Raw genomic sequence first — 144179 nt, 5'->3', positions numbered from 1 at the left:
GGATTAACTGACAACAAAGTATTTAATAAACATTTAATTTACTCTGAGGTACATATTTAATATTATAGTAGATGGAGTTTAAAAATGCATAAGTCATAACAAATATTTGCTGAAGATATGTAGCAATAAATCCTTGGGACACAAAAGGCATAGTAAATAGTAGGATTGACCCATCTGGATTTTCTGTCTTATCTCTGTTCTTCGTGCGTTTGTAAGGATTGTAAGTGTATTTAATGCGCTAGACAATTCAACTTGCTTCACCTTGCTTTTCCGTAGTTACTCAGAACATAAATGGTCATTATTTTGGTGCCTTGCATCTTGCTGAGCTAACAGGTCTTAAATTGACAAGTGAGAGTGTAAGAAAACTGATCCTGTGTCGGGCAGTTACCCTAATGATGGCAAAGCTTGCTCTAGCTCAAGGGCGAGGCTAGCCCCTTTTTAGGGGTGCTTCAGCACCCCTAAAATGGAGCTCAGCACCCCTAAAACTTGGAGTAAGAAATGTTGTTATTCTAACATTTTTGTTCGTCTTTGACAAGGTTAAATAATGTCCAAAACATACTCCGTAGTTTGTGGTTTAAAATGTATGTGTTAAGGATGAAAATGAAAACATCCCCGCTTAGCAAATGGTGTCATCCTCTTCTCTTCTACTTCTCCTCTGTACCTGCAAGGCTGCACCGCTCAGCACGACCGTCATCCAGCACGAAACACACGCAGAGTGAGAACCCGTTATGTAGTGTTGTGAATCAACCAAGTTGCTCCAAAGCTGTGTCTCACACTTCTTTCCTTTTACCTAGAGTTGTTCCGATTCCGAAAACATATCGGTGAGTACTGGAGTCAGTATCCTGAATCACGGTACACCTATAATGAGTGTTTTTTCGGACTATTTTAGTCTAGCGGGTCGCCGCCGCTGTGGAGTAGCACAGGACCTAGGTGACCCGTCAAAAACTATGGGGGGTATAGGGGGTGGATTCTGCCACGGAGATGTAGATAAGCGACCTACCGTCAACTTGCTCCCATTTAACGTCGCCGTGAGCGAATCTCTTTGGCTTAACGTCGCCGTGAGTGAATCTCTTATGCTTTAGGTCGCCGTTAAAAGTTTCGTTTGTGCTGATGCAGCGTTGTATATATTACGCAAAAACAAACCTTTATCGGCACAAAATGAGCACATATGGAGCCTATTGAGTGAATTTGACCTATAAAATATTATTTCATATCTAAAAAAGTATAGCAGCACTTTTTGCCGTTACAATTTTAATTTTGGCTGCTTCGGTGTTTTAAATATTAGATATTTAATTATAGGGTATGGTGTCACCAGCCCCCACAACATGCTAAAAACTCCATCGAAATAGGCTCAATTGTTCTCCATTTGTGCATTTACATTTTTCATTGTACTGAAGCAGCGTTTTATATATTAGACATTTCATTTTTCTTTCCAAAAAAAGTTGAAAAGGAAGGATTTTACCGACCCAAAAGAAGCACAAACGATTGAGCCTATTTTGAGTGAATTTGATCTATAACATATTATTTAATATTTAAAATATGAAAGCAGCACAAAAACTATAACGGCACAAACAAAATCATTTATGGGTGAATTTGGAGGATTTGGGGGGCGGAGTGACTATAAATTAACTATAAAATATTTTTTGAATTAACTATAAAATATTTTTTAGGAATAATACTTAAAATGACAGCAGCACAACTGGAGTAGAAGCGATTAAAGGTTTTTATCTGGGTAAAGATGGTCCCCAATCCAGCGCAAATCTATGGCAAAATAGGCTTAATCGTTCGTGCTGGTTTGTGCCGTAAAATGTTTTGTTTGTGCTGCTAGATATATAATGATATTTTATAGGTAAAATTAACTCAAAATAGGCTCAACCATTTGTGCTCCTTTTGTGCCGATAAAGGTTTGTTATTACAACAGCTTTCTTACCACTGCTTTCTTACTGATAGTGACATAGCTATAGTGGAAAGAGAGTAAACAATTATTTTATTATTTTTAATTATTTTACAAATATGTTGTTATACCCCCATGATTGAAATGTTAAATCTTTATTTTGCTACACTCACGGCGGCGACGTTCAGACGTTGCACATGTAAATCACTCACGGCGGCGACGGCGTTACAGACGTTGTCAAAATTTCTTACGCCGCCGCCGTGAGTGAATTCACATGTGCAACGTCTGAACGTCGCCGTGAGTGTTCAACAATGTGCTACGTCGCCGTGAGTGATTAACTATGTGCAATGTCTGAACGTCGCCGCCGTGAGTGTAGGAAAATAAAGATTTCAACATATTTGTAAAATACTAGTGTAGTCAGTGTAAATAATTGTCACACAAATAGTTTATAACAACATGATATTACAACATAAGGAATTCTACTCATATTAACAGGTATTCATATTTTTGCTTGGTTAACTGTCTGAATAGCTAGTAATATAAAATGATAACACATGCCTTTGTCAAAATATCACTGAGCCGAAACATACACTCTCTATTCATGAAAATACTAAAGAGTAAATATTACAGAATACAATGAAATGTACAGTGATCACCGCTTATTTACAGCTAAATCCAAAATCTAAATGTACAGCTGTAATCAGTCTGTGTGTAGTTCACTTGTTTAGCCACATGGTGTATCAGGCAAACGTCCTACGGCGCCAGTAGTAAGACAATTATAAAACATTAACAGACATTACATAAAATAGAAATGTAAAATATAAAAGAAAAAAATAATACACCACAAATGATGTGGTATTACTATGGATCAAAATACATGGTTAATCAGAATATATCCTGCTAAAGGTGCATTTTTATATAGGTATGTACACACCCAGAAAATTTGTTTTTTGCTCAGATGTGTACAGATATGAACAGATCATACATTAACATGAATTTCTTTAGATCATACCGTTTTTATTCTTATCTGCTCTGTTACGGAGTAAGGAAACTAAGCATTTCATGACAAATACAAACACTTCGAACTTGAACAGATAAAGGCAACTTAATTCAACAACTGACACTGAGATATTAATACTTTGCAATCACTTACTTTCCAAAAATAAACAGAAATGCAATTTCTTTAGGGAGCACTTATTGAAAGTACACCAATAGCTTCAGTAACGTTACAATAATAAAAGCGTCTGCTGCATGATGTAAATGTTAAATCCATGATTGACTCCATTATGGCAGGTTGGCCCGGCCCTGATGCATGAATGCCACCCCAAACCATAATATAACTTCTCTTTGCTCTTTCTCTGCTTTAATTGGCATCACAGTAAATCGGTATACGTAAGGAATAAGGCACAAGCGGGTTTGGTACATGATCATTGTACCACAGCTAAGAACTTAAGCGTCATGCATCGTGCAGTGCCTTGACACAAGATTTGGATATACCGTGGATATAAGCAATTCTCACAAACCCCAGAGATTTCTTTTCACTCTTATAAACCAATTACCAATTTAGTTAGACTTGGGTGTCTCTGTCCATGTCTGGCTGACCTTGGCAGTATATGTTTGTAGAACTGGTCAGCTTAATAAACCTCTGCATCATGCCTGCTCCAGATGTGGCTGATATTGCTACAGTTGTTCTGTCCCTTGAGAGTTGATATTGTGATTTTTACCATTTTGCATGTTTGTAAATTACCTGTTTTGTATACGCATTTCTGTGTTTCTCAATGTAATTTCTCATCTGAAAATTGGATTGGAGTGCAATGATTCCTTGAATGTATTATTATTTACAAGCTAATTTGAGCGCAAGGTTCAGAACGCATTTTGTTAATATTTAAGCAATGTTGCATTTTGGAATGCCGTATTGAAAATGTACAAGGATTAATTGAATCTCCTAAACAGATTTTCAAGTTGAGCAGAATCTTATAGCCTACAAAAGATATCTGAGGTGGATGACAGAATAATTATTTCCCAGTTCAATAAAAACCCCTTCTTGGCCAGACCAGTAAACCCTCAGCGACTTAAAAGAAAGATGGGAAGGGAGGAGTAATGAGAAGGTGAGCATCTGCTTATGAGCCAAAGCATACCACCTCTTCTGTGAAGCATGGTGGAGGAAGTGTTATGGCACCTCTTCTGTGAAGCATGGTGGAGGAAGTGTTATGGCACCTCTTACAGACTCTACTTCATTTTGTATTTTTGTACTTTGTGTACAGTGTGTAACTGTATGTTGTCCTGCACGTTTGCGCTTTGTCTCGGCCAGGTCACCATTGCAAAGGAGAATCTTTCTCAATCGGGCTACCTGGTTAAATAAAGGTTACATAAAAAATACAAATAAACTATTCTGTGAAGCATGGTGGAGGAAGTGTTATGGCACCTGTTCTGTGAAGCATGGTGGAGGAAGTATTATGGCACCTGTTCTGTGAAGCATGGTGGAGGAAGTGTTGTGGCACCTGTTCTGTGAAGCATGGTGGAGGAAGTGTTGTGGCACCTGTTCTGTGAAGCATGGTGGAGGAAGTGTTGTGGCACCTGTTCCGTGAAGCATGGTGGAGGAAGTGTTGTGGCACCTGTTCTGTGAAGTGTGGTGGAGGAAGTGTTATGGCACCTGTTCTGTGAGGCATGGTGGAGGAAGTGTTATGGCACCTGTTCTGTGAGGCATGGTGGAGGAAGTGTTATGGCACCTGTTCTGTGAAGTGTGGTGGAGGAAGTGTTGTGGCACCTGTTCTGTGAAGTGTGGTGGAGGAAGTGTTATGGCACCTGTTCTGTTAATCATGGTGGAGGAAGTGTTGTGGCACCTGTTCTGTGAAGTGTGGTGGAGGAAGTGTTGTGGCATGTGCATGTATGGCTGCCAATGATGTGACTGTAGAAAAAAGCACCTGTCAATCATCTGACCTGCATGGACATTTTTGAGGGCAAAAGGCACCAAAAACAAGCAGGAACTGTAGAGGTTGTTTCCACATATGGGAAGGGGGGGGATTATCCAGTGATATACTGTCAAACATGGCTTGACTGATGACCCCAGGCCTTCATGGCCATGCAAACTCTCCGCTTACAATGAAAAGTGTCTAGGCTCCAAGAGATATTTGGGACATAAAGTGTTAACTCAGGAACACACTCCTCCAACTGGTAGTTATTCTAGTAGAATGGTGGTAGGAAGAACCAATATTCTATTTTTTATTAAATACACCTGTATACAGCATGCAGAGCATGCAGGAAGAACCATGTGAGGAAACAACAACAATAAATTGACATATAGAGAATAGTGGCAAGCAAAACAATAACTACTCATACTCCTATACTAACTTATTGGCATTAAGTAGCCTATATTACATTTACTTTTTGTAACATTATTTTACACCACATTTTTTCATAATAGAGGAGGAAAACAACAGGGAGAGTCCATAAGGGATGAGAGGGAATTTTTGGTTTTACCTTCTTTTTTTTTTTTGCTCTTGATGTGAAGCTTGTTTTATTATTATTTATTGATGACTTATATTGGTTTATGAAAGTTCAGACAGGCGTGCAACCAGATATGTTAGAGATGGCCATTTGTAAATAATTTACAGAAGATGAATTACATTTTGTTGTCCAAGTACCTGTTACTTTGTTCAATGACAATAAAGTTGAATCTAATCTAACCAATCTGATGACTGTTGATACAAAAGGAGGCACATGGAGTTAACGGTCAGGAAAACCAGCTGAGTGAAGAAGGTTTTGTGTTTGTTACAGGGGGCTGTCTGTGTGAACTCTCACAATTAAGCTGGTGCTCTGAAAAGGTCTAAAAAAAAAAAAAGAAAAATCTGGATTTTGGAGTTAGTTGAACCAATGTTAAAATGATAAAGTTATTTTTCAATAAGACATATTTTTTGTTTTTGTGTGAAAAGAGGGTGGGTAGTGGCAGTGGGGCTCATTGGGTGCTCAGCACCCCTAAAGCTCTGACCCTAGAATCGCCCCTGATGTTGACCATAGGAATGCCACCAGGATCAACAATAGGCCCTCCTAGTGTCTCCCTTTTGATGGTGTGATGTTGTAACCTTTTTCAGTGAACAACTGTGTTCAAGTTTAACTTGATTAGTGTTGTACTGAGTGACCAAAAGAGACTAGAGACTAGTAACTTTGTAGAGAAAAACTTGTTAAGAGTTGTAACTTTATATTTAATGTTTATAAACAAATATATATATATATATATATATATATATATATATATATATATATATAAACAATAATGCAGGAGGAGGTGTGGTAATATGGCCAATATCCAGTGGCTAAAACCTGCATGATGCGATGTGAGTAAGAACAGCTCTTCGCTGTGTAATAATGGAAATACACCACACCCCCTTGTAACTTATTGCCACATTATAAAGCCTCAAGTTTGAATCCTGATTGCTAAAAGCTGTGGTATTTGAGTGTCATCACATTGCTTTTTACTGTTCTATCTGGGAACCAATTCATAAGAGCTGAAAGGCATCTCGGGGGTGTGTGATATATTGCCTATATGCCACACCACCTAATGCCTCATTGTTTAAATATACCACGGATATCAGATATCAGAATTTAATTCACCCTGCTTATAATCTGCTATAGCATCAATTAACTCAAATGTCTGTTGGTTGTATGTTTCACCTGTCAGACATGGACATGATGCCTTTGCTCCACTTTTCTTTCTTTTTATGTTTACAAGTCGGCTGTGCTTGTGCTGTTTGTCATCATGGTTCTAACAATATTCATGCTATTGAAACATGGATGTAAAGGTAAGATTCTCACAATGACCACCGCACAATCAATCAATTATTTCAGTGTTGTGTCATGACACCTACAAGGATACCTGCAAGTATCTTGATATTTGGAGGAGGAAATGGCCGGGAGGGTGCTGGAGCAACTGAAAAAAATACAACCACCAGCACCAGTTCCTCCCAAGACACCACCGAAAGGCTGCCCCAGGCTTGATGCTTCCTCCCTATGAAAGGAGTTTGTCTTTTGAGTTATAAAGGAGTTTGTCCTTCACCTCCTCTCCATTCTCCTTATGTTAGTAAAATGCCTATAAAGGCATGTTTGGGATGCTCTGGATCGGTGTATACGACAGCGTGTTCCTGGTCCTGCCAATATCCAGCAACTTCGCACAGCCGTTGAAGAGGAGCGGACCAACATTCCGGAGGAAGAAAGTGGTATGAGGCCTACTTATAATATCAAATTAGGAGTTCTCTCTGCTGCACAATCCAAAAACCCACATGCTGCAGCATATCCTGTGGATGCAGGTTTAAGTAAAGTGAATGTGTTCTGACTGTCCACTCTAAAAAATTAAATGTTCTTGGAGTATCCTTTAAATTGGAACCCCCAAGTTATTCAAAATGTACCCTTACACAAGATTGCACAGGTGGACTAACCCCCTATTTTAGACCACAGAACAATTTAATTCAAATTTGGAGACGGAGATGGACATTGTAAAACATATGTGCGTATGATCAAATTTGATCTTAAAATGATCAGACGATAATTTCAGTCAGAGCTAGTATTCATCAATATGATCTTTGTTCTATCCTTACGATCAAACTCATGTCCGGTTGGACACCGTGTAAACCAACATCAAGACATTAGATAATACTTGATTCACAATAAGACCATCATTATCAGGAAAAACAACAATCATAACAGCATCAGTAACAACAACCACAATAATAATAATAATAGGAAATATAAAATACAATGAGGAAGAATATAACTCGTACAAATGTACCACTATATTAAAAATTGTGTCACTACTGTATTAATGTATTATCTGAGTCATTCCTACAATCCATTGCCTTTTGACCTTTTAACTTTGTCCTAAACAAGTGTGGTCCAGCTCAGGCCATTAAATCCTAATAGTTATGGGCAAATTATTCACATAAATATCACCAATGTCCACCCTGTTATAGGACATATGTATAACTATTAGAAATGGTTTTAATGCATCTTTATGACAATGTTCACATTTTCTATGAAATCAAGTTTCTCTCTACTAAACCATACTAATTTATGCTCATCAAAGTCATTTTAAACAATAATTATGTAAGAAAACATGTTCTCTATCATAATGTCAAGCCATTTTTATCCTCTTTTTCTATAATAACACAAATTAAACTAGAATTTGGTTACCATTTCACAATGTGTTTTTGACTGATACTTCATGGGTTTATGTTAATGTGCAGAGGATGGATATTTAGTGATATTTTTAAATTATAATTAAATGTAACAGGGTGAAGAGTAACAGTGGTGGTTAAGGACAAGGAAATACAGAAAAGAAAATACACGCGGAAATAAAAAAACTCTAATAAATAAATACATAAATAAAATAATATTAAAATAAATAAATACAGAAATAAACATAAACAGAAATGTATGATAATGGAAATGAATAAAAATAACTGAAATGATCAAGGAATAATACATCTGGAAATAATATTTGATTACTACATTTATTCTTATATTTTTATGGATAAATACATTTCTTGATACATCTATTTATTTATTCATTTATTTTTAGCAGGGTTGGTCCTCCATAGTCAGGTGCCATGTCAAAGGAATTTCATTGTACTGTGTTGTTCGGTGCATTTGACAAATGAACCATGAAAACTTGAAAGTATAGATGTGCAATGCATATACAGTGCAAATGGCAAATCTAAATGAGCCATAAGGTCAAACAGGGGAGGGTATTAGGTATATTGTATAATGTATGTAAAAGTGGGAAGTGAGTAGTTGAGGCAAACGCATGTACAAATGGCAGTTCTGAGTGTGCAATCGTGCAAATTCGAGGTATGTGTAACTGAAATGCAGGGTTTAAGTATGTTAAGCCACGTGATCAGGAGGAGTTGCGCCCAGTGCCCCGTTCTCCCCCTGCAGGTCTTAAGGAGGCTTAATGTTATGTATTAGAATCAGTAAATATGTTAATTCAATAATGTAGAATCGTTGTTTTATTCGGTTGAGAACGTTCCGCTCTCTCAATTGTTTCAGTATTCTGAAACGACTGATAGATCCGTCAGCCAATCCCAGTCGACGCTTGTCTCAATTATCAGGAAGACACACAAAAAATAAATGGAAAAGATAGGGCTTTGTCTCAAATACCACGGGCCAATCACTGTCTCACTTTTCAGGTATGGTCCAATCACATTCGCCCCTTGAGTTCAGCCCCCACTCCAGTCCTAGGTATGAAGAGGAAAGAGAGTTGTGTTAAAAGGGTGGGCAGAGAGTGGAATCTGTTAGGAATTCTGGGAACAGAGGGAGTGAGAGTCGCCAGGGAGGCACTTTTTACTTTCTTAATACAGGGCTAGCAGTTAAAATCTAAGAGCTGGGAAAATGAAATTATGTTACACACTCTGGTACAGTAGGTGGCGGTATGCACTTTAAAGTTGATTGCGATCCGCCATTAACCCCAGAGAAGAAGCCCCGACTCCATACTGTTTTCATCGGGCTTACGGTAGTCATTAGAATTTCAGAGAATTTCTCAAACTGCACCCTAAAGTCAAACTTCACCAAGTAGGTTACTAATCTTTGCAGTGTAAACATTACGATGTCATGTATGTTTTGCGTCTGGGTTTAGTTTGACATAGTAACGTTGACGTTAGCTTAATTAGCGTCACTAACCCTTATTGTTTTGGCATGTTCAGCATGTAGCACAGTTTTACTGTACTGCTGTATACAATCTAACTATTTACATTAATGTTAACACCTCTGGACAATGGCCAAGAAATGTTAACATATTGGAGTGCCACGTACGGCACCAATCAGAATTTATGTTGACGCTATTGGCGTTAGCTAAATTAGCATCGCTAGTCATTAGCGCTTAGCATGTTCAGCATGTAGCACAGTAGTGAAGTATAGCTGGTCATCATCTCTATTTCACTTCATGCAATCACCTAAATTCGTGTTTTGCATTTGTTGTTAACAGGATACATTTGTTTGAACGTCATGTAGGCTATGGTTTACAGTACAGCCTAGGATAGTTACCTGTTACATTATTATTATTTAGCCATGTTATTGTTTAGCATCTGTTCCCTATACATTTTATGAATTCTCATGAATGAGAAATCTGCATTGTTAATTGTACTGTTTTCCTATTTGTATTTTACCATTTGAATACTAGATGGGGAAATCCAACATTTTGGAGGGGGAACCAGCTGGCCTTGCACGCCACACCTGAGGCTTGGTTCATCAGGACCAAGCCAGACCAAGACCAGGCTGTGGTGTGCAAGAAGCCGAAGCAGAGGCGTGGGCCTGTGTCGTCTTTGAGGGTGGTGACCCTGATGCAGAGATGCTGGTTCTGAGCAGGTATATGGTTCAGTTCAGCATTTACCGGGGTCAGACCTTTAAGTGACTTCTGGAGAACGACATGGGCTAGGTTGTGGGGCTGGTGGCTAGCCATCAGCAGGAGCGAAAGCACAGCGTCTCCAGATCTCCGCTGATTGTCAGCTAGGACACCTTGGCCCTCTACTCTAATGCCTCACAGTCTGGGCAGGAGGGCCACACCCTTGTTGGCCTCCACAGGTACAGGGCAGAGACCATAGATATGAAGCATTGATGGGACATGTAGTTCTACCTGACGTCTCAATAGCTCCACCGTCTTACATGGGACCAGTTTGGAAAAGTCAAGCCACTTAACACTAGTCATGGTTGTATATTGTGCAGTGGTAATTTGGTCCAGAAAAAGGATAAACGATACATAGGAGGTGGGAAACATTCACGCATCAGTAATTAGTGTAGAAATGTATGATAACATACTTAACTTTACATACCATGTTTTTAATCAATCAACAAGAAAGTCAATCCAACCTAACCTTAGCTGTTGAGCTATGTAACTTTGCAGTATCAGAATTCTGTTTGTTTTTTAAATGAACGGTCTCAGCTAGCTTGCTACAGTATAATATGAATTAACGTTGCACACACAATTTTTCATGACTTTCTAAACGAAATGTTTCCTGAAAGGCTTTCTTTTTATTTGTAAAATTCAGGAGGAGTGCCAAAGGCCAGATCCCCGCAGGTCTGCAGGCTGGCCAAGTGGGTCTTCAGGGGCTCACGGATCGAAGGGTAGACTGTCAAATACTACCGCAGCCTAAGGAGTGGTCTACCCTTTCCGTCACCAGGACAGGATCGAGTGCAGGCGGTACAAAGCGATTACGGGGAAACCGCTGAAATGCTGGAAAGGACAGCCTTTAATGGTATTTGGTTATTATAATAATTATTACAAAGTTACCATCCACTACCAACACTAACAGGTGTTCTTTGTTCAAAACTTTGTCTTTCAGTTGCTTTCTCAGACTTAACCCGGGTCCTGCTATTTGGTTGAGGCCATTTGCAGCCAGCTCTGCCACCTGCATCCATGTGGCCCTAAGAGGTGCAGGTGGGCGCTCATCTTGTCAGAGAAACAGTGCTGAAAAGCCCAGGGTTGATGTCCCAGACCAACATCATGGTCTATGAGCTCAGAGGAAGTCAGGACCGTCGCACAATAGTAAGGTGATGATGATGATGATGATACATGTAGACATTATGGTCCCTGTGTTAATAATTAGCAACCTCATGTTTGGGTCCTCAGGTGTGAACTTCCCAACATCATGGTCCTGATGCTCCTGTAAGTCCTTCTGGATGACAGCCCATCTGTTGACCCTCACACCAAGAACAGTCTGGCCAGCAGGATGTTTTTGGCAAAGCTTCAAAAAGACAGCCTCTTCTGTGCTGCTAGTGTTGGGCCACTGGGCAGGTCCTTGTCCAATTATATTAAATTTATAAAAGACAACATCTATGAGAAACACAAAACACTGTTTAGTGAGAAAGTGATTTCAGCACAAAGTGCAGTACTTACCGCTTCATACTCTCTTCTCCCTTGACTGCTGTGCTCTTTGAGTTTTTAAAATGCCCCGCTCGTTCCTGGATCCTCTCGAGGTAGGAGACTCTTCTTGCTCGCCTCCGGAAGATTCTCCCACAGGGCGATTATCTCTTGAGCATGCCGAGTCGAGATCGACGGCCTCTCCAGGAGTCTCATCAGACTTTTGGCCAGGAGAACGTTTGATACCCGACAACCACTCCTGGTCCAAGGTACTGCATGGAAATATGAGGTGTAACTGCAAGGGGTTGGATTATTGGATATGAAAAAAAGGAAATGGCAACGTGAGCAGTTTGTGATGTGGATATGCACTTACATCTTCCTCCAGGTCCTGACAGACAGTAGGGGGCAATGGAGCGGCCTTCTTGAGGTAAGGAAGAGTCAGTGTATTTTCCCTCATCTATTCTGACTACCTTCCGGTCACAGGGCAGCCTGATACACAGAAATGTTCTCACCAGGGGAAGTTAAGTACTTTGATTGTTAGAGTTGTGAACTACTAACCGATAAGCCAAGATTGCTGAGAACTTGTGTCCACCGGGTTAAGGACATCCAGTCACCAACCTGCCAACTTTTCACAGGTGTTGCATTCTAGGTAATCCATCCCCATTTAATACCATCCATCGATGTCAAGCACCTTCCGGGCAATCCTGTACACCCTGCAACGTGTTAGCCTGTAGCACTTGCACCGTGGCTAACAATGACATAAAACACAAAAGATTGGGGCACAGGTCATTTGATATTATTATTATTATTATTATTATTAGTACTGAAACCAATGACATCAGAATATATACTTACCAGAATTAGTAGGTGTTTTGGCTGGAGTTTTGTCTCTGCACTGGAGATAGACATTGAAGTGAGTCATTGATGTTCCCTCTTCACTTTGACCTTCTGGAAGCAGGTCATATAGCTGTATTAAAAACAAACACAAATATATAATTTTTTTGGGGTTTCCGTTAATACTGAAACAGACATGTAACACATGACATCTAAGATTCCATGGTAGGATTTGGAACGGCTTGCGGTACGCACTTTCCTTCTACCAAATCAACGACAAAGGCAGGTCCGAAGATATAAAGCATGTCTTTACTATCAGATTGAACTGCACAATATGCATTGTTTAAGTCTAAGCTTTGTGAATTCATTGGTACAATGAAATGGAAGTACAATATTTGCATCTATATCCATATGTTACAATGTAAAATTCGTTTTTTTTCATAGAAAATAAATATACATTTTACTGTGTGTAGTACTAATGTGTCATGTTTTTATTCATCAGATGGTAATCACAAATTTTCTTACTCTCAAAGTAATTGAAAACAATTTAAAAATAATTATTGTTTGTTAATATTCTGAAAAGTAAATATATGCGTTATATGCATGAAAGTGGTAAGTTATATGCAATTTCTACCATGTGATTCTTTTGAGCTGGTTTAGAACAAGTCTGAGGTAAGAGTGATGCTAAATTGCTCCTTTGTAAGGTATAGGGGCTTACATGACATCAGATAGTGTACTGGCTTGAATCCTGTTAAACGCCAACCATGACAAAATCCACCCAGGGTCTTATACCGTATACATCAGGGTCTTTCCTAGGTCTTTATTGTGTGTCCTTCTGCAGTACACCGATCAGCCATAACATTATGACCACTGACAGGCGAAGTGAATAACACTGATAATCTCATTATCATGTCATCTGTCAGTGGGTGGGATATATGAGGCAGCATGTGAACATTCTGTCCTCAAAGTTGAAGCAGGAAAAATGGTCAAGTGTGTGGATCTGGGTGACTTTGACAAGGGCCAAATTGTGATGGCTAGACGATTGGGTCAGAGCATCTCCAAAACTGCAGCCCTTGTGGGTCTGCAGTGGTCAGTACCTATCAAAAGTGGTCCAAGGAAAAGCGGTGAACCGACGACAGGGTCATGCGCAGCCAGGGGCTTAGTTGTCGATTACTAAAGGGTCTAGAATACGCATTTTTAACAGGCTTAATGACAGCTGTTTTCAAAGCATTAGGAAAATCGCCTGATCAGAATGAGAGGTTAACTATTTGCAGTAGCCTACTGGCCTGTGGGTTGCACTAATGAGTTAAGGTGGGTAGTGTCCCAGCAGTCTAAGCAGAGATGCCCAGGCCAGCTGGGAGACACAGTCCCTCCTGCGTGTCCTAGATCTTCCCCGTGGTCTCCTCCCGGTGGGACGGGACCGGAAACACCTTCCCAGGAAGGCGTTCCGGAGGCATCCGAAACAGATGCCCAAGCCACCTCAGCTGACCCCTCTCGATGTGGAGGAGCAGCGTCTCTACTCTGAGCTCCTTCCCAGGTGACTGAGCTTCCCACCCTATCTCTAAGGGATCGCCCAGCCACCCTGCGGAGAAAGCTCATTTCGGCCAACTGTATCCAGGACCCAAAGCTCAAGACCATAGGTGAGAGTAGGAACGTAGATTGACCGGTAAATCGAGAGCTTCGCCGCAACCACGACAGACCGATACATCGACCGCATTACTGCAGAAGCTGCACCGATCCGTCTGTCAATCTCCCGTCCCATCCCCTATTTATCCAATATTTTAAATAGGTTTAAGAGGCAATATGTACAATTTGTAATGTACAACTAGCACAAAAATAAGCAAAAATGACCTAATCTGGATTAAATTAATGTTTCAAAATATTTTCTACAAAAATAAATCAGAGTGACTAACACACTCCCCATTTAAACATTATTGCGGCTCGGTAATCTGTTTACATTTACTTTCAATCTCCATACACTCGCAATAACAATACGGGTCACGTTCGGTAATGGAGGATTTGAGTCAGGATTCTGAACAGTACCCCTTTCAAATTGCATTTAAAATAGATGGTTACCTTTCCAACTCCATATGGGTTAGACTATGAGGTAAACTTAAGGTTTTAGGTCTCTGCTGAAGTTGTCAAACATTCACTGTCAGTTTTGTTTCTCTCTCAAAACAGCAAATTTACCAACTCCTACTGTAACACTAGACAGTGACAACACAAACCTTGCAATAGTCACCCCACACTCGCTCCTCCAGTCAAAGACCTGTGAATATCATCACTGTGACTCTGTGCTTTTCTTCTTCGCATTTGCATCCTTTCTCTGGCCATTACTTACGTCTTCTCTACCAACTGTGCTTTTTTCTCTCCCGACTGGGCAGTTAGCGATTTATCTCCTGTTCTCTATAGGTGTTTTTGGTAAGGCCATGTGGCAGAGTGGAAATGGCTGTGTAATGACTGGGGGAGGGGAAAGAGAAACCTGACCAAAGCAGAGTGCCTGGGTGGGGTTTGGGATGCACTTTTGGGTTTGGGATGCACCCAATCAACAACAAAGGCTGTCTGGTACATCTGCATAACAACCAGCACGCACTGCAAATCAGCAGCTAGAAGACCAGAAGAGACGAGACAGCGCCTAAATAATACAACAATCTCTAAATGAGTTTAATATATCACACTGTTTTGCTGTGAGTCTTATGTACCTCTGAGGGTCTACTTAAAGCTCTTAAACGCCAACCATGAAGATAAACCAGCCAGGGTCTTGCTCCATATTTAAGGGGGTCTTTCCTAGGGCATTATTGTGCTTGCTTCGGCAGCACATATACTAAAATTGGAACGATACAGAGAAGATTAGCATGGCCCCTGCGCAAGGATGACACGCAAATTCGTGAAGCGTTCCTTATTTTACCCCCTTTCAAACCCCCCCATCCACAAAAAGAATGTTTAAGGTTAACTAAAGCAAAAAGAAAATCGAATCTAAGCAAATTTGCGCTAAAATATGCACACATGCAAATCTGGGCAAATTCATGCCGATGCATGCAAATGTGGCCATATTTAGGCAAATATGCGGAAAATTATGCAAATATGCACATTCATACAGATTTATGCAAATATGCACATTTATGCAAATATATATGCAAATATGCACATGCATACAGATGTATGCAAAATTACAATCTAAGCAAATTTGAGCTAATCTATGCAATAAATGCACACTTGTGCAAATCTGGGCAAATTCATGCCGATGTATGAACCATATGTGCATATTTAGGCAAATATGTGGAAATGTATGCAAATATGCACATTCATGCACATTTGTAGATGAATGTGATGAACCATTAAGTTTAAGGTTAACTGAAAATGTACGCAAATCTATTCAATTATGGTTGATACGCATTTAATTATGCAAATATATGCTCATTCATGCAAATGTGTACAAATCTATGCGTATATATGCAATTGAGTGACATCAAACACCTTAGATATAGCCTAAACATGTGAAACAACGTTGGTGGTGCCTACAGCTAGAACAGCTCAAAATACGCTATTTCTCCGTTTGATTTAGGCTAATTATGAAAATGAATGCAGAGCAGAGTGTGTGTGGGGTTTGAAGCAACTGCTTTTGGTTTGCACTTTCCTTCTATCCAATCAACCAGTGTGGTTGTGGAGGATGAAAAGGGGGAAAATAAAAATGTTTGCCTAAATAAGCGTGTCATCCTTGAATTACCATAGCCCAAACATCTCAAACAAAGTTGGTTTGGTCTCAAGCTTGAATAGTACAACATAATGTTTCAGAAATAATTCATCCTAATTAAGCAAATGTATGTAAACCTGTGACACGGTTGAGACTTAAGCATTCTAAGTTGGCTTAGCCTAAACATGTGAAAGGAAGTTTGTTTGGTCTTGAACGGTTCAAGGAACACAAATATGTAATTTTTGGAGTAAATGTTTTTAGTTTGCCAGCCTTGCCCTCAGCCATCTCTTGGATGGTTTTCCTTTTCTGTTTTAGTACCTCCATGGTAAGGCCATGTGGCAGAGTGGAAATGGCTGTGTAATGACTGGGGGAGGGGAAAGAGAAACCTGACCAAAGCAGAGTGCCTGGGTGGGGTTTGGGATGCACTTTTCTTCTACCCAATCAACAACAAAGGCTGTCTGGTACATCTGCATAACAACCAGCACGCACTGCAAATCAGCAGCTAGAAGACCAGAAGAGACGAGACAGCGCCTAAATAATACAACAATCTCTAAATGAGTTTAATATATCACACTGTTTTGCTGTGAGTCTTATGTACCTCTGAGGGTCTACTTAAAGCTCTTAAACGCCAACCATGAAGATAAACCAGCCAGGGTCTTGCTCCATATTTAAGGGGGTCTTTCCTAGGGCATTATTGTGCTTGCTTCGGCAGCACATATACTAAAATTGGAACGATACAGAGAAGATTAGCATGGCCCCTGCGCAAGGATGACACGCAAATTCGTGAAGCGTTCCTTATTTTACCCCCTTTCAAACCCCCCCATCCACAAAAAGAATGTTTAAGGTTAACTAAAGCAAAAAGAAAATCGAATCTAAGCAAATTTGCGCTAAAATATGCACACATGCAAATCTGGGCAAATTCATGCCGATGCATGCAAATGTGGCCATATTTAGGCAAATATGCGGAAAATTATGCAAATATGCACATTCATACAGATTTATGCAAATATGCACATTTATGCAAATATATATGCAAATATGCACATGCATACAGATGTATGCAAAATTACAATCTAAGCAAATTTGAGCTAATCTATGCAATAAATGCACACTTGTGCAAATCTGGGCAAATTCATGCCGATGTATGAACCATATGTGCATATTTAGGCAAATATGTGGAAATGTATGCAAATATGCACATTCATGCACATTTGTAGATGAATGTGATGAACCATTAAGTTTAAGGTTAACTGAAAATGTACGCAAATCTATTCAATTATGGTTGATACGCATTTAATTATGCAAATATATGCTCATTCATGCAAATGTGTACAAATCTATGCGTATATATGCAATTGAGTGACATCAAACACCTTAGATATAGCCTAAACATGTGAAACAACGTTGGTGGTGCCTACAGCTAGAACAGCTCAAAATACGCTATTTCTCCGTTTGATTTAGGCTAATTATGAAAATGAATGCAGAGCAGAGTGTGTGTGGGGTTTGAAGCAACTGCTTTTGGTTTGCACTTTCCTTCTATCCAATCAACCAGTGTGGTTGTGGAGGATGAAAAGGGGGAAAATAAAAATGTTTGCCTAAATAAGCGTGTCATCCTTGAATTACCATAGCCCAAACATCTCAAACAAAGTTGGTTTGGTCTCAAGCTTGAATAGTACAACATAATGTTTCAGAAATAATTCATCCTAATTAAGCAAATGTATGTAAACCTGTGACACGGTTGAGACTTAAGCATTCTAAGTTGGCTTAGCCTAAACATGTGAAAGGAAGTTTGTTTGGTCTTGAACGGTTCAAGGAACACAAATATGTAATTTTTGGAGTAAATGTTTTTAGTTTGCCAGCCTTGCCCTCAGCCATCTCTTGGATGGTTTTCCTTTTCTGTTTTAGTACCTCCATGGTAAGGCCATGTGGCAGAGTGGAAATGGCTGTGTAATGACTGGGGGAGGGGAAAGAGAAACCTGACCAAAGCAGAGTGCCTGGGTGGGGTTTGGGATGCACTTTTCTTCTACCCAATCAACAACAAAGGCTGTCTGGTACATCTGCATAACAACCAGCACGCACTGCAAATCAGCAGCTAGAAGACCAGAAGAGACGAGACAGCGCCTAAATAATACAACAATCTCTAAATGAGTTTAATATATCACACTGTTTTGCTGTGAGTCTTATGTACCTCTGAGGGTCTACTTAAAGCTCTTAAACGCCAACCATGAAGATAAACCAGCCAGGGTCTTGCTCCATATTTAAGGGGGTCTTTCCTAGGGCATTATTGTGCTTGCTTCGGCAGCACATATACTAAAATTGGAACGATACAGAGAAGATTAGCATGGCCCCTGCGCAAGGATGACACGCAAATTCGTGAAGCGTTCCTTATTTTACCCCCTTTCAAACCCCCCCATCCACAAAAAGAATGTTTAAGGTTAACTAAAGCAAAAAGAAAATCGAATCTAAGCAAATTTGCGCTAAAATATGCACACATGCAAATCTGGGCAAATTCATGCCGATGCATGCAAATGTGGCCATATTTAGCCAAATATGCGGAAAATTATGCAAATATGCACATTCATACAGATTTATGCAAATATGCACATTTATGCAAATATATATGCAAATATGCACATGCGTACAGATGTATGCAAAATTACAATCTAAGCAAATTTGAGCTAATCTATGCAATAAATGCACACTTGTGCAAATCTGGGCAAATTCATGCCGATGTATGAACCATATGTGCATATTTAGGCAAATATGTGGAAATGTATGCAAATATGCACATTCATGCACATTTGTAGATGAATGTGATGAACCATTAAGTTTAAGGTTAACTGAAAATGTACGCAAATCTATTCAATTATGGTTGATACGCATTTAATTATGCAAATATATGCTCATTCATGCAAATGTGTACAAATCTATGCGTATATATGCAATTGAGTGACATCAAACACCTTAGATATAGCCTAAACATGTGAAACAACGTTGGTGGTGCCTACAGCTAGAACAGCTCAAAATACGCTATTTCTCCGTTTGATTTAGGCTAATTATGAAAATGAATGCAGAGCAGAGTGTGTGTGGGGTTTGAAGCAACTGCTTTTGGTTTGCACTTTCCTTCTATCCAATCAACCAGTGTGGTTGTGGAGGATGAAAAGGGGGAAAATAAAAATGTTTGCCTAAATAAGCGTGTCATCCTTGAATTACCATAGCCCAAACATCTCAAACAAAGTTGGTTTGGTCTCAAGCTTGAATAGTACAACATAATGTTTCAGAAATAATTCATCCTAATTAAGCAAATGTATGTAAACCTGTGACACGGTTGAGACTTAAGCATTCTAAGTTGGCTTAGCCTAAACATGTGAAAGGAAGTTTGTTTGGTCTTGAACGGTTCAAGGAACACAAATATGTAATTTTTGGAGTAAATGTTTTTAGTTTGCCAGCCTTGCCCTCAGCCATCTCTTGGATGGTTTTCCTTTTCTGTTTTAGTACCTCCATGGTAAGGCCATGTGGCAGAGTGGAAATGGCTGTGTAATGACTGGGGGAGGGGAAAGAGAAACCTGACCAAAGCAGAGTGCCTGGGTGGGGTTTGGGATGCACTTTTCTTCTACCCAATCAACAACAAAGGCTGTCTGGTACATCTGCATAACAACCAGCACGCACTGCAAATCAGCAGCTAGAAGACCAGAAGAGACGAGACAGCGCCTAAATAATACAACAATCTCTAAATGAGTTTAATATATCACACTGTTTTGCTGTGAGTCTTATGTACCTCTGAGGGTCTACTTAAAGCTCTTAAACGCCAACCATGAAGATAAACCAGCCAGGGTCTTGCTCCATATTTAAGGGGGTCTTTCCTAGGGCATTATTGTGCTTGCTTCGGCAGCACATATACTAAAATTGGAACGATACAGAGAAGATTAGCATGGCCCCTGCGCAAGGATGACACGCAAATTCGTGAAGCGTTCCTTATTTTACCCCCTTTCAAACCCCCCCATCCACAAAAAGAATGTTTAAGGTTAACTAAAGCAAAAAGAAAATCGAATCTAAGCAAATTTGCGATAAAATATGCACACATGCAAATCTGGGCAAATTCATGCCGATGCATGCAAATGTGGCCATATTTAGCCAAATATGCGGAAAATTATGCAAATATGCACATTCATACAGATTTATGCAAATATGCACATTTATGCAAATATATATGCAAATATGCACATGCATACAGATGTATGCAAAATTACAATCTAAGCAAATTTGAGCAAATCTATGCAATAAATGCACACTTATGCAAATCTGGGCAAATTCATGCCGATGTATGAACCATATGTGCATATTTAGGCAAATATGTGGAAATGTATGCAAATATGCACATTCATGCAAATTTGTAGATGAATGTGATGAACCATTAAGTTTTAGGGTTAACTGAAAATGTACGCAAATCTATACAATTATGGTTGATACGCATGTAATTATGCAAATATATGCTCATGTAGGCAAATGTGTACAAATCTACGCATATGTATTCAATTGAGTGACATCGAACACCTTAGATATAGCCTAAATATGTGAAACAATGTTGGTGGTGCCTACAGCTAGAACAGCTCAAAATACGCTATTTTTCCACTGACTTATGTCTGCCATCATATACATTTAAGCATTTAGAGTTGGCATCTCCTAAACATGTGTAACACAGTTGGTTTGGTCATTGTAAATTGAAAGATTCTTAGCTTTATCTGGTCATGAAAGCCCTGAACATTTTAAAGTTTAAACAGTGTGTGCGACATAAATGCTGTGGGAGGAGTTGTGTCCTAAATAAGAATAAACTAGATTTGAACTTTGAAACTGTTGCCACTTACTTTGCAAGTTCCAATAATGTTAAACAATAGATTTGGGGGCTCTTGTTTCACAAGCTATCATAAATTGAAGATTGATTCGGGGGACCACAATAAAAAGACTGGGAACAAGAGAATAAACCAGAGTGGCTAGGGGAGGGATTCCTAACTCCCCTGTGAAAAGAAACAATCACACACAGGCTTGTGTGTGATGGGAGCCTTGATAACCACCACCCCATGTGTAGTAACATAATCACAAACAAGCTTGCGTGTGAAGGGACCCTTGGCAAAACCCCTGTGTAGAAAACACAGGATTGTAAGTGAGGGGAACTCAAGTAATCCACCCATGCAAAAAGAAATCATCACAAACAGGCGTGGGTGTGAGGGGAACCTTGATGAGACCCTCCATGCAGAGTGACATCATCATAAACAAGCCTTCATGTGAGGGGAACCTTGGAAAACTTCCTTGACTCCACCTCCAACGTGACACACACGAGAACAACAATGGAGATATTGTACACCTAATACCAGCGACAAGACAGCATTTGCCAACTAACGTACAGTAGTATGAAAATGTTTAGGCCCTCTGAGGCTGCATAATAATTTACTCTGTCTTCACAGAAAATTATCACAGTGGCATGCCATTAATTTTCTAAAAAACTGAGTACTGGGATATTTTCCAGACAAAGAATTTTAGTGCAGCAATATTAAGTTAAATCAGATGTGAAAAATAAGCTATGCAAAAATGTGGGCACCCTTGTCATTTTGTTGATTTGAATACCTGTAACTACTTAGCACTGATTAATTGGAACATTAAGCCTTAAACTTCATAGACAAGTGCATCCAATCATGAGAAAAGGTATTTAAGGTGGCCAATTGCAAGTTGTTGTTCTCTTTGACTCTCCTCTGAAGCGTGGCAACATGGGGGCCTCAAAACAATTCTCAAATGACCTGAAAACAAAGATTATTCAACATTAAGGTTTAGGGGAAGGCTACAAAAAGCTATCGCAGAGATTTAAGCTGTCAGTGTATCCACTGTGAGGAACATAGTGAGGAAATGGAAGACCACAGGCACAGTTCTTGTTAAGGCCAGAAGTGGCAGGCCAAGTAAAATATCGGAGAGGCAAAGGCGAAGGATGGTGAGAACGGTCAAAAACAGCCCACAGACCAACTCCAAAGACCTACAACATCCTCTTGCTGCAGATGGTGTCACTGTGCATCGTTCAACAATTCAGCGCACTTAGCACAAGGAGAAGCTGTACGGGAAAGTGATGCGGAAGAAGCCTTTTCTGCACACACGCCACAAACAGAGTCGCTTGAGGTATGCAAACGCACATTTGGACAAGCCAGCTTCATTTTCGAATAAGGTGCTGTTGACTGATGAAACAAAGATTTAGTTTTTTGGTCATAACAAGGGGCGTTATCCATGGCGGCAAAAGAACACAGCATTCCAAGAAAGACACTTGCTACCCACAGTAAAACTTGGTGGAGGTTCCATCATGCTGTGGGGCTGTGTAGCCAGTGCCGGTACTGGGAATCTTGTTAAAGTTGAGGGTCGCATGGATTCCACTCAATATCAACAGATTCTTAAGAATAATGTTGAAGAATCAGTCACAACGTTGAAGTTACACCGGGGTTGGATATTTCAACAAGACAACGACCCAAAACACTGCTCAAAATCTACCCGGGCATTTATGCAGAGGAACAAGTACAATGTTCTGGAATGGCCATCCCAGTCTCCAGACCTGAATATCATTGAGAAACTGTGGGATGATTTGAAGCGAGCTGTCCATGCTCAGCAACCATCAAACCTAACTGAACTGCAGATGTTTTGTAAGGAGGAATGGTCCAAAATACCTTCATCCAGAATACAGACACTCATTAGAGGCTATAGGAAGCGTCTAGAGGCTGTTATATTTGCAAAAGGAGGCTCTACTAAATAGTGACATGATTTTTCAGTTTGGAAGCCCAAATGTATGCGCCTGTCTAATTACATTTTGATGCATGTTGCACATTTTCTGTTCATCCAATAAACCTAATTTCACCATTGAAATATTACTGTGTCCATCAGGTCCATCATAGATCAAAATGAAATTGCTGATCAAAACACCCAATTATTTAGAAATGAAAATCATGGAAATTGTCAGGGGTGCCCAAACTTTTTCATACGACTGTAAACCCTGCAGTGAATAGAAAATTCTATTGAATGAACGCCATCCATTTTCTTTTAAATGTTAAACGTGGCAAATCAGAAGTAAACTATATCTGGATAACATGGTCACAGACCCTGATTGAAAAACAGTGAAAAGGTTGAATAGAATTATCGCCCTGCAGTATAAATGATGATGTAACTGCAATGTTCTGTTAGATTTAAGCTTTTACACCTAACATTTCAACGCCAAAACACAAAAAACTTCATAACCCCTCCATCTCGATTAAAATATACAAATAATTGCTTTATTAATTGCCAGCTATAATACCACGGCGGCTGACTCAAGAGTAGCATACTGTAGGCTACACAAGGCAGTGTTTATACTGGTAGTAGGGAGGAAGCACACGTGAGCAATATCTTTGGTCTCAATACATTGCAGACTGCTAAAATGGTTAGAAAGCTTGGTAGGCTGCTTCTGTTTGACATGACATTACTACTTTGACCAGGGCAATTTATGCCAGCTAGCCCATAGAAAAACCCAGAGGATTTACAAAAACAGTGCATCCTGTGGGTCTCAAGGAGATACAGAGTTGATTTCAACACCAGTGCGTAGGTCCAAACCGAGGAGTTATGGGAAAATACAATTGCTTAAACTACGAGTCTGGTCCTGTGCACTGGCACTGAAATTAACCAATTTCAATGCAAGGACTCCTGGCACAGACGCACAAAGAGGCACCGTTCTCGTTACAAAAACATTCTCTGACACTCGACGGCTAACACGCATTGAGTCACTCTTCTCCAATCCGAAGTCTTCCGTGTTTTCACGTCACCTTTTGGTATCGCCTCAGCTCGGTTGGAACCTCGCCAAAGCAGATACTAAACAAAGTATCTGATACCAGGTACTATCCCAACTTTTGGCCAGTGGAAAAGCAAAATAGGCGAGCCGAGTTCCAATGCAGTGGAAAAGCTCCCAAAGCAGGGAGAGTTGAGGCGAGGCAAGTCATGCCGGTACCATGCAGTGGAAAAGCGCCATAAGTGTGAGGGGAACCTGGGTAACACAGCGGCCTGTCCATGGGACAAAATGAGCACATTCTGACAGGAAGCCCAAAGCCTTGCTACTGAAACCACAAGATGATGTCCAGCCTCTTTTGCATTGGCGAGAATGAGAGGAACTTGTCGTTTCTGCTCTCAAGGGACAAAAAGGCCTCAAATTGTTGGAGAATGACATCCCCTACAACAAAACTGAGGAAAAAGTGAAGAAAATATATTGGTAAATCATTACATTATACCAACAACCTGTTATGGTTATAATGGTGAACAAAATCATTGTTGTAATAAGTTATAATGGTATAAAAACATCAAAGCCCATTTCAATAAAACAAGCAAGCAACTGCACACAGAACACGCGCAGGACCATGACAAGAGAAAACAATTCACATTCAAAAATATTACCTGGATTAGAAAGTGAGAAAATAAAAAAAAATGTAGCTCAACTGAAAATGTAGAAACTTGTAGAAAAATGTCTTCAGTTAAGATAAATGTTTGTGATTGGTCTGTTACTAACGTGTCTACTTAAAGCTGAAATACATACACTTTTTCCATTAACACATCGCTACTCTATTAATCTGGATGATGGAAGAATTCCTACCATATCAGATGGTCCCAGGCCTGCATCTGTAAAACCATCATATACGACGTACTGCTGATAAGGAAAGAAGTGGTCGGCTCTCGCAGTGGCAGGAAATGTTATCCTGCGCACAGGAAGTGATGCGTTTGACTTATCAAACAAAGAGCTGAGGCTGGACAAAATAAGAAAGTGGCTACTCTCATTTTGTGCCTCAAGTAGAGAGAGACGCAAGCCAACTTTATAAAAAAAAACTGAAGAAGTTCATAACGTAACAGAACCTAAGAAAATACGGTTTGGATCAAAAGAAAGCAAATCTGGTAAGAGGCAGATAAATGTCATTCGGAGTGAACATTGGATTAGTTGCCTATCCAAGAAGGATGGAACTCATGGAGCAAAATGCATTAAACTTAGACGCTGATGTGGAAATTCTTCTGTTCAATAAGTAAGTAATGTTAGCTAAAACGCTAGCTCCCCTCACACTGTTGTTAGTAATTGCCCTATTGCTGTTAATGTGGCTACCTATACAGAGCACACATGGCTATAGTTACTGACTGTACATCTATCCAGCAGACAAGTTTTGCTACCACTACTGGCTTCTAATAATGTCTGCTTGCTAGTAAGGACAATGTTACCCACATAGAATAACCTCACACTGTTGTTAGGCTATAACTAATTACCAGGCAAAAACAATTGGCCAATTTGGTAAACTAGCTAACTTTCTGTGGATAGAGGCGAGCTGCCGTCTGTACATACTGTTTGCTTTGTAGTGCTATAATCGGAAAACATTACCAGGGCGGGTATAGACTTGTAGCTGGCTATTCTCATGTTTCCTATGTATGCTACATCAGATATTTCGGCAGCTCGCAGCCTGTTTATGCTGTTTGCGTTGGTAACTAGCCCAGCTAGTAGTATTGTAATTGGAAAACATTACCAGGGCAAGTTAAGACTAGTAGTAAGACAGTGGCGTTTTTATATGTGAAAGATTGGTGGTGCATAAACCATTTCAAATTATAGGATACATACCAGTAAAGCTACAAAACTCCCTCTTGGTACTGATGTGTTTAATTAACACATGAACAAACAGCGTGGCTCCACAAAACACTTAACGACAGACCGGCTTGTAGTACACATACTGGAGAGAGACCTTCTTGTGTAATTGCTCTGCTTCCAGCACAGAAATATGACCAAGGCAAGGACCAGCACCACAAAGGAAGGATGATAAAATACGCTTTCAATCACCAAGGTAGAGGGCTCACTTGAGGAGAAAGGTGTCACGGTGGTTCTTCCTCAAGAGTGCCTTCTTTTGTATGCTAACCGTTAGCCACTTTTTCTTCAAAAAACACTCCACGTTAAACCCACAGTTACTTTTACCAGCAGTTTGAGTGATGACAAAATCCTGTGGCTGATGGGCACCAAGTCGCATTACTTCAAGTTTCTCCTCCAAATTAAGGGGTTCAAACTGGTACTCGAGTATGAAATTCACTCTATGCATTTTCTCAAGTTATCAGGCATTTGTGAAGCAAACAAGCTAGCTAAGACAATCTACCATCCTCGCTTGTCTTGCTGACTAATGTTGGCGCCAGACAGACAAACAGCCAATCAGGTCTGAAATATGAAATTACACTGTAGTGGGGATACCGGCTGTCAGCCCCACATTGGCATCAAATTTGTGTGATCAACATTGACCACATTAGCATTCTGAGCATGCGTATTAATATTTTCACACATACAAAGTACATTACATTGTGAGACAAGGGCTAACCCCACATTCATGCTTAGCCTATGAGCTAATAATGCGAACTCGAATTGGCAGAACGCCGTCTGAAGCAGCAAGGCAGGGACCAAATGACATGCAATTTAGGAAGATGCTATATTCAAAGATAATGAATTATAGGAAGTCATTTATTTGTTTGTTTATTTGTTTTTTTTATTAGAGAAATAAAAATAATTTTGTTGCAGTTCTTTCTGTTGACAACAGGTGGGGCTGTGGCTATAAGAAGTCTACACATGAATCATGTCTGAACTTACACCAACTTTAATATGACCTATAACGTGGACAATTCAATTGATAAACAAACTGAAATCTTTGAGGGAGAAAAATAAAGAAGTCCATTTGGTTGATGCTTGGCAGTGTGGGTGGATTGATTTCCTCCCCCGGGTAGGGCCACAGTGTCGCCGGACCCCCACTGTCTCAGTCCCAAGATCTTACGCTGCTATATTATTGTGCTGGGGGAGTAGGGTCAGTTCTCCTTCCCCACTAAGTTCTCCTTCTCCACTATAAATCGTTGTTGAAATGAGGAATGCATTTTCTGAATTTTCCCAGTCTCCTCCCGTTTGAAACTTTAGGAGGATATGAGATCCTGGTCCACACCTGTGGAGTAGATTCTGGATTTAGCCCATATGCATTTATTAATTATTCCAATTGGACTCTTAATATTTCACCCAGCACAGCCAAAAGAGGACTGGTCACCCCTCTGAGCCTGGGTCCTCTCTAGGTTTCTTCCTAAATTTCGGCCTTCTTCAAGAGTTTTTCCTAGCCACTGAAATTCAACACTACTGTAATAACCTGGTTGCAGTGTGCACACCCTTAAACTAATACTTTGTTGTTCAATTGGATTCAGGTCTGGGCTCTGGCTGGGCCATTTCAAAACGTTTATCTTCTGGTGAAGCCATGCTTTTGTGGATTTGGATGTGAGGGAGCGAGAGGATCATGCTCTACTTCAGCATGTCACAGCACATGTTGGCATTCACAGTTCCCTCAATGAACTGTAGCTCCCCAGTGACGGCAACACTCATGCAGCTGGTCTTTGTACTCCTCACCTGGTTTCCGCCACACACGCTCAACACCATCTGAACCAAATACGTTTATCTTGGTTTCATCAGACAACAGGACATGGTTCCAGTCAAAAATGTCAGTTGGTTTTTCAATTGAATTGTTCACATTAAAAGTGGAAAAAGTTCTGACATGATTTATCTTTATCACAGGGGTTTGTAGATGTTTTATATCCACTGTAAATCAGATACATTTAGTTTAATTTTGGCATATAATTGAAATAATTGTATGTCAACTCACCTGGTCGGATGAAGATTTTCATTTTTACATGAGCTAAATAAAGTGCACAGATAACGTGTGGGGCTTTAAGAGTGAACTGACATCACGCCAGCGACAGCCGAGATTTCTGGTAAAATTAGGCGGAAATACTTCCTATTTTGAAAGTTACATCCTTCAGCTTTAAAGGTGGAGCAAAAGCCTGGCTGTAACACACTGACAGCGTTTACAGAACTCCACTTAACAGTTCTAACACATATTCAGTGCAGACCTCTTATTTTTGCCCTGCAGAAACGTCTGAACAAGACATTTCATCTGTCTCTTGCACCAGTCTGGGTCCTTAAACATGAGGGGTCCAAACGCTCCATCTGTCTAACCGTTGGATATTTGAGGGGGACCTTCTCCTGCACTTCTCTGACAACGTTTGACAGTCCCTGCATGCAGTCACTTCTAAACTCAAGGACTCTGCTCTGACACGGGAATAGTAAGCCGTAAATAGTATTTACAATAAAATTATATTTGATGCTTGCATCCTGACCATGATTTATGAAATTATCTTTCTAAATTACCAAACTATCTTGAGGACTGTCTCAGCACCCAAGCCAATGTCAATGTCCTGTGGTTGGAGCCAGTTCTTCTTTTCTGCTATGTCCACTTAATTAGCTACAGTCTAGTGATTTCCTAAAGGAGCAATCTCTTGATAAAGCGTCTAAGTAGAACCTGTCAAAAGAGAATCTCAAAAGTAATGGACTCTTTCAAAAGTTTTCCCAGCTGCCACATGGACAAGCCACTTTTAAAAGCATTGTGTAATGTGTGGAGCCCACAGCTCCCCACAGCAACAAGCACCTCCATACTGTTCTGCATGGTCTTGTGGAAGAAGTTCAAAATATGTAATTCACATTGAGCCCATCCATCGAGATGGACACCAGCCTCCTGAGGTGAAGGTGGCCCACACACCTTCATCTCAGTGTGTGGTACACCTCCCATCCACTGCATGTTTACATGTAAACATGTGTTAACTACTCCCATGACGGTAGCTAGCTAACCTAGCTAGCTTAGTCTACATAGCTAACATTAACTAGGATAACCTATTCAAAACCTTATAGAGCAGAAACTCTATCCATATAATATAGTGTCATTATAACATCCCTAACTAGTATCTGAAACGATTGTAACTTACCTGGCTTGAAAAGATGTTTGTGGTGATGTTGTGGATTCCCCTTGACACTTGCTATCTCCAGGACGAGTTTTCCGCAGTAGGGGCGGAGACATTGATCCTAAAAATATCGATATTACAGATATTATGTCTTGTTTTTCTAGATTGATTATAGCCTCAATAGGGTCGATACCAGTTTCAGTTTCTTTCTTCTAAGTTCTACCCATTTCAATGCGATGTTACATTGCGGTGCGTTTGGTATAACACATGCGTTCAATAATTTCAACTTGTACATGGTTTACTGTTGTGAAGATATGACAGAGGTTCAAGATCACAATGAAAGGAGTACGTGGCAACGAGTGGCACATAGCATGACCATGGCCCACATATAAATGGCAGGTTTATCAAACATTATATTATTTACAATGTCAAATCTACATTGTTCAAGCTAAATTTGATAATCTGCTAAATAAAATAATTCAAGTGGCTACAGTAACCTACCTAACCAACTCAAAAACTAATTAAGTAGATAGGCTAGCTGACTGTTGTTAGCCAGCATTGTGTCGAACTACTGTACAATGTGAACCCTTTGGTTGTATAGAGCAGGTTCTCTAGAAACTGCAAAAATAATCTCCTCCCTTGCTTCCATCCGTACACCTTTTGAAAGAACATGTGCGTCAAGTATGAAAAAATACGTACAGGACATCCAACAAAAATAACGTACTAATTTTGACATATCTGGTGGACATCAGTCATAAAGCATAGATTTCACTTGGCGCTTCTGCAGCACATTCTGGCTCCGACACGGCCGCCGAAGCTGATCGCGGCCACTCTAGTCAATGGTTGTGATTCCACCAGACAAGCCACAGCTCATTTCAGAAGAGGCTCTCTGCTCTGCTACGCTAAAGATAGGCGCCTTGTCTATTTTTGACGGACACCATGCAAACCGCACAGTTTAAATACAAAAAGTGAGAACTATAAGTGAGTACAGAAAGTGAGTGCTATAACCCAATTATCTTCCTTATAAGAGCTCTATGTGATTTTGAAAAGTAGCCAACTTATAGATTTTAACCTTTTGATACTTGCCTATGTTTTACAATTCTGGAACTACAGAATAACTTCATTGTAGAACCCCGAAAATCAAAGACAAAATACAAAAACAAAAGGAAGTCCATGTCGGACATGCAAAGTAGTTTAGGCTATTGTTGTTTGTTAATCTTGTGATCTCACCAATACAGCTTCCTTGCAGCGCTCTGCTTCTGAAATGCTCCCGGTGGGATATGACACTGCGTGGAGGACGGAACCTCATCAGATGGAAACCTCATCGGAGCCAGAACGTTCTGCAGAAATGCCCGGTGTAATGGCCTGGCCAGACCAGATCCACCAATTGTGTTGTGAATGCAGTGTTTTGTTGCAAACCCTTTCCAAATAACTGCACATTATTTAGTGATTTACGACGCATCTTTAAATAGAAGCTGATATGTGCAGTCGCTGGTTATCCTGCCCTTTTCGATTTGTCAGACGATAGTTATAGACATTAATGATACAAATAATGCATGGAGGAAGATTTCATCTGATAATCAGCTCAGTAACTTTAACTTTTTGGCTATACAAAAGTTCTGAAGGTTTTGTTATGTAAGCAAATGCACGTTTCTCAGCTTGTATGTTTGCCACTTTAGGATAACTTGCTAGCTACATACAAACTCTGTTCCAGCTACAAGCAGTATAGGTAGTTTCAATGTGTGTAGAGCAGTGTATTTGGCAGCTTTTTGTTCGTTTTAGTCATTGCAATTATAATTATGTAGGCCATAATTTTAACAAATAATATTTAATATATTTACAAATATATTCACTTAATTCCGTTCTGACAATGCTTTTTGGAGGAGATGAGATGCCTAAGTTTCCGGTTTGAATAACGCACACGTTTTGGCGCAAAAGTAGAAAAAATCCAATGCATGCAACACCCCAAACGCCATGCATCCGCAAAGGGTACGAATAGTGCTGCACATAGACATAATAAAGAGTAGACGCCGCATTGGCTGCTGGGGCACGAGAAATTCGGCCGCCATCTTTGACCGGTCATACTCCTATTTGCGTAGCAGCAGAAGCAACGATGCCAGAGCACTGTGGAGCATACACCTGCTCAGTTCGGCAGACCATCGAAAGCAGGGCTCGGGGGATTACTTTTCACAAGTAAGATTTAACATTACCGTTTTATTGGTTGTATTTTGTGACTAGAATATTACCAGAGAGTTGAGAAGGAGCAAGGATCTTTGATATTACTGTACTGAAATCGTATCCAGCTAGCTAGGCTATGTTTACTGCACCAGCCGGTGTTCACCCAGCGAACTGAGACTTGATAAGTCATATTCTATAACAATGACTTATTATAACTGACTCAAGAATGCTATTGTAGAAATAAAGCAAATATTACTGGTATAACATTGGCCAGCTAATTTTATATTTATATGAATAAAAGACGGTATTATCATTGTTGGGCAGTACTAGCTTAGCTAGTAACTTAGTATTTTGGTGGTAGCTTCACTATTTCCAGAATCAAGTAACTTTTCAGTAGTACTAACTCCTTTATTTACCAAGTAGCTTGGCCACACAAGCTACTTCTCTTGTCATGTGAAATTAGCACAACTTAAAGTAGCTTCCTATGTAATGAACTAGCCTACTGCTGTGTTTGTGTTACTTAGCTTACTACATTTGACTGGGTGGTAGCTTTTGTGTAGTGAAGCTTTATTCATGACAGAGTAACTAATAGCTTAGGTCACTGATATTTCCAAGTAACTTGCCCCACACTGTATTATTCACGTGTAATTCACCATAACAAAAGTAAGTTACCTCTCATGTCTTATACCCACCCTACTTAAAATAAAGGCAACAGAACATCTGATAGTAGAATGGTTTTCAAACAAGCTTATTATTTAGTTCAGCGGTATGTGCTCACCTACAGGTTCAGCCAAGATCACTTGGAGCTCCTATTTAATTCAATCAGAGCGTCAGGTAGGGTTGGTGTTCTTTTAATTACAATTTTGAAAATATACCTAATGAATATCTTTATGTCTTGTGAGTAATGTATGTATTGTGTGCCTGTTTTCCATATAAGGAGGCTGGAATAACAATCCATCGGCACTTCCAGGCCATCTTCCGCCGCCTGATGGTTCGGTGTGGTGTCTCACCTGTGTAAAGCACTATATAAATATAATGTATTTTTTTTTATTATTATTTTAATAAGGTGCTGAGTGCTGCAGAGAGGGTGATCCGCCAAGCTTCACCAATGCCAGCTCCTAAGGTGTTGACAGTCACAGACATCGTCCGGGAGGAGATTGGAACAGAGGATGTTTTTCTGCTTGGGGAACACATTGAGGAGACTCAGTTTGGCATCAACAACCATCATTCTGACTTGTTGTCATTGGTTGTGTCTGTGTTTCTCAAAATAAGGCTGCACCACATTACCAAACTCACCTCTCTTGAACTGCAGAAAGGGAGCACGAGGAAGAACTGTCCTCTTTCAGGGGTTTTAGAGCGTGTGCATGTGTGTGGTTCCACGACAATTCAATACTTTAATCCTAAATTCCAGCATCCCAAAACTAATTCTAAGCTTTATATCTGTACTTTAACCTTACTCATCACACATAGTATCTTTATGTCATATCTGTCATCATTCTGACAAGATTAACACTGAAACTGAAAGCAATGGCTTAAAACTGCCTGAAAACAGTGGTCTGTCACATTTTATGTGAATACTGCTGTAAGTGTTGGTGGGTCTGTAAATATGTTTGTGTTTCATGAACTCTAGCCTCATGGTGTGTGTCTCCAGGAATCCAAATGTTGGTCTCCTTTGCCTTACACTGGGTTTGTGAGCTTGTGTATAATGAAGTTTATCTTCACATTATGTCCTTGTGTTTGTCTTAGCCCTGATCTCTTTCCCTCTGGGTTCTGAAAAGCACTTGTAACTGTGTTTTGAAAATTGCTACATTAATTAAGTTTGCAGACTTTCCAAGGAGTTTCAACAAAGTAAATGTGCAGTTTAAATAAAAACTGTCACTTTTCATTTCATCCTGCTATTTTAGACTGGGACCCATGTGTGTATGTTGGGATGGGGGCTGTGAAATGAGAGAGAAATATATATTTCTGACTTTACTGCCACTATTTAAACATTAGGTGTTTCAATCAGAATGATAGTCAAACTGGAAATGTTCCTGATTTTCTCCCTTTTTGGGGATTATGTTCACAGTTTTAAAGAATATAAAACTATGAATATTAAAATATTAAAATACATGTGTCCTGTATCATAGCTACATGTATGACCTTTGCAGCAAAAAAACCCGCATGATTAATTAAATGCGCTGACAGCTCGTTTCACCTGCCAAAACAGATTACATTGAGTGGAGTGGCGGACCGGTCCAAGATGGCAGTCCCACGGCTCGTCTGCGCCAGTAGGCAGTAGCGGTCGATGCGGCGTCTACTTTTTATTATGTCTAAGGTGCTGCATGTCATTGCATCATAACGCATATGTTCATTGGAAATGACTAAACTTCCGTTGTTACTAATATGCATGACGGATTTGGTCTGGCCAAGGCGTAAACTAACATCAGGCAAACGCCCACACTGACTGGTGGCGCCAACTGCCAATCCAACCAATAGGCCTACATTTATTGCATGCATGAAGCCATGGCTGAATGAAAGAGAAGCATTTTGTGAAATATAGACTATATTCAAACATACAAATAGAATATTCACCCCATTGAAACTTACCTAAATGACTTATTTTAATGGAATTTAAAACAATATATCTCAAACCTGAAATATGGAGTCTGTCATAGGCTATGACATAATTATTTTTGTTATTTTACCTAGGTGATTCCCCAAAAACTCTGGATATACCAAGAAGCTCTCCCCTACATGAAAGTACCTAAGCCACTTTTAACAATAAAAAGTATTGGTAATTCTGGCTCTTTATTATTTGGTATCGGATCGAACGGAACATTTGTGTTACCGCACACACCTATTTAATAGCACAGCAGTTCTCTAATACGAGTGCGCGCAAGTAGTTAGAACTAGCGAGCAGCACACTGTTGGCCAGAACAAATAACGCCATCGAGACAGTCAATCAGTATGCTCTGCTGCCATTTATTATTCCACTTTGCGGTCTGTTTTTAACGCACAGTTAAAACTTGACATTTCCGGAGACAGACCACCAAAAACGGGGACTGTCCCCGGAAAACGATTAACACATTACAGTAGCTTAGCCGACTGATCTACTCAAAGAAAATGTAGCTTACCTGATATGGCACCCCTTACATCCCTGCTCGTTTTAAAGAACCAGTTCAGACAAAGTTTTGGAACAACGCATAAACAATGAAAGCCATTACTCCGGTCGTCTTCACCCGGTACACAAAAGGACATACTCACTGTCTGACGTTGCGGTTATTTTGTCCTAGTTTTACCGAACCGTACTCGCCCTTATTTCAAAATGGCGCTAGCGTAAAACACTATCTGCATAATATGCACGTGCATACACCTAATTATATAGGCCTAGTATGACGTACTGGAACTAGCTATGTCCCTAGTCATCTCTAAAAACGTCGTTTAGTCATTTTTAGTCAACTAAAATACAGATATCAATTAATGTTTTAGCCTCACATCAAGTAGGCCATTTTGCTGTATTTTAGCTAGCTAATCAGTCGTAATGTTAATTTGCTTACCATTAAGTTCTGCTGGACTAGTGACAAAAATAATGTTCGACTTACTGTTTGAATTAGCTAGTAACCTAATTTAATAGCTAACTACGAAGCATTTAACTATATATCACTGACATTACCATGGCATATTTCCCACGCCGGCCTACGCTTGTTCGAGGTCTCCTCTTGAGGTCTCGCCTTCTCCTTGATTACAAAACGTTGTGAATGTAGCGTTGCGGGTTAATAAGTCCATATGTCGATCACTATCAGGTCTACGCTAACATATAAACATGCAGAATGTCTAGCATATGTTTTCAGTGAGGGAAGACGCCGAGTTACCACTCAACTGATGACAATAGCATGCACTGACTAAAATGCGCATGCATGCTAGGGGATAAAACATTTTTTTGGAACAACTGTCAAACATCTTACCAATGGTATCACTAACAATACGTATACGAAAATAGGAATTGATTCAGTCAGAAAATAGGAATTTATTTTAAAGTATCTATTTCCGTCTTTGTTTATTTTAATGGAAAAGTCGTCGGACAACATTTTGTAACAATTGTTAACATTCGACCATTATACAGGCTTTCCTCTACCACTGCAACTCTTATTGTTGAATTATCACATTTGCATTTTGTATAGGATATTTGTCAAATAATACTAAATTGATGAGTTTCCACAGCACATACCAACTGAATTGGTAAAACCAAAAAAAAAGCCTTTCAAAATACTTGGTTAACTTATTCATTCTAGGTTAAATTATTCATCAAAGAGAACCTGCAATGGTGAACAGAACATGTCCAGCAATATGGTGCGGCTCTAGTCTACAGATAAAACGATAGGCTCAATTACACTTTTTCATCTTCGCGAGTTTACTGAAAACGAAACTAGCCTATGTCTGGGCATGTAGGCCTAGTCTTTTTGGACAGTGAGAAAAAAGTGTATTCCTGATATACACCTAACCTACATTTCATAACACGGTGCTTTTAAGGCAAAACTCAGTATGCTATACATAGGATGAACTATAAGCAACAAGCAATGATGTACTATCCATGATACACTCACTTTGGCCACCATCCCACACATTGTGACATGTGGATGAGTCTGGGTGTCGACGCGCTGTATGGGGATGAAATCGTTTCCTTTTCCAGATTAGGGAGACCGAAGACTTTCACATGGCAAGAGCGTTCTGACAGATGGCTCGATCGTTCACGAATGATTGGCTCTAGTTATTGGAACACCTGTTTTTGGTGAACATCGGGAATCGAATCGCACTGGTGAAAGGAGACGATCATTTTGCTCTTTGGTTTCTTACATTTCTTTGCTCAAACAATTCTCTGCAGATGTGACGAAAAGGTATTCACTAGAGATGTTATGCCCACACCGTAGAATCAAGTGTGGAGAGTGTCTTTGTATTCCACATGCATTTTTCCACTAGGGTAAAGGCAATTAAAAAAACAGTAGGCAATCTAAAGATTAAACAGATTAAATGTAACCTATTTGAACGTGCATTTCACGATCCAACATAATTCTATGTTAAATCCGTGCCCATTTAATCCAGGTAAGTTTTAAGAGAGGTGTATGGTACCCAAAGCCATTGACTCTCAGCTGTCCAGAAGACACCAATCTTAATGGGCAAACTTAGAAGACATTTGATGTAGATCCTAGTGGAAATATGTAGGAGTAGACCCTCATGAAGATGAGATGATCACACTACAATTATATAGATTTTTGTCAGAAAATATTATTACATATTTCTTTTGTCAGTCAAACGACATGACATGAGGCAAAATGAGCCAACCCATTTGTATGACATTCAACAACATTCAACAAACAGAAACTATCACCAGCTAAACACTTGTAGAACAGAGGCCACCATGTTAATTAAATGGTTAACAAGGTTACAAGAGTTCTTATGCTTTCCAGGTCAGTGGTCTGGGCAAATCGCTGCACATGCATGCATTTCACCACACAGCACAGCAACAGTCTAAATAGGCTTTATGCATACAAACAGTGCCAATTGGTTTCCCTTCAGCAGCAGTTTCCAAAATACCGGTACTATCAAAATAATAGCCATACACATTGCTATGAATGCCCCATTCCAAACCATCTTCAACTGTGTGGACTGAAAATGTAATGCACAAAAGACGCTGCTTAATGACAGGGCAAGGTGGCCAGGTGGAACATACCATTCAGCTGGACAGCAATATTGGCCATTGCCTGTCATTGGTGACGTTTCTCCTATGCTGGGGGTGCTTTAGAAAATCAACCTGGAAAGTCATGCAATATTGTAATGCTACAGCAGGAGGATTTTGATCTGACAACGCCACATCAAACCTCCTCTGTGAAGCCTATTTAGCTTATTATGATTTTGTAGTCAAAGCAATTTGTTCATATGAATGAAGTTTAAATAATGCATCATTGAACAATTGTTTTGCATAGGAGACTAGTTGTTGTAATGCAACATTTATTGAATACAGTCAATGAATTATTTCAGGGTGGATTTGTAGATTTCATCTTGCCTCTCCGGGGATCTTGCCTTTCCAGCACCCTTGGCACCCCTGCTTTGCGGAGGCACTGGCCAGGACAGACACGCCATGGGTGGTTTTGTCACAGGATCACTGTAATGCCACATTTCCACTGGTGCTTTACCCTGGTACCAGGGCTACACCGATGATTTATGCTAATGTTGGCTCCAGACTTTTCTGCTTCCACTATACATTTGGTACCAAGGACTTCAGGAGGGGCTCACTTGGGGAGGGAGGAGTAAACTATCAATGCGATTTGGTTTTCCGTTGCCGTGTCAATGGAAACAGAAACATTTCTGGACTTCAGGGTAAAACACCAGTGTTTGGCACCAGTGGAAATGAGGTATAAGTCACTCTTGGTAATAAATTTGCATTATCTTGAGCCTACAAACGCCATGCTGTTATTTTCTATCCCCAGCCCACACTTATAGAGAGATTCAAAATTCATAATATAATAACTGGGGTCACTGTCAGCCTCTGGTAGTATCCCTGAAAGCTCCATATCGCCTACGATTCGTATTTCTAAATGTGTGAAGCTTGTCTCAGTTTGCCCTCTATGTAAGTTCCCACCTGTGAGATGCGATTGCCTTTTGGCATTTAGCTTCAAATCAAACAATTTCTTAATTTATGTGACTGACCAGCATTAAAAAGATGCAGAATTTACCTCAATTGCTATCTTCTCCAATGCTATGTTTTTATTGTTTCTGGTCAAGCCACTACCGGGCAAGCCAAATAAAACCTGTGGGTTGCACTCTGGCAGTAGCCTGTGAGAAGTATTTTTTTGTTAGTTACTTTTTTCATTGTGCTATTGTATAACATGGAACAGCAGTGTACATTTCCCAATGGTTTCATAGGGAGGATTTTGACCATATAGACAGGTGACAAATTATAGGCAAAACCTGAATAAATTTGTGGAGGGACATACGGAATGCAGATGCTTCAATACGGGTGGACTACATGTTGTAATTAACATAATGCAAATAAATGCTGAGCAGGCCCATCTGACCTCAATCTTGGATCAAAATGTAAAAAGGATCTAAGTGACTTTTTAAAGACGGTTCATTATTGGGACACTGATGGCTGGAGCTTCAGCAAGAACATTCTGTTGAGAACTACACAGAGAGGGTTATCATAGTAGGGGTGCAGTGCATAAACCCAACATTACAAAGACAAATGTGCATTTGATAGTTCAGTGGTGCAAAAACCATAGGCACTGGTCCACAGAAAAAAGTGATATGGTCACATGAGTCATCCTTCATCATATTCTTGACATCTGGGCAAGTGCATGTGTAGCGTTCACCAAGAGATTGGCACAGGCTTGTATCGACCCCTACATTGAGGGGGTCTGGAGGCTCTTTTATGCGGTGTGAGGCTTTTTCCTGGAATTGTTTGGGTCCGCTTGTTACCTTAGAGTGAAAGGTCACTCCAAATGATTACAAAGTTATTCTGAGTGATTGCAATTACCATATAATAATAATAATTGATTCAACTTCTATAGTGCTTTTCATTTGAGAAAATAATCAAAAAGCGCTTGAACAAGCAAAATAAGGTAAAATGACTATGATAGAGTAGGTCTTGACTAGAACTTTCTGACAGAGCTGAAGGTTTTCAGTAGGTATAATGACCATCAAGCAGAACATGGCTTGAGCAGAATGAGCACCAATGTGTTCAACCAGGTAGACAAGCAGGTCCTCTGGAGGCAGGCAGGCAGTACAGCTCACCCAGCTCTTGCTCTCACCAGCCATCTAACAGCGGCTTCTCCAAAGCTGCTGACTCACTTTCCACTCACACCATGTCTTCCTCAATGTTTGGCCTTTTCTGAAGGATTCTAAGTTGCGCAAGTCGTTCCTCTTGCTCATCACTAATAGAATTGTTCAGTTCTCCCAAAACTATAAAGAATCTCCTGAGTCGATCTGAATGTCCTTCATTTCAGTCCTTTGTAGATCTCCAGATAATAGGTGAAACCTCAGAAAACAACCAACTAGCTCCAATTAGTTGATTGCCCTTTGAGTACAATTTCTGTTAAATTTTTAGGATTGAAATAAAACTATTATTATATAAAACTGATGAGCATTTGATTAGCAACAGAAAAACAAAAAGTCATTCAAGATAAATGAACATAAATTATACATAAATCAATAAAAAGTTATTAAAAGAGCACAACAATCAGCCTAGGCTGCCATAAAGGCACCATGGCAACCAGAACTAATACGGTAAAACATGTCTATCCTGATGGGATTGGTCTCTTTCAGGATGACAACGCCCCCATCCACAGGGCACGAGGAGTCACTGAATGGTTTGATGAGTATGAAAATGATTTGAATCATATGCTATGGCCTTCACAGTGCATTTGACAATAAAAAATACTTTGACTATTGTTGTTGTTGTGCAATAAAAAGTATTTTGAACGTTAAATCAACCTTTTTTATTTACAAACTCTTTGTACAAAATCTCACTCATTATGAACTTTTGTGTAAAGCCTCCGATGTTTTTCGCTGTCTCCATGCTATGCCCCTCTGAACCCTTGGTCCTGGTCCCCCACTGTTTAACTGTTTTACCACCACCTGCTACCTCACAGTAGTACTCCCCCTTGTACTGACTGTGGCCAAATTATTTTCTTTTTGGTTTGCCACAAGTTGTACAAGGGAAAACCACCGGTTGCCTCCTCTTCCTAGCAGGTCTGTCACCAGCCTTCTCTTTCCTGTTCCTTAGATCCGGAGTCGAGTGTGCTCTCCTTCCTTTGGAGGGAGTCGTCTGTTGTTTGTGTGGGTTCTTGTTCGTGGCTGTCCACAGTCAGGCAGCACTGACGACTCTTGGTAGGGAGGTTGCTTGTTGGGGCCCATCTCTTCTTCACAGCACCCTTGCTGGTTCTGGAGGTGGTGTCTGTCAGCTTCTTGTCTACAGAAAGAAAACAAAAACTGAACTTCAGTTCTAAGATCCTATTAAACTCGTACTCTGAAATGAAATTGTCTGCAGGTAATATACACAAAAATGTAGTGTTCTCTTAATTTTAACCCTTCTGTTCCTCACTCAAAACTTTCCTTTTCAACTTTTTTGGAAAGGAAAGAAAAAGGTGCAGTGGTCTCTTAATTTTTTACAGAGCTGTATATGTGGTAAAAACTCCCTTTTTGGGGAGTGACTATCCAGGACAGGTTACAACGACGGCAGGATTTCCTGTTGCATGAGAGGGGATCCGGAGTGGAGTGTGTTCTCCTTCCTTCAGAGGGACTCGTCTGTTGAACTGGGAATTTCTGTTGTTGTTCTGGGTCCTTGTCATTGCTGTCTGCCGTCTTGCCCTCTCTTGACTGGATTTCGTGAGCACTGTTTAGATTAGATTACTTTATTGTCATAGAACAGTAAAAGTATAGTAAAACGAAATGCAGTTAGTATCTAACCAGTCTAACCTGTCATACGGTGCATGGCTTCCCTCCTCTCCTGGTCCTTTTGGCAGACTATCATTACGACAGCATGCATCCTTTAACCTGGCAAGTGGTGACCTGTCATATCCAACCTATGTAGCTGGGATGAACAACATAATTAGTCTGTACACAGAACTTATGTATGACACAGTATACCAAATTGTAGTCTAAGAACTTATGCACTTTGAGATTATTCTAAATAATGAAAATATCTCTCCAAATCAAATCAATTATTATTATTAAGAACTTACCTTCTTTGTTCAAGGCGTGACGAGTTGTATATCACAGTCAGCTTCTTTTTTAAACGAGGTCCAAAACTTCACTCTGAAATGACGCTCTCCATCTATCCAAGATTTTGGGATACTGAGGCCACGTCAAAATTTGGCAAGAAATAGAGTTGTGAGTGGTGGCAGTGGCCAGAGACGATTGGGTGTGTGTAGTTCACACCCTAGACACCCTGCTGTCCCCTATTGATATCTGATCCTTTTCTCTACAGGACAGAGATTAGTGCAAGGGGATGTGAAAAATGGAGATGGCATTAGACATCCCGGAGGAAGAGAATTCTGTGTGAAGTATATTTGCTGTACGACCGTCAGCAGACAGTCAGGCAAGAGGGTCTACTGGCCCTGACCACCGCCATGCTGGGCCCTCATCAGTTCCAGCCACGCTGTCTCAGTCTGGCCGGCAGATGTAGTGGCACAAAACCTGTCCTTTGAACATGCTGTATCCAAATTCCTTAGTTTTGGGCTTACCACAATTCCTACGGATGTACACTTTGTAGGGCTTGTGTGCACGCACTGTTTGACCCGACTCCAGTCTTTTTCTGGCCCTCCATTCTGTGCTCCTGGAGGCCTTGGCTCCTGCATCGGGGGGCGGCAGAGCACTGCTAGTTGAGGGCAGGTCTGAAGCAACAGGGAGGGCGGTGGCAGGCTGAGGCAGGGACAGTGGAGGAATCGCTGGCTGATAAGTGCTGCTGGTCGAAGGCGCAGTCAGCGGTGCAGCGGTCCTGACCGAAGGTTGGAAGGAGTCTACCTCCTCCCTGTCTGCGGTAATGCTGTCCAGGCCCTGGTGAAGGGTCACCATCTCCATAGAGATCACCTGAGCGTTGTACCTGTAAAACAAATAAATGCACACAAATGCATTAATAACTCAACATTGTGTTGCCTCGTTTGGGCCCTCAGGTGAGGGCTCCTGAGCACCATGGTCCTGATGCTCCTGTAGTCCTTCTGGATGGCAGCCCACCTGTTGACCCTCACACACCTGTTGGCCCAGGCTGGAATGATTTTCGCTCCTCTGGCAATACACACGTCTGGTCTCTCACGTGTCTAGGAAAAGTTAAGGTTTTGTAAGCATTTACCCTGCAAAACATATTTTAATTCCAAGTTTCAAATGTTATTACGTTTTCAAATTCACCTGCATGCTTGATGAGCTTATCGTGGTGGCCAATAACAAAGTCCCCCTTTGAGCCACCGGAGTGGAACTACTGCCACACAGTCATCCTCCTCCAGGAACAAAACTACAGAAAATGTCAACACCTGAAAGCAATGTTTAGAAAAGAGGTTTAAAAAACCGGCAGCATAAGACACACACAGGCTAGCTAAGTACAATGTGGATACACAGAATCCTCAGTAACGGAATTGTAACAAGTGCAGGCTTAGCTAGTCTAAATTTACTGCCAAGAGTAATGTTATCCACATGATGTGGATAACGTTACACAAAGAAACACGATTTAGCTAACGTTGCGTGTCAGTTGATAAAAGTTACAAGGAGTAAGCACATATAACATTTTAACTTGTTGATACACTAAGAAACACGATTTAGACAAGTTAGCTAACGATGTTACCATACCTGTTCAACTGTTGATATGCGAAGAAGCACAAAACATCCTAACTTGAGGATAAACGAAGAAACAAAAAATAGTAAGCAACCAAACTTGTTGACACACGAAGAAACAAGAGCTACTATCAGAGGTGCCGTTAGGCCTAGGCATCCGGGGCTATAGGATCATAATACATTCGGGGCTTAGCCCACCCTCCCTTCCCGCCCGGGACTGAAAGTATAGGGTTTTGAATGTACATGCGGAAAATTCCGATGTACATGCTAGCGGCCAACACTTCTACATTGTCATAATGTGCGATCGGAAGTATAGATGAGCAATTTTTTATTATTATTATTTTTGGTCAATTTGAGATCCGGGCTATTCATAAAAGACCCGGGGCTATAGCCCTGTACGCCCAGGCCTAACAACGCCACTGACAGGGACACAAAGGCCATGGTGGCCGTAGGACGTACAATGATTTTCGGGGCATATGCAGACAGAGCAAAGGACAACGGCCACGGTGAAATTCCTAAGCTGGTTACCCGCAGAGACAAACTACTTTCCCGGGAGCCGCGGAAACCATGGTGAACAGATGAGTGACAATACGAACAAACAAGCTCTGATAGGTGATTCTTGTACCTGGACCTCCAGGAGGTAGCTACCTGCATGATGTCAGATCCTCGTGTTACAAAGAAAAACGAAGCAACAAAAAAGACAAAAAATTCTTCAAAGAATTTCAGGCTTTATTCATCCACATTCATTAGAAAATGTGTTCATTGCAACCAATATTTTCATTTGTACAGTTTACAATACAAATGGCCAGGTTACATTACATATAGGCTGGAATTTTACAGTATCTTCCTAGCTACTGTAAAGTGCCTAACAGCCTAAGCCAAAAGCAGGACAGCGTCCTCTGTACCAGATGTATTTTTTATTGCAGAAACACTTAAATTTGTAGTGTTAACTTTCTGAAACTCCACTATATGATTGACATTTGTTTACATACCATCAATAAACACATCAATTTATAAAACCACATCTTTGATCAGTGACCACAGACTAGACAATATTTTAACATATTCTTTCACTCTGCGATCAGAATACATTTGTAGAGAAATTTAACATGAACTGTGATGAATAACAAAGAGGATTACGCAAGTAAATGCAAGAAGTAATGATGCATACTGACCGCTGAATAACTGGAGCCCTATGCAGCTATTTTATTTAATGTTGTTTAAGTTACCATAATACAGTACCAAGTTATAATGATAATGTTTGAATTGTTGTCTGACTGGATATAGCCATAACATTAAACAGTATGCAAAGTGCAATGTCCTTTCAAGAACCTCGGTGCAGTGTTTTAATTGTTCTGTAGATAGCTGGACTATTAATGATTTTAATGTTTTAATACATGGCAGTTAACATTTCTGTCTGTATTGCTATTATTGCTACAGCAAGAGAAGTTAAAGTGGGCAGGGTTTCCGAATGGGTTGCGTTTATTTATTTAGTTTATAACGAGAGCAACAAGCTATCGTTAACGTTTGTGTTGTGGCTGGAAATACTTAATAGGTGCAACAACCTAGTTAGCATTAACGCTAATGCCGTGACAGGAAAGACTTGCTAGGGGAGGAACTTTTAAGTTAATCTAAACAGCTACTGTTAATAACTACTCAAATAGGTTAAGTCGGTAGTAAAATCTTACAGTGCCGTTTGAAGCTCCGTACAGCAGGTAATTATAACGGTAAGGTTTGGCTTGCTACTATATAATGTAGCCAACTTCAGGGAAATTGTGTGTCTAACAAGGCAGTTATCGTGTGTATAGCTTCTTGTTTAAATTGTATTTGCCTGATCATCACTTCCATTTAGCGTGCAGGCAATTTTTGTTCGGTCCACAGATGTGCATTCATCTGGGTTGATGGAGCACAGTTGAGCATGGGATCAATCAATCAAGAATGCTGTGTGACAAGTTTATCTAAAATCTCCCATAGGTGTTCAATTGGGATGAGTTCTTGTGTTTCACATCATTTTCCTAAATGTCTATTTTCACTTCATTTTCATCACTCATCAAACCATTCAGTTAACCCTTGTGCCCTGTGAATGGGGGCATTGTAATCCTGGAAGAGACCCCTCCCATGAGGATATTAATCTTTCACAATGGGATGAAGCTGATTACTCTTTGCTCTAAGGTGACGCATGGACACAAACCATGACAGGAAAATGTATCTATGTATGCATCTGCATTCGTTAGTTTCCTCCACTCATTTACTAAGGGTTTTCTTTATTTTGTAACCTTTCTTTAATTTGATCTGCATTATAATGTGCACTTTCTATGTAAGCATATCAAGACAACTCACCCAATAGTAAATTCAAGTTTCCAATTGTTATTATGTTTTCTTTTACGTGTTATTTTATTTAAGTTCCGATGATTTTCTCTTTCTTTACTCAGTCTTACCAACTGTACTTCAATAAAAGTGATTTAATAGCTAAAACTATTTCCAACCAATATCAACACAAATAAATCCTACTGGTTCTTTAATATCCATGCTGCCAGTTGAGGTCTTATCCTAGTGCTTTACTGCAGATGTGTACTACCCTTCCTTCTCAGTACGACCAAATCAAACATATTTTCCTAAAAAGGACCACTTTACCTATTGAAACCTATTGGATCTGTGAGCAAAAGGGATCATTTTATGTGCCTCTGCTCAGCACTGCAGTTGCTTTGTAGCATGCAGTGATATTACCTTCACACACCATTACCCCAACCTTTACCTGCTCAGTTCTATCTGACTGATTGCTCATGTATAATCCAGAGATTGAGTTTTTTTTGTCATTGAGAGAAATTTATTCCCAATAAAGATGGAACTTACATACCTGAGAAAGAGATGTAAAACAAACAAACGACAGCAAAAACAAATTGGCATTCATTTGTCTGTCGACATGCCAAATATATTCTGTTCCTCTGATGTCTTGCCACAGGTCTCTTGAATCTTCATAAAATGAACGTTATTAGATACTGAGCGCTGTAATTACAGTTCACAGTGTCTTGGTGCATGTGATTCTTAAAAGGTGTCTGCTATGGACACACAAATTAATCACTGGTATTGCATGCAGTCCTCTCTTGAAATTCTTTAGTCCATCATGTCAGATTACTGTTGGACTCAACCCATTCCCTGTTGTTCCCGTCTCGGTCTCGTCTCGGTCTTCCCTCCCTTTGGTCTTGGTCTTGACTCAGACTCGATTTGGTCCGGTCTTGGTCTTGACTTGGTCTCGCTTTAGGTGGTCTCGAACACAGCTCTTAGAGGTTTACTTTTGTGTCACTGAGGTAATGTTAGCCTTCTGGCTAGCTAGAATTAACATTATGTAACTGTCAATGCTGTAGCCCACAGGTGTTGAACTGGTTCCACAGAGTGTGGAGTGTCTGCAGGTTCTCGCTCTTATGGTGAACTTGATTGGCTTTAAACTTGTCTATGCAGAATGCCTGCAGGGGCTGGACTGTGGTGACCTCAGGACTGGCAGATAGCAGGAAGTGACTGGCCTCATCTAACACAGGGCTGGCCTTGAGAAAACAAAGAGAATCTAACATCCAGTAACGGTCTGACTGACCGTAGTCCAACTTCAGAGCGTTCAGAGACGGTCTTTGACTAGTAAAGCCAAAGGCCAAATTCTGTAATGAACAAACGTATGATGGGGTGGCGTTTGTATAAACTTGCAAACCAAAGGCTGTGGTGTTTGCAGTCAGCTGTGTGACTCCTGTGTGGTATTAGTGTGCTGGTGGCTCTCCCGTACCGGAGTCCCAGCAGTCCAGCAGGGTGTTGAGGGCGCAGCACAGGAGGTGGGCCCAGGCCCCGCGGCTCTTCTCCGAGCAACTTATCGGGGATGACAGCACGGTTCTCAGGGCCTGCAGGGCTGCCTGACAACCAGGTCCAGAGCCCCACCCTGACACGACTGCTGCGCCAACTCCCTCAGCACACCCATCAACAGGTATAATACTGTAGGCAGGATGGACACACTGCCTATGGGGGAGAAAACAGATGACAATCAGCCTCAGGTTAACAACAGCACCGTAGATAACACCAATGGTGTTTTGACACTGCTTTTTTACTTGTGGTGGGAGGTGAGAATACAACAAAAAAGTGTTAGAAGCATTTATTTTGGTCCTGGTGGGGTGTGGAAGTAGAACTAAATAGAGAAAGAAGCATGTTTTTGGTCCTGGTGGGGTGTGGAAGTAGAACTAAATAGAGAAACAAGCATGTTTTTGGTCCTGGTGGGGTGTGGAAGTAGAACTAAATAGAGAAACAAGCATGTTTTTGGTCCTTCTGGGGTGTGGAAGTAGAACTAAATAGAGAAAGAAGCATGTTTTTGGTCCTGGTGGGGTGTGGAAGTAGAACTAAATAGAGAAAGAAGCATGTTTTTGGTCCTGGTGGGGTGTGGAAGTAGAACTAAATAGAGAAAGAAGCATGTTTTGGTCCTTTTGGGGTGTGGAAGTAGAAGTAAATAAAGAAACAAGCATGTTTTTGGTCCTGGTGGGGTGTGGAAGTAGAACTAAATAGAGAAACAAGCATGTTTTTGGTCCTGGTGGGGTGTGGAAGCAGAACTAAACAGTAGGTTCTAAACATGGATTATTGCATCATAATGGGCTGCACTATGAAAAGGCTGAACAACTGTCTTGCCTAACATTATTATCACTCAACCAATACAGCCAGTGTTTTTCTGAATATCCAGCCAATACTCTAGCTTACCATTTCATTGAGATTATGCACACACGTTGCCGATCAGCTCGGCCCAGAACTACCAGGGGCCGGACCATGATCTGCCCACCTGCCCCCCCACCCACTTTGATGGCCGCCTTGGACAAAGCAGAAGGCAACCTGACCAGCCAAGGATCCAGTAACTGCCTTGAGGACTCCTGGCCCTTCAGCATTTACCCAATGTCTGAATATATCATTCCCCGCCACAAGAGGGTACCATCTGTGGAGGTTGAGAAAAAGCAGTCTGGTAATCCCCGGACCCGGTTGGCCCGGTCAGTGTCCTCAGAACAGGATCTCCAGCTGAATACTGAGCTGGCTGGGGATGCTGCACCCAGGAAGGCCAGGACGTCCCTCTGGAAGAGGCTGAAAACCTACTTCAAAAGGCACAACAAGGTGGATGTGCTCTCCTCTGTGGAGAACCACATTGAGGATCACCCACTGGCCACAGACACTTGGGTGACCGTCAGGGACGGGCCAAGATGCACCCCCCTAATCAGGGTACTCCCCTGTCCAGCCCAGGACCTGGATGTGGAGAGAAAAGGCTCCGGTAAAATCTGGGCCCAGTCAAGACAGACCCTTGCCAGCATCCCTGAGGAGACTCTCCAGGTGGCTGATGATCTGTCCGGGGATGTCGAGGACAAACAAGCCAAGAAGTCCATCTGGAGACGTCTGCAGAGCTCCATCAAAAGGAAGAAGGGCTGCACCACGGATGAAGATCAAGACATGAACAGGGAATGCTGCTTCTCTTACCGTCATTTCCTGAGCATGCTCTGGAAATGATCAGCATTTTAGTCAAATTCCAGTGGGGGGGAGAGAGGGAGGGAAGTAGGAGAGGAAAGTTGGAGGGAGGGAGGGGGGAGATAGTAAGGGGGGGGGGAGGGAGGGAGGGTGGGTGGGAGATAGGAAGGGAGGGGGAGGGAGGGAGGGTGGGGGGGAGATAGGAAGGGAGGGGGAGGGAGGGAAGGGAGGTATGGAGGGGGGAGGGAATTAGGGAGGGGGGGAGGTAGAAAAGGGGAGATGGACAGAGGAGAGGCAGCATAAGATGGGGATAATACACAGGATGTAGAAGAGGAGAACCCTCCCTGAGCTGAGGGGGAGGGGGGGACAGCCTTGGGACACAGCCATGGGGACAGCTTGGGGCCGAGCTGGGGAGGTTTACACACCAGTACACACAGGCACAGCCTCAGGGCCCCAAACACCAGAGACCTTCCTGGAACCCAGCCACCGATATCCCGGCTCTCCCAGAACACACTGTTTCCTTTTTCTCCGCTCCGACATCCACTGAGAGAAAGAGATGTTCTGACAAAATTCAAAAAGATATAAGAACCGCAAGTGGGCATATAACTTGAACACACTGCTATTACATCGAATGACTGACCGAGCTCCTCCTGCTCCACTCACCTTCGGTGCTGTGGCGTTTCTCCAGGACATGTTTATTACCAGCAGAGCACGCTCCTCCCACGCTATCCATCCAGTGTGATGCCTGGAACCCCTGGTGGCTCCGGAATGCACCAGCGTCTGTAGCCGCGTGAGAACAGCGTAGTACTGCAGGGCGGCCAGCCACAGGCGGCTCAGCGCAGCCAGATCTATCTGGACCAGCTTCGGCAGCCCCAGCCCTCTGGCTACAATGTAAACCTGGGTGAGGACACTTAATTAAATGAACAGTTTAGGTGCAAACTATATCTATGAGGAATAAGGGATCAGCTGTGATGTATCCAGGATACACTTGACTGGGCACCTCTTTCCCTGTCTGGATCTTGACCAGAGAAGAGGCCAGGAGCTGGTGTACTCTCCTCAGGTCCCTCAGGTCACTGAGAACACCCTGCTGTCTGACTCCCGATCCAGCAGGCTAAACAACCTCCTTTATGGTCACATCTGACTAGAGAGCGAGAGAGTGGTGACAACAAGACTGTTCTACAGGCCATGAAGCTATATCCGAACGCACGTTTATCATTCAGAGTCCATCGGAACACGCTGAGCTTAAAAGGAGAGACGGCTGAACGTTAATGACCGGACGTCATGCAGATGAGATTGTTTTTGTTATTTTTAATAAATTGGCACATTTCTAAAAACATGTTTTGTTGTGTGTAGACTGACAGATATTGAGCATTTTATTGAATTAAGCTTGACACATTGTCTGAGAGTACTAACTATCTCTGTACGAAGGACACTAGGTAGGAAATGTGATGCCCCATTACTGATGGGTCCCAAACACCCTGTCCATATACCACATGATAGGAACTGTGTGACTGTCATAGGACTCTGTGAATAGACCCTTGGGTCATAGGTTGGAATACACCATACAAGGGTATTTTGTAAGATAAACTATTTCTTATAATAGTGTGTGTAATGGTTGGCTATGAACACTGGACCACCTCCTGTGTGTCCTGGTATAAAAGACTGTGTTTAAGTTGTAATCATTGGAGAGAAAAATGAAAGAATTATGGAAGGTTAACATTTTGGACTCATGCTGAATAAAGGCTCTCCCCTGACTTCCGGTTGCATTAATTTTGTTCATGGATCAAAAATGGACAGAATCTAACAAGACTGATGGCAAATGAAAATAAATGTTATGAATTCTAAATGAATATAAAACAAGAAAATGGGGAGAAAGCGAAGGGGTCTGAATAGTTTCAGAAAGACACCGTAGCTTAGGCCATACCTACACACAGGCTGGGCACCAGGCTAACCAGGTTGACGTGGCGCGGGGCAAACACGTGCATCTGCTGCAGACAGGATATAGCCTGGGTCTGGACCAGACAATCAGGGCTGTCCTGCATCACGGCGCAATCCACCAGGCATGATGTCCGTAGGGCCGACACCAACTGGCCCTCGTCTGGGGGGAGGGGGGGCAGAACCACACATACCCAGATTAGAAAGCATAAAGAAAATGAGGGCTGGTACCGAGAGAAACCCATACCCCATTTCATGACTTTAAACTGAAATATGAAATATTAGCTGCTGTATTAAACGATAAGGCCTGAGGTGAATAGTCACTTTGACCTAGACCGGCCTCGAGTACTACAGCTCTGCCACGAAGCATCCACAATCTACGCAAATGAGTATGACCCAAATAAAAAAATATAGTGGTTTATTTGTACGTGGATCAATTTTTTTTTTGTTTTTTAATCTTCCACTCCAAACACTGCCAACTCAGGTGATGTTAAACCTAACGTTACTTATCGGAGCATTCAAAAAGTGTATTTTCCCACTCAGGGGTTGGAACTTTCCGACCTCCCAGTTGCTCATGAACGTACCTTGCAAAACAGAGAGGTTTGATCAAAGGGTCAAACTCCGAGGCTGAAAAATTAAGCCTACCCGGAAGTGCCATAAACTGCAATTTGTCGAATGGCCACTTGAGGCTGGCTGCAAAAGGGAGTAATCTCCATAGACCTCAATGGTAAAATGTCTAACTTCACAGCAGAAATAAAAAACATGAATAAATAAACATCTTTAAGGGGCGCGGCCTATGGAGTGGCAGGTGTGGTGCTGGTGCTGTCACTCGTGTCACTCCTAGCGGTTTGTCTTTTCTGGCAGCGCCCCAGCTAACTCCAGTCTTTATAAAAGTGACATCCAAATAAATGACTCATAGCCATACAGTCAATGCTCATAACTAAAGTTATGTGAAAATCTAATATATAATCTGCAAGTCTCTACCTATTTTTTACAGTCTATCATCTCAACAAAATCTACAGTTGCAAAATTACCACATTTATATATTACAAAAATGCTGAAGCATTTTAAGCATTCATGTTTTGTTGTATAGTTTCAGGTTAACTTGCCTCAAGTGTAAGCATTTAGCCTAGCTTCTTAGCCTTTGCTAACTTGGTAATGTTAGCAAAGGCTAAGCAACCAGGCACCTCAGCTGCACCCACGCCCCACTTCTTTTTCCATTTTTGGGTATCCGGCCGAGTGACGCGCTGCCAAGATGGCGAAAACCATCTCAGCCAAAAATGTGCTTCAAAATGGGTCTTCAGACACCTATGGGTGACGTCACGGTTACTACGTCCATATTTTTTTTACAGTCTGTAATAACGACCAGTAGAAACTGTTATCCATTAATCTGTTTAAGGTTCTATAAGGTTGTCCACGGGGTACACAGACTAAAGTCAACCAGGTAAATCATTTTCTCAAACTGAGGTAAAAAGTTGCGCTTCTGTTTGAGCTCATAATTATCCTTTGCTGCCATGTTCACTTTCAGTGTCTCCCGCCAGTTGTTTAAAATAATGTATTGAGATTAGAGAAATAACATTTGACAACCACTCGTCACATCACTGCTCAACTCTTGATTGGCCAACGGTGGGTGCCAAGAGATGCAAAACAACTGCAGGATGTTGAGTTTATAATGTGATTGTAAAATAAATTCAATAATATTTTTTGCACTGGCCTGATCAGGACAACTAGTTCTACTGTCCCAACGTTACTTTTTACTGGCCCCGGGCCATCATTATTGTCGAGCCCTGCACCTCACAAAAAATATGCTATGAAGCTCAGCTGATGTGTTTACCGAACTGCCAGAATCTGGCAGAACTGGTTCACCTCCTGGCTGGGAGAGGGACCGGGTCTGAGGAGGGGCAGTAGGCGCTGGCACAGTAGGAACTGCAACATAAAGCATAAAAAATTAGGATCACAAAAAGTCCCATCGATGACATTACTGTTTACAATAAAGCTTCAGATAAAAAGCCTGTAAAACAACCATGCACTTTAATGTAGTTAGATCAGCGTTAGAAGAACTGAATATTGGCTGCATACAAATCTACAGGTGCTGGTCATAAAATCAGAATATCATCAAAAAGTTGATTTATTTCAGTTGTTCCATTCAAAAAGTGAAACTTGTATATTATATTCATTCATTACACACAGACTGATATATTTCAAATGTTTATTGATTTTAATTGTGATGATTATAACTAACAAGTAATGAAAATCCCAAATTCAGTATCTCAGAAAATTTGAATATTACTTAAGACCAATACAAAAAAAAGTATGAGCATGTACAGCACTCAATATTTAGTTGGGGCTCCTTTTGCCTGAATTACTGCAGCAATGCGGTGTGACATGGAGTCGATCAGTCTGTGGCACTGCTCAGGTGTTATGAGAGCCCAGGTTGCTCTGATAGTGGCCTTCAGATCTTCTGCATTGTTGGGTCTGGCTTACCAGCTGCAGTCCACTCTTTGTGAATTTTGTTTCACAATCCTCTTCAGGGTGCGGTTATCCCTATTGCTTGTACACTTTTTTCTACCACATCTTTTCCTTCCCTTCGCCTCTCTATTAATGTGCTTGGACACAGAGCTCTGTGAACAGCCAGCCTCTTTAGCTATGACCTTTTGTGTCTTGCTCTCCTTGTGCAACGTGTCAATGGTCATCTTTTGGACAGCTGTCAAGTCAGCAGTCATCCCCATGATTGTGTAGCCTACAGAACTAGACTGAGAGACCATTTAAAGGCCTTTGCAGGTGTTTTGAGTTGATTAGCTGAGTGTGGCACCAGGTGTTTTCAATATTGAACCTTTTCACAATATTCAAATTTTCTGAGATACTGAATTTGGGGTTTTCATTAGTTGTCAGTTATAATCATCAAAATTAAAAGAAATAAACACTTGAAATATATCAGTCTGTGTGGAATGAATGTATACATTATACAAATTTAACTTTTTGAATGGAATTACTGAAATAAATTCCTGAAATTTTGATGATATTCAAATTTTATGACCAGCACCTGTACATTTAATAAGCTACAGAAGACAGTGATAGAGCAAGTAATCAAGCAACGAATTACCCGAAGTGATGCGCAGATTACAATAGAAAAGACTGAAATGGCTATTAAACCCCATGCAAAACAAACAACTCATTCTACAAAGATTTCTAAGGCCAACTACTAGGCGTTTTAGAAATAACCACTTACCTATACCACTTTAAAGTGTAACCTGTTATAGCTAACAATGAGATTAACACAAAAAGATTAGGTCACAGTTAATTTGATGCTAGTATTCTTCTCTACTAGTTCCCTCACAGAAACATTCCTTGTTCCAGTTCCATGATGACATCCAGTAGTTCCTGATCAGATAGCTTAAGAGCTTTGAAATTACACACATACACACACACAGACAGACAGAGAGACACACACACACTAAATTGCTGCACTATTTCATTTACAGCTTGTATGACTGAAACAAAATACATCAAAGTCAAGATCAGAATATATAGTTACCCTGATTTGGAGATGCTTCAGCAGCAGTTTTGTCTCTGCACTGGATATAGTCTTTGAAGCAAGCCATTGACGTCCCCTGCTACACATGTATATTCCGGAACCAGGTCAAATAGCTGCATTAGAAAGTAATATATATATAAATCATTATATAAAAAATTTAATGCTAACTTAATGTTAGCATTCATGTCACTATACCTCTTCCTCTCCCTGTCTGTTGCCTCATAAAGCTCCTTGTAGGTGAGTTTATTGTGTTCACCAAAGCCAAAAAGGTGTGAGTGGTCTAGGTCAGGTTGAGGGGGCATGGTTCCACCCAGAACCCTGCGCTCCTCTTCTGCCCTCTGGACCTCGGGGACCAAGCTGCAATCGCTGTGCAGGTGGTTGAGATAATGACACATTTTGTTCAATGCAGATTGATATAGAGTGTGTGTGTCTGTGTGTGTGCGTATGTTATCGTACTAGTATTTTCAGAGAAAAAAGTAGCCTACCAATTTAAGCGCTCCCTGTTTGCCATCTCAGGAGACAACTCTGAGACCACACTGTGCTCCTGCTGGTGAGAAGCCAGGATCATCACGGCATAGCCTACATCGTGGCTCAGCAGCCACCGGAAGGTTCTGCCATGAAACTGACCGAACTGAAGGGCACTCTCACTGGCCACTAGTCGGTCATCATCCAGGTCTCCTCCAGAGGCTCCCACCAGAACTTCAGCATCAGCCAACTCCTTTCCTGGCCTCTCAGCCACAAAAGCGTAGTTGCTCTCCTGGTTGGCCCTGGCAACCATGACTGCTTCATCAGATGCCCTCAGGGTGAGTTCACCAGAGGGCTCTATGCTGAAAGAAGGGTTGTGGACATACTCCATCCTTCTGTGGGGTTTACATTAATATACACGCACGTTATCAATGACTGCAATACAATAGTCATTACTGTATTATATCGTCATATAATACAATTACATATACAAGTATAATGAATACAGTAATTTACAATTGTAATACTACAACGGTGGCTGAATGACTAATCATGTCGAGATTGTAGTGGTATTTTTTTTATAGATTTATTATTGTATGTTATAGGTATAAGTATTACAATGCTCCATCACCCTATTAAGATAGTGTTTACATTTCGGAAAAGGTATTGCCGTCTATTCTGTATGATGACAATAAATAGCTGTAAGTAAATAACGAATAATTTCAGCAGGACGTTTGATGTCGCTATCCACTACCAGCTCTAGCCGCGGCCATCAACCGGCTGTAAAAAGTGGAAGATGCGATGGAATCATGTTAAATTGCAAGTAAGGCAATAAAAACATATAACTAAAACCTATGCTTAATTCTTCTAAATCGATCAGTGGGAAATATCAATTTAAATCCAGATGAAATATACTTTATGCGGTTTTCCAAATGTCCCTCTGATAGCTAACACGAAGTAAATGACTAGTCTACAGTAAAGTCCAGAAAGGACGATGTTGGAGGCGGGAAATTACCAAGCAACTCACGAGCTCATTGGCTCTCAAACTTTCAACATGATCAAGCATTGTGAATATTCAATGTAAACTTGCCTTAAAACAAACGCCCACCAGGGCACCTCAACGCCCCGCTTTCCGAAATATTGCTTCCAGCGCCCACGTCGTCCTCTGAACGCCTTTTGAAGTGCGGTACCGCCCCCGTTCAAACACTGGTCTGGATAGTGTTAGAATTTCGGGAAAAGTATTGCCGTCTATTCTGTATGACGAATCGTGTTTATATAAATGTGGGAATGTGTTACTGTTAAAATGCAGGTAGGGCAATAAAAACACATAACTACTGGTTTGACCTGTTAAAATGTAATTTTTTGCTGCTATCATCTTTTAGACATTAAAGAATATTTCACTGGTCATTCTGAGTTCACTCAGTCCCCCTACACACTTCAAATACACCCAAAATAGTCTTTGTGCTTCGTTTGTTAAAAGTTTAGTTTGTGCCAGCCGCCCAACCTGCTCCAGATTGACTCAAAATAGGCTCAGTCGTTTGTGCTGGTACAGTTTCTGGTCCATAACCTATTTTTCTACTGGATAGCGCATTACTCTCTTTCCACTATAGCTTATGACTTCAACTGTTTTGGCAAGAAAGTAGCAAAAACTATATTTTAACCGGCACAAACGGAACACAAACGATTGGGCATATTTTGAGTGAATTTGTAGCATTTTGGAGTGACATCGGAGAGAGAGAAAAACAGAACCAGAAAATTAAAGAGGGAGAGAGAAAATTAACAGAATCCAGATATTAAAGAGGGAGAGAAAGCAACAGAAACAGGAACAGGACATTAAAGAGGGAGAGAGAGAGTGAAATAAAAAAACACAACCAGAACAAGGACATTAAAGAGGGAGAAAAATCTACTAGAGAGCAAGGTATATGAATGCATTGGGTCCTGACCGAAAGAACAAGATTGCGAGTACACACGGCTGAAATGGGTTTTCTCAGAAGGGTGGCTGGCTTCTCCCTTAGGGATAGGGTGAGAAGCTCAGCCATCCCTGAGGAACTCGGAGTAGAGCCGCTGCACCTTTGCGTCAAAAGGAGCCAGTTGAGGTGGTTCGGGCATCTGGTAAGGATGCCCCCAGGACGTCTCCCTAGGGAGGTGTTCCAGGCACATCCAGCTGGGAGGAGACCTCGGGGTAGGCCCAGGACTAGGTGGAGAGATTATATTTCGACACTGGCCTGGGAACGCCTCGGGATCCCCCAGTCAGAGCTGGTAAATGTGGCTCGGGAAAGGGAAGTTTGGGGTCCCCTGCTGGAGCTGCTGCCCCCGCGAGCCGATACGGATAAGCGGATGAAGATGAGATGATCATAATTTAGAAATATTACCCTGGAACAACATGACTAGATGCTTCACTGTAGTTAAACAACATGACTAGGTGCTTTACTGTAGTTAAACAACATGACTAGGTGCTTCACTGTAGTTAAACAACATGACTATGTGCTTCACTGTAGTTCAACAACATGACTATGTGCTTCACTGTAGTTCAACAACATGACTATGTGCTTCACTGTAGTTAAATAACATGACTATGTGCTTCACTGTAGTTGAACCCAAGGTTGTGTTGGAGACTTGGTGGGACCAGACGCTCCTCTTCGTCAAATACACTTCTACTCTTCCTCAACAGACATTTCTTATTACAGTACCCAAAAAGGACTTCTAACATGTTTAAACAAAAGTTACTCTCCACTATATTGAGAAACTAGAATGCACTATGGAGGTCACTGCTACATCAAATACTCGCGTCATTGATGTCAGCCTACCATAACCGGCAATAACATTTCAGGCTTCTGATTGGCCAACATGGTTTTAGGTTTAAGGATCTATCGTCACCTATTGCTTTGGCACGCTCTTGACAGTGCTTGACGGCATGTTTTTGTGTTTTCATGTGGATGGGAATTTTTTTCATAAAGTGCTTGTATGGGCAAGATTTCGATTTAAGAACGAAGGAGAAAGAAACTTGTTTTATATTTATTTAACTATTTAATAAAGATTTTTCCTGATCTTGTGGTATTAAGGGCAAAGCCATGAGATAATGCATATTCATTAAGGCCAAAGCCATGAGATAATATTCATTGTATTGACTGTCACAAAGGGAGGTATCAGCACCCCCCCCCAGGTGAAGACTCGTGGCCGCACAAAAAAATACCCAAGGGGAGGGCGGGTGTGACACCAAAGCGAAGGCTCAGCCTCGGGACTGGGGGACCGGAACGGGTGGAGGTTCCGCCTTGTTGCAAGGAAAAGGAGACTGAGCTGGCGGAAGAAGAGGACCAGTAGCCAGAGGAGGAAGAGGACCAGGAGCTGGAGAAGGAAGAGGACCAGGAGCCGGAGAAGGAAGAGGACCAGGAGCCAGGGGAGGAAGAGGACCATGAGCCGACGGAGGAAGAAGACCAGGAGCCACAGGGGGTCACAGATCAGAATGTTAACTATACTGCCTTAGAAATTCAGCCAGCATAATACCCTGCAGCTAAAATAATGCTAATGAAGCCTTGAATGGCCATCACTACTCAAAACCATACGGAATGCTGCAAAACACGTAGAGCAAACGTTCTCTGGTATACCTCTGCAGATATTTGGTCTGTAGCAAAATTAACAGCTCCTAGGCCCACATGATTTGAACTGGGCTTGACCAATTTGCGTAGATTTTATGTTTTTATTGATGTTTCTTGAATATTAATTTGAAATATAAGGATTAGACTAATGGCAAATAATGTCTTATTGCAACCATCCCACAGTGACATGTTGGTGTCCCAATCTAGGACTTTTCCACTCAGATCTCCCCAATGATGCCTGCGATCCATTTCTCATGTCCACCTTGATTGATCTCTGACCACTTTATTTTATTTACAACAAAATAATACATTTTGAAAATGGATTTGTCTTTAGATTCTATATCAGAATATATTATTTGGAGATCTTGTTATGGGAACTGTATTTTCTTGTAATTTTTTCTGACAATGCTTTATGTATTGACTGAAATTACATAGTCAATAGGGCTTAGAAACGTACACAAGATTGATACATGAGGCCCCAGGACACAGGCATAGAGGCTTAGGAACAAACGTACTTTTTACTGCATGACTCAGGAAGATAGCAAGGCATAACGCAAATGACACGTGACATACAATGACTGACAAAACACACTAGGACAGGAGGAACTTAAACAGGGACATAAAGAGGGGGCAAACAAGACACAGGTGAAAGAGATAACGATAAGAAAGAAAACCAAACAGAACTGCCTACGTTCAAAAACCAAAATCTAAACAGAACAGAGCCACACAGATGACAGGTGGAGAGGCTATAGAATCCTCCTGACTAGAACAGTTATGTGCCATTTTAGCCTGTTTTGGGTCCTGGGCCACACCGATACAAGCATTAAAAACAGATTATTTAACAATTACATATTTTTACAGTCAATAATTCAAACACAACTTAAAATTGCAATTGCTGGCCAGCGTCACAACAAATCTGAAGGCCAAAATATCCTGAAAATGTCCTGAATTACCAAGTAAAACAATACAGTCCAGAACAGTCCACATTGGTTCAATAAGTAGGATGGATCCGGTTGGTACACTGCTGTTGTTTAACCCACGTCATCACTCCATTTAATTAAAGAGGATAACTCCAACCATGCAGCACTCTCAACCATTGGTCCACCATCTAGGAAACATCTCTCTTGATGACGTTCAGGAACTTCTCATTTCCCAAGAGGCTCTCTGTGTCCTACGGTTAATTGTGACACCACAACAGAGGAAACACTCTGCAGCCCTGGATGCAAATGCCAAATGGGTTTACAGTTTTTCTCAATTGTTTTGGCTCATTTCTCAAATTAGATTTTTTTTTATCAAAACAATACATTAAAATCTATGAACAATTTGTTTCTTGCTCACACCAGATTAGAATTTCTCATTCATTTAAGCAAATTGCATGTGTTTTGGCAACTGTGTGCAAAAGAGTAAGTACAATTGTCTACAAGGTACAATCCCTACATGCACATGGCTTGATGATCAAAACGGATGAGTTGATTCTCAGGGAAATTGTCATACTCTTCTGTCACACTCTTGAGCTACCACATGCTAAATGATCTATTCAATTATCAAAATCTGTCATACATGTATATTCCATAAATATCTATGACATGGAATGTTGGTGATATCTGCTAAAATGTCAAATGACCTGCCAGGTGACATAACAATGAAGTAGGAATCTCCAGGAGATCACACTGGAAAACATCAGATGTGATATTGATGAAAATGTTTTGCCAGACCAACAACAGTGACAGGATGTCCACCAAGAAGATGGGAACTTGTAGTGTTATGTACCATGAGGAGGTACAATTCATTGTTTTTTACAGAACTAAAAAAGGGTTTTTCAATGTTGCTTGTTTTCACTGATGTCATTTTGTGGTGAATTTTCTGCTTACTATATATTACTTTAAATGTGAAAATATAAGTTAAAATTGACATGCAAAGGTGATTTATTTTTACATGTAACCCTTCACTAAATTTACTTTATACATACAAATGTGCATATCCTTTTGTGTACTACAGGATTGCAATGAAAAACAATCATTTCTAGGGTTGACTGCCATGGTGAAAAACATCTAGACATTTTGACCAGTACGGTTCACATAATGAGAAATAAACTTTTCATTTTGGTGGCACTGGCCATTTTAACGACACAATAACTAGGTTTTGAAGCATGAATTAAACGTTTTGGGTGAGTTAATACATTTTGCATACATGCCATACATTTGTGATATCTCATGAAACAGTTGTGACGATTGTACTTACAGTTTAGAGAATGTTAAGACTGTTTCAAAAAGTGAGCCAAAGCGATTGAGAAAAACTATCATTAAAAAAAGGGTATAATAAAATCAAAAGCTGAACACAGGAGTGTTACGTAACAAAAGGGGAACGGGGAACAGGGGAGCCTGGAAACCAGTAAGGAGTGAGTGGAACTGGAAACTGGGATGTGGGAAGATGCAGGCGTGACATTAATTAACTTCTGGCTGGGGGACTTACATGGCTATACCAAGCACAACTTGCTAAAAAGGGATTTTTATTCAGAGTTAATACAATCCATTAGTAGCATACATATCAGAACTGTGTGGTGAAAAACATGACAAAAGCATTTATAAAAAACAAAATGCCCATCTTGGTAAAATAAAAACAAATTAGAAATACGAGAATAGGCTCTGTGCACAAGTGTATGGACGAACTTCTGCTTTAGCCAGATGTCGGCATATCATTTTCCGGTTTACTTAAGACGATCACCCGCATCCCCCAAAATTTCAGTTTTTAGTAGATGTCTCCAAGACCTGCCTAAAATAAGCATTAGTGATGTCCATCGAATTGTTGATGCCTGGTCCCCTGCTCCAACAAGCAAGCGGAACAAGGGATTAAAACTCTAGGTATCGAGTTATCTGCACAACTACAAGGGTAAGTAGTTTACTGTGGTGTGCTGGCCGGCTATCGGCTAAGCTAGTTAGCAACGTGTTCCTTATTAGTGTAGTATTAGGCAAAAAAATTCACCCTAGCCTCAAAAACGGCAAAAGAACGCTGGCTGAGCTGGAACGCTAGCGCGTCCCCATAGCAAGTGAATTGAAACAAACCTTCATTCAGCCTCTTCTAACCTGAATGAAGCTTAAAATTCCATAGCCTCAAAAAAGCTCATCTTGTTGTGAGTTTAGGTGTTTACTAATGCGGATGAGTATTAGCAAAACCGACTTCTAGACAAAAGCGGAAGTTCGTCATTACACTGGTGCACAGAGTCTATTGTGAATATATATTCAGGATTAAGTTCCTTTTCCTGACAAGTGAATCCTCATTAATCTTTTTAGGCCACATTTTCATTCCCTCCTGGTGTCTCTTTTTGCCAGGTGACTTGCAGGACGTCTTTGGGTTCCATGAGTCTGCAGCTGAACTGAGCATCTCCTCCCAGTGATACTATGATGACCTGCTGGGTTTTGAGAGAGACCTGAACAGAAAAATTTTATATATTACAAACTCTGATACAAACACACAGTTCCATTGATCTTTACATTTCAAGTGGCATAGTGGTGTAGTACTACGAATGGTCAGAAGAGTGCAGAGAGCAGGAGCAGGAGTTTGTTTTCCATAATATGGATTCATTATTGAAGTACAAAACTACAAAATAGGAACCTCAGTGAATATAAAATATAGCTCCATCCTGCTGCTGTGTTGACTAACTAAGTCAGTTTCAATGATAACATTAAAACATAAACATTAATCAATTCATATTTTATACATACAATTGAATACCCACTAGATACATTCAATTGAAGTAAACGTTTGAACAGTATTGAGAGCACATTTAATGAAGAAAATCAACAGAAACATAAATGTTGTGTAAATAAAAACAGTCAAAGCCTCACAGTTAGCTGCAACATTTCCAAACCAGAGTTAAAATCCTTGCAGGATTAGCCTAAAGCATCACAGAGGGTGATGCAACTGGCCAGCACCATCAGGGTTAAACAATGACAAACAAGAAACACTGGGGCAGGAGATACTCAAATAGGGAAGTAATGAGGGTTAGATGACAAACAGGTGGACAGAACTAAAGGGAATCCAACTGAACATGGAAACCAAGAAAAATACTACTACCGTTACAATTTCTTGATTTGAATAAACTAACACAATATATAAATATGGATCCTGCTGAATGTACAATACTATGCAAAACTGCCCTTTATAATATCAAAAATGGAAAATGTAAGCTTTATTCAAATGAAGGAATTATAAAATATTTTTTTGTCAAATGAAATAACAGCTGTAACGCCATGAAATGAAATAGCTTTGGCAGTGTAAGTTTGTCTTCAGTCTCGCTAGAAATTACTCAATTCTTATGACTATTCAATGTATTTGACTAAGTAGTGTAACGTGAGGGTTCGGTGTGTGGTGTTGGATCACTCTTTATGAGAATAAACAGCAGGATGGAGACGGGTGACTTTCTGAACTACTTTACTGAACACCACTCACAACAACCAACAACCTTCCACGTGACTGAACTAACCAATCAGAAGCGAGAACGTAGACAGGTAAACGTGAGGGAATCAGAGAGGCAGATTCAACAGAATATCCTGACTGTGTAAAATATGTGAACATGTAAATATGTAACTAATAAATGTGTAACAAATATGTAAATGATTAACTGACTAAACATTGTAAATACATTTCTCGTAAATGAACTTAAATATAAATTATATTAAATTCTGAGCCTTACAACTTTCAAATATGAATTAACTCCACTTCTAAACCTTACAGTAGTAAGATGCTACTAGCTCTATTACTGGCTAATAAGCTGTTAAAATGGAAAAGCCATACAGTTCATACATGCTGTTTGTGGTGGAAATAAACTTCATAGGAAACGTTATTTAGTTGAACAAAATGCTTAACGGTGTCTAGCTAAAAATTCAAACTTGGCCTGATGTTAATACATGACAAAATCATCTAATGTTGAGACAATTTTATGACAAGGTTGTATGTCCCAATCGGCCCCAATACTGGCATACTAGCTTACTATATACTAAACAGAATGTGCTTCCCCATCATCCGCAAAGTACATATTGGTAGTCCATATTATGTACTATGTGATTTGAGATTCAATCATAATGCTGAAGTGGCCAAGTCAGTGATCTAAGCAAACAAAGTGTCGGTTATGTCATACTGTTTCGATCAGGTTTTGATCACCTGATGAATAAACTTAGCCAGTCCCTGAAATAAAAGCCAATGAAATGGCCAGATTTCGAGAGTTGTTTGATGAAGCAGAGAATGACATACATTATTATCAGAATAATTCCGTTAATTTGGAGAAGTGGAGGGAACACAAAAATACCCACTGTGTGGGAACATTTTCAGTTTGTTGAACGTAACCTTGTGAAATGCACGATTTTATAGCAAGAACTGGGCTACTACAACTTGCATACACAACTTTCATTCACAAATTAACGTATTAGCATATAAATGTCACCTTATGGCTGAAAGCCCACAAATACAACATCAGGTATTTTATACAGCCTATACTATTGGCACACATGCCTACGTTATACACAAATGACAATTATTAAAGCATAACCATACAAATGTGTAGTTATGTATTTTAATACTCAAGTATTTAAGGAAATTATCTGTAACATCGTTGACATTGTGATATTGTTTCATGTCAGTTTTTGTTAACGGATATTTCCATATCTGTCTATGAAATCATCTCTTGCATGAAAACTAAACTTTTGCTCACATCTCCCACCACACACACAGCTGCGCCTAAGATGTTCCTGCTCCTTTATTAACATTATAAGCTAAACATTTGTGATATGTTGAGTAGATACTGCATCTACCTCCACTTAACTGGTGATTTATCAATTTACGATGTGTAGTTCGCAAAACGACTTGTTAGCTTTTAACAAATATTTGTATTGACTTGGGACACACGTCCTTTTTTCTAGTTACTTTGTTTCGTTCATTTGAACGTTTGACAGTGGATTACATGATCACCTGGTCCACCAGCTATCATGTCCTTGACTATGCCCCTAGAGCCATCTCTGTGCTGGGGGTCATAGTCAGGTCCTGGCAGAGATAGATGCCTACTCTCGGTCCAACAGCTGTTAGTTTGACATTCTCATAGAGAACGCTGTAGGCATTGCTGACTCAAATGAACGAAATGACTTCGAAAGAGTAAACATGTTTACTGAATGACTCAACAAGATCTGAGTCAGTAGAGAGTCGAACTTCCCATCACTACTCTTCAGTGTTTAGACCTATACATAATGCCAGCGTATACCACTCACTACACCACTTTTGTGGTCAGTTTTTTTTTCTGGGAGTCTTCTATGCCACAGTCACTTGAACACGTTAAACTTTCATCAATATCTGTTTCTGTGACCATCGCAACAGTGACGTCGATACAACCTGTGAATAACAGTTCATTATTCTGTTTAAATGTGCACATTTAGCCTAGTTTATACAATTCTTAAACTTCTCTCCACAGGTTGCATTGGGAAAGCAGTGCATGGAAAGGCTATGATTTTCACCTTATAATGGGGTGACTCATGGCAAATCGGGTGCGAGAATTCAATACCCAGATAAGGCCCCGCCTCCACGTCAATAGAGGCTGAAAATCTGGTTTTGAGAAAACTTGATTCGAACTAAGGAGCCAAGAAATTGTAATCGTAAGAAGAAGCGAAAGTGGAAAAAACTTGTTTGAATGAAGACATTTTAAGACTGGATGCGAAAATCCATGTAATGATTTTAGCATACACTTTTTTCCATGCTTGAATAAAAAAATGTCATAGAATTGAATGTCGTTTTTCATATTATGAAATAGTTTTTCTTTTCTTACAGTCAATACATTTGAGCTCAATTTGGCTCTATAGTCTTCCGGTTGCATTACATGTATTTGTCCAGCAGCTGTCGCCAGCGTGTGATGTTTCAAGTAGTTCGAAACAGTGAACCTTTTTGGACGCAATTGTTTCGATTGGGTTGATGTTTCGAAAAGCTTTGTGTCTCCTAACACTAGTGTGAAAACCAAAACAAAGACTGAAAAGGTGCACTGGGAATGGAAGAACTTTGACAATGATAAGGAACACAGGTGAGGTTAATAATGACAAACAGGGGTCCATGCTAGTTTCCGTGTCCAGGGATCGGGTTGTCTAGGCCCCTGCCTTCGACTGCCGCCCAATCCTCTACGCACAGACCCCTTATGGTCCCTCCTGCAGGTGGTGAGCCCACGGGAAGGCGGCCCCACGTTGCTCCTTTGGGCTGAGCCCGGCCGGACCCCATGGGGAAAGGCCCGGCCACCAGGCGCTCGCATACGAGCCCCAACCACGGGACTGGCTCCAGGGTGGGGCCCCGACTGCGCCATATCGGGCGACGTCCCGGTCCATCATTAAAGTGTTTTTTAACTGCTCTTAGTCTGACCCGTTGCCGTCAATCTACGTTCCTACTCTCACCTATGGTCATGAGCTTTGGGTCATGACCGAAAGGACAAGATCCCGGATACAGACAGCCAAAATGAGCTTTCTCCACAGGGTGGCTGGGTGATCCCTTAGAGATATGGTGAGAAGCTCGTTCAACCGGGAGGAGCTCAGAGTAGAGCCGCTGCTCCTCCACATCGAGAGGGGTCAGCTGAGGTGGCATGGGAATCTGTTCCGGATGCCTCCTGGACGCCCTCCCGGGAAGGAGTTCTGGGCCCGTCCCACCGGGAAGAGACCCCGGGGAAGACCTAGGACACGCTGGAGGGACTATGTCTCCCGGCTGGCCTGGGAACGCCTCAGTGTCCCCCCGGAAGAGCTAGAGGAAGTGTCTAGGGAGAGGGAAGTCTGGGCGTCCCTGCTTAGACTGCTGCCCCCACGACCCGGCCCCGGATAAGCTGAAGAAGATGAATGAATGAAAAAAAGGGGTCCATGCTCCAAATGAGAGAGTGAAGCTGTTGGATCTCACTGTCCGTAGTGATGGCCAAACGAGGCCTTGTTGAATCGATTAGGCTTTCCAGCTCATTGCTTCGCTAAAAGGCTAATTTCTCTATGCCTCATCTAGACAGAGCTGACTTAGGGCACTTACTGGTTGAAATCATTAATAGCAGATCATATAATGATTACCGCAATTACTTTGCATTGGCTCAACAGAAGCTTCAGTCATCCACTTCAAGAAGGACTCACGTCAGTCACATCCCTTGGAATGCGAAGTCAATAGTTAATATAACTATAGCCTACAAATGCCACATAATTTGTGAATTCTTATTTTTTCCTAAATGTTTCTTTTTATTTGCATAAGTAATAGGTAAATACTGAATGTAAAAGTGCATGTCAAATCAGTGAGAATAGAAATGAAGAGAGATGACCTACACTCACCTAAAGGATTATTAGGAGCACCTGTTCAATTTCTCATGAATGCAATTATCTAATCAACCAATCACATGGCAGTTGCTTCAATGCATTTAGGGGTGTGGTCCTGGTCAAGACAATCTCCTGAACTCCAAACTGAATGTCAGAATGGGAAAGAAAGGTGATTTAAGCAATTCTGAGTGTGGCATGGTTGTTGGTGCCAGACGGGCCGGTCTGAGTATTTCACAATCTGCTCAGTTACTGGGATTTTCACGCACAACCATTTCTAGGGTTTACAAAGAATGGTGTGAAAAAGGAAAAACACCCAGTATGCAGCTAGAGGTCAGAGGAGAATGGGCTGACTGATTCAAGCTGATAGAAGAGCAATTTTGACTGAAATAACCACTCGTTACAACCGAGGTATGCAGCAAAGCATTTGTGAAGCCACAACACGCACAACCTTGATGCGGATGGGCTACAACAGCAGAAGACCCCACCAGGCACCACTCATCTCCACTAAAAATAGGAAAAAGAGGCTACAATTTGCACAAGCTCACCAAAATTGGACAGTTGAAAACTGGAAGAATGTTGCCTGGACTGATGAGTCTCGATTTCTGTTGAGACATTCAGATGGTAGAGTCAGAATTTGGCGTAAACAGAATGAGAACATGGATCCATCATGCCCAGTTACCACTGTGCAGGCTGGTGGTGGTGGTGTAATGGTGTGGGGGATGTTTTCTTGGTACACTTTAGGCCCCTTAGTGCCAATTGGGCATCGTTTAAATGTCACAGCCTACCTGAACATTGTTTCTGACCATGTCCATCCCTTTATGACCACCATGTACCCATCCTCTGATGGCTACTTCCAGCAGGATAATGCACCATGTCACAAAGCTCGAATCATTTCAAATTGGTTTCTTGAACATTACAATGAGTTCACTGTACTGAAATGGCCCCCACAGTCACCAGATCTCAACCCAATAGAGCATCTTTGGGATGTGGTGGAACGGGAGCTTCATGCCCTGGATGTGCATCCCACAAATCGCCATCAACTGCAAGAAGCCAATTTTTTTTTACAGTTCATGTCAAGTTTTGTTGTTCATTTCATTAGCCTTGGCTACATTTGTTTTTATCAATTTACATTATGTTCTAGCTAACAAATAATAATAATAAAGCAATTCTTAATGTACTGGACTGGGTTGTCCACATCAAGCATCAGAATCTGAATTAGGTAGCTTATTATCAAACTAAGTGATTTTCTCACTTTAGTGAAGACAATGTAAACATAATAGCTAGGCATAATCACACACCTGTATGAATGACCAGTCAATCAGGTAACTTATTAACAAACTTGAACACTTGATCACTATGCAACAAAGTGTTCCGGATAATTATTTTCCACTTCTCAAGAGGGTGGAGTCCACTTAATTCTAATTTCTCAATTATAAATGCTATAGGAAACCAATACTTTAATTCTAATAGTTTATTACATGGTTCTCATCTTAATGCTCCAAATCCTAAGACTGTAGGACACCTAAGCTAAAGAATGCCCGTATTTGAGACTTGGGCCAAAAGGAGAACAAGGATTTGCTTCTTCAAGAAGGCATTTCTGCAAAAGAGACAAAATGTCCCAGAACATGTTTTTTTTCTTACAAAAGGCTCTCCTGAAAAGTAGTGACATGCGACATACACCCCTGTGCCTGAGTTCTTTCACATTTGATCTAATAACTGCATATGTTAGATATATTGCATGACTCGTTAATCAACTGAGTTAGTGTACTGGTGAAAAGATAGATCAAAAAGGCTGATAGATGAAAGTTTGTGAAGTGATTTCATTCTCCCTTGTAGAGAGAGATTTTAAAATACAAAAACACAGTAGTTCATTTTGATACATGGTGTGGCTGCTGTATTTTGTAATTTATTTTAATACACTTAAAATTAATGTATTTGGTATTTTATTTTAAAATAAATGTTGATGAATCTTTGCCCAAATCTGGTACAGCGCAGAAACACAATGGGTTTGCAACCCATTGATATCACCAAACTCTTGGTATCATCCTTTGAGATGCTCTGCCAAGCCTTTATTGCAGCCATTTTGAGCAGCTGCTTGTTTTGGGGAGTTTCTGAATTCAGTCACCTTTTCAGCACTTGAAATGCATGTTAAATTGAATTGAAAACAGGAGATTGACTAGTCCACTCTAGAAAGTTCAAATTTCTTCCCCTGATGAACTTCTTGATGGGGTTGGCAGTTTTTGGGTCATTGTCTTATTGCACCGTGAAGCGTTGCTCAATGAGTGTGGTGGCATGTTCTTGTACATTGGCAGACAAGATGCTTCTGTATACTTCTGAATACTTTCACCCACTCCCATTATTCATGACATCATCAATAAAGATGAGTGAGCACGTTCCAGAGGCAGTCATGCATGTCTGATCCATGACACTACCTCCACTATGCTTCATAGATGACATGATATCCCTTGGATCATCTGCAGTTCCTTTTTTTCTACACACTTTTGCCTACCCATCACTTTGATAAAGGTTCAACTTTGTCTATTCTGTTCCCAAAACTCTCTTCCAAAACTGTACTGGCTGATCTCATTTTAATACGTCCAGTTATATGCTTTTTATATTTTCAGTTTTCACCCTTATTCAAATGTGTACTGCCCATTACCTGTCATTCACAATTCACTAAGCAACTGATCATTTTATAGCTATCTTAAACAAGCCATTGTTGTCCAATTCATCCTATACATTACCTCTAAGTCAACCGTTTGTAGAGCACATTTTGCAGATGGGTGCTTTCAGACCTTGATGCAAAAACCATTGGGGTATGCAAAGGTTCTTGTGCTAAAGCCTGATAGAGTTTTAACACTTGTGTTGCCAATGACAGTCCCAGCAGCAAGAAGGCGGGACAGTATACATTTAAATTATTATTTCTTGTGTTTGTCAAGATGGCGGGTTTCATAATATTCCTTCATATCCAAGCTGCTTGCTGTATTTTTAAATAAATGACAGGCTATATTTTAGGGCTTTTTCAACCTGGCTTTTCCTACAGGGGGCTGTAGCACCAATGTGTTCTGAACGTTCTAATTTAAAACAAAAAGAGACTCCCCTACAGCTTGTTGGACAGGAGGATAAAGAAGTCATACAAAGACAACATACACAGTCCTATAAAATATAGCAAAAATAAATTGCAGTATTTAAATTTTTGCACCCCCTCACCCGTGGTAGTGCTTTTATAAGATTTAGCAGTCATCTTTACACATTACTCAATTGTTCAAACTTGTTATTCATGTAGGCCTATATTTATTTTATGCTTGGACTTGATGGAGATCTTACCCTTTAATAAGATAATTAAAGGGTAATAAGATATGACAGTTCAATTAGTTGTGCTCGGTCTCACTATGAGCACCTAACAATCTTGACATTTATTCAAATAAAAAAAAGCTGAAAGTATAATTTCCTCTTTAGAACATTAGAGGAAATAAAACTAGGTTTTAAAGCATGAGTCTGAAATACACAAAGCAAAACTACATTTTGCAAATGAAACACCATAAAATACAATTATATCACAAACGAACACTGATGTGCCAAAACATTGTTTGTATATTTATATGTAATGTTTATATATTTATATATATTAATATGCTGATGGTCATTTTGAGTATGCTGTTTTCTGCTTCAAAGTTCTGTGGGTTGACTCACAGGATAGCCTAGCAGTATTACATAATCCATAATCTTATTATGTAAACTGTTTGAAACTACAGTGGATATAAAAAGTCTACACACCCCTATTAAAATGCCAGGTTCTTGTGATGTAAAAGAATGAGACAAATATAAATAATGTCAGAACGTTTCCCACCTTTAATGTGACCTATAATGTGAACAATTCAATTGAAAAACAAACGGAAATCTTTGAGGGAATAAAAAAAAAAAAAAAAAACTCACAATAACCTGGTAGCATAAGTCTGCACACCCTTAAACTAATACTTTGTTGAAGCACCTTTTGATTTTATTACATCACTTTTTGGGTTGGAGTCTATTAGCATGGCACATCTTGAGGTGGCAATATTTGCCCACTCTTCTTTGCAAAAGCGCTCCAAATCTGTCAGATCTCCTGTGCACAGCCCTCTTCAGATCACCCCACATATATTCAGTTGGATTCAGGTCTGGGCTCTGGCTGGTCCATTCCATGCTTTTTTGGATTTGGATGTGTGCTTTGTGTCGTTGTCGTGCTGAAAGGTGAACTTCCTCTTCATCTTTAGCTTTCTAACGGACGCCTGGTCGCCTGGTTAGAAAGATTTTAACCTACCAGCCCGATAATATAATATATTCTTTAACCCCAAATGCAGCACTATCCTGTACATGGCATTCATATTGCATAATTAGTTAGTAGCTAGGGGCTCTTATTAGGAGTCTGGTAGGTGATTCATGAACAGTTTTAGAAAATGGTTAATTGAGAGTGAGCGTTACAAAGAAATTGATATAAGTGGGGGGCAAAAACACTCACTCAACCTACTATACAAGCTACATTTTGAGCCAAACTACCAATAAACTCTACTTGTGCCAAAGAAATAACAAATGAAATAGCTAATTCAAAGTTTACAGCAATGGATCTGCAGCCTTGCCAAATAAATGCCAAGGTGTAAATAGTTACATTAAAATAGGCATCACGTGCTGGACAGAGTTGCCACCAACTAAAAACAATGTTACATTGTAATAGTGGTAAGTGTTCTATTTTTGAGAGATGTTCAAGTTTGAGTGTTCATTTAAATGTTCTATATTTTTGTTATTATTACATTGTATTAAAATAAACGTTTTTTTCATGAAAAGCTATTCTTTTTTATTTACAAAAAAGGGCCAATAGTCTTAACAGCAGTGTAATCAGCATAATTGCAAATTGCATAATCTTTAATGTTCTGGGCAGACGTTTGGCATGGCTTCACTAATGACTACCATGATATCTTCCTGGAATCAGAGGACATTATAGGCATTGACAATGTGATGAACCTTTGTGCTCTGCGTTATGTTTACATTCCCAGAACAAATAGGGACCTGAGGATATTTTGCAACCAGTGGAACCATCATGGTCTACGAACAGAGGGCAGACAATTACCACTACAGCTGTTTGTTTGGGGGAAGCCTAGCTCTGTAGGGTAGGCCGCTGACAGAAATTAAGGATTTGTTTGCAGAGAGAACTGTTTCTGATGAGGACTCAGAAATTCAATTGTGGAAAGCAAAATGCTGATGACATGTTAATGTTGTGCTTGTGTTACACAAGTAATAAAACTGAGATTACAAAAGTAGAAATACATGAATCCTTGAATTTGGCAATCACCTGCTTGTATTGGGGCAGACAAAGTGTTGATTGAGTTACATAACCAATTAAGACAAGTGAGGCAGTTCCAGTGGGAGACATACATACCCATGCCTTAAAAATATTTAAGCCACATAAACAGATAGGAAACTGTCGATGTTTCTTCTTAACAACTTCCTCTTGTCATCACTGTAACACTGTTGATCAGTGTAACAGCACAAAATATATGATTATTAGGGGTGTAACGATTCATTTTAACCACGATTCGATTCGTATCACGATTCGTGGTTGTCGATACGATTCAAGGCCGATAATGGTTCATTCAGTGACTTGAAATCGATTCAGTATCTTTTCAGCCAAAAATTCAACCCGTTTGACTGAAATAAATACCTAGATACTGGACAGTGCAGGTGAAGTTTCCTAGATTCCTGTTGTTTCTTGTAAGGGAATCAGGTATCAATTAATTATGGATATAAACAAACAAGTAAACGACAATGAATGGCAAATGCATTCACCTTTTATTTGAATAAAGTGCAACCAACACTTTAGGTTGAATTAACAGGAAGTTAAAATGTTCTGCTCTCATTTTCAATAATCAATACATTTTCAATAAAAGTACAGTAAGTGCAACCAACATTTCAACAGTAGGTTTACCTGCTACTTGTGCTTTTGTTTTTCAACATAAAAATACTACTATATTACTATCAAAAATTAAGTGCAACCAACATCTCTTCAGGTTGAATTAACAGTAGGTTTACCTGCTACTTTTGCTGTTGTTTTTCAACATAAAAATACTACTATATTAATATCAAAAATAAAGTGCAACCAACATCTCTTCAGGTTGAATTAACAGTAGGTTTACCTGCTACTTTTTCTGTAGTTTTTCAACATAGAAATAATACAAATACAGTACTAATATCAAAAATAAAGGGCAACCAACATCTCTTCACGTTGAATTAACAGTAGGTTTACCTGCTACTTTTTCTGTTGTTTTTCAACATAGAAATAATACAAATACAGTACTGATATCAAAAATGATGTGCAACCAACACTTTCCACACACTGGACCGCAATGGTGGCTTGATAATTTCTCGCTCGTCGGCTTCTCCTTTTGCCATCTGCCATGCTGTTTTGTTGTCTTTGCGCTGCTGCTGTCCCGGGGCGATGACGTCACGGATAGGCAGACTGAATCGAGTAACGTTTATCGCCTTTATCATTAAAAGTGCTAAGAAAAAACATTCCTATAAAGTCTGACGTGCTTAAATCCAATGGGTTATTTCCTAGTATCGATACAATCGATTGATTACATTTTAAAACGATGTTAGATCGATATATATCGTCCGGAAGGCCAACTTGCTGAGCACAGATCGATGTAGTTGGATCATAGGAATATAAATCGATACATCGATGTAGTAGATGGATCGTTACACCCCTAATGATTATTGTCTAAGTGTTAAGAACCGCTCCTTCTGCTGTTTTCGGTTGTTACTTGTTTCAGCAGCATATATCTAGCATTATTATATTATCGATAGTCTGAATGGGCTTGCTCATATTCAATCGTGTTTCCACATGACATAATCATTTAAACCCAATAGTACCAGTGATTATGGATTAAAAATTATGGGAAATCGGATCATTTCATTCTTTTTGAGTTCACAAGAATGCCTATTCATGCTACTTCCCTGGCATAATAACTAGGAGGTGCCCCCCGAGGGTTTGGCCATAGAGGTTAATCCTCCCATTGGGACATGCAACTCCCAGGCTGCACTTTATAGATAATTGCATTATTAAAACTATGGATTACGACACTCTTAGACCAGACTACACTTAATCAACGGCCTGGTTTTAATGCATCTACTCTTATGAATATGAAACTTGCCCATATAAAAATGACGACATTAAAAATAAAGTTTATATTCTTCTTTTATCATTATACCAACAATGTATGTTGTTTCTAGTAAATGGAGATAGTGGAAATATTTTTGTTTCCAACCAATCATACATATCATTCCAAAATGTATTGTTGTAAATACAGTGGAAAAACATTTGGTCCGTTATTTCAACACTGATTCACAAAAACACATTATGTTGAAAGTTGAATTTTGGTCTAAGAAATTCTTCTGAGGGGCAGGGACTGCATTCTGAGATTTTAGGGGCAAAGGGCAGCTGAAGCCAATCAAGCAAACTATTCAAAACCATAGCTCGAAACTCAAAACAATTGGTTAAAAAAACATAAGCAACTACTATAGAAAAGTTATATAATAAAGCTCATGTGGCCCCATGTATTAGTGACTACAAAATGATGCCCCAGCCTCTATTCTGTCCCTCTTCTCCTATCCTTCATTTGTGTCCCCCTTTTGGTCCACAAGCCACTGTTACATAAAAATAGATCAAAATAACAAAATATTACCAGACACTTTTCTATCAACACCAAAACACCAACACCTAAAACACAGAGCAAATAATACATTCTATCTGGTTAACAATAGCAGCATTTGCTGGACTTCATCGATCTCTAATATCTTTTACTTCATAATTAACTTTAAAACCTATATGTGTTACCTAGATAGCTATCTATCTGTATTCTGAAAATATTAGCAAGTCAGGTTGAATGGCCCACATAGTTGACATTTAGTTTTATGTAAAAGACACCAAGAGCTTTCCATTGTTTTCTACTACATCATTGAATTTGAGCACAATGCAATCTTGAAGTTTAAAATGTCAGAGGAAATAACATTTGAATGAACTTTTTTCAGCACATGATATTTATATTGTAACATTGTTCACTACCTGTACATTTATTGCCATTGAACTTTGCTGGAAACAACCGCGGCCACCCTTGTTAACTGGAATTCCCCAGCAACTCTCCCTTAAAGGTACAGTCCCCTGGTGAATGTCTCTTTCGGTCTTACTTGTGGGTCAACACAACTACTTATATATTATTTTAGTAGCACTACCATCTGTACACAAACATAAGTAGCGAACGTGTGTGTCTGTGGGTGGGGATGTGCAGGCGTGGTAATCTGGGCTGGTGGGCTACAGTGCCAGGGCTGATTTTTTGTCCCAGTCCGCCCCTGGTGATAGACAAAGAGAATCGAAACTAGAAGTGAAATTCTATATGTATTATAATGTTTTATAATATAATTGTGTATAAAGTACATCACAGGGGGGCGTCCAGTGGAGTGCTGGGCTTGGGGTACCCCCCTTTGCATAATTTTGAGACTGGAAGACTGAAAAGCTTGGTGACCTTTAACACTCACTTCTACACCCTAGAAGTGGGTGTTAAACTCGCAAAATGATTCATGAAAAGGTCCCCAAACTATATTAACTAGAAACCGCTAGAATGGGAAGAATTAAAGATATTGAAACTTTGTAAAGTTTCCTATAATTCCTGGCTATGTAAATAAAATAGTGTGTTTTTATCACAGTGGAATTTTTTAACGGTTTCATTAAAAACAACCTGATATGAGTCAGTGTGTTGTTTTCGTGGTGTGCGAGGAAGGGAGCCAAACGCAGGGAGGTAGAAATGTCTTTCTTATTTAAAGTAAATGCACGTACCAAAGGAAAAGCGTACAAGCGCAAAATGAAATGTGGCAATAGCGCACTCTTTACAACCCCAAACATAGAACAATACCTCACAAAGAAAAAAATTGCACTGACCAATGCACCATTTTTCCAGGGCTGTATTTCTCAACATGAAAAGTAGTAGGAAATTACTATATCATAACAGCCGGGCATTGCACAATGAACATTTCTATGTTTAATGTGGTTTGAGTCTAGTCAGTGTGTTTCTATGTTCTGGTGTCAAGCCCTCAAATTGATTGAATTCACCTGTGTCCTGTTTAGTCTTGTCATCTGTGTCTTGTATTCCTGGTCACTTACCTTTTCAGTTTCCCTGGTGGTTTCCTGTGTATTTGTGGGTCATTATTTAATGTGACATGTCTTGTTGAGGTGGTTCTTATATTATTACAACAAATCTGTTGAGTAAAGTTTCTTGTCCACCACCTCTGCACCTCTTTCCTGCATATCCACACCGTTACATACACTGAAGTGCCAGAAAAACTGGTGCAGATGAGCCCATACAAAATACATAGCAACACCACCTAGGCACATCATTGGTTGTATCTGCCAGTGCATATTAACTGAAGAGCCAGAGAAACTGGTACACCAGTCTAATACTTGGTAGGCCTCCCCTTGGGAGAGCAAAACTGCAGAAATAAGACGGGGCATGGACTCCATGAGCTTGTGGAAGTATTCTGTAGGCAGTGAACACCATATGTCCTGCAGAGCGGTCCACACTTCTGTTGTATTCTGAGGTGTAGGATTTCCGTGTTCCGCAGCGCGTTGCATGGCATCCCAGATGTGTTCGATAACGTTGAGATCTGGTGACTGGCAAGACCCTAAACTCAGATGAGTGTTCCTCTAACCATAAGTGGGCGTGTCTAGACTTGTGTGGCAGCGCATTGTCCTGTTGGAAGAGGCACAACCCATCAGAATGAACGCAGGACATGAATGGGTGTAACTGGTCAGAAAGGATGCACACAGCATTCGCCTGTCAGAGACGTATATAAACGTACCAGGGGTCCCATTGAATGCCAGCTAAACCAACCCCATACCATGACATACCTCACAGAACTACTCCACCCCTAAACACAGTCACGTTCCTTGCAGTCCTCTGACAAAGACCTACTGGACACCCTCCGTACCAGGTTGCAGACTTTTGGAGACAGGGCTTTCTCTGCCAATGCTCCTAAACTGTGGAACAGTCTACCACTCCACATCCGCTCTGCCCCATCCTTGCCCATATTCAAAAAGCACCTTAAAACATTTATTTTCAATAAGTCCTTTGATCCCTAACCCCCAAGTCCCCCCTCCCCCCTCATTTGTTAAGTGACCTTGGGTATTATGAAAGGCGCTATATAAGTATAAGTTATTATTATTATTATTATTATTAGTGCCATCAGAAACACATCTGAACGAGCACACAATGCTTTAAATCAACCATGCAAGCAGTGTTATAATACACAAGACCGACTCCAGTCCAGATTATAAGGACTTATAGGGACCAATTTGGGCTACACCTTGTTCAGTCATGCTACCTCAACTGGGGTGTTTTAATTTTTCCAAATACAACATTTTAGTCACAAAGTCAGTTTATTTAGATTGAGGTAGGTCTCTCCCAGTTCTTTCAGGCAAAACAATACTCAAATAAAACGTTTAATTTGAAGAATGAATTCAACCACCAGTAAATTTAACACTTGGGAACAATTGTATCTAATTTACGATGAATTTGCACATAGAATAGACTATAACATTTCACCTTCAGAAGCATAAGCCAGATGAAAATTACATGCCAAAAAAAAAAAAAAAAGATTGTCTGCTATAGTGCCATGGTCACCCAACACTGAAAATGAGGGGGGAAATCATGTATGGTCTCTAACATTTGATCCCGTTTAGGCAATCAGCTCTTTCTACAATATTCACTACATTAAAAGTGCACTGTGAAGAATTCTGCCGCCATTTCTCTTTTATATTGACCAGCTTACAAAAGCTGTAAAAACATATATTTCTTCATATTTAAAAAATAGAAAAGCAATTTAGATGGGACTTTTCCTGTTCAAATGGCAATATCAGCAATGCGTAGGGTATTAATTTATTGTCCCATCTGAACCATATTTTTACAGCTTTTGTATAGAATTTGGAATTCTATGCAGTGCCACATACGTTATGTCAACAGTAGGCCACTTGACTAAGAGCACTGCAGTATTGTGCACTGCCATGCTCCAGAGATGTGTGACATGTTCAAATATGCTTAAACATGAACAGCTATCAATAATTGTTTATATAGTAGTTATCGTCCAAACCTAGTATTGTGTTTAATGTGCGGTCCTGATTTTTTATATACTGAAGTTGGTTCACATTTGAGATGGTCTGTGTGTTATAATCACTTCATATGGCAACAGAAATTAAACTTGCCTTACAAACTAAGTGTGGACATGACTTCATTGAACGTTATAGTGCAATCATAAGGTTGTATTGCATAAGGTTGTATAAGGTTACTGTCTTGGAAACCTGATCTTTGCTTGGTAGACACACCCTTCAATGTATATATCAGCTTGTAACCAACATTACAGTGAGAAGAGATTGAGTGAGATGAGATTGAGGTTGTGTAAGGAAGACCAGGTCCGTAACCTCATGAACAAGACTTTCTAATGCTGCAATAAATAATATAAATTTCTCTCTCTCTTGACAAACGGGTATGCCATAATTATTACAACCACTATACGAAACGGCTAATTTCTAACATGATGCTGCCGCGACCGGATGGATATGTTATAATGATTCTGCTGAACCTAGGCTGGAGAGCTTGGGGGCTCGATTTGCAATTGCGAGGAAGAAGTTGTTTTTCCCGGTTACTGGTTGCTGAGAACAACTGAACAGTGAGTCGTAAAACTCTGCCGTAGAACGAACTGTCAAGATTGCAAGCGTTAGTTTGTCAAAGAAGCCCTATGACAACCCGACTAGGCCGTGATTTTTATTGCGTGGAATCTGTCTGTGGGGGCGGAGAGTCCTTCTCAATTTGGTGGGGCGTTGACCGGTGTGTTTCAGTGCTGAACCGTATTTAGTGGGGCGTTGACCGGTGTGTTTCAGTGCTGAACTGTATTTAGTGGGGTGATGACCGGTGTGTTTCAGTGCTGAACTGTATTTAGTGGGGTGTTGACCGGTGTGTTTCAGTGCTGAACTGTATTTAGTGGGGTGTTGACTGGTGTGTTTCAGTGCTGAACTGTATTTAGTGGGGTGTTGACCGGTGTGTTTCAGTCCTGAACTGTATTTAGTGGGGTGATGACCGGTGTGTTTCAGTGCTGAACTGTATTTAGTGGGGTGATGACCGGTGTGTTTCTGTGCTGAACTGTATTTAGTGGGGTGATGACCGGTGTGTTTCAGTGCTGAACTGTATTTAGTGGGGCGTTGACCGGTGTGTTTCAGTGCTGAACATTATTTAGTGGGGCGTTGACCGGTGTGTTTCAGTGCTGAACTGTATTTAGTGGGGTGATGACCGGTGTGTTTCAGTCCTGAACTGTATTTAGTGGGGCGTTGACCGGTGTGTTTCAGTGCTGAACTGTATTTAGTGGGGCGTTGACCGGTGTGTTTCAGTGCTGAACTGTATTTAGTGGGGTGTTGACCGGTGTGTTTCAGTGCTGAACTGTATTTAGTGGGGCGTTGATCAGTGTGTTTCAGTGCTGAACATTATTTAGTGGGGTGTTGACCGGTGTGTTTCAGTGCTGAACTGTATTTAGTGGGGTGTTGACCAGTGTGTTTCAATGCTGAACTGTATTTAGTGGGGTGTTGACCAGTGTGTTTCAATGCTGAACTGTATTTAGTGGGGTGTTGACCGGTGTGTTTCAGTGCTGAACTGTATTTAGTGGGGCATTGACCGGTGTGTTTCAGTGCTGAACTGTATTTAGTGGGGCGTTGAACTGTGTTTCAGTGCTGAACTGTATTTCGTGTCGCCATAGTATGATGAGACAGCATTTTCCTTTTGAGGATTAGTGTGTGATATTGTATTTCTCGGGGGTTATACAGTGACTTGTACAAGTAAAAATATAATGCCGTCCAGTTGTACAGATACAACAAGAGGACATCCTGAAAAGATGGCCAATGCGGGTTCAGGATGGCACAACCTGTGGCCGTATTTGTCATTACACACTCATGGTGTAATTTTCCATTGACTTAATGAAGTGAAGGCGGGGGAATGTATGATATGATAATTGATTGTGATTGGAAAGAGTTGAGCTTAGGGCTCAAGGCAAATCAAATAGGTATTTATGAGGAGCTATGTAAATTTTTTTGTTTTTCCTGTTTGCATAGTTATAACAGAGCATTGGTATCTGTTATGTTTTACATTTTCCATTTCCATTTTAATTGTTTTTTTTGGAAATTGTTTTATTTGGAAATTGTTTTATTTGATGTAACGTCTAACATTTTAATGGTTGAATAGCATAAATCTAACCATTTCTGATTTGGCTAAGCAAAGTCAAGTCTGACAATCCTATTCCACTTCTAGTTGCTATTGGGCATTAATATAGCACAAGGAGTCAAACAACAACCAAGCCAGTTCTGGATGGAAAAGGAACTTTGACATAGACTTTTATGGAAACTTGTCTGAATAGGGTGTACACTTCACTCTGATGATGGAACTTCTGAGATCCACAAGTTTTCAGGACTGATCTATTGTCTTCATTGTTGGGAGTTGACGGAACCATACCCAGTTGAAGTCTGTTCGACTGTTGAACCACACTAATCGTTGTTTTGCAGTTATACTTTCAACAGATCAGGACATCACAACCCCATTTCTGATGATACATCACGTCACTGACTGGACACAGACAACTGAGTGTGTGAGTACCAGCAACATGTTCAAGAATGATTTCTACAACCACACAGGTCCAATCTGTTCCAAATCTTCCTGACCACTCACATGGCAAAACGATTCCAGAGTCAGATCACTTGGCTTCACACTCCATTTCTAGATGAATCATCGATAGCGAGATGAGAGGAGAATCCACTTGAGTCCTAAAGGACTCCACATACTACAGGTCAGAGTACCACGGGACATTTGACTGTAAAGGTCACATGGTCCCATCACAGTGGAAGACACTGTTATGGTGTTAATCTAGAATTAGTGAAGTTTTGGAAACTCACTGTTCCATTATACACCTACACTGACTTGTTAGGACAACCAGGCAATTTGCTGGGTCCACATCACAGCAATAACTGATTTTTGAACTTTTATCACTGATGCAAGACAAAGAAACTGAAGACAAGAACTAAAGGACACTTGATTGGAAACTAACTTCTGTACTTACAATCTAAGATTTTCCTAAATGGACCGATATGGTGATTTCATATGTATGAAGGTTTGTTTCTTGCAAGACAGGTGGGAAACTCTGTACGATGACAATCCCAATATTGGACTTCAGCGTATTTGTGATGATGCTTAATGATCTACATTATGACGGCTATCATGGTTTGTTTGGACAGTGAATTGTTCCCTATTATAGGTGGTCCCTGTCAAAGGTAGATGTTTTCCCTATTTTAAAGGTAAAATCTTTCACTGGTGCAACAGGATAGAAGTCTTTTGTATGATATTTTAGCATGGATCTTGAGATACGGACAAGGGGGGGGTTTGATTGTTCAATGGACTTGGGGGAATGTTTCATCATGATGTAATTTTTTCGTCATATTTTCTGCTGAACACCGTTAACACTGATAGTAGCCTGTTGATGTCAACATTTTTCTTGACCCATATACAAGTGCTGGTCCTAAAATTTGAATATGGGCTAAAGACAAAAAGGACTGGACTGCTGCAGAGTGGTCCCAAGTTATGTTCTCTGATGAAAGTACATTTTGCATTTCCTTTGGAAATCAAGGTCCCAGAGTCTGGAGGAAGAGAGGAGAGGCACAGAATCCAGGTTGCTTGAAGTCCACTGTAAAGTTTCCACAGTCAGTGATGGTTTGGGGTGCCATGTCATCTGCTGGTGTTGGTCCACTGTGTTTTCTGAGGTCCAAGGTCAACGCAGCCATCTACCAGGAAGTTTTAGAGCACTTCATGCTTCCTGCTGCTGACCAACTTTATGGAGATGCAGATTTCATTTTACAACAGGACTTGGCACCTGCACACAGTGCCAAAGCTACCAGAAACTGGTTTAAGGACCATGGTATCCCTGTTCTTAATTGGCCAGCAAACTCGCCTGACCTTAACCCTATAGAAAATCTATGGGGTATTGTGAAGAGAAAGATGCGATACGCCAGACCCAACAATGCAGAAGAGCAGAAGGCCACTATCAGAGCAACCTGGGCTCTCATAACACCTGAGCAGTGCCGCAGACTGATCGACTCCATGCCACGCCGCATTGCTGCAGTAATTCAGGCAAAAGGAGCCCCAACTAAGTATTGAGTGCTGTACATGCTCATACTTTCCATGCTCATACTTTTCAGTTGGCCAACATTTCTAAAAAAAAAAATTGTATTGGTCTTAAGTAATATTCACATTTTCTGAGATACTGAATTTGGGATTTTCATTAGTTGTCAGTTATAATCATCACAATTAAAATAAATAAACACTCGAAATATATCACTCTGTGTGGAATGAATGTATATATCATACAAGTTTCACTTTTTGAATGGAATTACTGAAATAAATCCACTTTTTGATAATATTCTAATTTTATGACCAGCACCTGTAATCTGAGGTGTGGACGGGATTGATGACAGTCATACATTGAGCTTTGTGTCGGAGTGTGGTGTGTCAATTGTCATTTACATTCATTTTTATTTGAGGAACAATAAGACCTGATTGGTCATGTTAGAAATCGGCGGTTTCGTATAGTGGTCAAATAATATAGAACCTGTATCAAAGTTCGCTCAAGTTTATTGGAAAATTGCCGCAAAGATGTCATTCGGTGAACGTTCCATTACCTTGTTAAGATAATGGTACCTCATGGCGAAGAATGCTCTACATAAAGGTGTCCTTGCGAGAGTCTCTGTTTTCAGCATCCTCTTGCTGTTTTCTTTCTTCTCTGAACATGAAACAAACAAATAGAAAAGTCACTTAAAACAGTGAAATACTGTCCTTAAAACACCCCCCATAGTAACTGGATGTGTTTATGACATCTAGGATAGAACATACCTGTTCTTTGGATTTCTCTTATGCAGCCACCAAACTATACTGCAGACTAGAGCAATAACAACCACTAAACCCACTGTCCCTGTGAATAGAAAAGATGACAAGATGAAACCAGTACAATTCACATATAAAAAGGGGAAAGAAATGTACAGAACAGATATTAGTTTTCTGGAAAAACTACACACCATGACCCCTTATCCATCCATCATTGGAGACTGGAGGTACAGTTGGACCTAGACCACACAAACACAAAAATCAACTGCTTGTTGTTCCAGATTGTTATGATGAATAAATTAGCTCCAACTATTTCTGACCAGTAAAAGAGGTTGGAATCCTTCTGGAGCCCTCCTTGATGGCACTGCCAGATGACACCACACACCGAACCATGGTGTCAATGTCAGGAAGACTGGGAACTTCAACTATGGATGTAATGGTGACAGTAACAGTTCCATTAGGATGGGTAACATTGACCGTTGTAGAGTTTTCCAAAACCAATTTTATGGTTTCATCCCAGGTCACTATTGGAGCAGGTCGTCCCGTGGCAGAGCAGGAGACAGTTAACCCAGAGAAGAGGGGATGAGTGTCAGTGGTTCGTGTCACTATGAGTGTGGGTCCATACAGCTCTGTAGAACAACAGAAATCATGATTTACACATTTGATCATTGAGGTTTAGAAGATACTGTTCCTGTCTTATATTAACTCATACTGCATATTACCAATAGTTTGAAGGCAGGTCCTTCCAATGATAGATCCATCTGGGTAAATATTAAACAGACACTTGTAGCAGCTCTCATCTTCTCTTGATACTCCTCTGATGACTATAGAGCAGCTCTGCAGTCCGACATTTAGAAACTCCACTTTCCTATTAAAAGGTGGGTTTACTTTTGGACCAAAACGTTTGTTGTAGGAGGCCACATTTTCAGTCCCTCCTGGTGTCTCTTTTTGCCAGGTGACTTGCAGGACGTCTCTGGGTTCCATGAGTCTGCAGCTGAAGTGAGCATCTCCTCCCAGGGTTACTATGACAACCTGCTGGGTTTTTATCAACTGAGAGAGACCTGAATGAATACAGTAACACATTACATACTACATGTTATCATCACAGAATAACACTCAGTAAATTAAACGCCAGGGATATCAATCTGTCCAGTTAGGAATGCTCTTCCGCATTCACACACAACTCTCAACCCTCAACACTAAATCTTGCACTTTACATATACTTACTTAGTCATTTGTAGTAATTAATGAATGCCCAGTAAATTTTTTTGCTTGGTCCACTGTTCTTATTTGTTTTTTAATTCCCTTATTCCTTTTAGTAGTGATTGTACCAACGGCCAGAACAAATACCTTGTTTGTTGTGAAACTTACAAGTCAATACAACCCTTTCTGATTCTGATAAGCGATTGTGAATCAATGTCACCCGTTTTGGTGCAAATGAAAGTGACAATGGCCCTCATTTATCATTCTTGCGTAGAAACGGGCGTATATGTTGGCGTAAGATTTTGCTTACACTACTCTCACCGCCTGATTTATGAAGCTGTGCGTATCTTTAAAATCCAGGTGTACGCAATACCTGCCCTTGATAAATGCCGCGGCTGAAAACGATCGTCATTAGAATAACACGCCCCTATATATTCAAGTCTCCGCTTCCCCCACGCCCTCATTTTACGCCATGGACACACGGAAGACGGCAAAAAAGAGAAACTTATCTGAAGTGGAGATTGAGACGATCATCAGGGAGGTAGAAAGAAATAAAAATTTTCATTTGGCAGTTTAAAAATCGGAATAAAAGATGATGATGTGATGTGGAGTACCATTCATTCACATTAATAATTGCATGACAATTTGTAATATTCGTCTTATTATTTCATGATATTTATTATTAATGACGTTTATTGTTATTTAGAAGAAGAATGTCATTATTATTATTAATATTATTATTTAAAAGAAGAAGAATGTCATTTTTATTATTTTGTCAGTCTGAATTATATTTTGGTAATTTAAAGCATTTTATTACTGAACCCAGTCCATGCGCAACTGTCGGGCCTAACCCTGAAACGTCATGTAAAGCGCACAGGGTCGCATCTGAAGGAATACATATTAGTCAAATGCTTTGGTAAAGTCACACAAATGAAACCTTGAAGTCCATGTTCCACAAAAATAAACACTGAAGTATGTAATTATGTAATTATGTATATCATATCTTTTAGTTTGTCAGTGCGTTAGTATTTTTTTTTCTGCACATTTCCGCACTAACTCAAAACGTGCGTACACCACCTCCTGAGCTGGCGTAGGATTTGAGAGTGCCATACGCCAACGTCCATATTGATAAATCTCAAAGTCACCGTGGTTTTGGGTGTACGCCATGTGTATGCTGGAAATTTGGTGTACGCACTTTTGATAAATGAGGGCCAATAGGTGCACTAGAGAGGAAACAGCAAGACAACCCCCAAAAAGGAAATGTTTGCAGGTGATGGCCACAGACAATTGCTCTCTCCTCATCTTTCCGGACTAATATTGCTCTAGTTTTGCATTTTGCTAGTGTCACTACTGGTAGCATGAGGCGATACCTGCAGCCCTTTCAGGTTGCACAGGAAGTCCAGCTCCTCCAGGATGACACGTCCATACATACTGTCGCAAGTAGTTTTGCTGTGTCTCCCAGAACAGTCTCAAGAGCATGGAAGAGATATCAGTAGACGGGTCATTACATGAGGAGGGCTGGACAGGTCCGTAGAAGGGCATCAGCCCAGCAGCAGGACCGGCATCTGCTCCTTTGTGCGAGGAGGAACAGAAGGAGCACTGCTAGAGCCCTAGAAAATTACCTCCAGTGGGATACTGGTGTACATGTTTCTGACCAAACTATCAGACTCCATAAGGGTAGCATGAGAGCCTTATTGCGGGTCAGTGATGGTCTGGGGAGGCATATCCTATGAGGGTCACACAGACCTCCAAGTGCTATTCAATGGTACCCTGATTGCTGTGAAGTACCGGCATGAAATCCTCACGCCCATCGTCAGACCTTATGCTGGTGCAGTGGGCCCTGTGTTCCTCCAGGTGCAGGACAATGCCCAGCCTCATGTGGCCAGAGTGTGTAGGCAATTCCTGGATGACAAAGGCATTGATGCCACTCACTGGCCCTCACGTTCCCCAGACCTGAATCAAATTGAGAACCTCTGGGATGTTATGTATCAGTGCATCCGACGTCGCCAAGTAGCGCCACAGACTGTCCAGGAGCTCAGTGATGCCCTTATCCAGGTCTGGGAGGAGACCCTACAGGATACCATCCGCTGTCTCATCAGGTGCATGCCCAGATGTTGTCAGGAGTGCATACAGGCATGTGGAGGACATACACACTACTGAGTCACATTATGAGTTGCTATGATGAAATTTACACAAGTTGGAACAGCCTGTGATTTCAATTATTTAATTCGATTTTCGGTGTGTGTTTGAAACCAGCCCTCAATCGGGTGGGGAAAGGGGGGGTCGTTGATTAGTAACATGTGAAGCAACCTCCCAGAAAATGACTTTCTGCAGGTTGGGATGTCTGTATGTTTTTAGGAAATATTCATGAAGTCATAGCGTTCCTGGAACAAAAGTCGTTGGTAGTGAGCCAAATCCAATGTGTTTCCTTCAGTGCTGAGCTTACCTTCAATTCTCAATGTGTGATTTAAGTGGTCCCAAAAAAAATTTGAGCAGTGTATATTACAAACTCTGATACTAAAACACAGTACTGCAATACAAGTGTGGCTTAGTGGTGTAGTACTAAGAATGGTCAGAAAAGGGAGAAGGCCGGAGGAACTTAGATTATGCATAATATGGATTCATTATTAAAGTAACAAAATATGAACCTTAGTAAATATAAAATATTGCTCCATCCTCCTGCTATGTTCACTAATTAAGTCAATTACAATGTTTAAACATGAATAAAATATCAATTAGTTTAGCTATTAGGAGTGTAATGATTAAAATTCTAGTTTGAGAATCGAAAATTATTAGGTTTGATTTTGAACAGCGAAATTTAAGAGGAGTTTGCCGTTCTGTGATTTAGTGAGTATAGTGTCATGCTGGCAACATTAGAAATTCCGTAGCAACAATAAATCTTATTTTTCGTATTTTGCTTTCAAATTAAAAGTTGGCGGTAAAACGCAATGTTAATAATAATATATATATATATTTTGCTGTTTTGCTTAGTATATATTGTGAAGATATAGATAATAAAAGGAAATATCAACATATTAAAAAATGATAAACTAAAGCTAAATTCTGTTTAAATAATACTTCACAAAGGATGAATCATAGTCTAATGTGGAGCACATTGAGAAATGGAAATGGAGTAAACTATTGTTGTAAAAATTTCATATTTTAAAAGTGAGTTGATGATTCCTTGATACATGTAATTCCTGTTAATTTGCGGGTGTTCATTAGTGATATATGGGCTCGTTGCGCCAAATCCAGCAACACCATACTTTCCACCTCCTCCCCCATTGCAACACATACTGTACACGGGGTACATATTGCATCATAGAGCAAAAACTATTCTATACACTGCAGTGAATGTATTGTAGGAAATGTTACTTGTAGGAAGAGTTACTACAAATCAAATCAAATGCGTTTTAGGTGGGAACTGTGTGCTACACCCAGCAACACAAAATGTTTCACACCCTCGTCAGGCCACAATTAAGGCAAAACCCTAATACACTGTATATGGGATACATATTGCCTCATACAGAAAAGTGAATGTGTTGTAGGAAATGTCTAGGGGGGTCCAGATTCAAAGTATGCTGCAAAATGAAGGGGCACTGTTTTTGCAATTTTACTCCACCCATACCATTGGCAACAATGTAACTCAATGTAAATGAAATACGTATTGACTCATACAAAAAAAGGTGTGTTTGCTGGGATTTTTCTCTCGCTTCCGGGCTTCCCCTGGTAACCCGTGTGTTTTCGGTAAACAAAGATTTGAACTGTTGGCAATTCCCCCAGTCAAAAATTACAGTAATTACTTTGAATATGCTACTTTTTGTAGAAGTCGTTGACAAAATAGATCTTCAGTTTGCTGTGCTTGTTCCGCGCGCGGCATACTCTTCTTCTGGTAAACCGGGGTAAAGATAGTTTCATATTCACACATTCGACTACTCCCATGTACCGGTCAAACTGTCATTGAGTGCCGAGTGTCAGACAAGGCTATATCAACATGCAGTCTTCAGAACTGTGGCTTTTTATGATATAGTTGGTAGCTTATTACTTGAAATAGAAGACAGTTATACCTATACTTGGGAGTAGTCGAATGTAAAAGTCTCTGAAGCCTCGTTCACACCAGACACGGCATAAAATTACCGTACGGTAATTTAACGCAAACATCGCAATCAATCTACGCAAAAAACGCAATCAATCTTCCGCATCTTCATAACCAGTATCGCAAAGACGGAGGAGAACCTCATTTTGCTAGTGTCTAGCCACCCTTGTTTGTATGATACTACCTCGGACGTTTACCGAGACCTAAATGTTAAAAATGCTGCGTGGAAAAGTGTAGCCATGCAAGCATGAGCAGAAGCTTTCTCAGTTTATGTTTCATTGTAGTAGATGAAATGAAAACGTCATCCAGGCTGTATATATATATATTTTCCCTCAAATATGATTTAACCAATCAGGTCTAGGATATGTCTCGCTCAAATATTTAGCGTTTCAAACTTTGATCTGGTAGGCTATTACAAATAATGAATGAGCTGTCAAATCTATTTTTGCGATCCCATAAACCCGTAATTGAAAGCTACACATTAGCTCTTCTTCGGTGGTACATCAACTTCCGTTTCTGATACCGTACGGAAAAGCACTGCACAAGTTGGAAAATTTCAACTCATGCGACACACCTGCCGTACCGCAACCAAATCTGGCCGAGTACGGTAGATTAGACGCAGCGGTGCGGATTGCTTTCTATTGAAATGAATGGACTTCCGCCGGAACGCATAAAGATTGCCGTGTCTTGTGTGAACGAAGCTTAAGGCGTCATATGCGGAGGCATCACTAAGTCATTGCTATTAGTGAATAGAAAACACTGACTCAACATAGAATCCCTACTACATTTTGAGCCAAACAACCTATTAAGTCGACCTGTGCGAAATAAATAATGGCAATTAACACTCGAAAACCAAAAAAAATTGAACACTTACAGTGGATATAAAAAGTCTACACACCCTGTTAAAATGCCAGGTTTTTGTGTTGTAAAAGAATTAGACAAAGATGAATCATGTCAGAACTTAGTCCACTTTTAATGTGACCTATAATGTGAACAATTCAATTAATAAACAAACAAATCTTTGAGGGGGGAAAATAAAAAATAAATAGCTTACCTGGTTGCATAAATGTGCACACCCTCTTATAACCAACCTGGTCTCAGGAACCTACGTAGACTATTTTACGTAATTCCATGGCACCCGATTTCGTATATGATATGCAACGTTACGTTAGGTTACAATACAATGCGCCACCAAAACGTATGATACATTACGAAATTATTAAAACGTAACATATCTCAAGAACGCTATTACAATGTATCAAATGTTACGAGCGCTATTAAAACGTAAAATAACATACGAACGCCAGACAAACGTATTATGTTTACGAACGCTATGAAAGACGATTATTTAACAAAATGTTTGACCTGCGTTTTGAACCAGCACCATTTGGATGAGAAGGCTGTCGCCTTACCCACTGCCCCACACTAGACATGGGGATTTAATTTGAGTAACAGCAATAGCAAGGTCGCTATAATATGTTATAGCATTTTATTGTTAATGTTAGGCATCATAGCACTGGGGTTAGGGTTAGATCTCACAACACCAGGGTTAAGGTTAGGGTTAAGGTTTGGGCTACGGTTAGGAAACAAAAAAGTTTAGGTTAAGGTTTGGTTAGGGTTACGTCTCACAGCTCTGAGGTTCAGGTTAGGGTTTGGGTTAAGGTTAGGTATCACAGCACTGGGGTTAAGGCTAGGGTTATGGTTTGGGTTAGGATTACAAAGAAAATCACTTCAAACATATTTATGTTGTGACAACACCACTCGCCAAGACTGGTTACAGGTTCCTCACTGGAGAAGGAGGTAGTGCGCCTGTCTAGGATGTGGAAGATTGCTGGTTTGAACCACTGTTACAGCATTATTTGTTTCTCAATTCTGACTCTAACGTTATTTTTCGGCACGTAATATATTTTACAAAATCTCCTGCCTAAAATGTGTACAATTGTCTACGTCATCCTTCTGAGACCAGGTTGCAACAACTGGGGATGTGGCTGTGTTCAGGATTAACCAATCACATTCAAACTCATGTTAAATAGAAGTCATTACACACCTGACATCGTTTAAAGTGACTGATTAATCACAAATAATGTTCAGCTGTTCTAGTAGGATTTTCTAGACATTTTCTTAGTTGCATCTCATAGCAAAAGCCATGGTCCGCAGAGAGCTTCCCAACCATCAGAGGGATCTCATTGTTGAAAGATATCAGTCAGGAGAAGGGTACAAAATAATTTCCAAAGCATTAGATATACCACGGAACACAGTGAAGACAGTCATCATCTAGTGGAGAAAATATGGCACACCACAGCCATTATCAAGAATTGGGCGTCCCACCAAAATTGATGAAAATACGCGAAAAAACATGGTCGGGGCTCGACCACCCACGGAAAATAGCGAGCACCCACGAAAATACCGAGCACGAGCACCCATGTGTGCCAGACTGCCAGTAGGCTAAATTCATTTAAAATTAAACTTGCCGTTGGTGATATGTAAAGCGTCTGTCACACTGTGATTGGTTATGTCGATGTTAGTGACAGCGACATAACCAGTCGCCTGCTCCGGGTGCTCCCTATCCACCAATCACAGCGTTTCTCAGATGAAAAAATGCCACTATCAAAAACTCGTAGCAGAAATTAGGGAGAAACTCCCAGAAACTATGTGTCGTTTTTTTTTTATCGATATTTAGATAATAGCGCAAAACATTAATTTTAACTGGCCTACGTGTCAGTTAAACTTTTCATCTCCAATCCTGTATTTGTGATAAGTGGTACATTTTGAAAGATCTACTTTACGGCTTTATTAATAAGTAAATGAATAGGTGTGCGTAGTGCGTTTATATATGTATATATAGGTGTATATATAGGTATATATAGGTGTGTATATATAGGTATATAGGTGTGTGTGTGTGTATATATATATATATATATATATATATATATAAAAATGGCGTGCGCCTATGAGCACCCACGGAGGAAAACATAAATCGGCGCCTATTAAAGGAACTGCAGGAATTTCTGGCAAGTACTAGCTGTGTGCTACATGTGACAATCTCCCATATTCTTCATATGAATGGGCTATGGGGTAGGGTAGCAAGACTGAAGCCTTTTCTTACAAAGAAAAACATCCAAGCCCGGCTGAAGTATGCAAAAACAAACATCAAGTCCCCCAAAAGACTGTGGGAAAATGTGTTATGGTCTGATGAAATCAAGGTTGAACTTTATTTTATTTTTCCCCCTCAAAGATTTGTTTTCAATTTAATTGTTCACGTTATAGGTCACATTAAAGGTGGAAAATGTTCTGACACGATTTCTCTTTGTCTCATCCTTTTACATCACAAGAACCTGGCATTTTAACAGGTGTGTGTAGACATTTTATATCCACTGTACAGCTTGATAGAGGTTATATTTCTGTGATTTGTTCAAGATTCAGTGTTAATTGAAATGTTCTATGTTTTTGTTATTTTTATTTATACTACATTTTGTTTAAATAAAAAGCGTATTTTTTTTATTTTTTTTTTACTTTTACAAAGCCTTAAGTGGCCACATACTAAAAAACTAATGTTGATGAAAAAGAGTCCAATCGTGACCCAAAAATCTAAAGTAAAATATTTGATTAGTATTTGAAGAATCGTTATACCCCTATTAGCTATATAAATATAATTATTATAATTATAAACGTATAATTTAATACATACCCTAGACAAATTCAATAGTGAATGTAGTGAAATATTCAGGTTTGAACAATGTTGAGAGCACATTTCATTAAGAAAATCAACAGAAACATCAATGGTGTGTCAATAAAAAGTCACAGCCTCACAGTTACCTGTAACATTTCCAAACCAGAGTTCACAGAGGGTGGTGTAACTGACCAGCACCATCACCGCTTCCGATATGAAGCGGTGCCTTAAATTGGATTTCACCAAATTTGGGAGGGAAAAAGCTGACAAATGCAAAATATCATAATTAGCTTACCTTTAGTGATGATTATTAGCAGATTGAACAGGTGGTTGTACGGTGCTAGAGACATGTTGAAACACATGGTGTATTGTGATTCTAGCGTTGCTAGAATCACAATCTACTGGCCACGCCTGGGACAGAAAGTACAGGGTACGCGATGGGAATTATAGATGAATAGATCTCATATCGAATTTCTGTAAACCGGAGCGTGTGATATATCGCGGACTTGTTGCTCCTCTCTCCCCATTGAGTCTTCCTTCCAAAACGCGTCTGGTAACCTAAGCTTATTTTCGCTGCAATATTAACCTTTTGATCTTTGCGAATCTGCATCCATACATTCGTTTTTAAAAAGAAAAAAACAGCGGAGAAAAGCAAATTTATTGTGTTGGTTAACACAAGGGCGAGGCTAGCCCCTTTTTATGGGTGCTTCAGCACCCCTAAAATGGAGCTCAGCACCCCTAAAACTTGGAGTAAGAAATGTTGTTATTCTAACATTTTTGTTCGTCTTTGACAAGGTTAAATAATGTCCAAAACATACTCCGTAGTTTGTGGTTTAAAATGTATGTGTTAAGGATGAAAATGAAAACATCCCCGCTTAGCAAATGGTGTCATCCTCTTCTCTTCTACTTCTCTGTACCTGCACCGCTCAGCACGACCGTCATCCAGCACGAAACACACGCAGAGTGAGAACCCGTTATGTAGTGTTGTGAATCAACCAAGTTGCTCCAAAGCTGTGTCTCACATTTCTTTCCTTTTACCTAGAGTTGTTCCGATTCCGAAAACATATCGGTGAGTACTGGAGTCAGTATCCTGAATCACGGTACACCTATAATGAGTGTTTTTTTCGGACTATTTTAGTCTAGCGGGTCGCCGCCGCTGTGGAGTAGCACAGGACCTAGGTGACTCGTCCATAGTCATAAACGTAGAGAAGTAGCGCCGATTACAATGTTCTTCCGCAAGACGCATGCAGTTCTGTTTATTAACTGCTAGAGCGTGAAACAAAAACAGCAGCGCGAAAAATGAACTGCGTACCTGTGTAGTGCGTACGTGTGTCTCTGTTAAAGTTTATCGTTAATTTGATTCTCATTTTAACAATCGGGAGTCATGTAAACATGACATCAGGTGCGTCTTTTCTGGTCAGTCGTCATGGAAACATGAAGCCCTGTCATTTGGACCAGAGTGAAAACAAAAATATCACTGTATACCAACAGTATGTGTGAAAACAGTGTGTGTGGCTTTTTAAATGAATTGTTATTCATTCCTAGATTCATATCTTTTATTTTTCAGTTGTGGCTGACTATCAAACTAGACAATAAAAGAAAGTTTAATGTTTTTCTTTTGCTGTATTTATTCATTCCTCACACACAGAGGATTTAACCTGAACCAGGCTGAACTCCTAGCATTACTCTCTCTCTTTCTCTCTCTCTATCTCTCTCTCTCTCTGTGTGTGTGTGCGTGTGTGCGGCCTGCCAGTGAGCAATGGACATACGACAGTTCTTTAAAAGAAAAAAGACAGATTCAGGTGAGAGACTAGGGACAGTCCATAATGACCTCTGTCTTGTTTTTTGTTTTTTTTGTTCTTCTGAAAAGTGTTAAGCTAAAGTAACAGATAATGCAAACCAGCTATCTGTTGTTGTATCAAATTATCTAGGCAATGGTCCCCTGCTTTTATTATAATTTTTTTATTTCAAACCCACAAAGAAATTTGTGATTTAAAAAAGTTTCTAAGCCCAATAATAATAATAATAAAGACATTTAAAATGACACTCCTCTGTGTGCCTTTTGATCATATCCTTAGAATCTGTAAATGGTCTCCATAACATTTTTGTGACATGACAAACTGACCTCAACTCTCCTGCTTACAATGTATTTGTGTATGATTGTCAGTGCCAAGGGAAAGAGAGGGAGATGGAGAAGGAGAAAGGGAGAGCCTGCAGGAAGAACCAGGTGAGGAAACAACAACAATAAATTGACATATAGAGAATAGTGGCAAGCAAAACAATAACTACTCATACTCCTATACTAACTTATTGGCATTAAGTAGCCTATATTACATTTACTTTTTGTAACATTATTTTACACCACATTTTTTCATAATAAAGAAGGAGGAAAACAACAGGGAGAGTCCATAAGGGATGAGAGGGAATTTTTGGTTTTACCTTTTTTTTTTTTGCTCTTGATGTGAAGCTTGTTTTATTATTATTTATTGATGACTTATATTGGTTTATGAAAGTTCAGACAGGCGTGCAACCAGATATGTTAGAGATGGCCATTTGTAAATAATTTACAGAAGATGAATTACATTTTGTTGTCCAAGTACCTGTTACTTTGTTCAATGACAATAAAGTTGAATCTAATCTAACCAATCTGATGACTGTTGATACAAAAGGAGGCACATGGAGTTAACGGTCAGGAAAACCAGCTGAGTGAAGAAGGTTTTGTGTTTGTTACAGGGGGCTGTCTATGTGAACTCTCACAATTAAGCTGGTGCTCTGAAAAGGTCAAAAAAAAAAAAAAGAAAAATCTGGATTTTGGTGTTAGTTGAACCAATGTTAAAATGATAAAGTTATTTTTCAATAAGACATATTTTTTGTGTGAAAAGAGGGTGGGTAGTGGCAGTGGGGCTCATTGGGTGCTCAGCACCCCTAAAGCTCTGACCCTAGAATCGCCCCTGGGTTAACATAAGTGTGTAGTATTGTTGCAACGACGTTTGCGTTAGCTTGCACAGCCAGTCAAAGCAACTGATGTTACGTTAGTTTGCCAATTCAATTTGTTGGATTTCTCTCAATATTAACAAGTTACCGATATTTTAAATATATTTTCTCTATACATTTGATAAATGTATGTCAAAGTGTTGCAATTGGATTCCTTAAATATATTTCGAAAAAACTTATTATTATAAATGCTTGGCTGTATTTCGATCACGCAACTTTCCGCTCTCCAACCCGGGCGCCCTGCACTGCTCCAAACAAGAATAAGCTAGTGGTGGTTTTACAAAAGGCATATCAAATCAACTTATTAACTATTTATATGTGTGTTATTTAACATGAATTAAATGACATCATTTAATTTATGTTATTATAGAAAAAGAGGATAAAAGTGGCTTGGCATTATCATAGAGAACATACATTTTCTGACATAATTATTGTTTAAAATATCTTTGATGAGCATAAATTAGTATGGTTTAGTAGGGAGACACTTGATTTCATAGAAAATGTGAACATTGTCATGAAGAGGCATTAAAACCATATCTAATAGTTATACATATGTCCTATAACAGGGTGGACATTGGTGAAACTTAATGTGTGAATAATTTGCCCATAAATGGCCTGAGCTGGACCACACTTAGTTAAAAGGTCAAAAGGCAATGGATTTTAGGAATGACTCAGATAATACATTAATACAGTAGTGACACCATTTTTAATATGGTGGTACATTTGTATGAGTTATATTCTTCCTCATCGTATTTTATGTTACCTATTATTATTATTATTGTGGTTGTTATGCTGTTATGATTGTTGTTTTCCCCGATAATGATGGTCATATTGTGAATCAAGCATTACTTTATTTTTTGATGTTGGTTTACAATGTCGCCAGACAATGTTGCCAGACATTGTAAAACCAATGATATTTACAAATGTTATGAAAACGTATAAATAATTATGAATTTTAACATAATGTTCGGCATGTGTTTCAAACCAGCAACATTGGTTCAGAAGGCAGTTACCCTACCCATTGCTCCATACTGTATATGTAAGTCAAGGATGACTAACAGCAACACCAAGGCCGCTAGAATATGTAATGAATGCATTTTTACATTAAAGTTAAATAAATGTTTGCCATCACAGCACTGGGGTTAAGATTAGGGTTAAGGCTAGATATCACAGCACTGGGGTTAAGGTTAGGGTTAAGGTTTGGGCTAGGGTTAGGAAACAAAAAAGGTTAGGTTAAGGTTTGATTAGGGTTAGGTCTCACAGCTCTGGGGTTCAGGTTAGGCTTTGAGTTAAGGTGAGGTATTACAGCACTTGGGTTAAGGTTAGGGTTACGGTTTGGGTTAGAATTAGAAAGAAAATCACTTCAAACATATTTATGTTGTGACACCCCCACTAAAGTTCATTAATCACAAGTTCCTGTCTGGAGCAGCAGGTACTGCATCTGTCTGTGGATGGTCCCCGGTTTTTAAATGTTGTTTACTTTTTTTTCTCGATTCAGACTCTAACATTATTTTACTTAACGTAATATATCTCACGAAATCGCCTTGCTAAAACAGCTGAGCTGTGTGGTGTGTTTAAAGTAACCAGTGCCCATCCCAATAGTGCGGGCCACATCCGTGTTCCTTGGACGAATGACATAGACCCAGACCCAACTCAAAAGGCCAGAAAAGGCGTTGAAGATGGAAAAGGTGCCGTGGACTTGGAATGGAAAACAAAACACCATGGAAGTGCAAGGACTGCAATTTGCCTCTCTGCCTGGTTGTAGACAGTTTCAATGAGTGGCACACATTAAAAACAAAATTCTGTGTGATGTCTATCAAATTACTTCTGTGAGTGATGTTATTTCCAGCTGCTGTGGGAAACTAAACCCTTTGTAATATAAATGGGTGTCTGCTGCCCTCTGGTGACCTTTTTAGCATTGTTATTAACTTTTAGTTTTGTTCTTTATAACCATTTTATATATTTTTTTATTGTTTTTGGTCTAATGTTTTTGGTCAGATGTTGGCCATGGTGTAAATAAAATGTAAAATAGATTTTTTTGTTTATGATGGACAATGTTTACTGATAAAATACCAATTGAACTTAAATCTCTGTATGTTGAAAGTCTAATTCAGTGCCTTTAGAGTAGTTTTATCACTATATTGCCAAACATTTTCACATTCGTTTTTAGTATTTTTCCCCCTTGTATTACATATTATGATTCATTAAAGTGTGACAAAACTGTCTCACAAGAATAATGTTATAGCTATAAGTGTGCAGATTACAAGTATATGAAACACTTTATTGTGCTATTAGAAATAACAACAGTAGAAGCTGACATGTAAAGAGGATAAGAAATCGCTCCACATATCAAATTGACTTAGTCTCTGAATAGTTTTTTTACCCTCTTATTTTCTTAACATTGTGCCATATTTTTACAATTGTCTTATCGTTACGAAACTGTAGTTAGTTCACCTCACCAATAGATGCAACTGCTGAGTTGTATTATTGAGGCTACGTTCCTCAGCCAGTGCAGAAATCAAAGCACTAAAGGTTTGTGTTGTGTCTCCATTGCTTCCACTGACTTCATTGCCTGTGCAGCGTCTGTTACTGTCTCAGGTAACCCCTAAGCCTGAGGCCGGTTATAATAGTGCATGAAAATGAAGACCAAACACGCTTTTTAAAATAAATACTAGGAAGAACGTCTCAGGATGTGTGTGTGAGGAGACGTTACTAAATGAGAGGAAATAATGGGTTTTCGCAACATATTGTGAATGTCTCAAGATAACTTAGATAGATTACACTTTTGGACTAAGCATGTTTTGAGACATTTTATATCCAGAAGTGGGAACATTATTTAAATATGGCAGAGGTACTAATGGTTTTAGAGAAACCACCTCTATGTTTTATATCGCAGTGCTGCATCCTATCTCAACCTTTGACTGCACCATAGATGGGGAAACTAATGTCATGTAGGAATCTTAATACCATTCTATAATTCCTGAAAAATAAGGATATATTGTAGTTACTGTCAAGTCATGATAAATGCATTTCTTCTTTTTTCTGAGGCCCTCATTGATTCTTGTTGAAACCATGTTGCATACAAGCTGGGTATCAATAATCACAGTTAAAATGTGAACAAACACAATGTACAATGGGAGTAAGACAGAGAAATGTAATCTCTTTTTTATTTTCTTTCAAAGACACACACACACACAGAGAAACATCATTCTCAAGCAACACTAGCCAGTGACTGTTTCACTTCCTGAGTGTTCGTGGTAACATTGCTTCAGTTTCATATTTCCTACTGTGTACAGACAAATTATTAAAGTATTATTAAAGATCAAAAGAAATCAAGAACACACCTGACATCTGACTACATATCTACTGTAAAGGTCAGGAGGGAAGTAATATGTGTGTATCTTCTTGTGGCCTATGAGGAATATTGTGTTACCTACTCCTTCCTCTGCCTTCTGTTCCTTATATCACTTGTGGACATGGTATCATGTTGTGGTCAAAGTAAAGCATGAGTGACCTAAACTAAAGCACTTTGCAGAGCAAATAAAGAAAAGGACAAAAGCAGAACAATGTTCACTGAAGCTAGCCACAGGCAAAGCTAACAGCAATACAACAGATGAAAGGTACCATTCTAGTATTTGGGCCATGCATATTTCCTCTGCCTACCTCTCTTATTTCTGCTGAGATAAATGTTTATTCCATGTTAACTACAACTAATTTGTATTGACGTGTTTACTAATATCATCAACAATGTAAAGTACATCCATTAGTATTTAAAGACCAATACTCATGATATTCACCCTCTCAAATACTCATAATAAACACCCAGGCACTTGATGCATGTTTATGGAAATGTATGTAACAAACCTGCATTGTTCACATACGCCTTGATTGTCTCCCATAAACCATCCAGTCACAAAAGACAACCATGAGGTGCCAACAACATTATCACTCTTTATTGATAAAATAATACACTCAATAATGATCATCTTCAAATGATTTAGATTTTTCAATCTTGCTGCATGTTAAAACAAACACACTTGATCGGAGATGTTGTATTCAATTACGATACATAAAAATTACATTCATGAATTTGCAAATTCCAAAGTAAAACATTTATTTTTAAACAAAACTATGACACACTCTCTTCCATTTCAGACAGTCTACTTTTTATCAAACAAATTACATTAATTAAAAGAAAACACATCAAAACGATAAGCGGCTGGGTTACAGCCATTAGGTAAAATTAACTGTATTGGCAAATTAATGCAAGAAATATACAACACAAACGAAGAGTCATAGTCTGGGCTCAAACATTAGCGGGATCAGTATACTTTCATTACAACACAAACCATTTTATTCCATGCACTCTGTTCATTAAAGATAAAGAGCCATCGTGGATTTCCCGACTTGCAAACGTTCTCACAGGTCTAGCGAAATTTTAGACAAACTAAGGCTTATTTTGCATCTTCAAGTGTGCATGCATATTTTACATTTGTAGTTGTGTTACGTAAGTTGCAAGGTTCCAAATATCAAGTTAGTTATCAAGTATACAAATATTTATGACTATTAAATCAATTAAAAGTGTGCACACGTTTTAGCCAGTACACACATCTATGTTACAACTACTTAAGTTGGCAACCCGTTTTTGCAAGCTTAATTGCAAAATAAAATTATTGATGTCGCTAATTAATACATTTGTGTCTTTCCCTGAGATTTCCCTGTAAAACATATTGTGACGCAAATGAAAATGTCATGAAATTTAAAGAACGATGGCAAAACAAGGACTTCCATACACAGAAAAGTACCTCATACCTACAGCAAAATATGGTGGTTATCATTGATGCTTTGGAGCTATTTTCCTACAATGAATTCCACTAGGACATTATAGCTTACACCTGGTTACTTCCTCCAGGAGATTGAGAATTGCCCTCTTTCATGAAACCTCAGAAAATATCTCTGATTCGAAAGTGTAATAAAAGAGACCAACGAATTACTTAAAAACTGAGATAAATTGAGTTTATTAATTGTTTGAGAACATGTACCTCTCAAAACATTGACAACAATTCAAATATGATCATATTTAAGAGTAATTTCGATAAAAAGTGGGTGTTAAAACACGTTCCAAGGGTAAAATTCAGACAGTGCCAATGACAGAATATGGAATACATATTGCCTCATAACTAATAAACTATTGAATATTCCACAGAGAAAGCAGTGTAGGAAATGTCCAGGAGAATGTGTAGAGTAAGACAAACCTGTCTAATCATGGGGAACAGTGTGCTACATCTAGCAACACAATATTTCCACACCCTCTTTTTCCACAATGTAACTTAATGGATATGAAATACATATTGGCCTATAAAAAAGATATTATTCTATACGCCGCAGTGAATGTATTGTAGGAAATGGTCAGGAGACTCTATAGAATGATTATATGCAAAAAAGTCAAGGGGCACTCTGTATTTGCAACTGTTGCTGGTGTTTTACTCCGCCCACCCCATTGGCCATAATGTAACTCAATGCATATGAAATATACATTGGCCTATATAAGGTACATTGTGGCCAATGGAATGGGTGGAGTAAAACACCAGCAACAATTGCAAATACAGAGTGCCCCTTGATTTCTTTGCATATAATTACTCTATCCATTCTCCTGAACATTTCCTACAATACATTCACTGCGGCGTATAGAACAGTTTTTTTTAATTACTTTTATGACTATTATAATATTAAATATGTACCTCAGAGTAAATTAAATTAATATTAAATACTTTGTTGTCAGTTAATCCTAGCTGAATTGTCATGTCCCCAACATTTTCAATCGCCTTCTGTTATAAATATCATTTACAAAATCCATAGTATTTAAATTATTTTTATAATAATTATCTAACTACACATGTAATTCAAATCAAATATGATTTATTGAGATTCCTGCACTGAGTGACGTTAATTACTGCTATCAGTATATGTTAGAATTCATCATTAAATATTTTTAAATGTTGTTAAAATGGACTGCGCGCATTTTACAGGGAGTTGCAGCATTAAGAGCTGAAGAAAGGCAAAGAAGGTACAGGGTGTGCCTGGATGCTGACCCTGAAAGACGGCCACATTATCTTTTTAAGTGAGTGAGAAAAATTTAGAAAAGACAGGGAGGAAAGGAAAAAGAAAACTACATATAAAAATATACATATTAATGTGTAACTGCTATGTAAATATAGAGCTTGGGGATGCCTAGTCTTATGTGGGACCCTTTCATTTGTCTGGGTCCCACATATTAAGTGTCCCTATTACCTGTGTATTTACACAGTAACCCACATGCCAGTGTATTGTAACTTCTTTGGATACGATACATTCTTCTTAATTTCGTTTCAGCTTGTGTTATTACAAAAGAGGTCTCTATATTTTCATGTTTGATCTATGTTCCTGTTTTGGTTTTTCATGTTAATGAAATGCCTTTCTTTGATTAAATATTTCCTCAGTTAATACTGTGATGTCCACCTTGTTACTCTTCAGTCCACCCTGTTACATATTAATTATTTCATTATAACTGAACAATATCACTAAATATCCTTCCTCTGCAAATTAACATAAACTTATGAATTATCAGTCAAAAACACATTCTAAAATGATAACCAAATTCATGATAACCAATATTTTAAATATATTTTCTCTATACATTTGATAAATGTATGTCAAAGTGTTGCAATTGGATTCCTTAAATATATTTCGAAAAAACTTATTATTATAAATGCTTGGCTGTATTTCGATCACGCAACTTTCCGCTCTCCAACCGGGCGCCCTGCACTGCTCCAAACAAGAATAAGCTAGTGGTGGTTTTACAAAAGGCATATCAAATCAACTTATTAACTATTTATATGTGTGTTATTTAACATAAATTAAATGACTTCATTTAATTTATGTTATTATAGAAAAAGAGGATAGAAATGGCTTGACATTATTATAGAGAACATGTTTTCCTACATAATTATTGTTTAAAATATCTTTGATGAGCATACATTAGTATGGTTTAGTAGGGAGACACTTGATTTCATAGAAAATGTGAACATTGTCATAAAGATGCATTAAAACCATTTCTAATAGTTATACATATGTCCTGTAACAGGGTGGACATTGGTGAAACTTAATGTGTGAATAATTTGCCCATAACGTTTAGGATTTAATGGCCTGAACTGGACCACATTTGTTTAGGACAAAGTTAAAAGGTCAAAAGGCAATGGATTGTAGGAATGACTCAGATAATAAATTAATACGGTGGTGATAAAAATGTGTATATTGTGGTACGTATGAGTTATATTCTTCCTCATCGTATTTTATATTTCCTATTATTGTTATTATTGTGGTTGTTGTTACTGATGCTGTTATGATTGTTGTTTTTCCTGATAATGATGGTCTTATTGTGAATCAAGCATTATCTAATGTCTTGATGTTGGTTTACACGGTGTCCAACCGGACATGAGTTTGATCGTAAGGATAGGACAAAGATCATATTGATGAATACCAGCTCTGTCTGTGAAATTATCATCCTATCATTTTAAGATCAAATTTTATCATATGCACGTTTCATGAATGAGGGCCAATGATCCCAAACAAGTTCAGAAAACATTTGTGGATACTGATTACATCTAAATATTTAAGTCAACTAACTAATTTTGTTAAGTATGTAATTACTTAAAAATTAACTTCATAAATAAAATACTTAAAAAAAAATATTTCAAGTTAACTGTACATAAAAATATATAAGAAAATAATTTCCCAATATGCATTGCCCTTTCAAGTGAACTATAGAATTACCACCCATGACTGTATTTGTTAATGACAGAGACATGGTTATTGAACACATTGATTGTCTCTAAGTTCACTTTAATGGTTGTTATGAAATAGTCAACTGTGAATACCTAATATATCCTATAAATCCTTATTTTGAATTGCAAACTGCCTAGTTCATGGACTATTCCTTTTAAATGTCCTCAAAATACACTGTGCTGTATTTTGATAAGTTGCCACAAGGCACTGGCTTACAAAGGAATGCAAAATTCTTATTGACATCCAGCACATGTTCTGACAGAAATATTGTTTATATAATCGTTACAATCATTTCAGTATTGGGTGCAAAATATACAGTACAGGCCAAAAGTTTGGACACACCTTCTCATTCAATGCGTTTTCTTTATTTTCATGACTATTTACATTGTAGATTCTCACTGAAGGCATCAAAATTATGAATGGACACATATGGAATTATGTACTTGACAAAAAAGTGTAAAATAACTGAAAACACGTCTTATATTTTAGATTCCTCAAAGTAGCCACCCTTTGCTTTTTTGATAGCGCTGCAAACCCTTGGTCTTCTCAATGAGCTTCATGAGGTTGTCACCTGAAATGGTTTTCAATTTCACAGGTGTGCCTTGTCAGGGTTAATTAGTGGAATTTCTTTGGGTTAACAGCAGGTCAGATTAGAGACCACTTGAATGCCACACAGAGTTCTAGCAGCAGACACATCTCTAGAACAACTGTTAAGAGGAGACTGCGCGAATCAGGCCTTTATGGTCAAGTAGCTGCTAGGAAACAACTGCTAAGGAGAGGCAACAAGCAGAAAAGATTTGTTTGGGCCAAGAAACACAAGGAATGGACATTTGACCAGTGGAAATCTGTGCTTTGGTCTGATGAGTCCAAATTAAAGATCTTTGGTTCCAACTGCCGTGTCTTTGTGCGACGCAGAAAAGGTGAACGGATGGATTCTACGTGCCTGGTTCCCACCGTGAAGCATGGAGGAGGAGGTGTGATGGTGCTTTGCTGGTGACACTGTTGGGGATTTATTCTAATTTGAAGGCATACTGAACCAGCGTGGCTACCACAGCATCCTGCAGCGACATGCCATCTCATCCGGTTAACGTTTAGTTGGACCATCATTTATTTTTCAACAAGACAATGACCCCAAACACCTCCAGGCTGTGTAAGGGCTATTTGACCAAGAAGGAGAGTGATGGAGTGCTGCGCCAGATGACCTGGCCTCCACAGTCACCGGACCTGAACCCACTCGAGATGGTTTGGGGTGAGCTGGACGGCAGAGTGAAGGCAAAAGGGTCAACAAGTGCTAAGCATCTCTGAGAACTCCTTCAAGACTGTTGGAAAACCATTTCAGGTGACTACCTCTTGAAGCTCATCAAGAGAATGCCAAGAGTTTGCAAAGCAGTAATCAGAGCAAAGGGTGGCTACTTTGAAGAAACTAGAATATAAGACATGTTTTCAGTTATTTCACAATTTTGGTAAGTACATAATTCCACATGTGTTCATTCATAGTTTTGATGCCTTCAGTGAGAATCTACAATGTAAATAGTCATGAAAATAAAGGAAACACATTGAATGAGAAGGTGTGTCCAAACTTTTGGCCTGTACTGTATGTTTGACTAAATGATTGGATTATTTTAGACAAATGTATGTGTTTGATGTTTATGTAGCTAAGATGAATCAATCATTCAATGTCCATGCGAAAAAAGGATAATAAAATAATTCCAAGATAGCAACCTGAAGCAGAGCATGCTGGGAACATTTTAATTTTAAACTATTGAGTAAAAGTCAGTATAACAAACATTTTGAGTAATTGGGAACATTTCTCTAACTTTGAGTTACGCTTAGAAGAAACATTTGAGTGAGCAATACAGAAATGGTTTCCAGACCAGAACATTTTTGCAAGGTCCATCTCAGTCTCCGATCTTGAATTTATGGTCTGTGGTCTAAAATAGGAGGTTAATACATTGTACTATAATCATACATTTTGAAGAACTATTGGGGGTTCCAGTTTAAAGAATACTCTAAGAAAATGTTCTTTTTAGAGTGGACAGTCAGAACACATTCACTTTACTTAAACCTGCGTCCACAGGATATGCTGCAGCATGTGGGGTTTTTGGTTTGTGCAGCAGAGAGAACTCTTAATTTGATATTATAAGTTGGTCTCATACCACTTCCTGGTGCCATCGGTACAGTCATCTTCTACAGGGGCGGCTACCTGATTGGCTGCAGCACAGGTGAGATGGTCACTGGCAGTTATGTTTTCATATATACTGTCTGGCGGTGAGTTGGACCAGCACTTTTGCTGGGCTTGGTGGGGACTAGGTTTTGGTCGTGGGGATACTGGCTCAGTCAGTGGTATAGCTATGTTCTGTAACAAGGAAGCAGTATTTAAGCTCAGGTTATTTCAAACCCCACCCTTGATTATAATGTCCCACACCTGGGACAGACAGACAATGTACAAGACAAGACAAGCACCTGAATAGTCCACCATGTTACATAATGGAAACTATAGAAAGATCATTCAGAATCTTTAGATTGCAAATATACAGCAAAGTAATTGTGAGTGGTATCAAGTGTATTTCTGTTTTACCTGTCTCTCTGGTTGTTCCTCTATTTCTGGTTGTCTTGATGGACAGACACCTACAATTTGAAGGGTATATATTAAAAATATATGTAATGTATAACGGGGAGAGACACAGGGAATGGACAAAGAGGGCCTTTATAGGTATTTAACTAACAAGAGGAGAACGGGGAGGAGGTGAAAGAGAGGAGGTGAAGGGGAAATCCAACTCAAAAGACAAACTCCTTTCATAGGGAGGCAGCATCAGTCCCTGGGCAGCCTCTCAGTGGTGTCTTGGGCAAACCAAGGCATCATTTCCATGTCTGACAGTGTGAGGTTTTGTGTTTGGTTTTGGTTTGGTCTTGAATGTGCCCTGTTTTCATTCATTGTTTTGAATGTTGCCAATTATTTTTACTATTATCGTTTGCACCTGTGTCTCATTTGCCCCCATATATGAGTTCTGTGTTTTCTGTCAGTAATTGTGAGGTATTGTTTGTGTTTGCAACTCTACTGAACCTTCTCTTCCTGAACATTCCATAGTTTGATCTAAGTATCATAAAAGACTGTTTGGTATCCTGACTTTCGCCTGCCGACTGACCGCTTCTCTGGATTTCCCCATTGTACTTCAGCCTCCTATCTACGTTGCTTCATCAGTTACCGACCATCTGCCTGCCCTTTCACTTCACTACAGCCTGTCCCCTTTGCTCTGCCCCTTCCTCCCTAATAAATGTCTTGCGTTCTGTGCTTGGATCCACCCCCCCATCCAACCAACCAGTTCTGTGTGCATTCATTACAAGCAGGTGAAACATACAACCAACAGACATTTGAATTAATTGAAGCTATAGCGGATTATAATCAGTGTGAATTACATTTTGATTGGCTGATATCCGTGGTATTTTTAAACAATAAGGAATTAGGTGGTGTGGTATATTGGTTCCCAATGCAGATAGTAGACTAAAAAGCAATGTGATGACAGTCTCAAATACCACAACTATTAGCCAATCAGTATTCAGGATTCAAACCTGAGACTTTATAACTTGGCAATAAGTTACAAGGGGGTGTGGTGTATTTCCATTATTACACAGCTAAGAGCTGTTCTTACATACATCGCATCTTGACAGTTTTAACTTCTGGATATTGGCCATATTACCACACTTCCTCCAGCATTATTGTTTAAATATATATATTTGTTTACAAACACTAAAAATAAAGTTACAACTCTTAACAAGTTTTACTGTACAAAGTTACTAGTCTCTTTTGCTCTTTTTAGACATTGAGCATAGTGTCTTACCGAGCGACCAAACACTGAAGAAATAAAGAATGACTGACTAAAAAGCAACTTCAGTTTATGTCTGCAGTTCCCAGGGGGAATTAAAGACATAAAACAAATTTCGGGCCCTGCTCTGTTTTTGTGTGATGAAGAGTGGTCCTGGAATAGAAAGGTAAAGGGCAAGCTCTAATTTATAAACGGTAGAAGGCAGAGCATTTGGTCAAGGTGCTAGTCCTCTCACCAAGCCTTGTACCATGTCTTGACAGTTTGTCAGTGGATTGAGTGTTAATCCATTAGGGGTCAAACCAGTTCCTTCCCTTTAGAAACAGCTGTCATAGACATATTCTAAAGGTGGATTTTAATAGGCTATCAACATGCTGTTACAGAAAATAATAAAAAAAAAACAATTGAACTAATTAAAAAAAAAACAATTGAAAAACTAAATAAATGTTTGTCCACATAGTGACAGGATGTAAATGTTTCAACCTGCGTGTTTATAAAATAGTCAGTAAAATTATTAAAATAGCATAAATAACATTAAGAATGAGCCTTAGTGATACAGACACAACAAAAATAATCTGGGGTTTCTCGTACGACAGAGTTTGTGTTTGCTACTCAAACATCTGTTATGGTTTATTTCAAGGGATTGGAAGAATTTGACAAACTCCTTAGTTTAAAGGACCACCCTGTATATTTAGTTTAATGAACAGCCTAGCTTGCTTCATATGATAAAACAGTAAAATGTAATGCACACAGGGACTCTGCAGCATTGGTTAATCCTGGACAACCCTGAACACTTGTCCTCCTTGAAACCATTTCTTGCAAAATGAGGGAGCATGCTCGTTGATTGCCTACCTGAAGCAAATGGCTTTCATTTGTTTGTAGGGTCAATTTATTCTGTAACTCTTTTATGTTTTGTATGCTATGCATGCTATGCTTGGAGAAAGTGTTAAAATCTGCTCTCTTACCTGTTTCATTCTTCTGATTAACAACTGTGGTGCCTTCCACACTCTCTGAAATGAAACACTAGATCTTAGATGCAGGCAGAGTTTGCTTCCATGAGTAATGAATTCATCATTAACAAATTAACAAATCAAATGGAAATACAGTTAATAATTTTCTTACCTGTGACAGTAACATTGATACTATGACTCCCAGCGGTTTCAAATGTACATTGGTATAAACCAGAATAATTTCTGGATATGCTTTTGAATATCAGAAATTAGGTCCCATTATTTCTCCTTCTTTGAACATATTACAATAACAGAGGAAATAATGAAGGACACTGAAATAGTCCGACTGCATCCCATGGTGAAGAAAACCCATGACCTCTTTAACCTTTGGAGACTGAAGAAATTCCGTTTGACCCAGAGAACCACTACAAACTCAACAATCTCAGGCTGAATCAACGCCAATGTCAGCCACCAGAATCCTGTTAGAGCTACTACCATCTAGCAGACAGAGTTGGTTCAAGAGCATCATGACAGAAAACAGCTTCTTTAAGACTGTTAAACCTACAACGTATCTGCCCTGGATGATGCACAGGCTACACACCCATCATTTTTCCTTTTTGTATCCTTTAGCCTTTTTGTCATTTTAAATCTTTATCAATAAGAAATACAAGTTAACTAATTTGAACTCATAATGAGTGTTTTTTTTTGTCTAACTTACCGTAGATGCCCAATAGGAGGAGAAGCCCAACCAGGATGGAGTGAGACAGGCCGGTCAGGTACCAGCGGTGGTTGGACCTCATGGTGATGTCTAACACATGGACCTTCTTTGAAGAAAAGGTTAGAGTGGAAGTGAAGATGGTTGAGAATGACTGATCATCTGAGTGTTGGTGTTGTCTGTGTGTCTGAAAGAGTGATATAAACTGGGTGTCATCCCTCTCTCTCTCTGCTTGTACAGATACACATTGAAAGGTCTCTCACCTTTCACCTTCCAAACTGGCCAATGTCTGTCACTTCCTGAGAGTTCATGATAACATTTCTTTCTTTCAGTTTTATATTTCCAGTACAGTAAGATTACTAAGGTACCAAACATATGTATAAAAGCAATATGCAATAATTTCAATTATATTTATTTAAAACTGGGACAGGCCTGGGTCCTAAATGAAATGACTGAGGGGGCATTTTTTTAAATCAATTTACAAACCATTTGAAGTGGGGGGGTCACAGATTCTATCTGGACTGGCAATGCCCCTGTGGATACGTTTAGAGCACATTTCACCAAATTGCCAGTGACCATCAACAATGAGCATTTACTAATTAAACTCAGTCACAACATCAAACTGCCGTCAGTTGAAAACTCTGGTGAGGACAACGAGCACACATATGTGGTTGTTAAGATGGTTTATGATTGTTTGTGCAGAAATTCTTTGTTTCATCGGACAAAAAAACACACAATTTAAAAATCGGTTCATTAGAGAGAACATTTAAATAAAACTCTCTTAGGAGACCTTATAAATTGGATATCTATAGTTAGGAACAGTGGAGAAGCTATATAGATGTAACTTATTGCGGCTCTGTCGCTGTCCAAATTGAACTAACGTTTCCTGTAAATTATTTTCCATTAAGCTATCTTAGATGGTTTCACATTGTGGTTGGGAAAGTCATCAGTGACCACAGTATTACAACAGAGGAAGTTTATTGGAAATGTGCTTTTTATACAGACCGGAGACAAATTGAAGAAAAAGGGACAGCCAATATCAACGGCTGAACTTGGGGTTTATTTTTGCCTCATGTACGTGTACAATAGAATTTAAAGGTAACAACCAATTAATGTGTGCTATTTCTGGTGGATTTTTGTACAAGTACAGGTGCTGTTCCTAAAATTAAAATATCATCAAAAAGTAAACATCTTATCTTTCTAAGCCGAAGTTCACAGAAAGCTGGTGAGACATGTAGACTAACCATGCATAGGAGGGGAACACAGTGGGCTGTACTGAATGTACAGGTGCTGGTCATAAAATTATACAATCATCAAAAAGTTTATTTATTTCAGTAATTCCATTCAAAAAGTGAAACTTGTATAATGTATACATTCATTTCACACAAACTGATATATTTCAAGTGTTTATTTCATTTAATTTTGATGATTATAACTGACAACTAATGAAAATCCCCAAATTCAGTATCTCAAAAAATTTGAATATTGTGAAAAGGTTCAATATTGAAGTGCCACACTCTAATCAGCTAATTATCCCAAAACACCTGCAAAGGCCTTTAAATTGTCTCTCAGTCTAGTTCTGTAGGCAAAACAATCATGGGGAAGACTGCTGACTTGACAGCTGCCCAAAAGACGACCATTGACACCTTGCACAAGGAGGGCAAGACACAAAAGGTAATTGCTAAAAAGGCTGGCTGTTCACAGAGCTCTGTGTCCAAGCACATTAATAGAGAGGCAAAGGGAAGGAAAAGATGTGGTAGAAAAAAGTGTACAAGCAATAGGGATAACCGCACCCTTTAGAGGTTTGTGAAACAAAACCCATTCAGAAATGTGGGGGAGATTCATAAAGACTGGACTGCAGCTGGAGTCAGTGCTTCAAGAACCACCACGCACAGACGTATGTAAGACATGGGTTTCAGTTGTTGCATTCCTTGTGTCAAGCCACTCTTGAACAAGACACAGCGTCAGAAGTGTCTTGCCTGGGCTAAAGACAAAAAGGACTGGACTGCTGCTGAGTGGTCCAAAGTCATGTTCTCTGATGAAAGTACATTTTGCATTGTTGGTGTTGGTGTTGGTGTTGGTGTTGGTGTTGGTGTTGGTGTTGGTGTTGGTGTTGGTGTTGGTGTTGGTGTTGGTCCACTATGTTTTCAGAGGTCCAAGGTCACCGCAGCCGTCTACCAGGATGTTTTAGAGCACTTCATGCTTCCTGCTGCTGACCAACTTTATGGAGATGCAGATTTCATTTTCCAACAGGACTTGGCACCTGCACACAGTGCCAAAGCTACCAGTACCTGGTTTAAGGACCACGGTATCACTGTTCTTAATTGGCCAGCCAACTCGCCTGACTTTAACCCTATAGAAAATCTGCCAGACCCAACAATGCAGAAGAGCTGAAGGCCACTATCAGAGCAACCTGGGCTCTCATAACACCTGAGCAGTGCCGCAGACTGATCGACTCCATGCCACGCCGCATTGCTGCAGTAATTCAGGCAAAAGGAGTCCCAACTAAGTATTGAGTGCTGTACATGCTCATACTTTTCATGTTCATACTTTTCAGTTGGCCAACAGTTCTAAAAATCATTTTTTTGTATTGATCTTAAGTAATATTCAAATTTTCAGATATACTGAATTGGGGATTTTCATTAGTTGTCAGTTATAATCATCACAATTAAAATAAATAAACATTTGAAATATATCAGTCTGTGTGTAATGAGTTAATATAATATACAAGTTTCACTTTTTGAATGGAATTACTGAAATAAATCAACTTTTTGATGATATTCAAATTTTATGACCAGCACCTGTATGCATCAGTGCATGCTATTTTGGGTAATATAGACCTAGACCACAACCCCTTGCACAGTAAAAGAGGAGGGGTTTCCACAAATATCTTATCTTTTCGCTAGATGAAAAAGTCATTTAATGACAACTATATTGATTGTGACTGTATCAATGTCATTCATGAAGGAAAGACAAATGAACATTGTTGTGCCATAAAATAGTTTTGGCAGTGTAAAGTTTATCGTCAGTCTCGCTAGCAATTGCTCAGTTCCAATTTTTGTCTCTCAGAAATATTTATCCACCATGTCGCACAACAATATACAGTATCTCACAAAAAGTGAGTACACCCCTTACATTTTTTTAAATATTTGATTATATCTTTTCATGTGACAACACTGATGAAATAACCCTTTGCTACAATGTAAAGTAGTGAGTGTACAGCTTGTATAACAGTGTACATTTGCTGTCCTCTCAAAATAACTCAACACACAGCCATTAATGTCTAAACCGCTGGCAACAAAAGTGAGTACACCTTTATCAGCGTTCACACCCTTGCCACAAGAACAGAAACGGAGAACAAATATAAACCAGTGACTCCGCCCCCAAAAGGCATTGAAGAGAGGACATCCCAGGGGAGATGAGAGCCTACCTGGCAAAGTGAGCAAGGATGCTTTTAAATCCAGTGCCTTTCTGTTCTACTTCACAAGTCTGGGCCAGACCACACTTAATTAAAACAAGACCGTTTTAAAATGTCGAAGCATAAAAATGAAGTCACGTTGAGCGCTGCAGTCCACTTCTGTCGAAAGTGTTGGCTTGAAACTCCATGCTAGTTTGTGTTTTATGTTGATAGATCAAGTAAAAACAGAGATCAGGATAATTTACATTTGATATAAAAATCATATTTACGCATGCGTAAAAGAATGCAAGATGGGATGGAACAGGCGTTGCATTTATTTTAATATATTCGTCATTCTTTGTCATATAATGAAACTGAGAAGAATGGCCGGAAAATGTATCATTTTTCAAATCTGATTTTGTGTTTTGGGGTGTTTTTGGGTCAAGTATGTTTTTACAGTATGTCAAAGTGAAAAACTAATTGTCAGGTCATAGGGGTGATGTTGTGTTGGCAAAAGAAGATTCCAAACATTAGTACGGTAAACATTTTTTATGTAGTTTTAAAGGCAAAATCAGATATACTGTACTCAGAAATGGCCAAAATAACACAAGACTCCTAATTAAGGAGGAAGATAGACTACCCCAACGTTGTAAATCTGCATTAACTCCTGTGATCAGACTTACAAAGTTGATGTCTTCACTATTATTCTACAAAGGGCAAAATAGCAAAAATTAAGAAATTCCCTTAAATTAGTAGGTGTGTGAAAACCTTTGACTGGTACTGAAATCCAACAGGAGTGCCGGCTCTAGCCTTTGCGGGGGCCCTAAACAAAATTTGATTTGGTGCCCCCTCTCACTTATCAGTCCGGGGCCGCTTATGTCGATTATGCCTAGAACCGGTCCTGTTCAACAGTCACAGCACTGTCTGGAGGCAGACTAAATGGGCCGTTTGTTACTTTATTGAACATCCCACTTACAATCTATACCAAGCAATTTTTTCCAAACTCTGCAGAATTATCTCAACAAAAAACACAAGTGAATTAAAATACACACATGTTCAATATTGTTAAAAACCAAAGGTCTGAAAAATCTGGCCCCTAATTAAGTAAGATTCAAGTATGTTAGGTTCTAATTATGGATACAACAGTGAATAACTATATCAATATTGCATGTTTAGATGACCAACTGATTAACAAACACAAATGAGCTGTGCCCAGAGTCTTTAGTCAAAATCCAGATCAGCTACATAGACAACCTGCTAAAAGTGCAACACAAACAGGTGGACCCTGGGCAGGGACAGCCACGACTCTGGTCAGTAAGTCCCAAGGTCCTGTCCAATGTACTCCTAAGACTTAAATGCTCCTAAGAATTAACAGAACACCAGAGAAATAAAAATGGTGATCATGAGGTAAAAACTCAGTAAAGACCTGGTAGAGGACTTGGGCCCTGTTAGAATTCGACCGTTTCGTATAGTGGTTGTAATAATTATCGCATGCCCGTTTGTCAAGGTAGAGAGAAATTATATTATTTATTGCAGCATTAGAAAGTTTTTCCAAGAGATCAGGTTTCCAAGACAGTTACCCCCATGCCAAATGGTCAATGTAAACATTCCTGGGGTTAGTAGAGATAATCTAAACAGAGAGGTTTCTGTTGTTCTCATTATCTAGGCACATTCACCTACAATGAAATGTACATTCACATTGTAATTGTTAATGCTCAGATTCCACAGCCCCATTGATGCAGACTCCAATTTAACTATTAGTCTTTGTTTAGGCTATAAACATTGCAAGCGAAAATGATGGACTTCTTTATTTTCCATGTAATTCATGTAATAACACATACATTTTGTATCAACTAAGAATAACAGTGCTGTCAGAGTGGCCCTCCTAGAGGGACAAGCGTCACAAGAGCGTTTCATAGTGATTCATTTCAATCACCGATCAACCATTATCAGAAAACCCTGTTAAAAACAGCCATGTATCTGATTAGTCTATGAGTTCCCTGCGCTGCACAAACCAAACCACCACAGACTGCAGTGTACTGATGCTAAATAAAGCAGATGTGTTCTGAGTGTCTGAGTCCTTGTTCTATCTCAACTAGTAAGACCTTCTCAACTTAACCGCTACAAGTCCTGGAACAGGAAACAAAGACCACAACTGTCTATTATACATTTCATGCAAGAATATAGACAGTTAACCGGTGATAAGTTAGTGTGATTGCTGTAACTGCAAGCAAACGGATGGTGCAACAGTCTTTTTCAAGTGATGTACATATCTATATATATTTAAATACTTTTTTTTGTTCAAGGGGAAGGGGTAGAGGTATTTCAATAAGATAGGGCATTAAAAGTGGGATAAAATGATGTGTCTGTACTATTTGTACTTTGTATGTTTTATGTCCAATAATTAAAAATATATACAATATGAAGCTGTAAAACTAAGTAAAAGAAAGATATATACAGTGATGTAAAAATATGAACATGAGGCAGAGAATGTGACAAGTTTGACCTTTCGTCATTCAACATTAGATTTTCAATAACCCATCACAGCTCCAACAACTGTCTCTGTGAATAAGAAAAGATGACAAGATGAGACCAGTACAAATCAAAGATAAAAAGGGGAAAGTCACTTCAACAACTACATAGCACTAGTACTGATCCAGACATCATTGGTGACTGGGGGCAAAGATTGACCTAGATCACAATACCACAAACATAACACATGAGCATAACATGGTCCTTATTATTATTTTGAATTAGTAAACAATTAACATTTAATTCAGGTTGAATTGTTACAATTCTTTATAGAAACTTAAAAAATCTGTAACCCAATCGCCAATGATCTTGGGGTCACAAAGGTCCCAGAATTACAATTAGATGCCAACTCAATGCTAACATGCATTTTGCCTTGTGTTTAAAACTAGCTTTGATGTTGAGCAGTGCATGAATTTAATGACATCCATGTTTTAAATTCTTTAGGCAGAGCAGTTGTTCAACTGTTGTTTTACATGTTGCGCCAGAGGAAGCAGTCTGAAGGGCTGTGGAGACTGTGGAGGGTCCAGACTATTGATAGAGTGCTGTTGCATGGATGCCATTGACTGAACTGTTAAAATATTGCCTACCTACATCTCACTCACGTGAGATAGTGGCGACCTCTGGTGGTACAATCATGAACTGATCTGTATAAAAGAGGAAGATCAGTGATAAAGGGCAACCTTCATTTTAGCAGCATTTTCAGACGTATGGTACATGTTATAATGTGAGTCTGCTACAATCTGAAAAAGTGAGGGAATAAGAAGGCAGTTGGTTAAAGATGGCTGATTTAATTCATACTCACCTGAAAATTCCTTCTGTAAGCATAACATTTTACAACATAAACAAACTATGATTTACAGAATTGTACAAAAATAATAATGTGTAACACAATTCAGCTCAAATATAATAAATAATAATTTTCAACAATTTAAGAGATATACAGATGTGTAGATCAGCAATGACTATCTTGATCAGCTGTGAACGGAACAGAAATAAATAGAGCTGCCACATAACTTAGGTTTAGAAATTCGGGTTTTATATTAAATGGTCAATTATTCATTAATCCAAACTCTGGATAATATGTGGTGTCGTGTTTTAGAATTCAAAAACAAGTGCCAACCGAATCCAGAATTGACTCTGCCATCCTAGCCTCCAAGGGACAGATACGAGTTTTGACGTTGTGGATCGGGGAACAGCCCCAAAGGGGTGGGACGTCCAAGAACCCAGATGTGTCTGCATGAAGAGCCCAGGGAGGGATGTATGGTTGTGGTTTCCCTGAAGGTAGGGAGGGGAAGGTCCTCTTGTTGCTCCAAAGACAAGAACCATAAGCACAGAATCAAGCTTCAACTGGAAGCCAGTGTGGAGTGAGAAGGAGCAGGTGTCATAGGAGAACTTGGGAAGGTTGAACACCAGGCAGGCTGCTGAATTCTGAATAAGTTGCAGGGGTTTGGTGGCACACGTTGGGAGCCCCAACAAGAATGAGTTGCAATAATCCAGACATAATAGGAAAAGTACCTGGGCTGCTTCCTGAGTGAGTTAAGAAGAGAGTTGGTTAGAGACCAAGTGTCTTGTAAAGGTAAAACAAGAGGGATACTTTTGAAATGTTTTAAAATGCAAGTGCACAAATTTTGGTTTTACATTACATTTACATTACATTTACATTACATGTGGATACCCCCAAGGGTTCAGAATAACTACAAGTTGAACGGTTTTAAATGTGTAAAATAATTTAAAAAAAAATGATTTTCTTCCACATCCATTTTCTCCCCCCTCAAATTCTGATAATCATTGAAAATGCCCATATGGGGTCACTGAACTGCCTTTGGGATGGCAGACCGGGGTGGTGGTCCCTCTTTTTAAGAAGGGGGACCGGAGGGTGTGTTCCAACTATAGGGGGATCACACTTCTCAGCCTCCCTGGGAAAGTCTATGCCAGGGTTCTGGAGAGGAGAATACGGTCGATAGTAGAACCTCGGATTCAGGAGGAACAGTGTGGTTTTCGTCCGGGCCGTGGAACACTGGACCAGCTCTATACCCTCTACGGGGTGTTGGAGGATTCATGGGAGTTTGCCCAACCAGTCCACATGTGTTTTGTGGATTTGGAGAAGGCATTCGACTGTGTCCTTCGCGGTGTCCTGTGGAGGGTGCTTCGGGAATATGGGGTCCTGGGTCCTTTGCTAAGGGCTGTCAGGTCCCTGTACGACCGAAGCAGGAGCTTGGTCCGCATTGCCGGCAGTAAGTCAGACTTGTTCCCAGTGCATGTTGGACTCTGGCAGGGCTACCCTTTGTCGCCGGTTCTGTTCATAATTTTTATGGACAGAACTTCTAGGCGCAGCCAGGGGCAGGAGGGTGTCAGGTTTGGGGACAACACGATTTCGTCTTTGCACTTTGCGGATGATGTTGTCGTGTTGGCCCCTTCAAACCAGGACCTTCAGCATGCGCTGGGACGGTTTGCAGCCGAGTGTGAAGCGGTGGGGATGAGAATCAGTACCTCCAAATCCGAGGCCATGGTCCTCAGTCGGAAAAGGGTGGCTTGCCCACTTCATGTTGGTGGAGAGTGCCTGCCTCAAGTGGAGGAGTTTAAGTATCTAGGGGTCTTGTTCACGAGTGAGGGAAGGATGGAACGGGAGATTGACAGACGGATCGGTGCAGCTTCTGCAGTAATGCGGTCGATGTATCGGTCTGTCGTGGTGAAGAAAGAGCTGAGCCGCAAGGCGAAGCTCTCAATTTACCGGTCAATCTACGTTCCTACTCTCACCTATGGTCATGAGCTTTGGTTCATGACCGAAAGGACAAGATCCCGAATACAGGTGGCCGAAATGAGCTTTCTCCGCAGGGTGGCTGGGCGATCCCTTAGGGTGAGAAGCTCGGTCACCCGGGAGGAGCTCGGAGTAGAGCCGCTGCTCCTCCACATCGAGAGGGGTCAGCTGAGGTGGCTTGGGCATCTGTTTCGGATGCCTCCGGAACGCCTTCCTGGGAAGGTGCTCCGGTCCCGTCCCACCGGGAGGAGACCCCGGGAAGACCTAGGACACGCTGGAGGGACTATGTCTCCCGGCTGGCCTGGGAACACCTCAGTGTCCCCCCGGAAGAGCTGGAGGAAGTGTCTGGGGAGAGGGAAGTCTGGGCATCTCTGCTTAGACTGCTTCCCCCGCGACCCGGCCCCGGATGAAGCGGAAGAAGATGAATGAATGAATGAAGGATGAATAATGTATTATACAAATTATTGTAATCCATTACAAATTATCTGTAAAATGATCTGTAAAATAGACATTATTATTTTACAGAACAGTTGCATTATGGAGGCTGTGGTCCTCAGCCAGTGCAGAAGTAAATGTGCTCAGACCTGAAGGTGTCAAGAAGAAGCAGCAAAGACAGATCCAATTAAGCCATACGTAGCTGAACTGGTAAAAACTATTGCTATTGACTTGGTTTAATGTGAATCAATGTTAAAACATAAACAATTGGGTTGATTCACAGACCTGGGATGTACAGAGGTGCCACAACCTGGAGAAAATGGAAAAGGAGCTCCACAATGAACTGCAGGTTGAGCGTCACCTATCTATGCAGTTCACTAGAAAGGTATGAAAACATCTAGCATTTTTATCTAGGATGGACTTAATAAAACGAGGTTGTATTACTGAATGTTATTCTCTCTCTGTCTTTCAGATCACTCTGGATGGCCTGAAAAAGTATAGGCCTTCATTGAAGGAGGAAATTAAATAAATCCTCATGTCTGTCTTCTCTGGCAATGAAACCAGCACATTCCTCAATAGGGCCAAGGATCTTGTCCAGGAGTTGAAGTCCCTGGCATGCCAACATTTTCCTGAATCATCACAAAGACAAGTGAACATGTTAGAAAGAACTGTTTATAATTATAAACATAATAAGGATACATTAGATTCAAACTTATTACTCGGTTTGTACATCACAGAAAACCCTGAAATCATCTCACCACACTAATACCATTAGTGAGGAAGTCTCAGCACCTTTAGTATGTAAAATAACTTAGGTATGCCCCTGAGCCCAGCTTGTGCATTCAGTCCCAACATGTTCAGGTTATTTCAAACAAATAACTGGTTTGTTTGGGTCACCAAAGTCCCATTTGTATAGCCTATCCTGCCCATGCTATGTCTGTAACTGAGCAGGCGGATATAGATATCTGGATATCTTAATACCAGGTAGAGAAATTACCTGGAGGAGAAATATGATCAACAGTTTCATGTTTTTCAGTTTAATTTCTGCCTGTATAGTCCTTCATCACATGAAAGCAATACATAAGTATTTTATAAAGCCGTGGATGCGAGAACGCGCTGCACCTGTCATTATTTTAGTGTGACCACATTTTCAAACCCCCAAACCGGGAGCCTTTAGTTACCGCACGTTAATGCACGCGCACATGTATCCGCTTATGCTCACATTTTGGTCATCATGCGTGCTTGTGGATGGTGGAGCACTTTGAGATTTGATGACAATTGATGCTTTGCTACGCGGTTCAAAGTTGTTTGTTTGGCTCCGACTCGTGTGTGGAAACCGGGACAATTTGGCAGTGAATGTCGGAAACCGCGACCTTTTAGTGTTTTATAGATATTTGTCGGGACCCGGGACACCCAGCTTGAAACCAGGACAATCCCAGGCAAACCGGGACTTCTGGTCACTGGTCATTATTTATATGACACAACCGTAATTAATGAGGGTGTGGCGATCATCAACCTCTGAATTGACAGCTTTCAGCATTAATTATAGCCTGAAACGGCTATTTAACCTCTTTCACGAGGTTAATAAGCGCAGTTACGGAACCCTTTTTCAGGTCTCAGCCTAGAGCCCTTAAGAAGCTAGAGCAACTTCTGCCACCATTAGGGTAACTGCCTGACCCAGGACCACTGTTTGTTTTTTTAATACTCTCACTTGTCAATTTAAGACCTGTTAGCTAATCAAGATGCCAGGCATCAAAATTATATTTACCATTTAAGTATGTCGATAGTATAGCCTGAGTAACTAAGGAAAAGTAAGGTAAAGCAAGTTGAATTGTCTAGCACATTAAATACACAAACAAACTATACAAACGCATGAACAATAGAAATTAGAAACAGAAAATGCAGATGGGTCAGTCCTACAATCCAGTGCCTTTTGTGTCCCCATTATTAAGTGCTACATATCTTCAGCAAAATGTTTTTATTTTTTTATAAATGACTTTATGAAATTATGCACTTTTTAAACACCATCTACTATAAAATTAAACTTGTATCTCAATGTAAATTACATTTATATTAAATACTTCGTTGTCAGTTAATCCTAGCTGAATTGCCATGTCCCCAACCATTTTCAGTCACCTTCAGGTAGAAATATCATTTTAAAAATCCAAAATATTTCAATCTTTTTAATAATAATTATCTAATAATCAAACTACTGTGGAATCTGAGCATTAACAATTACAATATGAATGTACACAATTTTCCAATAAACGTGAGCGAACTTCTCCCTCGATTTGATACGGGTTCTACATTATGTGACCACTATACGAAACCGCCGATTTCTAACACTACACATGATGTATTGAGATTCCTCCATTTTTTATTATAAAAAAAATTCATTTTCTTGTGCCACTTAATTTACTGTGCACCCTGGTATGCTGATGAAAAATCTGTAAAATAATGGACTTGGGAGGCCAACCATGAAAAGCAAAGTAAGTATAATTTTACCTATTTTTAAAAATGTTTTAGAACATTTAATGTATGGTGTAAAGCGAGACACATTCACTCTGTTATGCTAATTTGAAATGGAAAGGATTACAATTTTAACATTGAATATGTTTGATAAATAAAGTATTTTCTTTCTCAAGTGATAACCATGTGCTAGCATGTTCTTCACCACAGGAGGAGCACATGCCATCATTAGCTAAAAATGTCCGCCGTCGTCCACCCTGTTATGCCTTGCATTGTAACAGGGTGGACATTTTGACACAAGATGGACATGAAGACATATAAAGAAATGAGTCAAGTTAATTACTGCTATCAATATATGTTAGAATTCATCATTATAATTTTTTTTATGTTGTTAAACAAGTAAATACGGACAGCATGCATTTTATAGGGAGTTGCAGCATTAAGAGCTGCAGAAAGGCAAAGGAGGTACAGGGGATGCCTGGATGCTGACCCTGAAAGACAGCCACGTTATCTTGTTAAGTGAGTGAGGAAAATGGAGAAAAGAGGGGAAAGGAAAAAATATATATATATATAAAACTTTAGGTACATATTTACAGTGGGGAGAAAAAGTATTTGATACACTGCTGATTTTGTACGTTTGTTATAAATTTATTTGCAATTTAATGAGTGAAATAAGTATTTGATCCCCTCTCAATCAGAAAGATTTCTGTCTCCCAGGTGTCTTTTATACAGGTAACGAGCTGAGATTAGGTGCACACTCTTAAAGGGAGTTCCCCTAATCTCTGCTTGTTACCTGTATTAAAGACAGCTGTCCACAAAAGCAATCAATCAATGAGATTCCAAACTCTCCACCATGGCAAAGACCAAAGAGCTGTCCAAGGATGTCAGGGACAAGATTGTAGACCTACACAAGGCTGGAATGGGATACAAGACCATCGCCAAGCAGCTTGGTGAGAAAGTTACAACAGTTGGTGCAATTATTAGCAAATGGAAGAAACACAAAAGAACTGTCAATCTCCCTTGGTCTGGGGCTCCATGCAAGATCTCACCTCGTGGAGTTGCAATGATCATGAAAACGGTGAGGATTCAGCCCAGAACTACAGAGGAGGATCTTGTCAATGATCTCAAGGCAGCTGGGACCATAGTCACCAAGAAAACAATTGGTGACACATTACGCCTTGAAGGACTGAAATCCTGCAGCGCCTTGCACCATCAAACATGGAGGTGGAAACATTATGCTTTGGGGGTGTTTTTCTGCTTAGGGGACAGGACAACTTCATCACATCAAAGGGATGATGGACTCAGCCAGGGCATTGAAAATGGGTCATGGATGGGTCTTCCAGCATGACAATGACCCAAAACACACAGCCAAGGCAACAAAGGAGTGGCTCAGGAAGAAGCACATTAAGGTCCTGGAGTGGCCTAGCCAGTCTCCAGACCTTAATCCCATAGAAAATCTGTGCAGGGAGCTGAAGGTTTGAATAGCAAAATGTAAGCCCCAAAACCTTAATGACTTGGAGAAGATCTGCAAAGAGGAGTGGGACAAAATCCCTCCTGAGATGTGTGCAAACTTGGTGGCCAACTACAGGAATCGTCTGACCTCTGTGATTGCCAACAAGGGTTTTGCCACCAAGTACTAAGTCATGTTTTGCAGAGGGGTCAAATACTTATTTATGACATGCGTTTTTATGGATTTCCGTCGTTGTTATTCTGTCTCTCACTGTTCAAATAAACCTACCATTAAAATTATAGACTGATCATTTCTTTGTCAGTGGGCTAACGTACAATATCAGCAGGGGATACTTTTTTTTCCCCCTCTCACTGCATTCAATTATGAATTTAGTGAAGTAAACAAGTTTGAACAGTATTGAGAGCACATTTCATGAACAAAATCAACAGAAACAACAATGGTGAGTCAATATAAATAGTCACAGCCCCACAGTTACCTGTAACGTTTCCAAACCAGAGTTCAACTCGTTGCGGATTAGCAGTAACTGACCAGCACCATCAGGGTTTGAAGGTTTAGTAAGAGAATACGGATGCCTTACATATTCTCGCTTCGGAATAATATCAGCTGTCCCAAGTCCACTGAGAGTTTCTGATATGAAGCGGTGCCTTAAACACAACATTGGATTTCACCAAATTTGGGAGGAAAAAACCTGACAAACGCAGAATATCATAATTAGCTTACTTTAGTGATGATGATTAGCAGATTGAACAGGTGGTTGTACGGTGCTAGAGACATGGTGAAAATGGCTGTTTTTATTGGAATAGGTCTACATTTGACATGTTGTACTAGTGTAGGTGACAGGTGCAGAGGTTCATGAACAAAAGGTCTTTATATCCAAGCGGGACTCCAAGACATAAATGTCAAACAAGATGTTACATTAAACAATTACAAACAAGAAACACTGGGGCAGGAGAAACTCAAATATGGAAATAAAAGTCACATGAAAGAGTCGTGTTAGATGAGAGACAGGTGAAATCCCGGGCTGTCTCTAGATATTGAGATGATAGACTGTAAAAAACTTTTTTCACATTTTGATATATGAGCACAGACTGTATGGTTACAAGTCATCCAGTGACTGGAGTTAGTTGAGGCAATACCAGAAAGGCCAACCCGCTAGGAGTGACACGAGTGACAGCACCAGCACCAGCACCAGCACCTGCCACTCAATAGCCCACCCCACCTAATTATAAGACTTAATTTAAACAGATGAGTTAAAAAAAAAGTATCCCCCCCACACACTTGTCACAAATGGGGAAATAAGCAATATACACCAAAACCAGTTTTTGAACCAGGATGTAAACATTTATTTCTGCTGTAAAGTTGGACATTCTGCCTTAGAGATCTATGGAGATTGCTCCCTCTTGCAGCAAGCCTCAACTGGCCATACGATGAATTGCAGTTTTTGGCACATCCGGTAGGCTTCATTTGTCAGCCTCAGAATTTGCCCCTTGGCTGTAAAAGGCATAGCAACATAAACTATATACCGAACTCTTCAGGAAGATGTCTAGATATTCTCAAAAAAAAAAAACTATGATTCTAGCGATTATAGTTTTGAAAATATATGCAAATGTATTCCCTCCGCGTCGACGCGGAGCTCGACTCAGAATAATACGAAAGCCTACCGTATGCTCAAATGTTTGTATACTCTTGGAGAATTGGTAATACATATACCATTTGTAAAGAAAACATGAGTGAGCAGGCAAAACATGTCTTATGGGATTCACATTCAACTGTAGGTTATTACAGAATGGCACAACTAACATGGCAACAAAGAAAATGAACTGACCCCTGTTCAAAAGTCTGCACACCCTTAGTTCCTTATACTGTGTTTAGCACCCGGGGAACGTTTTACGTGAGGAACAGAAGGCTTATAATTAAGAGACCACTGCAAATTAAATGCTTCTATTCCTCACTCAAAACTTTTTTTGGAAAGAAAAAGGTGCAGTGGTCTCTTGTTTTTTTCCAGAGCTGTATAACAATCATTAGAACATAGTCATAAAACAGTTGCGTCTTTAACCCAGACTGAGGCATACCTGGTGTTTGGGCCTTCAACAAACAAAAGCAAAGAGGAAGATCCTACCTTGGCTTCCTGTTTTATAACTTTATGCTTTAAGTGTTCACCTGGGTCTTAAGGTCCACTCGCTACAACCCACTTCCCTTCACTAAAATCGGTGTCCCGTCGATAGCTCTTGGCATCTAATGGCATGGACGGAACAAGGGAGTGGCTAGTAGCTTCTAAGGTATGTACATTTACTGTTTGGGGCAATTGATATGTAGTCAGTGTGGCTTAATGTTTTCCCTGTCCCCCATGAAAGTTGTGAGGGCAATTTCATCGATCAGAACATTTAAAGGAGTAAGTACAGAGACAAAATTCTCTTGGCACAATTAACAGTTTATTTGCAAATAGAGAGATGCTTCAAATGCTTACAAAATAATCATCTGAGGAGTCTCTAACTTAATACATGACAATCAGTACTTATAGTGGGAAAAGGGTTGTGGTCAGATGCTGCCCATCTGTCTTGTGTCACATAGGTTTTACCCCAAGGGCGGGCTGTCTCCCTCCCTTATCCTTCCTGCCATAATGTTGCGTTTACCTAAAGAAAACAATTGCTCCTACTTCCCCCCAAGGGCCTCATTCCTAAGGAACAAAAGGACTGACACCCTTCTTGGTCTAGGCAGGAGAACATGGTCAGAGTACCTAGTGATGCTCTGATATTATACAGACGTGTGTCACAATCAAAGTAAAGATTTACATACGAGGCAATTGGAAGGTAGACATTCTACATTTTTGACGTTTTTATTGTGGATCCTTGCACATTTTCCTTCGCCGGTGTCATGTGACTCGTTAGTGTTACAAGGTCTAAGGTGTGAATGGGGAGCAGGTGTGTTAAATTTGGTGTTATCGCTCTCACACACCCTCATACTGGTCACTGGAAGTTCAACAAGGCACCTCATGGCAAAGATCTCTCTGAAGATCTGAAAAAAATTTTTGTTGCACTACATGAAGGTGTCCTTGCGAGAGTCTCTGTTTTCAGCATCCTCTTGCTGTTTTCTTTCTTCTCTGTACATGAAACAAACAAACAAACAAATAGAAAAGTAACTTGAAATACGGTACCTAAAACACCCCTAAATAAATGGATGTGTTTGTGACATCTAGGATAGAACATACCTGTTCATTTGATTTCTCTTATGCAGCCACCAAACTATACTGCAGACTAGAGCAATAACAACCACAAAACCCACTTTCCCTGTGAATAGAAAAGATGACCAAATGAAACCAGTACAATTCACATATAAAAAGGGGAATGAAATGTACAGAACAGATATTAGTTTTCTGGAAAAACTACACACCATGACCCCTTATCCATCCATCATTGGAGACTGGAGGTACAGTTGGACCTAGACCACACAAACACAAAATTCAACTGCATGACTTGTTCCAGATTGTTATGATGAATAAATTAGCTCCAACTAATTCTGACCAGTAAAAGAGGTTGGAATCCTTCTGGAGCCCTCCTTGATGGCACTGCCAGATGACACCACACACCGAACCACGGTGTCAATGTCAGGAAGACTGGGAACTTCAACTATGGATGTAATGGTGACAGTAACAGTTCCATTAGGATGAGTAACATTGACCGTTGTAGAGTTTTCCAAAACCAATTTTATGGTTTCATTCCAGGCCACTATTGGAGCAGGTCGTCCCGTGGCAGAGCAGGAGACAGTTAACCCAGAGAAGAGGGGATGAGTGTCAGTGGTTTGTGTCACTATGAGTGTGGGTCCATACAGCTCTGTAGAACAACAGAAATCATGATTTACACATTTGATCATGGAGGTTTAGAAGATACTGTTCCTGTCTTATATTAACTCATACTACATATTACCAATAGTTTGAAGGCAGGTCCTTCCACTGATATCTCTACCTAGGTAAATATTGAACAGACACTTGTAGCAGCTCTCATCTTCTCTTGATACTCCTCTGATGACTATAGAGCAGTTCTGCAGTCCGACATTTAGAAACTCCACTTTCCTATTAAAAGGTGGGTTTACTTCAGGACCAAAATGTTTGTTGTAGGAGGCCACATTTACATTCCCTCCTGGTGTCTCTTTTTGCCAGGTGACTTGCAGGACGTCTTTAGGTTCCATGAGTCTGCAGCTGAAGTGAGCATCTCCTCCCAGGGTTACTATGACAACCTGCTGGGTTTTTATCAACTGAGAGAGACCTGAATGAAAACAGTAACACATTACATACTACACGTTATCATCACAGAATAACACTCAGTCAATTAAACGTCAGGGATATCAATCTGTCCAGTTAGGAACGCTCTTCCACATTCACACACAACCCTCGGCCCTCAACACAAAAAATTGGCCAGAACAAATTATTTGTTTGTTGTAAAACTTACACGGCATTAAAACACTTTCTGATTCTGATAAGCGATTGTGAATCAATGTCACCTGTTTTGGTGCAAATGAAAGTGACAATAGGTGCACTAGAGAGGAAACAGTAAGACAACCCCCAAAAAGGAAATGTTTTGCAGGTGGTGGCCACAGACAATTGCTCTCTCCTCATCTTTCCGGACTAAGTATTCTCTAGTTTTGCATTTTGCTAGTGTCACTACTGGTAGCATGAGGCGGTACCTGCAGCCCTTTCAGGTTGCACAGGAAGTCCAGCTCCTCCAGGACGGCACGTCCATACATACCGTCGCAAGTAGTTTTGCTGTGCCTCCCAGAAGAGTCTCAAGAGCATGGAGGAGATGTCAGTAGACGGGTCATTACATGAGGAGAGCTGGACAGGGCCGTAGAAGGGCATCAGCCTAGCAGCAGGACCGGTATCTGCTCCTTTGTGCGAGGAGGAACAGAAGGAGTACTGCCAGAGCCCTATAAAATTACCTCCAGTGGGATTCTGGTGTACATGTTTCTGACCAAACTATCAGACTCCATGAGGGTAGCATGAGAGCCTTATGGCGGGTCAGTGATGGTCTGGGGAGGCATATCCTTTGGGGGTCGCACAGACCTCCACGTGCTATTCAATGGTACCCTGATTGCTGTGAAGTACCGGGATGGTGCAGTGGGCCCTGGGTTCCTCCTGGTGCAGGACAATGCCCAGCCTCATGTGGCCAGAGTGTGTAGGCAGTTCCTGGATGACAAAGGCATTGATGCCATTGATTGGCCCTCATGTTCCCCAGACCTGAATCAAATTGAGAACCTCTGGGATGTTATGTATTGGTGCATCCGACGTCGCCAAGTAGCGCCACAGACTGTCCAGGAGCTCAGTGATGCCCTTATCCAGGTCTGGGAGGAGACCCTACAGGACACCATCCGCTGTCTCATCAGGAGCATGCCCAGATGTTGTCAGGTGTGCATACAGGCATGTGGAGGACATACACACTGCTGAGTCACATTATAAGTTGGAATACCCGTTGTTACATCATTTTGTTCTCAACAAACAACTGTATAGTAGACCGACTATTACTTCGTCATAAAATTCTGCCTCGGGTGGGGAAAGTGGGGGTCGTTGATTAGTAGCGTGTAAGGCAGCCTCCCAGATGACTTTCTGCAGGTTGGGCTTTCTGTATGTTTTTAGGAAATATTCATGAAGTCATAGCGTTCCTGGAACAAAAGTCGTTGGTAGTGAGCCAAATCCAATGTGTTTCCTTCAGTGCTGAGCTTACCTTCAATTCTCAATGTGTGATTTAAGTGGTCCCTAATTATTTTTGAGCAGTGTATATTACAAACTCTGATACTAAAACACAGTTATGCAATACAAGTGTGGCTTGGTGGTGTAGTACCAAGAATGGTCAGAAAAGGGAGGAGGCAGGAAGAACTAAAGTTATGCATTATATGAATTCATTATTAAAGTAACAAAATATGAACCTCAGTAAATATAAGATATTGCTCCATCCTCCTGCTATGTTCACTAATTAAGTCAATTACAATGTTTAAACATGAATAAAGTATCAATTAATAAATAAGTTTAGCTATTAGGAGTGTAACGATTTCAATTCTAGTTTGAGAATCGAAAATTATTAGGTTTGATTTTGAACTGTGAAATTTAAGAGAAGTTTGCTGTTCTGTGATTTAGTGAGTAGTGTCATGCTGGCAACATTAGAGATTCCGTAGCAACAATAAAACTTCCAGTTTTCGTATTTTGCTTTCAAATTAAAAGTAAAACCGCGATGTTAATAATAATATATTAATATATTTAGCTGTTTAGCTTGGTGTATATTGTAAAGATGTAGATAATAAAAGGAATTATAAACTAAAGCTAAATTCTGTTTAAATAATACTTCACAAAGGATGAATCATAGTCTAATGTGGAGCACATTGAGAAATGGAAATGGAGTAAACTATTGTTGTAAAAATATCATATTTTAAAAGTGAGTTGATGATTCCTTGATAAATGTAATTCCTGTTAATTTGCGGGTGTTCATTAGTGATATATGGGCTCGTTGCACCAAATCCAGCAACACCGTACTTTCCACCTCCTCCCCCATTGCAACACATACTGTACACGGGGTACATATTGCATCATAGAGCAAAAACTATTCTATACACTGCAGTGAATGTATTGTAGGAAATGTTACTTGTAGGAAGAGTTACTACAAATCAAATCAAATGTGTTTTAGGTGGGAACTGTGTGCTACACCCAGCAACACAATATTTTTCACACCCTCTTCAGGCCACAATTAAGGCAAAACCCTAATATACTGTATATGGGATACATATTGCCTCATACAGAAAAATGAATGTATTGTAGGAAATGTCTAGGGGAGTCCAGATTCCAAGTATGCTGCAAAATTAAGGGGCACTGTATTTGCAATTTTACTCCACCCATACCATTGGCCACAATGTAACTCAATGTATATGAAATACGTATTGACTCATACAAAAAAAATATATTCTACACGCCGCAGTGAATGTATTGTAGGAAATGTTCAGTACCCTCTGCATATAATCACTCAATACAGTCTCCTGAATAAACTAGGTGTGTAATAAGGTGATAGCATTAATCTGATTTCATGTGTTCTATGCCATCTTGAATCCTTGTTAATGCAGTGTAGTTTACTGTTCCTCTTTCTTCTAAGGCGGGTTTGCTTGGATTTTTCTCTCGCTTCCGGGTTTCCCCTGGTAACCTGTGTGTTTTGGGTAAACAAAGATTTGAACTGTTGGCAATTCCCTCAGGCAAAGTTTACAGTAATTGCTTTTAATGTGCTACTTTTTGTACAAGTCATTGACAAAATAGATCTTCAGTTTTCTGTGCTTGTTCCACGCGCGGTGTACTCTTCTTCTGGTAAACAGGGATAAAGATAGTTTCATATTCACACATTCGACTACTCCCATGTACCGGTCAAACTGTCATTGAGTGCCGAGTGTCAGACAAGGCTATATCAACATGCAGTCTTCAGAACTGTGGCTTTTTATGATATAGTTGGTAGCTTATTACTTGAAATAGAAGACAGTTATACCTATACTTGGGAGTAGTCGAATGTAAAAGTCTCTGAAGCCTCGTTCACACCAGACACGGCATAAAATTACCGTACGGTAATTTAACGCAAACATCGCAATCAATCTACGCAAAAAACGCAATCAATCTTCCGCATCTTCATAACCAGTATCGCAAAGACGGAGGAGAACCTCATTTTGCTAGTGTCTAGCCACCCTTGTTTGTATGATACTACCTCGGACGTTTACCGAGACCTAAATGTTAAAAATGCTGCGTGGAAAAGTGTAGCCATGCAAGCATGAGCAGAAGCTTTCTCAGTTTATGTTTCATTGTAGTAGATGAAATGAAAACGTCATCCAGGCTGTATATATATATATTTTCCCTCAAATATGATTTAACCAATCAGGTCTAGGATATGTCTCGCTCAAATATTTAGCGTTTCAAACTTTGATCTGGTAGGCTATTACAAATAATGAATGAGCTGTCAAATCTATTTTTGCGATCCCATAAACCCGTAATTGAAAGCTACATATTAGCTCTTCTTCGGTGGTACATCAACTTCCGTTTCTGATACCGTACGGAAAAGCACTGCACAAGTTGAAAATTTCAACTCATGCGACACACCTGCCGTACCGCAACCAAATCTGGCCGAGTACGGTAGATTAGACGCAGCGGTGCGGATTGCTTTCTATTGAAATGAATGGACTTCCGCCGGAACGCATAAAGATTGCCGTGTCTTGTGTGAACGAAGCTTAAGGCGTCATATGTGGAGGCATCAATAAGTCATTGCTATTAGTGAATAGAAAACACTGACTCAACATAGAATCCCTACTACATTTTGAGCCAAACAACCTATTAAGTCGACCTGTGCGAAATAAATAATGGCAATTAACACTCGAAAACCAAAAAAAATTGAACACTTACAGTGGATATAAAAAGTCTACACACCCTGTTAAAATGCCAGGTTTTTGTGTTGTAAAAGAATGAGACAAAGATGAATCATGTCAGAACTTAGTCCACTTTTAATGTGACCTATAATGTGAACAATTCAATTAATAAACAAACAAATCTTTGAGGGGGGAAAATAAAAAATAAATAGCTTACCTGGTTGCATAAATGTGCACACCCTCTTATAACCAACCTGGTCTCAGGAACCTACGTAGACTATTTTACGAAATTCCATGGCACCCGATTTCGTATGATATACGACGTTACGTTAGGTTACATTACAATGCGCTACCAAAAAGTATGATACATTACGAAATTATTAAAACGTAACATATCTCAAGAACGCTATTACAATGTATCAAATGTTACGAGCGCTATTAAAACGTAAAATAACATACGAACGCCAGACAAACGTATTATGTTTACGAACGCTATGAAAGACGATTATTTAACAAAATGTTTGACCTGCGTTTTGAACCAGCACCATTTGGATGAGAAGGCTGTCGCCTTACCCACTGCCCCACACTAGACATGGGGATTTAATTTGAGTAACAGCAATAGCAAGGTCGCTATAATATGTTATAGCATTTTATTGTTAATGTTAGGCATCATAGCACTGGGGTTAGGGTTAGATCTCACAACACCAGGGTTAAGGTTAGGGTTAAGGTTTGGGCTACGGTTAGGAAACAAAAAAGTTTAGGTTAAGGTTTGGTTAGGGTTACGTCTCACAGCTCTGAGGTTCAGGTTAGGGTTTGGGTTAAGGTTAGGTATCACAGCACTGGGGTTAAGGATAGGGTTATGGTTTGGGTTAGGATTACAAAGAAAATCACTTCAAACATATTTATGTTGTGACAACACCACTCGCCCAGACTGGTTATAGGTTCCTCACTGGAGAAGCAGGTAGTGCGCCTGTCTAGGATGTGGAAGATTGCTGGTTTGAACCACTGTTACAGCATTATTTGTTTCTCAATTCTGACTCTAACGTTATTTTTCGGCACGTAATATATTTTACAAAATCTCCTGCCTAAAATGTGTACAATTGTCTACGTCATCCTTCTGAGACCAGGTTGCAACAACTGGGGATGTGGCTGTGTTCAGGATTAACCAATCACATTCAAACTCATGTTAAATAGAAGTCATTACACACCTGACATCGTTTAAAGTGACTGATTAATCACAAATAATGTTCAGCTGTTCTAGTAGGATTTAGACATTTTCTTAGTTGCATCTCATAGCAAAAGCCATGGTCCGCAGAGAGCTTCCCAACCATCAGAGGGATCTCATTGTTGAAAGATATCAGTCAGGAGAAGGGTACAAAATAATTTCCAAAGCATTAGATATACCACGGAACACAGTGAAGACAGTCATCATCTAGTGGAGAAAATATGGCACACCACAGCCATTATCAAGAATTGGGCGTCCCACCAAAATTGATGAAAATACGCGAAAAAACATGGTCGGGGCTCGACCACCCACGGAAAATAGCGAGCACCCACGGAAAATAGCGAGCACCCACGAAAATACCGAGCACGAGCACCCATGTGTGCCAGACCGCCAGTAGGCTAAATTCATTTAAAATTAAACTTGCCGTTGGTGATATGTAAAGCGTCTGTCACACTGTGATTGGTTATGTCGATGTTAGTGACAGCGACATAACCAGTCGCCTGCTCCGGGTGCTCCCTATCCACCAATCACAGCGTTTCTCAGATGAAAAAATGCCACTATCAAAAACTCGTAGCAGAAATTAGGGAGAAACTCCCAGAAACTATATGTGTCGTTTTTTTTAATCGATATTTAGATAATAGCGCAAAACATAAATTTTAACTGGCCTACGTGTCAGTTAAACTTTTCATCTCCAATCCTGTATTTGTGATAAGTGGTACATTTTGAAAGATCTACTTTACGGCTTTATTAATAAGTAAATGAATAGGTGTGCGTAGTGCGTTTATATATGTATATATAGGTGTATATATAGGTATATATAGGTGTGTATATATAGGTATATAGGTGTGTGTGTATATATATATATATATATATATATATATATATATATATATAAATGGCGTGCGCCTATGAGCACCCATGGAGGAAAACATAAATCGGCGCCTATTAAAGGAACTGCAGGAATTTCTGGCAAGTACTAGCTGTGTGCTACATGTGACAATCTCCCATATTCTTCATATGAATGGGCTATGGGGTAGGGTAGCAAGACTGAAGCCTTTTCTTACAAAGAAAAACATCCAAGCCCGGCTGAAGTATGCAAAAACAAACATCAAGTCCCCCAAAAGACTGTGGGAAAATGTGTTATGGTCTGATGAAATCAAGGTTGAACTTTATTTTATTTTTCCCCCTCAAAGATTCGTTTTCAATTTAATTGTTCACGTTATAGGTCACATTAAAGGTGGAAAATGTTCTGACACGATTTCTCTTTGTCTCATCCTTTTACATCACAAGAACCTGGCATTTTAACAGGTGTGTGTAGACATTTTATATCCACTGTACAGCTTGATAGAGGTTATATTTCTGTGATTTGTTCAAGATTCAGTGTTAATTGAAATGTTCTATGTTTTTGTTATTTTTATTTATACTACATTTTGTTTAAATAAAAAGCGTATTTTTTTTATTTTTTTTTTACTTTTACAAAGCCTTAAGTGGCCACATACTAAAAAACTAATGTTGATGAAAAAGAGTCCAATCGTGACCCAAAAATCTAAAGTAAAATATTTGATTAGTATTTGAAGAATCGTTATACCCCTATTAGCTATATAAATATAATTATTATAATTATAAACGTATAATTTAATACATACCCTAGACAAATTCAATAGTGAATGTAGTGAAATATTCAGGTTTGAACAATGTTGAGAGCACATTTCATTAAGAAAATCAACAGAAACATCAATGGTGTGTCAATAAAAAGTCACAGCCTCACAGTTACCTGTAACATTTCCAAACCAGAGTTCACAGAGGGTGGTGTAACTGACCAGCACCATCACCGCTTCCGATATGAAGCGGTGCCTTAAATTGGATTTCACCAAATTTGGGAGGGAAAAAGCTGACAAATGCAGAATATCATAATTAGCTTACCTTTAGTGATGATTATTAGCAGATTGAACAGGTGGTTGTACGGTGCTAGAGACATGTTGAAACACATGGTGTATTGTGATTCTAGCGTTGCTAGAATCACAATCTACTGGCCACGCCTGGGACAGAAAGTACAGGGTACGCGATGGGAATTATAGATGAATAGATCTCATATCGAATTTCTGTAAACCGGAGCGTGTGATATATCGCGGACTTGTTGCTCCTCTCTCCCCATTGAGTCTTCCTTCCAAAACGCGTCTGGTAACCTAAGCTTATTTTCGCTGCAATATTAACCTTTTGATCTTTGCGAATCTGCATCCATACATTCGTTTTTAAAAAGAAAAAAACAGCGGAGAAAAGCAAATTTATTGTGTTGGTTAACACAAGGGCGAGGCTAGCCCCTTTTTATGGGTGCTTCAGCACCCCTAAAATGGAGCTCAGCACCCCTAAAACTTGGAGTAAGAAATGTTGTTATTCTAACATTTTTGTTCGTCTTTGACAAGGTTAAATAATGTCCAAAACATACTCCGTAGTTTGTGGTTTAAAATGTATGTGTTAAGGATGAAAATGAAAACATCCCCGCTTAGCAAATGGTGTCATCCTCTTCTCTTCTACTTCTCTGTACCTGCACCGCTCAGCACGACCGTCATCCAGCACGAAACACACGCAGAGTGAGAACCCGTTATGTAGTGTTGTGAATCAACCAAGTTGCTCCAAAGCTGTGTCTCACATTTCTTTCCTTTTACCTAGAGTTGTTCCGATTCCGAAAACATATCGGTGAGTACTGGAGTCAGTATCCTGAATCACGGTACACCTATAATGAGTGTTTTTTTCGGACTATTTTAGTCTAGCGGGTCGCCGCCGCTGTGGAGTAGCACAGGACCTAGGTGACTCGTCCATAGTCATAAACGGAGAGAAGTAGCGCCGGTTACAATGTTCTTCCGCAAGACGCATGCAGTTCTGTTTATTAACTGCTAGAGCGTGAAACAAAAACAGCAGCGCGAAAAATGAACTGCGTACCTGTGTAGTGCGTACGTGTGTCTCTGTTAAAGTTTATCGTTAATTTGATTCTCATTTTAACAATCGGGAGTCATGTAAACATGACATCAGGTGCGTCTTTTCTGGTCAGTCGTCATGGAAACATGAAGCCCTGTCATTTGTACCAGAGTGAAAACAAAAATATCACTGTATACCAACAGTATGTGTGAAAACAGTGTGTGTGGCTTTTTAAATGAATTGTTATTCATTCCTAGATTCATATCTTTTATTTTTCAGTTGTGGCTGACTATCAAACTAGACAATAAAAGAAAGTTTAATGTTTTTCTTTTGCTGTATTTATTCATTCCTCAAACACAGAGGATTTAACCTGAACCAGGCTGAACTCCTAGCATTACTCTCTCTCTCTCTCTTTCTCTCTCTCTATCTCTCTCTCTCTCTCTCTCTGTGTGTGCGTGTGTGCGGCCTGCCAGTGAGCAATGGACATAGGACAGTTCTTTAAAAGAAAAAAGACAGATTCAGGTGAGAGACTAGGGACAGTCCATAATGACCTCTGTCTTGTTTTTTGTTTTTTTTGTTCTTCTGAAAAGTGTTAAGCTAAAGTAACAGATAATGCAAACCAGCTATCTGTTGTTGTATCAAATTATCTAGGCAATGGTCCCCTGCTTTTATTATAATTTTTTTATTTCAAACCCACAAAGAAATTTGTGATTTAAAAAAGTTTCTAAGCCCAATAATAATAATAATAAAGACATTTAAAATGACACTCCTCTGTGTGCCTTTTGATCATATCCTTAGAATCTGTAAATGGTCTCCATAACATTTTTGTGACATGACAAACTGACCTCAACTCTCCTGCTTACAATGTATTTGTGTATGATTGTCAGTGCCAAGGGAAAGAGAGGGAGATGGAGAAGGAGAAAGGGAGAGCCTGCAGGAAGAACCAGGTGAGGAAACAACAACAATAAATTGACATATAGAGAATAGTGGCAAGCAAAACAATAACTACTCATACTCCTATACTAACTTATTGGCATTAAGTAGCCTATATTACATTTACTTTTTGTAACATTATTTTACACCACATTTTTTCATAATAAAGAAGGAGGAAAACAACAGGGAGAGTCCATAAGGGATGAGAGGGAATTTTTGGTTTTACCTTTTTTTTTTTTGCTCTTGATGTGAAGCTTGTTTTATTATTATTTATTGATGACTTATATTGGTTTATGAAAGTTCAGACAGGCGTGCAACCAGATATGTTAGAGATGGCCATTTGTAAATAATTTACAGAAGATGAATTACATTTTGTTGTCCAAGTACCTGTTACTTTGTTCAATGACAATAAAGTTGAATCTAATCTAACCAATCTGATGACTGTTGATACAAAAGGAGGCACATGGAGTTAACGGTCAGGAAAACCAGCTGAGTGAAGAAGGTTTTGTGTTTGTTACAGGGGGCTGTCTGTGTGAACTCTCACAATTAAGCTGGTGCTCTGAAAAGGTCAAAAAAAAAAATAAGAAAAATCTGGATTTTGGAGTTAGTTGAACCAATGTTCAAATGATAAAGTTATTTTTCAATAAGACATATTTTTTGTGTGAAAAGAGGGTGGGTAGTGGCAGTGGGGCTCATTGGGTGCTCAGCACCCCTAAAGCTCTGACCCTAGAATCGCCCCTGGGTTAACATAAGTGTGTAGTATTGTTGCAACGACGTTTGCGTTAGCTTGCACAGCCAGTCAAAGCAACTGATTTTACGTTAGTTTGCCAATTCAATTTGTTGGATTTCTCTCAATATTAACAAGTTACCGATATTTTAAATATATTTTCTCTATACATTTGATAAATGTATGTCAAAGTGTTGCAATTGGATTCCTTAAATATATTTCGAAAAAACTTATTATTATAAATGCTTGGCTGTATTTCGATCACGCAAATTTCCGCTCTCCAACCGGGCGCCCTGCACTGCTCCAAACAAGAATAAGCTAGTGGTGGTTTTACAAAAGGCATATCAAATCAACTTATTAACTATTTATATGTGTGTTATTTAACATGAATTAAATAACATCATTTAATTTATGTTATTATAGAAAAAGAGGATAAAAGTGGCTTGGCATTATCATAGAGAACATACATTTTCTGACATAATTATTGTTTAAAATATCTTTGATGAGCATAAATTAGTATGGTTTAGTAGGGAGACACTTGATTTCATAGAAAATGTGAACATTGTCATGAAGAGGCATTAAAACCATTTCTAATAGTTATACATATGTCCTATAACAGGGTGGACATTGGTGATACTTAATGTGTGAATAATTTGCCCATAAATGGCCTGAGCTGGACCACACTTAGTTAAAAGGTCAAAAGGCAATGGATTTTAGGAATGACTCAGATAATACATTAATACAGTAGTGACACCATTTTTAATATGGTGGTACATTTGTATGAGTTATATTCTTCCTCATCGTATTTTATGTTACCTATTATTATTATTATTGTGGTTGTTATGCTGTTATGATTGTTGTTTTCCCCGATAATGATGGTCATATTGTGAATCAAGCATTACTTTATTTTTTGATGTTGGTTTACAATGTCGCCAGACAATGTTGCCAGACATTGTAAAACCAATGATATTTACAAATGTTATGAAAACGTATAAATAATTATGAATTTTAACATAATGTTCGGCATGTGTTTCAAACCAGCAACATTGGTTCAGAAGGCAGTTACCCTACCCATTGCTCCATACTGTATATGTAAGTCAAGGATGACTAACAGCAACACCAAGGCCGCTAGAATATGTAATGAATGCATTTTTACGTTCAAGTTAAATAAATGTTTGCCATCACAGCACTGGGGTTAAGATTAGGGTTAAGGCTAGATATCACAGCACTGGGGTTAAGGTTAGGGTTAAGGTTTGGGCTAGGGTTAGGAAACAAAAAAGGTTAGGTTAAGGTTTGATTAGGGTTAGGTCTCACAGCTCTGGGGTTCAGGTTAGGCTTTGAGTTAAGGTGAGGTATTACAGCACTTGGGTTAAGGTTAGGGTTACGGTTTGGGTTAGAATTAGAAAGAAAATCACTTCAAACATATTTATGTTGTGACACCCCCACTAAAGTTCATTAATCACAAGTTCCTGTCTGGAGCAGCAGGTACTGCATCTGTCTGTGGATGGTCCCCGGTTTTTAAATGTTGTTTACTTTTTTTTCTCGATTCAGACTCTAACATTATTTTACTTAACGTAATATATCTCACGAAATCGTCTTGCTAAAACAGCTGAGCTGTGTGGTGTGTTTAAAGTAACCAGTGCCCATCCCAATAGTGCGGGCCACATCCGTGTTCCTTGGACGAATGACATAGACCCAGACCCAACTCAAAAGGCCAGAAAAGGCGTTGAAGATGGAAAAGGTGCCGTGGACTTGGAATGGAAAACAAAACACCATGGAAGTGCAAGGACTGCAATTTGCCTCTCTGCCTGGTTGTAGACAGTTTCAATGAGTGGCACACATTAAAAACAAAATTCTGTGTGATGTCTATCAAATTACTTCTGTGAGTGATGTTATTTCCAGCTGCTGTGGGAAACTAAACCCTTTGTAATATAAATGGGTGTCTGCTGCCCTCTGGTGACCTTTTTAGCATTGTTATTAACTTTTAGTTTTGTTCTTTATAACCATTTTATATATTTTTTTATTGTTTTTGGTCTAATGTTTTTGGTCAGATGTTGGCCATGGTGTAAATAAAATGTAAAATAGATTTTTTTGTTTATGATGGACAATGTTTACTGATAAAATACCAATTGAACTTAAATCTCTGTATGTTGAAAGTCTAATTCAGTGCCTTTAGAGTAGTTTTATCACTATATTGCCAAACATTTTCACATTCGTTTTTAGTATTTTTCCCCCTTGTATTACATATTATGATTCATTAAAGTGTGACAAAACTGTCTCACAAGAATAATGTTATAGCTATAAGTGTGCAGATTACAAGTATATGAAACACTTTATTGTGCTATTAGAAATAACAACAGTAGAAGCTGACATGTAAAGAGGATAAGAAATCGCTCCACATATCAAATTGACTTAGTCTCTGAATAGTTTTTTTACCCTCTTATTTTCTTAACATTGTGCCATATTTTTACAATTGTCTTATCGTTACGAAACTGTAGTTAGTTCACCTCACCAATAGATGCAACTGCTGAGTTGTATTATTGAGGCTACGTTCCTCAGCCAGTGCAGAAATCAAAGCACTAAAGGTTTGTGTTGTGTCTCCATTGCTTCCACTGACTTCATTGCCTGTGCAGCGTCTGTTACTGTCTCAGGTAACCCCTAAGCCTGAGGCCGGTTATAATAGTGCATGAAAATGAAGACCAAACACGCTTTTTAAAATAAATACTAGGAAGAACGTCTCAGGATGTGTGTGTGAGGAGACGTTACTAAATGAGAGGAAATAATGGGTTTTCGCAACATATTGTGAATGTCTCAAGATAACTTAGATAGATTACACTTTTGGACTAAGCATGTTTTGAGACATTTTATATCCAGAAGTGGGAACATTATTTAAATATGGCAGAGGTACTAATGGTTTTAGAGAAACCACCTCTATGTTTTATATCGCAGTGCTGCATCCTATCTCAACCTTTGACTGCACCATAGATGGGGAAACTAATGTCATGTAGGAATCTTAATACCATTCTATAATTCCTGAAAAATAAGGATATATTGTAGTTACTGTCAAGTCATGATAAATGCATTTCTTCTTTTTTCTGAGGCCCTCATTGATTCTTGTTGAAACCATGTTGCATACAAGCTGGGTATCAATAATCACAGTTAAAATGTGAACAAACACAATGTACAATGGGAGTAAGACAGAGAAATGTAATCTCTTTTTTATTTTCTTTCAAAGACACACACACACAGAGAGAAACATCATTCTCAAGCAACACTAGCCAGTGACTGTTTCACTTCCTGAGTGTTCGTGGTAACATTGCTTCAGTTTCATATTTCCTACTGTGTACAGACAAATTATTAAAGTATTATTAAAGATCAAAAGAAATCAAGAACGCACCTGACATCTGACTACATATCTACTGTAAAGGTCAGGAGGGAAGTAATATGTGTGTATCTTCTTGTGGCCTATGAGGAATATTGTGTTACCTACTCCTTCCTCTGCCTTCTGTTCCTTATATCACTTGTGGACATGGTATCATGTTGTGGTCAAAGTAAAGCATGAGTGACCTAAACTAAAGCACTTTGCAGAGCAAATAAAGAAAAGGACAAAAGCAGAACAATGTTCACTGAAGCTAGCCACAGGCAAAGCTAACAGCAATACAGCAGATGAAAGGTACCATTCTAGTATTTGGGCCATGCATATTTCCTCTGCCTACCTCTCTTATTTCTGCTGAGATAAATGTTTATTCCATGTTAACTACAACTAATTTGTATTGACGTGTTTACTAATATCATCAACAATGTAAAGTGCATTCATTAGTATTTGAAGACCAATACTCATGATATTCACCCTCTCAAATTCTCATAATAAACGCCCAGACACTTGATGCATGTTTATGGAAATGTATGTAACAAACCTGCATTGTTCACATACACACACCCATAAACCATCCAGTCACAAAAGACAACCATGCGGTGCCTACAAAATTATCACTCTTAATTGATAAAACAATACACCCAATAATGATAATCTTCAAATGATTTAGATTTTTCAAACTTGCTGCATGTTAAAACAAACAGAGATGTTTTATTCAATTACGATACATAAAAAATACATTCAAATTCAAAAGTAAAACATTTATTTTTTAACAGAACTATGACACACTCTCTTCCAGACAGTCTACTTTTTATCAAACAAATTACATTAATTAAAAGAAAACACATAAAAATGACAAGCGGCTGGGTTACAGCCATTAGGTAAAATTAACTGTATTGGCAAATTAATGCAAGAAATATACAACACAAACGAAGAGTCATAATCTGGGTTTAAACATTAGCGGGATCAGTATACTTTCATTGCAACACAAACCATTTTATTCCATGCACTCTGTTCATAAAAGATAAAGTGCCCTCATGGATTTCCCGACTTGCAAACGTTCTCACAGGTCTAGCGAAATTTTAGACAAACTAAGGCTTATTTTGAATCTTCAAGTGTGAATGCATATTTTACATTTGCAATTGTGTTACAAGGTTCCAAATATCAAGTTAGTTATCAAGTATACAAATATTTATGACTACTAAATCAACTAAAAGTGTGCACACGTGTTAGCCAGTACACACATCTATGTTACAACTATTTAAGTTGGCAACCCGTTTTTGCAAGTTTACAAATCTTTTTTACAACTAAAAACCTAAGTTCAAATTTGCAAAAAATGTAAAACATTATTTCGCCATTTAATACATTTGTGTCTTTCCCGGAAATGTCATGAAATTTAAAGAACGATGGCAAAACAAGTACTTGCATACACGGAAACGTACCTCATACCTACAGCAAAATATGGTGGTTATCATTGATGCTTTGGAGCTATTTTCCTACTATGGTCCAGGGGCTTTTGTAAAGAACGATCGAATAATGAATTCCACAAGGACATTTTAGCTTACACCTGGTTGCTTCCTCCAGGAGATTGAGAATTGTCTGTAGGTGGACCTTTCAACAAGATAATGGCCCTCCTTCATGAAACCTCAGAAAAGATCTCAGATTCGAAAGTATGATTTACGGAGCGTAGATCACAGATGGATAGATCGGATAAAGCCGTGAACGCGAGAACGCGCTGCACCCGTCATTATTTACATGACACAACCGTAAATAATGACGGTGTGGCGATCATCTTTCAGCTTTCAGCATAAATTATAGCCTGAAACGGCTATTTAACCTTTCCTCTTTCACGACAATATAAGCGCAGTTACGGAACCCTTTTTCAGGTCTCAGCCTAGAGCCCTTTAGAACTAGTGCAAGCTCTGCCATCAGTACACTACACATGTAATTCAAATCAAATATGACTTACTGAGATTCCTGCACTGAGTGACGTTAATTACTATCAGTATATGTTAGAATTCATCATTATACATTTTGAAATGTTGTTAAAATGGACCGCGTGCATTTTACAGGGAGTTGCAGCATTAAGAGCTGCAGAAAGGCAAAGAAGGTACAGGGTGTGCCTGGATGCTGACCCTGAATTTTTTTTTAGAAAAGACAGAGAGGAAAGGAAAAAGAAAACTACATATAAAATATACATATTTATGTGTAACTGCTATGTAAATATAGAGCTTGGGGATGCCTAGTCTTAGATGCCTAGTCTTATTACAAAAGAGGTCTCTATATTTTAATGTTTGATCTGTGTTCCTGTTTCTGTTTTTCATATTAGTAAAATGCCTTTATTTGATAAAATCCGTTTTTACTGTGATGTCCACCCTGTTTCAGCCATCCACCCAGTTACTCTTCAGTCCTCCCTGTTACTCTTCAGTCCTCCCAGTTACTCTTCAGTCCTCCCTGTTACTCTTCAGTCCTCCCTGTTACTCTTCAGTCCACCCTGTTACATATTAATTATTTCATTATAACTGAACAATATCACTAAATATCCTTCCTCTGCAAATTAACATAAACTTGTGAATTATCAGTCAAAAACACATTCTAAAATGGTAACCAAATTCTAGTTTAATTTGTTATTATAGAAATAGAGGATAAAAATGGCTTGGCATTATGGTAGAGAACATGTTTTCCTACATAAATATTGTTTAAAATATCTTTGATGAGCGTAAATTAGTATGGTTTAGTAGAGAGACACCATTTCTAATAGTTATACATATGTTCTGTAACAGGGTGGACATTGGTGATACTTAATATGTGAATAATTTGCCCATAACTATTAGGATTTAATGGCCTGAACTGGACCACACTTGTTTAGGACAAAGTTATAAGGTCAAAAGGCAATGGATTGTAGGAATGACTCAGATAATACATTTAATATGGTGAGTTTTTCCTCATCGTATTTTATATTACCTATTATTATTATTATTGTGGTTGTTGTTACTGATGCTGTTATGATTGTTGTTTTTCCTGTTAATGATGGTCTTATTGTGAATCAAGTATTATCACATTTTTTGATGTTGGTTTACACAGTGTCCAACTGGACATGAGTTTGATCGTAAGGATAGGACAAAGATCATATTGATGAATACCAGCTCTGTCGGTCAAATGATCGTCTGATAATTTTAAGATCAAATTTGATCATACGCACGTTTCATGAATGAGGGTCTGTGATCCCAAACATACACTGTAAAACCTAATAAGTTCAGAAAACATTTGTGGAAACTGATTACACCAAAATATTTAAGTCAACTAACTTAATTTTGTTAAGTATGTAATTACTTAAAAATGTACTTAATAAATTAAATAATTTTTTAAATTGTATTTCAAGTTCACTGTACATAAAAATATAGAAGAAAATAATTTCCCAATATGCATTCCCCTGTCAAGTGAACTCAAGCGTTATCACCCATGACTGTATTTGTTAATGACAGAGATATGGTTATTGAACACATTGATAATCTCTAAGTTCACTTTATTGTTTATTATGAAATAGTCATTTATGAATACCTAATATATCCCATAAATCCTTATGTTGAATTGCAACCCACCTAGCTCATGGATTATTCCTTTTAAATGTCCTCAAAATACACTGTTCTGTAAGTTGCCACAAGGCACTGGCTTGCAAAGGAATGCAAAATTCCTATTGACATCCAGCACATCTTCTGACAGAAATATTGTTTATATAATTGTTACAATCATTTCAGTAGTGGGTGCAAAATATACAGTATGTTTGACTAAATTATTGTATTATTTCAGACAAATGTATGTGTTTGATGTTTGTGTAGCTAAGATGAATGAATCATTCAATGTCCATGCAAAAAAGGATAAAACAATTCCAAGATAGCAACCTGAATGCTGGGAACACTTTAATTTTAAACTTATAAATATTGAGTAAAAGACAGTATAACATAAACATTTTGAGTATTTGGGAACATTTCTCTAACTTTGAGTTACCCTTAGAAGAAACATTTGAGTGAGCAATACATTATGGTTTACAGTGTACATCAAAATCAATACAGAAATGGTTGCCAGACCAGAACATTTTTGCAAGGTCCATCTCAGTCTTCCGATCTTGAATTTATGGTCTGTGGTCTGATATAGGAGGTTAGTACATTGTACTATAATCATACATTTTGAAGAACTATTGGGTTTTCCAGTTTAAAGGATACTCCAAGAACATTTTCTTTCTAGAGTGGACAGTCAGAACACATTCCCTTTACTTAAACCGGCATCCACAGGATATGCTGCAGCATGTGGGGTTTTTGGTTTGTGCAGCAGAGGAAACTCCTAATCAGATCTTATAAGTTGGCCTCATACCACTTCCTGGTGCCATCGGTACAGTCATCTTCCACAGGGGCGGCTACCTGATTGGCTGCAGCACAGGTGAGATGTTGGTCACTGGCAGTTATGTTTTCATATATACTGTCTGGGGGTGAGTTGGACCGGCGGTTTTGCTGGGCTTGGTGGGGACTAGGTTTTGGTCGTGGGGATACTGGTATAGCTATGTTCTGTAACAAGGAGGCAGTAGTTAAGCTCAGGTTATTTCAAACCCCACCCTTGATTATAATGTCCCACACCTGGGACGAACAGACAACGTACAAGACAAGACAAGCACCTGAATAGTCCACCATGTTACATAATGGAAACTATAGAAAGATCATTCAGAATATTTAGAGTGCAAATATACAGCAAAGGAAAAGAGAGTGGTATCTGGTGTATTTCTGTTTTACCTGTCTCTCTGGTTGTTCCTCTATTTTTGGTTGTCTTGATGGACAGACACCTACAGTTTGAAGGGTATGTATTAAAAAAATATTTTATGTATAACGGGGACACAGGGAATGGACAAAGAGGGCCTTTATAGGTATTTTACTAACAAAAGGAGAATGGGGAGGAGGTAAATTTCACAGTAAGGTGAACAGCAGCGCCACCGTTCCGTGCACCTTCTGTTTCCAATCATTACATGAATGCATCCTGGACATCACAGTGCGCTACTGACAACTGGAGCGAGAAGCTCCCTTTACCGGGGAGCGCATCGAGCATGTACTTGTGGAGGCATGTAAACAAAGAGCGATCACCGGGACCAAGGAGCTGCTGGCCCGGTACCCATTCTGGTTCGGGAGGGGCATCTTCCTTTCGACCGGGAGGGCCCAGCCGAAACGGGTAGCACCGCACTCTAGGGCGAGGTGCCCAACACCTGGTCCGCGGTCCCCCCAGAACTGAGGCCTCCCCAGAAAATGTTTAGGGGGGGCTGAATGGGTGCCCGATGGGGGCAGTGACGGCACCTCCTCTATGTCCGGTGCCTGCGCCACGGCGCTGACTGTTCCCTACTGCCCAGGAGCTGCAGCCAGTGCCCCCTGCTGCCTTGGTGTTGCAGCAAGTGCCTCCTACCTGCCAGAAGCGGCAGCCCGTGCCTCCTGAGCCTGAGGAGGAGTGGCCTCTACCGCCTGAGGAGGAGTGGCGTCTGCAGCCTGAGCCTGAGGAGGAGTGGCCTCAGCCGCCTGAGCCCGAAGAGGAGTGGCCCGAGCTGCCTGAGCCCGCCGAGGTCTGGCCACCGCGGCCCTCTCTTGTCCCGGCCGCCCCGGCGCCCTCTCCTGTCCCGACCGCCCCGGCGCCCTCTACTGGCCCGACCGACCCTCTGCCGGCTACTGACCCTCCGCCGGCTCCCCCGGATCCTGACCCTCTGCTGGCTCCACCTGTCCCTACGGCTACCTGTCCCTACTGCACCCAGCAACCTCCAAATACCAAGATACTTGCAGGTATACTTGTAGGTGTCATGACACAACACTGATATAACTGTTTGTGTTTGATTGTGCGGTGGTCATTGTAAGAATCTTACCTTTACATCCATGTTTCGATAGCATGAATATTGTTAGAACCATGATGACAAACACCACAAGCACAGCCGACTTGTAAACATAAAGCCACAGCACCTCCAGGAAACTGTCCCTCTGACCTGGTGTGATGTCTGTAGAGAAAAGTGGAGCAAAGGCATCATTTCCATGTCTGACAGTGTGAGGTTTTGTGTTTGGTTTTGGTTTGGTCTTGAATGTGCCCTGTTTTCTTTCATTGTTTTGAATGTAGCCAATTATTTTTACTATTATCGTTTGCACCTGTGTCTCGTTTGCCCCCATACATGAGTTCTGTGTTTGCTGTCAGTAATTGTGAGTTATTATTTGTTTGCAACTCTACTGAGCCTTCTCTTCCTGAACATTCCATAGTTTGATCTAAGTATCGTGAAAGACTGTTTGGTATCCTGACTTTCGCCTGCCGACTGATTGCTTCTCTGGATTTCCCCATTGTACTTCAGCTTCATCAGTTACCAATCATCTGCCTGCCCTTTCACTTCACTACAGCCTGTCCCCTTTGCTCTGCCGCTTC

The 144179-nt window shown here is 39.7% G+C and overlaps 2 protein-coding genes, 5 long non-coding RNA genes and 4 other non-coding genes across 14 annotated transcripts; 5 read left to right on the top strand and 6 right to left on the bottom strand.

Moving 5' to 3' along the window:
- Positions 1-8459: 8459 nt before the first annotated feature.
- LOC109615594 lies at positions 8460-34588 on the bottom strand. Its single transcript, XR_002196590.2, has 3 exons — positions 34386-34588; positions 29116-29212; positions 8460-9120 (listed from the first exon to the last, which is right to left on the bottom strand). It is a non-coding gene; the product is annotated as an uncharacterized LOC109615594 (long non-coding RNA).
- On the top strand, positions 9339-12485 carry LOC109615593. Of its 2 annotated transcripts, none has more exons than XR_004575179.1 (7): positions 9339-9454; positions 10062-10246; positions 10927-11133; positions 11221-11428; positions 11508-12007; positions 12124-12165; positions 12374-12485. It is a non-coding gene; the product is annotated as an uncharacterized LOC109615593 (long non-coding RNA). The 2 variants fall into 2 exon arrangements; XR_004575178.1 differs by having other exon boundaries at positions 9340-9454; positions 11221-11423.
- LOC117593756 lies at positions 11946-12681 on the bottom strand. The gene is made up of 3 exons (XR_004575180.1): positions 12594-12681; positions 12112-12486; positions 11946-12033 (listed from the first exon to the last, which is right to left on the bottom strand). It is a non-coding gene; the product is annotated as an uncharacterized LOC117593756 (long non-coding RNA).
- Positions 15373-15479, top strand: LOC114830102. Its single transcript, XR_003777818.1, has one exon. It is a non-coding gene; the product is annotated as a U6 spliceosomal RNA (small nuclear RNA).
- Positions 16963-17069, top strand: LOC114830101. Its single transcript, XR_003777817.1, has one exon. It is a non-coding gene; the product is annotated as a U6 spliceosomal RNA (small nuclear RNA).
- On the top strand, positions 18553-18659 carry LOC114830100. The gene has a single exon (XR_003777816.1). It is a non-coding gene; the product is annotated as a U6 spliceosomal RNA (small nuclear RNA).
- LOC114830114 lies at positions 20143-20249 on the top strand. Its single transcript, XR_003777829.2, has one exon. It is a non-coding gene; the product is annotated as a U6 spliceosomal RNA (small nuclear RNA).
- A 14445-nt stretch (positions 34589-49033) lies between the features above and the next one.
- LOC114830028 lies at positions 49034-51899 on the bottom strand. The gene is made up of 3 exons (XR_004575169.1): positions 51812-51899; positions 49967-50140; positions 49034-49183 (listed from the first exon to the last, which is right to left on the bottom strand). It is a non-coding gene; the product is annotated as an uncharacterized LOC114830028 (long non-coding RNA).
- Positions 51900-60777: 8878 nt separating this feature from the next.
- On the bottom strand, positions 60778-91660 carry LOC105008525 (OX-2 membrane glycoprotein-like). 2 transcript variants are annotated; one of them, XM_020045185.3, is made up of 7 exons: positions 91127-91660; positions 82585-82923; positions 82183-82491; positions 82054-82101; positions 81872-81950; positions 81661-81761; positions 60778-61000 (listed from the first exon to the last, which is right to left on the bottom strand). In XM_020045185.3, exons 1-6 carry the CDS (start codon positions 91191-91193, stop codon positions 81698-81700), a joined length of 906 nt encoding a protein of 301 aa, XP_019900744.3. In that variant the 5' UTR covers positions 91194-91660; the 3' UTR covers positions 60778-61000; positions 81661-81697. The 2 variants fall into 2 exon arrangements, with proteins under 2 accessions (XP_019900744.3, XP_010866149.3); XM_010867847.5 differs by lacking the exon at positions 60778-61000 and adding an exon at positions 74849-75649.
- A 12205-nt stretch (positions 91661-103865) lies between these two features.
- On the bottom strand, positions 103866-143830 carry LOC117593721. Its single transcript, XR_004575131.1, has 3 exons — positions 143638-143830; positions 104228-104277; positions 103866-104005 (listed from the first exon to the last, which is right to left on the bottom strand). It is a non-coding gene; the product is annotated as an uncharacterized LOC117593721 (long non-coding RNA).
- Positions 123161-132252, bottom strand: LOC105009701 (OX-2 membrane glycoprotein-like). 2 transcript variants are annotated; one of them, XM_020045187.3, is made up of 6 exons: positions 131719-132252; positions 124121-124459; positions 123719-124027; positions 123588-123635; positions 123406-123484; positions 123161-123297 (listed from the first exon to the last, which is right to left on the bottom strand). In XM_020045187.3, the coding sequence occupies exons 1-6, from the start codon at positions 131783-131785 to the stop codon at positions 123234-123236; spliced, it is 906 nt and encodes a 301-aa protein (XP_019900746.3). In that variant the 5' UTR covers positions 131786-132252; the 3' UTR covers positions 123161-123233. The 2 variants fall into 2 exon arrangements, with proteins under 2 accessions (XP_019900746.3, XP_019900747.3); XM_020045188.3 differs by having other exon boundaries at positions 124160-124459.
- Positions 143831-144179: the final 349 nt, after the last annotated feature.

The sequence above is a fragment of the Esox lucius genome, chromosome 22 (assembly GCF_011004845.1).
Source record: "Esox lucius isolate fEsoLuc1 chromosome 22, fEsoLuc1.pri, whole genome shotgun sequence".
Taxonomy (NCBI): Eukaryota; Metazoa; Chordata; class Actinopteri; order Esociformes; family Esocidae; genus Esox; species Esox lucius.
Note: the sequence above shows the minus strand (reverse complement) of the source record. Positions and strands in the feature narration are given on the sequence as shown.

Bases quoted from the DNA above. Each gene is read 5' to 3' on its own strand.
- LOC105008525 (XM_020045185.3), bottom strand. From the start codon at position 91,193: ATGTGTTTCAACATGTCTCTAGCACCGTACAACCACCTGTTCAATCTG. The intron at 82,492-82,584 runs GTAATATGCAGT...GTTGTTCTACAG, and splicing joins GACCTGCCTTCAAACTATTG to AGCTGTATGGACCCACACTC. The intron at 81,951-82,053 runs GTGTGTAGTTTT...TTCTATTCACAG, and splicing joins TGGATGGATAAGGGGTCATG to GGACAGTGGGTTTAGTGGTT.
- LOC105009701 (XM_020045187.3), bottom strand. From the start codon at position 131,785: ATGTGTTTCAACATGTCTCTAGCACCGTACAACCACCTGTTCAATCTG. The intron at 124,028-124,120 runs GTAATATGTAGT...GTTGTTCTACAG, and splicing joins GACCTGCCTTCAAACTATTG to AGCTGTATGGACCCACACTC. The intron at 123,298-123,405 runs GTATGTTCTATC...TTTCATGTACAG, and splicing joins AAGAGAAATCAAATGAACAG to AGAAGAAAGAAAACAGCAAG.